The following is a 144179-nucleotide window of genomic DNA, read 5'->3' on the forward strand; positions in this document are numbered from 1 at the left end:
GGGAATATCAAGTGAATTTAGCGAGACAATTCAGTACCATACGCGGAAGTGATTGCCCTGTCATAGTGTTGCCTAATATTTGTGACGATGTTGCCAATTCTCAGCTGTGCTAGGAACAGCTCTGTTGCGGTATGCGAGGAGAATCCCGTGCTCCTCTCATAGGAGGATATGGAGAGGAGGCGCAGGGTTTGGTTAATATGCAGCGTTTTCTCCTACCACTTGTGTCAAACATTCAAGTGTATAATCTTCCATCACGATTACAGTTTCCTACAAAATATATACGAATAAAACACATACCTTGTTACTTTGTGACAAAAGATTATTTTAGTACAATAAAAAGTCTTTGGAAATCCCTTATGCCCACCTGTCACAAAAGTAAGATATGAAACACTTTGCACCTCGAAATCGATTGCACCTATGTGCAGTCTTGTGACGTTTAAATAAATCGTCTTACCGGCAGTAAATCGTGGTTTGTGAATCATTTACCGGCCGTACTCTACCGAATTTCACTGGTTGGAAGGCAAAAAGCTTACTGACAAAATTCACAGAAGGAAAAGGAGGACGAAATGTCTCCCACTGGAAGATTATGTTGTTTTATTTAAATGATTACAAAATCAGATAAAACGAACAGTCACGTTGTCAGTATAAGCACATTACTGTTGTCAGTATGATGTTGCACTACCCAGGGCCTGTAATGATAAAGGGCCCGTTTATGTCAGGAATATTGTATACAGAAGTGGAAGAGAGAGCACCACTAAATTCTAATCCGTATGCATTGCATACATACAGAAAATACGGTTACAGTGTACTTATGGAGCCCAATGAGTGAACTGCGTATTTTCCGGTGAGAAAGAGCACTGGCAAACAGTCTTCGCTACATTAGATTACTTAATCTGGTGTCACTCTCAGCTAGAATTTATGGTCAGCGACTAAGTATAAGGACAATGAGTCGGATGCGAGTTTTGAAACTGTGAAATACTTTCCTCCATTATAGAAGCGAATATTAAATTTGAACTAATATTTCGAAAATTTTGTACTTGGATAGCTTAGAATGAAAATCTTTCTGTTTATTGCAAAGGAAAACAATTGATTTTCTAAAATATTGTTTGTCATACACAACTTGAAACAGGTCATGTCGACCAAATCATATGGAAGAACTGAGAGCGACGTGTATCGGAAGGCAGTAAGATTTCTTTCCTTTTGCTTTGGCAGTACTCGATAGCCATACCTAGGCGCAAGTAAATGAAGAAAGGCAGCGCGTTTTTGTTATCAAGTAACGTCTTCATCAATTGCTTTATTTTTAGTTTAATCTACGAGTATTTACTGATGTTTGATATTAACATGATAAGGATTCCGTAGATAGGGAAAGAACCTGTTTTTGGGAAACTACTTCTATAATGACCCAAAGGCATCAAATGATCTTTAAGTACAGTGTTCCAGCAGCGGTATGAAGAAAATGATAGTAATAATGACGGTAATAATCGAATTATCCGGTAACTTCACACTTCCCAGTGGATTTTCTCGAACTAAGAAATTTGCAGAATTTGTGAAAATTTCAAAATGGCTTCACGTCGAGCCTATGATGCCTAGAAGAGTCTTTACATCCTGCTGACATGAGAATAGCATAATCTCCGCTTCAGAAGCTTGCTTCTACTTAACCATTTAATAGACTCGCATTTTTTCCACCGTGACTAATTTTGTAAGTTAAGCACATCATCTGTTACAGCACACTCCTGGGGCTGGGAAATGTGGCCACAATGGTCTGGCGGAATGAACTATCACAGGTGCAATGCGTGGGTTCAGGCATTTACTTTTAACAGGCACAAACAGATTTACTGTACCCCTGGTAACATCAATAGAAAGACGTTATAATCCAGAATCCGCACTAAACATTACGCTCCTTCATTACCAACTGGGCAGAGCCGGTTTACGTTGTTTTTTTTTTTGTTTTTTTGTTTTAGGGCGCACAACTACAATGGTCATTAGCGCCCAGACTAAATTAGGAATGGACCGCGAGGCACAAGGTTAAAACAGTAACGAAAAGGGACAATACTATAAAAGAGATACAAGGCATAGGATTAAAAAAAAACCGGCATAATCAAATGTCCTTAGACAGGTTTGTCAAGTTGATAAAACGAAGAACGCGAGCAGCTGCTCCTGGGTCATCCGCTAAAATGGCATCCAGAGTACTTGGCAGGCCAAGATCAACGCGCAGTTTATTAAAAGTCGGACAGGATGTTAAAATGTGGCGTACCGTCAGCAATTGCCCACATGGGCAGAACGGCGCCGGCGCAGCCGTCAGCAGATGGTGATGGCTGAACCGGCAGTGTCCAATTCGTAACCGGGCCAAAACGACCTCCTCCCGCCGAGAAGGGCGTGAAGAGGTCGTCCAAGCCGCGGGAAGAGGTTTCAAGGCCCGAAGCTTGTTGTCCGTAAGTGCAGCCCAAGCGGCATGCCACAGCGATAAAATGCGCTGACGAATGACCCTGCTACAATCTGATGAAGGGACACAACAAGAAGCTGTCCGAGGCTGGAGGACCGCAGCCTTGGCCGCGGCATCTGCAGCTTCGTTCCCAGGGATACCGACATGGCCAGGAATCCACATAAAGGTAACCGGAGAACCGTCGTCCACCAGCTGTTGAAGAGAGCGTTGGATCCGGTGCACGAGAGGGTGAACCGGATATGGGTCACTGAGGCTCTGGATGGCGCTCAAAGAATCGGAGCAGGAGACATAAGCAGAATGTCGGTGGCGGCAAATGTAAAGAACAGCCTGGTAGAGGGCAAATAGCTCAGCTGTGAAGACCGAACAATGGCCATGGAGCCGGTATTTGAAACTGTGTGCCCCGACAGTAAAAGAACACCCGACGCCGTAATTGGTCTAAGAGCCATCTGTATAAATGAAGGTCACATTAATGAACTTCGAACAAAGTTCGACAAAACGGGAGCGGTATACCGAACCGGGGGTAACCTCCTTTGGGAGCGAGCTGAGGTCAAGGTGAACGCGAACCTGAGCCTGGAGCCAAGGTGAATTCACCGGCTTCGGCATGAAGACTCTCGACGGGACTAGTACAAAACGCTCCGATCGCAAGACGTAAACCATGATGTCGAATGGAGTTAAGGAGGCGTAAGATGGACGGCCGTGCAGAGGAGTGTACGAAGCTCCCATAATCCAGCTTGGAGCGGACGATCGATCGATATAGGCGAAGTAGGACGGTTCGATCCGCTCCCCACGACATACCACTGAGAACACGGAGGACATTTAGAGAACGGGTACAATGTGTGGTGTCACCGCCAGACACCACACTTGCTAGGTGGTAGCCTTTAAATCGGCCGCGGTCCGGTAGTATATGTCGGACCCGCGTGTCGCCACTATCAGTGATTGCAGACCGAGCGCCGCCACACGGCAGGTCTAGAGAGACTTCCTAGCACTCGCCCCAGTTGTACAGCCGACTTTGCTAGCTATGGTTCACTGACAAATTACGCTCTCATTTGCCGAGACGATAGTTAGCATAGCCTTCAGCTACGTCATTTGCTACGACCTAGCAAGGCGCCATTATCATTTGCTATTTATCTTGTGATGCATGTACCGTCAGACCGATGTTCACCAATTATGGATTAAAGTTAAGTATTCCAGAAGCTACGTACCTATTTTGCTAGTCTGTATTCCTTTAACTGTTCCAGACCTCACGCTAGCCTGCGTGAGCTTATACGCGTGCCTTTCGGCTTCCTCTCATAGTGGCTTGGCTGTCTTGCCATGTCACAACACAACGGGCAGCCAAATATGACACATGTGGAGACCAGCTAAGTTTCCTGTCAAACGTAAGACCTAAAAATTTCGTTGTCTCCACGAATGGGAGAGCAACGGGACCGAGTCGTAAGGATGGTGGGAGAAACTCTTTGTAGCGCCAGAAGTTAATACAGACCATCTTCTCGGCAGAAAAACGGAAGCCATTGGCGACACTCCAGGAGTAAAGACGGTCAAGAGAACGCTGAAGACAGCGCTCCAGGAAACATGTACCCTGCGCGCTGCAATAGATGGTAAAATCGTCCACGAAAAGGGAGCCTGATACATCAGCTAGGAGGCAATCCATTACTGGATTGATCGCTATGCCGAAAAGAGCGACGCTCAAAACTGAGCCCTGTGGCACCCCATTCTCCTGGCGAAAGGCGTCGGACAGGACAGAACCCACACGTACCCTGAACTGTCGATCCATTAAAAAGGCACGAATAAAAAGAGGGAGGCGACCGCGAAAGCCCCATGTATGCATGGTGCGGAGAATGCCCGCCCTCCAACAGGTGTCGTAAGCCTTCTCCAAGTCAAAGAACACAGCCGCGGTCGAGCGCTTCCGCAAGAAGTTATTCATAATGAAGGTCGACAATGTAACCAGATGGTCGACAGCAGAGCGGCGCCTACGAAATCCACATTGTACATTGGTAAGTAGGCGTCGAGACTCGAGCAGCCAAACCAAACGAGAGTTAACCATTCGCTCCATCACTTTACAGACACAGCTGGTAAGCGAGATGGGTCGATAACTGGAAGGCAAGTGCTTGTTCTTCCCCAGCTTAGGAATCGGGACGACAATAGACTCGCGCCAGCATGTGGGAACATGACCCTCAATCCAGATGCGATTGTAAGTACGAAGAAGAAAACCTTTACCCGCGGGAGAAAGGTTCTTCAGCATCTGAATATGAATAGAATCAGGCCCTGGAGCGGAGGACCGTGACCGGGCAAGTGCATTTTCGAGTTCCCGCATGGTGAATGGGGCATTATAACTTTCACGAGCCGAGGAGCGGAAGTTAGGTGGCCTAGCCTCCTCTGCCTGTTTCCTTTGGAGGAAGGCAGGGTGGTAATGAGCGGAGCTCGAAACCTCTGCGAAAAAGCGACCGAAGGCATTGGAGACATCCTCAAGGGCCACAAGAACGTCATTCACAACCCGAAAACCAGAAACTGGTGAGTGGACCTTAGTGCCCGATAGCCGGCGCAGGCTACCCCAGACAACAGAAGAAGGAGTAAAACTGTTGAAGGTGCTTGTGAAAGCAACCCAGCTGGCTTTCTTGCTTTCTTTAATAATACGACGACACTGTGCACGTAATCGTTTATAATTGATACAATTCGCCACTGTAGGGTGGCGTTTAAAGGTGCGTAAAGCACGTCGACGAGCACGTAAAGTGTCTCTACATGCTGCGGTCCATCAGGGGACCGGTACGCGACGTGGAGAAGAAGTAGGGTGAGGGATGGAATATTCAACAGCAGTGAGAATGACTTCCGTGAGGTGTGCGACCTGACGATCGCAGCTTGTGAAGGTTTGATCCTGAAAGGTCGCCCTGGAAGAGAAGAGCCCCCAGTCTGCTCTGGAGACGTTCCAACTAGTTGAGCAGGGAGAGGGGGTATGATGGAGGAGATGGATAACACAAGGGAAATGGTCGCTCGAATATGTATCAGAAAGTGCATACCACTCAAACCGGTGTGCAAGTTGGGTAGTACATATAGAGAAGTCTAAATGGGAATAGGTGCGAGATGTGTCCGAAAGAAAAGTGGGGGCGCCAGTATTTAGGCAGACAAGATGGAGTTGGTTGAAAAGGTCTGCTAACAGGGAGCCCCTCGGGCAGGATGCTGGAGAGCCCCAAAGGGGATGGTGGGCATTGAAGTCTCCAGTTAACAATAATGGTGCAGGTAGTTGAGCAATAAGTTGCATCATGTCTGCCCTGGTAACGGCAGACGACGATGGAGTGTAAACGGTACAAATGGAAAATGTAGAAGTGGGGAGAGGAATTCGGAAGGCAACTGCCTGCAGGCCGGCGTGAAATGTGATGGGATCGTAGTAAATATCATCCCAGACCAGCAACATAACCCCTCCATGAGCCGGAATACCCACCACAGGGGGTAGGTCAAAACGCACAGAGGCATAGTGTGCCAAGTCAATTTGATCGCATGGGCGTAGCTTCGTTTCCTGGAGGGCTACGACGAGCGGACAGTGCAAGCGTAGCAGCAACTTTAAGTCCTCTCGGTTGGAGCGAATGCCGCGAATATTCCAATGAAGAAGTGCCATCGGGAGAAGAAAAAGAAAAAGGAGAAGCAAGAAGGGGTCACCTCGAAGGCCACTGATGGCCTGGCTTCGAGCGAGCACTGCCGCCGCTATCAGTAGGCGGACAGTCATCGTCCATTGGTTCTATAGGTTCATCGGCCATCTTGTTAAGACGGCCGGGAGGGGGAGCTTTCTCCGCCGGTGAGCGGCCAGATGTTCGGCTACCAGCGGTGCGGTCAGGCGAAACGGATGACGGCCTGGGGCGGGAACCGCTGGGTGGCGCAGGAGAAGAAACGTGCCGTGGCGGAGAAGGAAAACTTTGCTTCCTATGAGCCTTCTTTGAACGTCGTTTAGTGGAAGTACTGGTCGATGGCTGGGAGTTCGAGGTACGTAGGAAGTCTGCACGGGACGGTTCCTTCTTGAAGGCCCATGCATCTGACTTCTGGGTCTTCGTCTTGGCAGAAGCTGATGAAGGTGCCTGTGTCGTAGGGGTGGCGGGAGGAAGAGGAGACGTTGACCGGGCGATCTTAGCACTGGCCGAACGGACGACCGTAGTGCTGAAGGTCAGATCGCATGTCTGCGTCGCCACCTCCCTGGTAGTCTGAGGAGAGGCGAGGACAGTACTGTATTTCCCCGCTGGGAGCAGCGTGGGCTTCCTACTAGCAAATAGCTTGCGAGCAGCCGAGGTGGACACTTTCTCTTTGACCCGAATTTCCTATATACAGCGTTCTTCCTTGTAGATGGGACAATCGCGGGAGAACGCTGCATGGTCACCCTGACAGTTCACACAACGAGGAGACGGAGGTGGACAGTCACCCTCATGGGCGTCCCTGCCACAAGTGACACATTTAGCTGCATTAGAACAAGACTGGCGAGTATGATTAAAACGCTGACACTGGTAGCAGCGCGTAGGTGTCGGGACATAGGGGCGAACAGAAATAACCTCGCAGCCCGCTTTGATGCGCGACGGCAGCTGAACACTATCAAAGGTCAAGAAAAGTGTCCGGGTCGGTACAAGGTCATTGTTGACCTTTTTCACGACCCTATGGACAGCCGTCACGCCCTGCTCAGCGAGGAAAGACTGAATCTCCTCGTCAGTCAATCCGTCGAGTGTTCTAGTATATACTGTGGTGTCACCGCCAGACACCACACTTGCTAGGTGGTAGCTTAAATCGGCCGTGGTCCATTTAGTACATGTCGGACCCGCGTGTCGCCACTGTGTGATCGCAGACCTAGCGCCACCACAAGGCAGGTCTCGAGATACGGACGAGCACTCGCCCCAGTTGTACGACGACATTGCTAGCGACAATACGGACGAAGCCTTCCTCTCATTTGCCGAGAGACCGTTAGAATAGCCTTCTGCTAAGTCCATGGCTACGACCTAGCAAGGCGCCAATTGTAACAGTGCATGTATCTTATGAGTCGCATTTGTATAGTCAAGAGAGATATATCACAAGGAGTCATTAAAGTTAAGTATAAAGCAGCTACGTACTTTTCTTGCTACCATTCAATAGTTATCCTGTTCCAGTATTCACGCCCGTCTGCGTTAGATAGCGTGCCTATTGGCCCCCTCAAAATAACACTGTGTCGGCACTTCTGTCGACACATCATTTGGCGACGCGGCTTACAGGATCGTATTCTTCTCCTTGCTTTGCTCTGATTTATTTGTGTCATGGCTTCGCCACATTCTCCAGATGTACTGTCCGAATTTTATCGCTTGCAGAATCAGCATACGCAGGCGTTATTGGATGCCCTTGGACAGCTCGTCCAGGGTCAACGTGCCATTCAAACCGATGCGGCCCGGTCCACTACCCTCGCGCAAACAAACACAGCTGCCGCTGCAGTCTAAACCAGGTGTGCCACGCCAGCCCACAAATGCAGTGAAATCATGCCCGCGGTGTGCTACTAGACATTCGCGTGAACATTGCCCGTCACGCCAAGCTATTTGCTTTATCTGTAATAGGAAAGGACATGTTCAAAGTGTTTGCCAGAAAAAGCTCCGATCAGACAATCACAATCATTCCAGGCCCTTTGCTTCGCGCCGGAATCGAACCAAGGACACTCAGGATCGTGGACCTTCGCCCATGGACATTCATGTAGTTAATTCCGATTCGTCCAGTGCCACTTTCTCTAACAGTGACTGTGTTCGTCCCACAAAAACTGTGCGTCGACGTCGCCGGAAATCACGTCAATTAGCAAGTGATTCTGTACCAGTGTCTCTTCAAATTGCACAGAACAGTCGCTCTTGTCGTCAGCAGGACAATAAACTTTTTGTGGACTTAGACTTTGAAGGCAAAGTGATACCATTCCAGCTCGATACCGGAGCTGCAGTTTCATTGCTCAATCACGACACGTACAAACAATTGGGCGCACCTCCATTGCGTTCCGCAAATGTTAAGCTAACTAAATATTCCGGACAGACAATTCCTGTGTTAGGACAGTGCACTCTTCTTGCAACATTTAAAGGACAAACAAAACTTGTGTCATTTTACGTTCTTCGTTCTTCTTCTGCAGTGAACTTGTTTGGCTTAGATTTATTTCAGTTGTTTAACATGTCTATAGTAAATAAGGTCCTATCAGTGAATCAAACTGTGCCTTCAGACAGTGTTTCTCGTCTGTGTGACGAATTTGCAGACATTTTTGCACCGGGCTTAGGTTGCGCTAAAAACTATGAAGCACATTTGGAACTGAAAGTAAACGCACAACCGAAATTTTTCAGAGCGCGCAATGTTCCCCACGCATTGCGTGATGAGGTCGCAAGAACATTAAACGATCTCGAATCACAGGGTGTAATTGAACGTGTGCAAGCTTCTCTCTGGGCCTCACCCTTAGTAATTTTGCCAAAACCTTCCGGAAAATTGAGACTTTGCGTGGACTTCAAGGCCACAGTGAATCCACAACTAGTGACTGCTACTTTTCCTTTGCCCCGCCCGGAAGATCTTTTTGCTAAACTGTGCCCGGGAAAATATTTTTCGAAGTTGGATCTAGCCGATGCGTACTTGCAAATACCGGTGGACGACGAATCCCAGCGCGTATTGGTGGTTAACACGCATCTTGGATTGTACAGGTTCAAAAGACTGCCGTTCGGGTGTGCATCCGCCCCTGCATTGTTTCAGCAATATTTACAAACTATTTGTGCGTCGGTCCCTACTGCAGCAAACTATCTGGACGATATAGTGATCTCCGGACAGACAGAAGAAGATCATCTTGCGAACCTACGAATGTTATTTCAGGTCTTGCGACAACATGGTCTTCGCTTGCGGAAGGACAAATGTGTGTTTTTTGCTCGTGACTTACCATACCTGGGCCATGTCATCAATGCCCAAGGCATACATCCGAGTCCAGAGCACCTCCGTGCCATACAAGATTTGCCTTCCCCTCGCAATGTGAAACAGCTGCAGAGTGTGTTGGATAAAATTACCTACTATCATCGCTTTCTTCACAATGCCTCTTCCATTTCAGCTCCGCTTCATCGCTTACGCCGTAAGGGTGTTCCGTTCGTCTGGACGACGGAATGCGAACGCGCCTTTCGCCAGTTGAAATCGGCGTTGCTTTCTAATACTTGCCTCACGCCTTTCGATCCCCGGAAACCCCTTTTGTTGATGGTAGATGCATTGGATTTCGGGATCGGTGCTGTGCTTGCGCACAAAGTTGGCACGCATGATCGCCCTATTGCCTTTGCGTCCAAATTGCTCTCGTCTGCGCAAAGAAATTATTCCCAGATAGAGAAAGAAGCTTTGGCTCTCGTGTTTGGTGTTACTAAGTTCCATGATTTCTTGTATGGTCGTCACTTTACCATCATCACAGACCACAAACCTTTGACATCGCTTTTTCATCCGAACAAGCCTGTACCTCCGCGTACAGCGCAGAAATTCATTCGCTGGTCTATTTTTCTCTCGCAGTACCGCTACGATATCTTGTATCGGTCCACTGCTAAGCACGGAAACGCCGATGCGTTGTCCCGTTTGCCTGTTGCTGAGGATAAAGCATTCGATTCTTCTGAACTTGCTTGCATGTTCATTGATTCGGAAACCGATGAAGTGGTCGAATCGTTTCCGATTGATTTTCGTCGTGTCGCTACAGCCACAGCTGCTGACCCTGTCCTTGCTACCGTTTTGCGTTTTGTTGCTACGCAATGGCCTTTGTCAAAGTCTCGGATTGCGGATCCGTTGGTTCGCCGATTTTGTGCTCACAAGGAGAGACTTTTTGTTCGACGTGGTGTTTTGTTGTTGCGTTCTGATAATGATCAGTCCAGAGTCGTGGTCCCACGTTCGTTACAGTCCTCTGTTTTACGGCTTCTTCACCAAGGACATTGGGGTATAGTGCGAACGAAACAACTTGCTCGTCAGCACTGTACTTGGTTCGGAATCGATGCTGCGATTACGAATATGTGTTCTTCTTGCATGGCGTGTGCCGAACAACAATCCGCACCGCCGCGGAAAGTCTTTGCATGGCCAAAAGCCACTTCCCCTTGGCAACGCTTGCACATTGATTTTGCTGGTCCATTCTGGAATGCTCGATGGTTGGTTCTGGTCGACGCCTTAAGTAATTTTCCTTTTGTTGTCCGGATGTCTTCCACGACGTCCTCCGCCACCATCCAAGCGTTGTCTGCTATCTTTTGCATTGAAGGTCTTCCACAGACTATTGTTTCCGACAATGGCTCACAATTCATGTCCGCAGAATTTCAGTCATTCTGCCAGGCCAATGGTATTCAACATCTGACATCCGCGCCGTTTTCGTCTCAGTCAAACGGTGCCGCTGAACGATTGGTCCGGACTTTCAAGTCACAGATGTTGAAATTGGAAGAGTCGCATTCTCGGGAGGACGCATTGTTGCTCTTTTTGTCTTCGTATCGCTCTCAGCCCCGAGATGGTCGCTCGCCGGCTGAGTTGCTCCATGGTCGTCCGCATCGAACCTTGATGTCTTTGCTGCATCCGCCGCATCAGGTTCCTGTGCAGCGGCAGACTCCTGCTTTTGCTCCAGGCGACGTTGTATTTTATCGCAACTATCGAGGTTCACGGCGTTGGCTCGCAGGGCGCATTCTTCGCTGCCTCGGCCGCGCGATGTATTTGGTTTTGGGGGCCTCTGGTGAGGTGCGTCGGCATCTCAATCAGCTGCGCCTCTGTCGTCGCACGGGTTCTGCCGCTCCCCGTCTGCTTCCAGCGACGGTGCCGTCCGGTCAGCGCCCTGGGGACCCATCTACTTGCTCGCCTCATCCCCAGGTGTTACCGACGATGCCTTCCATTTTGCCCCATGGCGACGCGCCGCCGCAGCAGCCGCCGCCGCCGCCGCCTGTTCTCCCGGCGGCGCCGCCAACATTCGATGCTTCGCTGCAGCCGCCAAGCGCCTCCCAGGGTCACGCGTCGCCGATCGCTTCCCGTGACCAGCTGTTCTCCGCCATGGAACTCTTGCCCGCTCCGGACCACATGATGTCATCGCGCGTCGGATACCCCGACGCAATGGAGGTCGACCCTTCGGCCCCTCCTGTCTCTTTACGGGCGCATACACCGCATGTTGACGTGCACCCTGGACTAGGTTTTCAGGCGTTTCCTAGCTCCCCTCGGACCGAATGGCTGGGTGCGGGTGGCACAGCCTCGCCTGTTGTTAGGCTCCCCACCTCATCGCATACGTCAACATGGGGTCCTCCCCACGGCGGGCGGAAGCCTTATAACACGACCGTTCGCCGATTTGCGGGGGAGGAATGTGGTGTCACCGCCAGACACCACACTTGCTAGGTGGTAGCTTAAATCGGCCGCGGTCCATTTAGTACATGTCGGACCCGCGTGTCGCCACTGTGTGATCGCAGACCTAGTGCCACCACAAGGCAGGTCTCGAGATACGGACGAGCACCCGCCCCAGTTGTACGACGACATTGCTAGCGACAATAAGGACGAAGCCTTCCTCTCATTTGCCGAGAGACCGTTAGAATAGCCTTCTGTTAAGTCCATGGCTACGACCTAGCAAGGCGCCAATTGTAACAGTGCATGTATCTTACGAGTCGCATTTGTATAGTCAAGAGAGATGTATCACAAGGAGTCATTAAAGTTAAGTATAAAGCAGCTACGTACTTTTCTTGCTACCATTCAATAGTTATCCTGTTCCAGACTTGACGCCAGTCAGCGTGTGTGTATGCGTGCCTTTCTTTCGGCTACTTCAGTGTGGCGTAACAGTCTTGTTACGTCACAACATATACCACACCACGTGACGAATTCAAAGTGCAGTGAGCCTCCACCTGGACAGGGAAAGTGTACAGGAGTGTGGCCCGAAGCAGTTTTTGTGCCTGAAAGGTGCTCTCAGTTTTTAGTAACAAGGTGCCGTTACGCATCCTGGTACAAGACTTGACAGATCCGGCTATGGCATCTACGCCCTTCTGGATAACGAAAGGGATGACACATGAAAAATCCTTTCCGTCCTCAGATCGAGAAACTACGAGGAACTTTGGGGCAGGCGGTAGTACTTTTGTCACTGGTGTCTGGTCAAGTTTCCGTTTTTGGGCAGAAGTCGAGAGAGAAGAAGAAGAGAAATCCATTGCGGAGGAATCCCCCATGATTGCCAGCATCTCCGATGGCGCGCTCCTTCCCTGTGGGGACCCTGTCAGAGGGCACTCCCGCCTTAGGTGAATGTTTACACCTCAGGTCACACCTCCCGAGAAACGGACGGAGGGACCAATCGGCATGGTCGGAAGGTGTCAGCTCAGGCAATCACCCCTCCCCAGGCCTGGCCTTTACCAGGAGGTACGTGCGTGCCTTACTTGTCTACCCAGGGCGGGGAATTACGCGTTACCCCGTCACCGGCTAGGAAAAAAGAAGGGAGATAGGGAGAGAGACTGTCTCAAACGCCGAGGCGGAGACCAGAGGGTGGACAAGAAGGCAAGGACAAGAAGGCAAGGAGAAGAAGTCAAGGAAAAAAGTAAGGAAGACAGTGCGAGGGAGAAGGACAAAGAAAGGAACCAAACAAAGAAAGGAAGAAACAAGAATAAGTGAAAAACCAAAATGACCACAAATAGAAGTCGTGGAACCGTCCGTCTCCGGACGCAGGCGCAAACTACCCCCTTGAGGGGGAGGGATTCCTTTTAGTCGCCTCTTACGACAGGCAGGAGTACCTTGGGCCTATTCTAACCCCCGGACCCGCAGGGGGAGTTTACGTTGGGAAATGACATAGCAGAAGTCATGGTAAACAGAAATACAGTCGCCAGTAAACTTACTTACATTAGAAAATTTTATTTTGTTTGATGAACCGATAGCCATTTAAAGGAACAGGGCTCTTACTTTACTTGTACTTGAATGAAATAGAGACGTTGAAAAATTTGGTGCTGGACTGTGATTCGAATTCGTATCTCCTCTTTCGAGGATCTGAATCTCTCGGAACAGTATAGTTCAATCATTATGTTCCTTTTCTGAAGACTGCAACCTTCTCTAGGTCTCCTCCAAAGGCAAGTATGTGAGTTCGAATCCTGATACAGTACAAAAATATTCATAATTTCATTTCAAGCCCTATCACCTGCACACCGGCCTGTTAGTGAAAATTGACGTGCATTTTAAATCTCTGTTCATGTGCTGCCAACAAACACAATAGGTGGGGTTATTTCTGGTCAAACACGCACACATCTTACTATTGGTCAGTAAACAACTGATACTTAAGCTATATTCGTAGATGCACGATAGGTGTGCAGTTCGATTGTCACTTAGGCACAAAAGTTTGTATCCTTATTTTAGATTCAAACACCTAGCAACTGGTAAGAAAAACCGATACGTAACATTTGATTTTACTTAGTTAACAATCCGATTACGTGTTGGGTTCCTATCTCCATCACAATTTGACAATTTTGACTCCCAGTGAGACACAGAACTATTTGCGAGATCACTGTAAGTTCAAGATGATATTCCGAGCTGCTGGTGGAGAAAAATTCGGTAGCTGACGTCTCTTTGTGTGTAGTCAACAACGATATGTGTGGAGCTCTATTCCCAGTCAGCACTGAACTCTTCGTCATATTATTTCTAGTTCAAACATGCTCACATGTCGCTGCTGGTGCAACAAACCCATATTTAACGTTCGTTTTCTCTAGAATATAACAGCGGTAGGTACCGGGTTGGAGTCCTGGGAAGGAAAAAAAATAATGTTACGTCTCGTCATTTCAGTTAAAACATCTAGCTACAGCCGAGAAAATCCGATATGTCACAGTTGATTGTGCTTCGATAGCTATTCGATTAGGTTCTGGGTTCGAATCCCTGTCAAACACAAAGCTTTACTTCACGACATTTCAAGTAAGTTACTTGTTAAGAAGCAATATTTAACATCTCTCGTAGTTCGCTAACAGGGACAATAGGTACTGTGTAGAATTGGCGTCCGTTAAAAATGTTTGCGTTATGTAATTTAAAGTTGGTATTTGCTAACTAATACCGTCTAAAATCGAGGTATATCACTCTCTGTATGCCTAATCAGGAATGACTGTTAGTTTCCGTCGGTCACGAAATCTTTGCTTAGTCTGCATGACCTGGGTTTGAATCCATATGCGAAACGAGATGGTTCGTCGTGTCATTTGAAGTTCATACATATTCTCAACTAGCTGCTCGTGAATAACTTAAATTTTTAATGTCATTTTGTGTTAAATAATAAGTCAGGTATGTTACTTTGAAGAGGAAATCATGAATACGACGAACTTACTACGTGCATTACCTATCTGACCTAATAATGAGAGTGGTAACACTTCAGGTATGTCATTTACTGTAATAAATGTGAGCTTACAAGCGTTAAGAACAGTCTTACCTGTGATAAGGTATTCCCTGATATTTGTAGTATCGTAGTATTGCTATATATCTTGAGTTATTGCGATACAGAGCAGTGTTTTCTAGTGGTGACTTGTTGGAACCATTTTCAATAGTCAAACGACTGTACCAAGGAGCGATTAGAGGACCTGCTAGACAGCTGCGTTATGTGGGTTGCATGCGAATCAGGCGAAATGCAATTCAGGTCGTTCGGATACTTTTGAGCATGACTGTACATCTCATTTCCCAGTTTCCGTCCCATTTGGGCAACTCCTCCGTGACACGTGGTTTTTTTTTTTTTTTTTGTCTTGGAGTATATACATAACGTAAAATATGTACAACGCCTAGTTAAATGGAAGAAACGTCCTGATGGCCATAATTTGTCCATATTAAGTAAATAAATCCATGCATATTATGAAACTGGATGTATCATTTATGATCCACAACTCCTCCTAAACCACTGAACAGGTGTCTAGCACACTTCATACACATACCACTTGCTGTCTGGGAGGAGTCATTGTAGTGGTAAGAACCACATACCTCTCAAAGCGGTGGGTGTGGGAACGAAAAAGGATCATAGTTCATGATGTGCAAATAGCTAGAATGAGAGCACATGGTTAGTTTCAGTCAACTTTACACACAGTTTCAAACATTTATGAGACATGTTCTCGGTCGCAGCCACCACAAAATAATAAAATAAGTTCATCATTTTCGGAGTTCACACACTAAAACTACCACGTCAGGCATGTTTACTTCTTACTAATAAGTCTATTCGCAACATATTTTGCAGACAGCATTCACATAAATCACCACAGTCTAACATAACAGTGCCGACACTTCGCCTCGAATTTGTTGCCTACTGCGCTCCAAGCGGTCAGCAAGTGAATCTGTTGGGTTCGGCGCGATCGTGAAAGCGAAAGCGAGTAGTAGCTATTTATTTTGGTTTTTTACAAATGGTTTTTTACAAATAGGAGCGTCTGTAACGCAATAAATTGCAGCAACAACAACAAGAAGATACCACATCTGCCTTTTTTTAGGTTTCCTAAGGACCGTGAGAGGTATACACTGTCATTTTACTAAAGTGTATCGTCAGGATTCGCTTTCAAACTACATGTGTAGTTACGATTAACGTTTCCCTTTAGGAGTAGAAAATGACTAGTGAATATCAGACAAGAAGGTCTTATGAAAAAAGACCCTGTTTACCTTTATAATAATGTCATGTTTTGTTCACTACACTTCGACCAAAACCACTTCACGAATGCAGACAGTAATAAAAGCTCGTATGGGATGCAGTAGTCACACTCTTTGATATCATCACTAATAAGCCACCTCAACTGACGATGAAGAGGAAACTGCCACAAAGGTTCAGCAATCCATTTAAAGCTGTAAAACACTTCTGTGGCACAGAAGCAGCCTGTTCAACTCTCCATATATTAGTTCTAGGTTTATCTGAATCGTCAACAGAGACCTGCTTTGACAATGAAGTGGTTGGATTAAGTGCAATTATTTATGTCTTGGAAAGCGTATTATGTGTCAGAATGAGCAGGTTGCTAGACTGCATGCAAAACTATAACGGGACAAGAAAACTGCCTATGATTTTAAGTAGCGAAAACAACAGAAACTGTATCAGAAGGATCAAGTGAAGCACGACAACAAATTTTGAAGACTATAAGATCCCGATGTTTTTTTTAAAAAAATGTCCTTGCCACAGAAGGAGAACCGTGCTGCAAGATGGAAAGACGAAAATAAGCTGTTTGCTCCTAATTTATTATATTACACCACTCAGACATACAGGTTTTGTCAAAATGTTTTATGTTTCCATCAGTGTGTGCATTACACAGGTATGTGGTAGGCATACAAATAAAATATGGGATAAGTGACAACATATTTCACCTTTTAAAGCAGACTGATAAGCTACAGAATATGTCAATGGATAAAAAACACTAATAGCACATTTAACATATGACAGCACTTCTAACATTGCTATTGGCTTTGAAGACTTGCACAGCATATTTCTCCCACTATCTGGTAGTTGATTGTTCCACTTAGAATAATATAAAGATGAGGGTCGTACTTGAGGAAACAGGCGACAATGAGCTACGGAACGACAAATGAGGCATTGATCCCTTTTGCGCGTAGAGGTACATATCTGTGCTTCTTATACGTGAATCTGTGTGTTTGTATTCCTTTGATACCAACGTGGTAAGCTGCAGTTCCATCCAATGTCACAAGTGTTTCTTCACGAATGTGTTGTAGTTTGCCATTGGATTCGTGATTTTTATATCTACTTGAGCTTACTGTAGAATCAATTTTAGAAACATTTATGTCTTCTGATACTACAAAAAACTTGGAGGCAAAAAGAGTAATTCAAATATTTCGTAAATCACGTAGGGAAGGGGTGCGAAACAAACATTATGCTTAAGACTCATCTGACATTCTTCTTTCTCGCCGCTTGGAGCGCTAGTGTCGACCCAGCTGTCAAGCAGTAACAAATTTTATATCAGTGAGTGTCTCGACTGTTGTGTTAGACTGAGTAGATCACTGAATGTACCTGCAAAATATATTTTACGACATGTAGCTCAGCAAATGTGACGTCATAAACAATGAGATACGTGAGCAGCTGCCGCATTAGGCACGACGTTTTAATTCACTACTACACTACTTGCAACTCTATTCACAACACGTTTCGCAGGCAGTATCCACATATACCACCTGACAGACCTGCAAAATTATATCCTTAGATGACATATTGTAAAGGACATATGTTATAAACATTAAGCTGCGTGAAAACGAAACTGGAGGGCGAAATTCACTAGAAATACAGGCAAAATGTGTTTTCAGATATGTGTGAAATGCGTTAACTATATGTGAATTACATGTAACATGTACGTATGTAGGCAAAGCTGCAGGCAGAAAGCTTCTCCTAAACCCTGGCTCGATTTTATCCAAATTTGGTCACATATTACTTACTACATGGACAGAAAATCTGTTGGAGTAAGAAGCCGCAACGTCCTGTTGGGGTGGCCGGGATAACGTGAAGAGAGATGCGGTGAGTGAGAAAGATTTACCATTTATTAGAAAATTGACGAGAAGACAACATCGTGGTTCATAGTATCATTTCCCAGTACACATACACCGACGCAACTCAGCCCTTTTGCAGCATGCAGAATCACCAATATATAGATGTTAAGTCCCATAGTGCTTTGTGCCATCTGAACCAATATATATGAACAACCAATCAAGGATTTCTGCTTCAATGAGCACAAAGTTAATTACTCAACACTGACGTCAACTTGCTCGTAACTTTGTAATTATGCAGATGGACGCATCTGCATAAGGCATACATGCCAAATTTTACTAATTTTGTTGGTTCTTCGATCATTGAGGCCAAAAGAGCAAGGAAATGAGGTTAAATACACCTTACAATGGTACTGTTGATAGTAAAAATTACTGTGGCAACGAGTGAAACTATTTCGGAAATTCAAGAAATACTGCATCTAATTGATTGCCTTGATCCATCGCCTTCTTCTGTTATCTGCAAAAAAACCATGGTCTAGGTTTCACATGAACGAAGTTTTCAAAATCAGTGCTGGCTGGCATGAAGAAAATTATTTAATATTCGAGATACTATAATTATATCAAAGCATGTGAAATTCATATTTTTTGCCCTGGTTTGCCTGTGTGGACTTTAGTACTCATACTGCCAGAGGTACTGCTGAAAGAAAAACTGTGAGGTTGGTTAGTGAGTTGTGCTTGGATAGCTCAGTCAGTAGAGCATTTGTCTACGAACTTCAAAGGTCCTAGGTTTGAGTCAAGGCCTGGTACGAAGCTTTAATCTGTCAGGGAGGAGGCATTTGTTCCGAGAATTCTTAATTTGTTGATTTCTTGTGAATTTCTTGCATTTAACGTAAGTCCCAGGTTCTGTGCCCGTATTACCACTGAAGACAGATATTCATTTGGACGATGCAGTACTGATATCTTCAGGTCAGACACTTAACTTAATGCTGAAGTTCGTCACCATAGAATTAGTGTTTACAGAAGTACGGAACAAACAATATATCATTGACGTAACGCCCAGAGCTGTCCTAGAGATTTCCACTGTATATACAAAATATTGGTAATCTGCACCAAAAAAGTTATAAATTAGTTTGCAATGAAAACATGTCATCAAGTTTTGAAACTGGCTGATGAGATACAAGAACATTTTTAGCTCTGAAATGCTCACTTCTGCAGCTTCTCCTTGTAACGTCGATGAGAAATAGCTTACATTTTACAAAAAATTAAAAACGAAACTTATTTAACTTTGAACACTCAATAAAAATAAGAGAAAACGTATAGTTTTCATTGATAAAGATATCTACACGGGATAGGCAAAATAATGTGAACACTTGTACTTACTTGGGAATGGTTTATTAATAAGCAGCATGATGCATACCTTACCTGCATTGTTGGCTGTCAAACACAACTATCCCATTACTACCACTGTTCACATTATTTTGCCTGTCCCCTGTAAATTTCTATTAATTAATCTACCATAAATCAATTATTAGACTTATAATGTTAACTAGAATCAGTTGATATATGGGGCAAAGTAGAGATTCTAGTTCTTGCACTCTCGCGATTTCAATCACCACCCTACCATTTTGTGTGCAATGTTGGGAAATGTGTGTTTTTCTCTCGCTGCATTCACAGTTAACGATATCTGTCCTAGCTGAAGTACAACTTGTAATCTTTGGAAGGTTGTAGACGGTGACAACAAGTTTACACAGGAATATTATGAACACAGGAATTTTATTTTTTCCATGTGCTACGTTTCATTTCTGACATTTACTGCTTCTGGTCACTTCAACTAGTTTCGGTGAAAGAAATTGATTATTGGAACAAATTCCACTGAAGACAACTTGAATACTCCAAAATTCTGCAGGAAGGTTTTCAAAGTTCTGAGAAGGGTTATGTCACATTGTCATTATGTCACAGCTTGCAATATCACAGGTGCTACTGTTTATATTATATATGGTTGTAGTACAGCAGCGCTAACAAACAATTAGACCCCACACAGGCAACATCTGCCTTAAGCAGTGGCACTGTCTGGTACACTAACTCACAAATGTAAACTAATTGGATACATTTAACTAATCCATACAGTCTACTAATAACATTCTGAAATAAAGACCTACAAAATTGTTCATACTAACACACAATGACTAAAACTTATCTCCAGAATTGTAAACATTAGTGACTCTTTGGCCACTTTCACCCAAACTGAGGACGACACAATTTCTTTAAGTGTCTACTGCTTTCTTCCTCCACAATTTTTGTCATCTGACCGCTATTTTAGTCAAGCAAAGTAGACCATGATTATAAATTTACGATTTTTAAAGTATTTCGTATTAAAGAAATAGGATACATCTGTATGATGCATTTTCATCACATTATTAAACAGATTAATTTTATACATAGTGGAACCATGTCTTTTGTACTTCATTTCTATGTTACAAGTCATAAATGCTGGCAGCTAGTAAATTTCACAACTTCATTCTTCATGCATGTGCATTACTGATTTAGTCAAAAGACACTCTTTACAATATTAACAGAATTTTTTACCACCACATGTAAACAATGAAATAACAATATAAACTGCTTATGTGGAGACTAATCTTTTCAAGTAATTGTGGTGGGCTCTCTTGCCATAGCACCACTGTACTACAATGTTTTTGTTTATAACAAATTTCCACTTTGTTTAACATTATGTCTTGAGCGAAACATGTAGGTAACTTTGTGTGTCAGATGGCATATCATTTGTTTATAAATGGTGCCTGTAACTGTGAATATATATATATATATATATATATATATATATATATATATATATATGCACTAAATCTTACAGGTGTGGTGATAGCTTTACTTTGATCATCATTCTATTGCTATTTTTTGTGAATACATAATCTAGTTTTACATACACTCAGAACCTCACCATGTCAGTGTGCTGCCATTGAGTGCTTGCCTGTGTGGCATACTTGATGATGTGCTGTTTCCTGGAAGTGGTCACGTAACCAGCTGTGGCACAGCAGTCCCAATCCTCCTCATGGCATGCATCTCACCTGTCTTATACAGACATCTCACGGCAGCTTGCCAGCTATATGTCGCTGAACCTTCACTTTCCATGATTATACACAAATAAAAACCACAGCTTGTAGCGTTACAACATTGTAAGAGATGCAACAGTTATTACATAGTAGTCATTAATTTTAGCCATTTGCAAAGTTCTTTCTATCTGCACAGTAATTCTGTAAAATGTTACATCCAACAATGGTTTTTATTCTTTAGAAGTGGAGTATCATTCATGTCTCATGTGATGTATTTAGTTTTGTATGCAATATTTGTAACCTTACCCCATGGACTGATTGTCTGAGAAGTTTTTTGTTTGTTTGTTTTGGTTTTAGGGCGCAAAACTGCTATGGTCACTTGCGCCCGGTCCGTGGCTTAGGAAACAGTAAAAAACAGAAATTGAAAACCAGAAGCAATGGGAACGAAAGTCATAAAATTGGAGAAACTAAAAGCAGAAGGAAGGCTTAAAAATCCACTACAGAAAGGGGTTATTGTCTGAGAAGTAGCTGACAGCTGGGGCAGTGAGGGTGCTTTCAGTAGTGGTGCCTGATTGGACAGAGTTGCTGCACAATGACCCACACAGGCTCTGTGCTGACCTGACTTCAGGCTGAGGGAAATGGTGGGAAATTTGGAAAGAGGGAAAACTTGTTGCAGTCCCTTGTAATGTGAGATCAAAAGTCCCTTGTTACTTGATAGAAGTTAGTATGTTTTATAATAGCAATATTACAGGTATATGGATGAGGAATGATTCTTTCATTCCCTTTAATTAAACGTAAACAAACAATACTATTGCGGATGATTGGCCCATAATGTGGCGTAAATACATGAACTATTGCAACAGCTGCATTGCAGACACAGAAGTGAATTTAGCCTGATATCAGAATTGAAGATGCATTCTCATCACACAGCATATATAGCATTTATCTGGGTATGGTGTAGTTTACACTAGTTTAACATACATGGCTCTAACCAAATACTTTTCAGAAATCAAATGAGGTTGACGACTGATTTAAACAACTTACAGAAATGCAGCTCGATGTCACCTTTTACAACCCTTCATATTTCGCCATTTATGCCTTGAAAATGACTGGGTGATGACCTGTTGAAATATTGGTGGTTCTCGAAGACATCACATGGCTGTACTCCTCTGTATTGTTTAAACACTTTTTATGCAGTAGAAACTCTCGTTTGAAACAGAAAACTGGTGTTTATTAGTAGTGAAAGAGTATTTTTCTATTGTTGAGTTTCCTAATGGTGTTCTAAGGATTTTTTCAGTCTGTTTTATCAAAACAAAAGTTAATAATATTAAATTATGTGCATATCCAACTGTTACAATTGTTTAGGTGTCATTATAGTGGTTCCATGTACTGTGTAATGATGGGTACAAATGAATAACAATAGGAGTAATTTTTTGTCTTTACTTAAGAAACAATGTCACGTAGAAAACTTCGTATTATCCACCTATGTTCATATGTCTAGCAGCTTCATGTTAGCATCTCTACAAGTTTCTGGTGGTTTTTACGCTCAGCAAAGTATTTGGGAGTGTTCCCATCCTTATCACTCGCCAACCTGTCGGCTCCCGCTTCCAGCAGTGCAGCTGTGGTCTCCATGTGGCCACGATCTGCTGCAAAGTGCAGTGGCATACATCCACAACAATTGCTGGCATTGGGGTCAGCACTGGACGCCACGAGCAACTGCACCACAGCTGTATGGCCGTTGTATGCAGCCTTGTGCAGAGGTGTCTCCTGCCAGGTGTCTCTGGAATCCACCTCTGCTCCACCCTCCAACAGGCACTTCACCACCTCCACGTTTCCTTTGGCAGCTGCATAGTGCAGAGCGGTCTGTCTCAACACATTCTCGTCCCTCGCCCCCACATTTGCCCCCACAGCCAGCAGTTCCTGCAGCTCCTCCACTGTCCCCTCCTGAGCTGCTCGAATCAACCTCTTGGCTTTCTCTTCTGCAGACAAGTTCCTGCACAAAACATCATCGCTCTTACCCTTTATAATCTCTCAGTCTCTCTCACTCACTCTCTCACTCACCCACCACAGTTTATTTCCATGTGTATGTGTAGGTGCATGCAAATTAGTACACGTGCATCCATCAGAAGATACATCCACTGTGACATCTATGCACACCTGCACACAGTCTCACTCTCAAACACCAAAACCCTTCCTAGCATACACACAGACAATCACACGTGCTCGTGCACTGTTTGACTACATTCTTGAGGCTGCTATGTTTGAGAAGACAGCAGAAAAACCTGTAGGCTCCGAGTGTAAATCAATATTTCATGCACTTGTGGACTTAACCATTACACATTCCTGTAAGCCAACCTTGGCTTCCTGGACACACTGCATGCCTCACGCCATAGACATAAGTACTGAGCGGGAGAGAACCTTGCCACTGATACATGATATCACTGCAGTGAGCCAAAGGGACAACACCTACCCTCTTATACCTCTAATTGTATGTTGATGTGGTGAGGAATAAAGTGCAACAAATTCTTTATAACCCAAAGACATCTGAGAACGCAATCCTTTTCTTATACTGCCAAGGGAGGTGGTATGTCAAGTTTTTTCTATAAATATTATATGCACATGTAGATGGTTATGTCATAGTTCCAATTAAAAATGAGCCTGTACAAGCAAATAAAATGAACATTAGCTCATACAGTTCAAATCAAATATTAGACACTGATCATAAATCTTATTATTCTCACAATTATGTCAAATGCTCCTTGATCTTTCCTATCAAAGGGCAAGCTAAATAAATTCTGAACGACTCTACAGTAGCCAACCACTGAAATGGTTTTGACCACCCCTCTCACTTTCCTAGGTGTGGTGCTGATTTAGATGACATGCATTTGGTTGTTCTGCAGTGTGCACCAGTTTGTATGCACCCACACTGTGACATGGAATACTAAAAATGACAACACTTTGCTTTAAAAGGCATGGAATACTGACACTGGTAGAAGTGATGGGCACAATGCTAGAAATGTGAATCAAATGCGAATTGTCAAATGAGCCACTTTGATTTGGAGCAACCAAGATGGTTCACATACAGGCATCTATATCTATGTCTACTGCCAGAGCTTGTGATAATATTCATGAGAGATTATCGCACACCTTAGTTGGCTGCTCTTTCTTCCCTCAGTGCCATGGTTTGATGTATGGTTTATAATAAGTACACTGTGTATCTATATCTATTTTAAAGAAAATACAGTTAATATGTATTGGTCATGATATAAAAATACATATATTTGTAATGTGTGTGATTTATTTTAAAATTTGTGTGATAAGTGCATTGTTGTCTATTTTGTTGCATGGGTTCAAGGATGCTGGAGCAATGGCGGTGGATTTGCTATGGCAAGGCATAGTGTCAATGGAAGCAGATTACCATATGCGCCACACCACGCCGAGCTAGAACAAATCGTCATAAGGACAGCAGCCTTTAATCATTAATAAAAAGATGCTGATTTATATTGTAAAAGAAAAAATGAAAACGTATTATATGATTTCAGATCTTTATCAGTTAGTTGCCAGATTGTCTTCGCTGGATTAAGTTTAAACTGATATGCTGAAGTATCAGAGTTAGTGTTATTATGTTAATGGTGTGAAAATGCATTATGAAGACAAAAAATTACATAGAAGATGTTATTTATGAAGATTTCAAAACTGTGTCTAGAAATTACTTGTTTCAAGAGTGTTTCTGCTTAATGCCTATCATGATTAACGCAATATAGATCATTTTACCGAGAAGAATAATTGTTAGATGCGTCAATAAGGGCTGTACTAAAAATCTTAAGAGACGTGAGTCATTAACTGGCTTGAATTTGTGTGTGATTTTGGAACCAGTACTGGTATTCAATATAGATTTAAAAGGCAGTTACAGTCTTTCAAGTGATCTCGTGTTTTCAGACGTGGAAAGAAGGCATATTTTTGGCATTCACATGACGCTAGTTCTGAGATATGAAGTACGTGATTGTGCTCATGACTGATTAGTTGTATGCATTAAAGTCACTGGTTGTCTTACAAGGAGAGGCTACGACGCTGGCATCGCAGATTTACTTCAAACTTTATACACATTTAGCAGGCCATTAAAACAACATAATGTGGAAGTAGTAAGGTGCACTACTATGAAAATTCCGAGAAAATCGTTAAAAGAATTTTTACGCGTCTGTTATGTAATGGACGTGTGTACCCGTAGGTGCTGCACGTTAGAGATCATCGTCATCAAGTGGTTAGCGTTCGAGCTTCGTAAGACGAACGTGCATGAGGCGACGGTTCGGTTTTTTCATATAGTGATACATATGAAAATTTTCTGCTCGTGTGCCCAAATGTAGTATGTTTCGTAGACCCTTTAGCAATCATATGTATAATTCACCTCGTATATCCTTGCTCTCAGCAATATGTATGTAAAATTGATTCGTCCACCAAAATGTAGGATACTACTATCCTCCACATTATTATTCCCATGTACGTTTTCCCCTTGCGAAATATTGCGAACTTGACGATGTGGATAGATTCTGTAACCCTGCAACATAGATGTGAAAACCTAAAAACACTAAATACAAACCAACAAATCAAAGCAATGAAATTCTGGCAGGATGCGTAAATAAATTATGTAAAAACCAACTTCAGAACACTCAACGAACACTAGCCTACGAATTAGAAAAAAAAGACAGTACAAGAAACAAACAAAATACAAGGAGATAATCTCTGTCTCACCATATACATATCTGTATACGTTAAAACCTGTAAACAAAAGTTCATATACGTTACAGAACAGGAATCACCGGATCAAACTTAATTTTTAATCTATATTTTTTTCATAACTGGTCATATTATTTAATTTAAATGACATTGCCGGCCGGAGTGGCCGAGCGGTTCTAGGCGTTACAGTCTGGTACCGCAGGACCACTACGGTCGCAGGTTCGAATCCTGCCTCGGGCTTGGATGTGTGTGATGTCCTTAGGTTAGTTAGGTTTAAGTAGTTCTAAGTTCTAGGGGACTGATGACCTCAGAAGTTAAGTCCCATTGTGCTATTGAGACGTAATATAATTAAAAAAAGCACGTGTATTTGCATGAAGTTTTAGTGAATTTCCTGTTATTTGAGTAGTTACTATTTTTAATTAAATTTAGTAATTAGAACAAACATATTTATAACTACCGACAAGTAAATTAAGAAACGCGTAGAGTTTTCCTGACAATGTATGCCTGTCATGATTTGCGGAATCCCTTATACATACAATCTGGTAAGGTAATCGAAACTACTTTTCACCTCGACGTTTCGAGGAGGTCTCATTTTGTAAAAAATTTTTGTTTATTTATAGACTCAATCACATTCTTATGACAGAGTCATAACCGGTTTTACAACGCATGAACCTGTGTTCAGTGTATGCCGCCTTTAGAATCATTGTATCATCTATAAATAAACAAAAAAAATTTACAAAATAATCAGTCACTCACTTCATGGAGAAAATGTCTTTTTTTCCAAAGAGGTCCCATTTGGCAGTTAACCTACGTGGCGGTGAGACGTTGCTAATGTAGCAAGAACAAACAGTGGAAGTGCCAGTGTTTTGAGTATCACGGAATTTACACAACTACTACAAAAATGAAGATTTGAGTGAAAGTGGAACCATTGCCTCAGACACGTTCATCTTGCGATGCTCGGGCGCTAACCACTTGACCACCATGAACTCAACATCTTGCACCTGGGCAAAAATACATCAGTTACATAACAGACACACAAAATTTCTCTTGCGATTTTCTCGGAATTGCCGGAATAGGGCACCTTAGTAGTTGCACATTATCGTGCTTTAATGGCCTATTAAAGGTGTACAAAGTTTGAAGTAAATCCATGATCACGAACTCGTGGTTTCCCCTTGTTAGCCATGGACGATATCTGCATTTACGAAAAATCTATTAATCCTTGAAATGATATTTATTTGTGGCAATTACCTAATTAGTGGCCGTTAGTCTTATTAAACAGGAGCCTGCCATGATAAACGATTACCTGGGAAACTCACTGAGTATTGGCGGAATAGTCTGCAACGTTTTCGTGAAGTTACGGCCTCAGCAGAGCGATTTTATGATTAAGCTTAAGGATTAACTAGCTGCCAACGGCATTCGAAGACCAAATCGGTCAACATACAGTATCAGAGCTGCGAACGTCGTTGTCGATCTACTGCTATTAATTAATTAGACGGTCGGACACAGTGAACTAAGTAGCACGTGGTCGCCACCCGTTACATGTTGTTGTAATCAGAGCTGCAAACTCGTTTGGATCGGTGACACTGTAAGACGTTTAACCTGCCATATGCACTCATTATTAATGTGCATTTCCTTGGAGCAGGATTTTAATTAGCAGACGACTGTTTCGTCATCGCTTGTAATGTGATAACAAGGGATTCTTTCATTAAAATGGGGTGAACGGGGTAATACTGGAAGCGATTTACTCAAAGTTCACGTCTTGTATGCGCAGACTTTCATATGGGTAATTCTGTACCTCTGTGTAACTGGCTATTAAGAGAGGAGTTCCACATTTCAGATCTGTTGTTGAAACAGCTACATAAGCCATTTGCAATGAGAGGCGGTTTTGCTTTGCACGTGTCGAATTACTGAGACTGACGGTGGCATCAACCCATGGGAATGTGTACGAGGTGCAAACTGACGTCAGCTTCTCTCTGTCCGCTGAGGAGCTGCGGCAGGACACTGTGTACCAAACAGTTTGGTGAGTGGCATTCCTGTCAGAGGGTGTGGTGGACCACTTATGCACTGGGCGATGAATAATCATGCATGGATATGGAGAACGTCTGTCCTACAAAGTGGTGTTGCAAAACGTTTGAAATTCACTTTCCACTATTTCATCTGCATTTTTGAGCAAAAAAATACACAGGACAGTAACTCAACACAAAATTCTGCAGTGCCACCAAAACTCAGCTTCTACATATTACAGGGTTGCTCTGCCGTATGTGAATTATTGTATTTACAAATACTGAGAAAGTACGAAGGGACGGATGAAACTTATCATTAGGTCACAATACTACCGAACGCAATAGCTAAACAAAATAGTTTTACTTCAGGTTTTTCAGCTTATTTATACACTACTGGCCAATAAAATTGCTACACCAAGAAATGCAGATGATAAACGGGTATTCATTGGACAAATATATTATACTAGAACTGACATTGATAAAATTTTCTCGTAATTTGGGTCCATAGATCCTGAGAAATCAGTACCCAGAACAACCACCTCTGGCCGTAATAACGGCCTTGATACGCCTGGGCATTGATTCAAACAGAGCTTGAATGGCGTGTACAGGTACAGCTGCCCACGCAGCTTCAACACGATACCACAGTTCATCAAGAGTAGTGACTGGCGTATTGTGACGAGCCAGTTGCTCGGCCACCATTGACCAGACGTTTTCAGTTGGTGAGAGATCTGGAGAATGTGTTGGCCAGGGCAGCAGTCGAACATTTTCTGTATCCAGAAAGTCCCGTGCAGGACCTGTAACATGCGGTCGTGCATTATCCTACTGAAACGTGGGGTTTCGCAGGGATCGAATGAAGGGTAGAGCCACGGGTCGTAACACATCTGAAATGTAACGCCCACTGTTCAAAGTGCCGTCGATGCGAACAAGAGGTGAGCGAGACGTGTAACCAATCCACCCCATACCATCACGCCGGGTGATACGCCAGTATGGCGATGACGAATACACGCTTCCAATGTGCGTTCACCGCGATGTCGCCAAACACGGATGCGATCATCATGATGCTGTAAACAGAACTTGGATTCATCTGAAAAAATGACGTTTTGCCATTCATGCACTCAGGTTCGTCGTTGAGCACACCATCGCAGGCGCTCCTGTCTGTGATGCAGCGTGAAGGGTAACCGCAACCATGTTCTCCGAGCTGATAGTCCATGCCGCTGCAAACTTGCTGTTCGTGCAGATGGTTGTGGTCTTGCAAACGTTCCCATCTGTTGACTCAGGGATCGAGACGTGGCTGCACGGTCCCTTACAGCCATGCGGATAAGATGCCTGTCATCTCGACTGCTAGTGATACGAGGCCGTTGGGATCCAGCACGGCGTTCCGTTTTACCCTCCTGAACCCACCGATTCCATATTCTGCTAACAGTCATTGGATCTCGACCAACGCGAGCAGCAATGTCGCGATACGATAAACCGCAATCGCAATAGGCTGCAATCCGACCTTTATGAAAGTCGGAAACGTGATGGTACGCATTTCTCCTCCTTACACGAGGCATCACAACAACGTTTCATCAGGCAACGCCGGTCAACTGCTGTTTATGTATGAGAAATCGGTTGGAAATTTTCCTTATGTCAGCACGTTGTAGGTGCCGCCACGGCGCCAACCTTGTGTGAATGCTCTGTAAAGCTAATCATTTGCATATCACAGCATCTTCTTCCTGTCAGTTAAATTTGGCGTCTGTAGCACGTCATCTTCGTGGTGTAGCAATTTTAATGGCCAGTAGTGTAACTATCCTTTCTTCTCTCTACCGGAGAAAATTTTTACAGAAATCAGTTTGGTGATAACGACAGAAACAAGAAGATAAAGTGATTGTGTCAATTACGATTATGGTTTCAGAAAATATACTTACATAAACAACAATGTAAACGACATGAATGAAACACATTGAAAACAAATGAATGAATGAATCTCAAATCAATGACGAAGCACTGAAATGAAATATCAGTGCAGACCAGTCAGATACACTTGACCTGCAATGTGGTGACAATTGAAAATGCCAGACCAGCACTAGAATTGGAATTTCTTGTTTCGCATTGCAGTTCTCATAACCATTATTTCACATCTTTCACTGTGAGACGGAATTAAATGGAGTTCCTTATTCCCAACCTTTTTCGTTAATTCTTCAACCTTTTTCCTTAATTCTTGCTTAGTATAGGGGTGATCTCTCCAGTTTAATTGAAGAAGGTACTTCAGTTCACCGAGCGAGGTAGCGCTGTGGTTAGCATACTGGACTCGCATTCCGGAGGACGACGGGTCAAACCCGCGTCCGGCCACCCTGATTAAATTTTTCACTGATTTCTCGAAATCGCTTCAGGCAAATGCGGGGGTTTTTCCTCTGATAGGGCACTGTCAACTTCTTTACCCAATCCGATGGGACCGATGACCTTGCTGTCTGGTCCCCTACCCCAAGTAATCCTACCACCTGTACAGGATTATTACAAATGATTGAAGCGATTTCACAGCTCTACAATAACTTTATTATTTGAGATATTTTCACAATGCTTTGCACACACATACAAAAACTCAAAAAGTTTTTTTAGGCATTCACAAATGTTCGATATGTGCCCCTTTAGTGATTCGTCAGACATCAAGCCGATCATCAAGTTCCTCCCACACTCGGCGCAGCATGTCCCCATCAATGAGTTCGAAAGCATCGTTGATGCGAGCTCGCAGTTCTGGCACGTTTCTTGGTAGAGGAGGTTTAAACACTATCTTTCACATAACCCCACAGAAAGAAATCGCATGGGGTTAAGTCGGGAGAGCGTGGAGGCCATGACATGAATTGCTAATCATGATCTCCACCACGACCGATCCATCGGTTTTCCAATCTCCTGTTTAAGAAATGCCGAACATCATGATGGAAGTGCGGTGGAGCACCATCCTGTTGAAAGATGAAGTCGGCGCTGTCGGTCTCCAGTTGTGGTATGAGCCAATTTTCCAGCATGTCCAGATACACGTGTCCCGTAACGTTTTTTTCGCAGAAGAAAAAGGGGCCGTAAACTTTAAACAGTGAGATTGCACAAAACACGTTAACTTTTGGTGAATTGCGAATTTGCTGCACAAATGCGTGAGGATTCTCTACCGCCCAGATTCGCACATCGTGTCTGTTCACTTCACCATTAAGAAAAAATGTTGCTTCATCACTGAAAACAAGTTTCGCACTGAACGCATCCTCTTCCATGAGCTGTTGCAACCGCGCCGAAAATTCAAAGTGTTTGACTTTGTCATCGGGTGTCAGGGCTTGTAGCAATTGTAAACGGTAAGGCTTCTGCCTTAGCCTTTTCCGTAAGATTTTCCAAACCGTCGGCTGTGGTACGTTTAGTTCCCTGCTTGCTTTATTCGTCGACTTCCGCGGGCTACGCGTGAAACTTGCCCGCACGCGTTCAACCGTTTCTTCGCTCTCTGCAGGCCGACCCGTTGATTTCCCCTTACAGAGGCATTCAGAAGCTTTAAACTGCGCATACCACCGCCGAATGGGGTTAGCAGTTGGTGGATCTTTGTTGAACTTCGTCCTGAAGTGTCGTTGCACTGTTATGACTGACTGATGTGAGTGCATTTCAAGCACGACATAAGCTTTCTCGGCTCCTGTCGCAATTTTGTCTCATGCGCTCTCGAGCGCTCTGGCGGCAGAAACCTGAAGTGCGGCTTCAGCCGAACAAAACTTTATGAGTTTTTCTACGTATCTGTAGTGTGTCGTGACCATATGTCAATGAATGGAGCTACAGCGAATTTATGAAATCGCTTCAATCATTTGTAATAGCCCTGTACTTCAGTTCGACGTGCGTGAGTAAGCGCGCGGTGTACGCTCTTAATAGTCATTATTAATAGTATTATCATCGTTGTCGTTTTTTGAAGGTGATCGTGCATGAAGGCTAAGGCGGCTTGCAAAGTGTGTGTGCGTGGGGCACGGGCTGTGGACAAGATGGCGGACCAAAGCTGTGCTTCCGCCATATCTAGTTCCTTACATTCACTGTACTAAATTATAGGCGTTGCTGACTTGGGCGTAATAGAAATCTGTACACCTTTTGTCTGATAGTAATTTTCTCGCACCAGCCAAGTTTCAATTGTGTGGTCAACACTGTGTAGTCAGCATGGAATTATTTATATTACTCCTTGTTAATAACTGGTGCCCACGTAATACCGTCAAATAAAATCTAGTTGGTGATTTATCCAGCCTGCGTTGATTGCTATGTGTCTGCTAGGGAAGTCCAGTGCCACGAGACACATTTGTATACAGAATTGTGGTTGTTATGCAGCACTTCGTCTTCCATCACGTTCAGCACCATTGCTTGAACTCTAATGTCTGACTCTTTCCATGCTACTGTGCACTGTAGCGTTGTGATAGCAAGGGCAGTCGTATTGCTGCCTGCGGTTGTCAGCAAATGTGGTGGGCAGCTGAAGAAATGCTGATAAAAATATTGCCATTTTGAGCTGATCAAACTTCTCGTGTCGAGAATCTTCATCACTGCAAGGATTTTATGCCCCCGTCAACTGAAACCATGCTTCCTGATTATATTAAACTAAGAGGATCTCTTACATCCATAAGCTGGGATGTTTTAATAGTTAATTTTCGCTCCTCCTACTTTGGTTTACGTTGTTGAAATTTATCTAGTTTCTGACACATATTCCTCGTTGAAAGTCATACTTATTTCATTTGGATATTCCTAACATATCGTCTTCATGAAGGAAACGTCGATAACTTATGTTTCTATACGGGTTCCTTGTAACTTGACAGACAGCGCCATTCCCATCGGATCACAGTTTCTACTGATAATTGTGTTTGTTAACCTTGATGCTGGGAGCCTTATATCACGTTGATTAGCTTATCACACACGGTGTCGAAGGCCACGAATGTTTTGCTATGTGTAATTTTATGTAAGATAGAAAATATATCTGTATGTTTTAGAAATAGGTCCGACATACTCGTAACTGTACTGTACTACGTTAGTATGGGCGTAGTCTCTCTTTCAATAGCAGTTTTTAGTCTGCTATTTACTAGACATGCTAAAATTTCTAATCCGTTGTGAGTAACGTCATCAGTCTACAGTCTTACAGCGACAGTCTTAGTTCTTCAAAATCTCTAGGAAATTTTGCTTCAGCTGAAAATTTATTATACAGGGTGATTCAAAAAGAATACCACAACTTTAGGAATTTAAAGCTCTGCAACGGCAAAAGGCAGAGCTAAACACTATCTGTCGGCGAATTAAGGGAGCTATAAAGTTTCATTTAGTTGTACATTTGTTCGCTTGAGGCGCTGTTGACTATGCGTCAGCGTCAGTTGATGCTAAGATGGCGACCGCTCAACAGAAAGCTTTTTGTGTTATTGAGTACGGCAGAAGTGAATCGACGACAGTTGTTCAGCGTGCATTTCGAACGAAGTATGGTGTTAAACCTCCTGATAGGTGGTGTATTAAACGTTGGTATAAACAGTTTACAGAGAATGGGTGTTTGTGCAAAGGGAAAAGTTCTGGACGGCCGAGAACGAGTGATGAAAATGTAGCACGCATCCAGCAAGCATTTGTTCGCAGCCCAGGAAAATCGACTCGCAGAGCTAGCAGAGAGCTGCAAATTCCACAATCAACTGTATGGAGAGTCCTACGAAAAAGGTTAGTTATGAAACCTTATCGTCTGAAATTGGTTCAAGCACTGTCTGCAGCTGATAAGATTAAAATAATCGATTTCTGTGATTTTATCCTTGCTCAAATGGAAACAGATGAATCTTTCGTTTCAAAGATTGTGTTTAGTGATGAAGCAACTTTCCACACTAACGGGAAAGTCAACCGTCACAATGTCTGTATATGGGGAACTGAGAATCCGCGGGAAACAACTCAGTATGAACGTGACTCGCCTAAGGTGAACGTTTTCTGTGCCATTTCAGCCAATAAAGTTTTTGGTCCCTTTTTCTTCGAAGGTGCTACTGTATCTGGACTACAGTATCTGGAGATGTTAGAGAATTGGCTGTTCCCTCAGCTCGAACAACGTTAACTACCCGAGGCGATGGATCGGCCGCCAGGCAGCCTGTGACAGAGCACTTCATCACTGGCCTCCAAGAACCCTGATCTTACACCCTGCGATTTTTTCTTATGGGGGTATGTTAAGGATATGGTGTTTCGGCCACCTCTCCCAGCCACCATTGATGATTTGAAACGAGAAATAACAGCAGCTATCCAAACTGTTACGCCTGATATGCTACAGAGAGTGTGGAACGAGTTGGAGTATCGGGTTGATATTGCTCGAGTGTCTGGAGGGGGCCATATTGAACATCTCTGAACTTGTTTTTGAGTGAAAAAAAACCTTTTTAAATACTCTTTGTAATGATGTATAACAGAAGGTTATATCATGTTTCTTTCATTAAATACACATTTTTAAAGTTGTGGTATTCTTTTTGAATCACCCTGTATGTGCAAGAGACATTTCTGACAATCATCGCTAACAGCTACTCAAAAAGTTTCGACGATATTCCATCAATGCATGATTTTTTAAGACGATTTGATCATTCGAAATTTCTTGTTTGGTGAAAGGAAGCGAATTCTCTGCCAGTACCTTATGGAGTAATTCTGGGAGTAACGACAGCCTCCGACTGCTCTTCTAGTCGCTGGATTCAGTTACGCTGAGGTGAAAAAAAGTCATGAGATAGATACGCACATATGCAGATGGCGGCAGTATTGCCTACATAAAGTATAAAAGAGCAGTACATTGGTAGATCTGTCATTTGTATTGTATTCATCTATTTCATGTGAAAAGGTTTGCGACTTCATTACGACCGCACGGCGGGAACTAGACTTTGAACACGGAATGGTAGTTTGAGCTAGACATATAGGACACTCCATTTCGAGAATCGTCAGGCAATTCAATATTCCGAGATCCAAACTGTCAAGAGCGCGCTGAGAATACTGAACTTCAGCCATTTCCCCTCATCTTGGACAACGCAGTGGCAGACGGATTTCTCTTAAAGACCGAGAAGGGTGGCGTTTTCTTTAAACTGTCAGTGCTAACAGACAAGAAAACGTCGAGAAATAACTGCATAAATCAACGTGGGACGAACAACGAACGTATCCGCCAGGACAATGCGGCGCAATGTGGCGTTCATAGGCTCTGGCAGCAGACGACGGATGCGAGTGCCTTTGCTAACAGCACGAGATTGCATGCAGTGCCTCTCCTGGACTCGTCAGTGTGTTGGTTCGACCCTAGCCTACTGGTCAGGTGAGTCCCGATTTCAATTAGTAAGAGCTGATGGCACGATTGGTGTGTGGCGCCGACGCCACTAAGCCATGGACCTATGTACACTACTGGCCTTTAAAATTGCTACACCACGAAGATGACGTGCTACAGACGCCAAATTTAACCGACAGAAAGAAGATGCTGTGATATGCAAATGATTCGCTTTTCAGAGCATTCACACAAGGTTGGCGCCGATGGCGCCACCTACAACGTTCTGACATGAGGAAAGTTTCTAATCGATTTCTCATAAACAAACAGCAGTTGACAGGCGTTGCCTGGTGAAAAGTAGTTGTGATGCCTCGTGGAAGGAGGAGAAATGCGTACCACCACGTTTCCGACTTTGATAAAGGTCGGATTGTAGTCTATCGCGATTGCGGTTTATCGTATCGCGACATTATGGCTCGCGTTGGTCGAGATCCAATGACTGTTAGCAGAATATGGAATCGGTGGGTTCAGGAGGGTAATACGGAACGTCGTGCTGGATTCTAACGGTCTCGTATCACTAGCAGTCGAGATGACAGGCATCTTATCGGCATGGCTGTAACAGATCGTGCAGCCACGTCTCGATCCCTGAGTCAACAGATGGGGACGTTTGCAAGACAACAACCATTTGCACGTTTGCAGCAGCATGGACTATCAGTTCGGAGACCACGGCTGCGGTTACCCTTGACGGTGCATCACAGTCAGGAGCGCCTGTGATGGTGTACTCAACGACGAACCCGGGTGTACGAATGGCAAAACATCATTTTTTAGGATGAATCCAGTTTCTGTTTACAGAATCATGATGGTCGCATCCGTGTTTGGCGACATCGCCGTGAATGCACATTGTAAGCGTGTATTCGTCATCGCCATACTGGCGTATCACCCGGCGTGATAGTATGGGGTGCCATTGGTTACAAGTCTCGGTCACCTCTTGTTCGCATTGACGGCACTCTGGACGTTACATTTCAGATGTGTTACGGCCCGTGGCTCTACGTCTCATTCTATCCCTGCGAAACCCTACATTTCAGCAGGATAATGCACGACCGCATGTTGCAGGTCCTGTACGGCTCTTTCTGGATACAGAAAATGTTCGACTGCTGCCCTGGCCAGCACATTCTCCAGATCTGTCACCAATTGAAAACGTCTGGTCAATGGTGGCCGAGCAACTGGCTCGTCACAATACGCCAGTCTCTACTCTTGATGAACCGTGGTATAGTGTTGAAGCTGCATGGGCAGCTGTACCTGTACACGCCATCCAAGCTCTGTTTGACTCAATGCCCAGGCGTATCAAGGCCGTTATTACGGCCAGAGGTGGTTGTGCTGGGTACTGATTTCTCTGGATCTATGCACCCAAATTGCGTGAAAATGTAATCACATGTCAGTTATAGTATAATATATTTGTCCAATGAATACCCGTTTATCATCTGCATTTCTTCTTGGTGTAGCAATTTTAAAGGCCAGTGGTGTAGTTTTTGAGGCTCTGAGGAACTATGTGGGCTGTGTTTACATAGAATCGATTGGGTCCTCTGGTCCAACTGAACCGATCGCTGACTGGAAATGATGAAATTCGTGTATTTTGAGTCCATGTGCACCCATACATGGACTTCGTGTTGCCAAGCAACAATTATTTTTATGGATGACAAAGCGCCGTGACAGCGTGCCACAGTTTTTCGCGATTGATTTAAAGAACATTCTTGACAGTTCGAGCGAATCGTTTGATCACTCAGATCGCCCGACATTAATCTCAGCGAAGATTGAGGAACATAATCGAGGGTCAGTATGTGCACAACATCCTGCACCGGTAACACATTCGCAGTTATGGACAGCAGAGGCATCACTGCTCAATATTTCTGAAGGGGACTGCCAATGTCTTGATGAGTCCATGCCACGTCGAGTTGCTACACTTCGCCGGGCAAAAGGAGGTCCGAAGCGATATTAGGAGGTATGTCATGGCTTTTGTCACCTTAGTGTATATTGTGGTAAAAGGTACAGAAACGTGTTTTGAAATTTCTTCCTGTGTCTGACGTTGTGTTTCGTTCTTTCCCGTTAACTGTTCTACTGGTGCTTCGTTTGCGCTTTTACTTTACTGATAACGTGTAAAGCCGATGTTTGTAATTACTTCCACATACACTTGCCCCACTTGTGAAAACTATTATGCGTTCGTCTGCTTAATCCTCAAGAACTTGCGTTGTTTGTTATCCATATGTTGATACTGGCCGTGGATACAAGTGGAATGAATTGCATCAGGATTCCTCCGATTCTGTTTTCAGAAATCCAGGCACAAGTGCATCCCTGTTTGGAAATGTGGAAAAACATGCCTCAAATAGCGCTTGTAATGTGCAGTGATCTGGTAAGCTGCCTGGCTATATTTCAGACTTGTCGTTCTACGATCCATCTTCCACGTCTTTTGGTTTGTCTTGTGCGAGTATTTTAATTTATTGTGCGTACATGTTTCCTAAAAGGGCGCTGTCCTATCGTTGGCAGACAAAAGTCCTTGAACAATTAGACAAAGGCATAGCTAGTAAGCGGTTAGAAGAGATGTTTTGAGTGGTAACATCGACAATTTCAGACATAAGAGTCCTCAGTTTCAAGCTTTGTATCTCTTTCAGAATGAAGGTAGGAGTTCGTCGTCAAAAGGGATGACAACAGCAGAAAACAAAATGCGTGAAGAGGCCATATCCAAGTTGTTTTACAGCTCTTTGCCAGAAATCAAAACTTTTAGCCGAGAAAATGCACAATTCGTCTTCATTTGAAGCTAACCACTGGCTGACTATGGAATTTCAAAGGTAGGCACGATATTCATAAACCAGGTTTAAGTGGTGAAGTAGATCCAAAAGCAAGTAAAAATTTTATTGAAAAATTCAAAATTGATGCAGAATCTTATGACAATTTTTATACAATACAGATGAGAAAAGCCTCACTTGGAAGGCTTTGCCTGACACGCCTGTACTTCTAAAATGTAAATTAATGCCCCCAGCCAGAAGGTTAGTAAAGACCGTGTGACCATGTTGAACGTTAAAGCCTACCATCTGTTTTGAGAATCGATCAGAGGACCAGAGAACCAGATTATGCTGCTTTGTTTTGGAGGGGTACTACTCAGTTTTCGTATCTTCAGTAGAAAATAATACCAAAAGGACACAGCGAAGAAGGCAGTAAGGTGATTTAAAATCTTTACAATGCACCCACCCATCAAACCGAAAGCTTCTTGATAGAAAGATGGTCGTTTCAGAACACTCTTCCTGCCACCGAACGTAACACGCTTGCTGCAGCCAATGGACGAATCTGTTATCAAAAGTATGAAGCAGGATCACAGGAGAAGACTGCTGAGGAAGCTTTTGACGGAAGATGTAAATGAAGAATGCGTTCTGGCCCATCACCAAAAATTGAATTTAAAAGTGTGATCTTACACGGTGGCGGAAGCTTGGAATTTGGTAAAAAAACAACAACGTGCAAAAGAGCGTGGAGTAATCTGAAAGGCGTGTCATCCAAAGTGGTTCAGAAGACGAAGATGAACAGAAGCAGTGTAAAAAGGGAAGGGGATTAATGAACTAGCAGATTACGAAATATCACTTGAGGACAGAAGAAAGAACCTTCTGAAAATCCATGGAGGTTCCGATTGCAGTGCAGAGGATGTAAGGGTGGCTTGTTTGTGATTCTTTTGACCCTGGATTACAAATTCTCAGTGACGGTGAAACCGTAAGAAACGAGAGAGACGACCCTGACTGTCAGGAGGATGAAATAGTCGCTGAATCAGATGGGGGAACTGTCAGCGGATGATGCGCTGGCATGTCTTGACACTACGCTAGCACGGATGGAGCGGCGGCCGGTGTGAGACCATATAACAGACGTTCACCGTCAAGTGAATGCGAGACTTAGCTGCACGAAAACGTCTGAAGACAGTAAAACAACTGATTCTGACCGATATGTCCAAGAACCGACGCTGTATGTGTCATAAAATTGATGTCACAGTAGAATATATATCCAAATTTCGCTTTTTTTAAAACCAGATCACCAGTTTTCATGATTCATCCAATTATTTGGATTAGCCAGATCAGGTCCAGAGTTCTGTTGTATTTTATTGTAGTGCATATTTAATGGAAGTGCATATCCACTACATAGGCAATGTATCACAGAAGATTGCAAATGTTTTCAAAAGTCACAGAGTAAAAATTGGGTTTTCTACATCTAATAAACTAAAACAAAAACTAATACATAATATAAAGTGTAATCATGATCCATATTCAGATTCTGGAATATACAAGGTAACATGCCAGGAGTGCTCCAAGTTCTGCATAGGGCCAACAGGCCGAAATTTCAACACCAGGTACACAGAGCACATTAGAGCATACACACACAACACACACACTACATCAGCAATAGCAACACACATATATAATACAGGCCACCCATGTGGAAAAATAGAGCAAAATGTCGAAGTACTCCGCTGACTAAATAAAGGATTTACTTGAACTGGAGATATATTCACATTACAGAAAATGTGAAGATAAAATATTAAATGAAAAACTTGAAAGTGAATCAGTGAATTTCTTCAGATGTTTCGATAATACACTTAAATAAAATAGTAAAACATAGAAGTGGGCACAATTGTAAAATAAATATAAGTAATTTATGAGCCAAATTAAGATAAATAACATCTGTAGAAAAACATATAATCTGTGGAAGACCTATAATGTTATATCTGTGGACTACCTTTAAGAAGATCTTTGTAACTGTTTTTGTTTACATAAGGTATTTTCTATGTGTAAAGTGTACAACGAGTTGTGTGTGATGTTTAGTATGTGTGAGACTCTGCACAAATGGACCATTAGAAAACTGTAAGTACAAATTCTTCTAAATTTCGCCACTAACTTCACAAAAAGAATTGATACCCAACTAAAAATACGCGTGTTTCGTATATATTGCAGTAAAAGTGAAGCACACACACACACACACACACACACACACACACACACACACACACACACACACACACACACACTGACAACACCAAAAGAAATGGCTTAATACACACAAAAAACGCACTTGTAAATGGGAATTATTTCTCGAAACGCATCGTGCGAAAAGTAAAATACAGAAAAATCGTGACTGGTAGCAGAAGATTTATTTATTAATAAACAAACCTATTGTTTCTGCAGTCGCAGGCTTTCAAAAACCATTTATAATGGATCAAATCAGATTTAAAGGAATTTGTTGCTATAGTGGACATTAAGTTAGAACAGAGGACAATAGGAAGAAAATTGCGGTAGTCGCCGGCGATTTGTGTACTGCTTTCACATGTATTTCTCGAAAGCAAAAACGTACAAAATGGCTCAAAAATATTGTACCTGTGAGTGTGTAAAAAAGGATATTCGCATCCAAACATCTCATGAATTCTGAGGTTTTGAGAGATCAGTTAGTGACTACAATATATGGTACAGGAAAGTTCATCATCTGTGCCCTAGCACCAGGGAACGAGGTCGCATTTACTGGATGGTTGTTAGTAGAGCCATAGAGAAATTTTAGAGGGCAAAAATTTGAGCCTTGTTATTCCAGATTCAAGTAAAGTGCATTACAGTTACACCCCATCCAGTGTGAGTGTGTGAGGGAGAGAGAGGGGAGGGTGGGAGAGAGAGCAGGGTGGGGGAGAGAGAGGGGTGGGGGAAAGAGAGGGGGTGGGGGAGAGAGAGGGGCGGGGGAGAGAGAGGGGCGGGGGAGAGAGAGGGGGGTGGGGGGAGAGGGGGTGGGGGAGAGATGGTTGGGGGAGAGAGAGGGGGTGGGGGGAGAGGGGGTGGGGGAGAGAGAGAGAGGGGGTGGGGGTGGGAGAGAGAGGGGGGATGGGAAGGAGAGAGGGAGTGGGGGAGAGAGAGGGGGTGGGGGAGAAGGGGTGGGGGAGAGAGAGAGGGGTGGGGTGAGAGAGAGGGGTGGGGAGAGAGGGTGGGGGAGAGAGAGAGGGGTGGGGGAGAGAGAGGGGTGGGTGAGAGAGAGAGGGGTGGGGGAGAGAGAGAGGGGTGGGGGAGAGAGAGAGGGGTGGGAGAGAGGGGTGGTGGAGAGAGAGGGGTGGGGGAGAGAGAGAGGGGGGCAGAGGGGTGAGATACGAGGGTGGGGGGTTGAGACCCGAGGGTGGGGGGGTTGAGACACGAGGGTGGGGGGGTTGAGAGATGGGGGGATGGGGGGGAGACGGGGGAGGCGGCGGGGGGAGAGAGGGGGAGGAGAGAGGGGAAGACATGGGGAGGGGAGAGGGGGAGGAGAGAGGGCGGAGAAGAAGGAAGGAGGGGCGGAGAGAGGGGGGAGGAGAGAGGGGGAGACGTGGGGAGGGGAGAGGGGGAGGAGAGAGGTCAGAGAAGAGGGAAGGAGGGGCGGAGAGAGGGGGGAGGACAGAGGGGGGAGGAGAGGGGCGAGGAGAGGGGGGAGGAGAGAGGGGCAGGAGAGTGGTGATACTGGGAGAGTGGGGATAGTGGGAGAGGGTGGAGAGGGGGGATAGGGGGAGAGGGGGGATAGTGGGAGAGGGGGGGATAGGGGAAGAGGGGGGATAGTGGGAGAGGGGGGATAGGGGGAGAGGGAGGATAGGGGGAGAGGGGGGATAGGGGGAGAGGGGGGATAGGAGCAGAGGGGGTGAAGGGGGGAGAAGGGGGAGGAGGGGGAGAGTGGGAGAGAGGGGGAGAGGGGAGGAGTGGGAGAGAGGGGGAGAGAGAGGGGCAGAGAGAGGGGGAGAGAGAGGGGGAGGAGAGGGGGAGGAGAGTGGGAGAGAGAGGTGGAGAGAGAATGGGAGAGGGGGGAGGAATTAGTGCATGCCAACTGTGTGTCTAGTGTAATCCATGGAATAGTGCGAATGTGTTGATGTCTGCGAGTCATGTAACTGAGGCGGGACGTGGGGACCAGTCCAGTATTCACCTAGCGCGATGTGGGAAACCACCTAAAAACCACATCCAGGCTGGTCAGCACACTGGCCCTCGTCGTTAATCCGCCGGGCGGATTCTATCCGGGGACGGCGCGCCTGCCTGAGTCCAGGAAGCAGCGCGTTAGTGCTCTCGGCTGCCCTGTTCGTTCCTGAACTAATGTCTTTTTCGATATCAATCTCCACCATGACACAGTAGACTAGTAATGTCCAGAACAGATTAAACCACCAACAAAGCAAAACACAACTGGCCGGCACACGAAAGTTGTCGGGCAGATGTGTAGCGCTCTACTTTTCTGCATGCCCTGCAACCTGCGCCGACACAGTGGGGGCCACCGGCGCGGCTGTCGGCTGCCGTTTAGCGCTCTGTCGGTCTGGTGTGGAACGTCCCGTAAGTGCTTCGTCCTCACAACCGGCTAGCCGCCGCCGGGTGCCGGGTAGATGTGGCAGAAGTCTTACGTATATCTCTGCCATACAGCTTACATTTACTAACATGATGGAAGAAAATAACCCAACAGAGAAACCTCGAAACCTCTCCTGCACTGAGACTCACTGCGGCACAATGTAATGAAGCAACAGTTGTTCACACTGACTGACAGATTGTTGTCCTAAGTATAGGTTCCCTGTATGTTAGATATTACGTTTAATATCCTCCAGCTCCATGAATACTAACGTAAGGTTTCCCACCATCTGTACAGGCATCTGGTAGAATCTGTCTGATATATGGGGCTGCCAGGTGATAGGGCGCTGACGTGTGTAGAGGTCTGTCTGTCTGTCAGCTCTAAGAGGACGCTGGACGCTTCCTGAGAGACACAGATGTGGGACTGAAGTGGGTATAGTTGGTTGGTTTGTGGGATTAAAGGGACCAGACTGCTACGGTCATCGGTTCCTTTTTCCGAAACTGCAAACACCAACACAGAATAAGAATGAAGAATGGACATGACAACAGACGACATAGGACAAGAAAGACGCAGACTGAGACGAGACAAAAGGAATTTAAAATCACACAGAGTGTGACAATGGTTGGCCGACCATAGAGACAAAAAAGGAAAAGCCCACCACCTAGAAACACACTAAAAAATAACCCAGTCTAAAATCGTAGGTCAAAGGCCAGACTCATAACGAAAAAATGACACTCATTAAGCAATAAAACCCCCCTGCCCGAATAAAACGCAAAACTAAGCCTGCCATGGCAGTGTCATCTGCTAAAAGGGCAGGGAGCGTATCAGGCAGCGCAAATGTCTACCCGAGCACAGCTAAGAGCGGACAGGACAAAAAAATGTGGCCCACCGTCAAAGCCGCCCCGCAGCGACAGAGGCGGGTCCTCACGGCTCAGTAAATATCTGTGCGTGAGCCGGGTGTGGCCAATGCGGAGCCGACAAAGGACAACCGAGTCCCTGTGAATGGCTCGCATGGATGACTGCCACATGGTCATCGTCTCCTTGACGGCATGGAGTTTATTAGGTGTGGGCAGATGGCGCCATTCAGCGTCCCAAAGCGTGAAAACTTTGAGGCGTAAGACTGCTCGCAAATCAGTCGCCGGGAGGCGAATGTCCAGAGTTGGTTCACTGGTGGCCTGTTTGGCCAGCCGGTCAACATGTTCATTGCCCGGGATGCCGACATGACCAGGGGTCCTCACAAAGACCACAGAGCGGCCGCAACGGGCAAGAGTATGGAGGGACTCCTGGACAGCCCTCACCAGACGAGAGCAAGGGAAACACTGGTCGATAGCTCGTAATCCGCTCAGGGAGTCGCTACAGATAACGAAGGACTCACCGGAGCAGGAGCGGATATACTCTAGGGCACGAAAGATGGCTAGATCTTAGGGCAAGATGGATATATAATGCACCAAGTAAGGCGTCATTCCGCAGATTGTACGCACTAACGGAAAATTTGGAAATGTAGTGTCACATTAAGGCCGAAATGTTGAAGACTCCTTTTAGTCGCCTTTTACGACAGGCAGGAATACCGCGGGCCTGTTATAACCCCTAAACCCGCAGGGGGTGACGTGGGTATAGCGAAATGCTTTCCTACATATAGGAATTGCCACAGTTCCGCCATTTACAGCTTGGCAACAGCGGAAATATGCAGAGCGATACCATTTATACGTAGCTCATTATGAACAGCAGTGTCACCAAACAGAAGGCTGTTTTATGTGAATAGGTTCACTGGATTGGGGGGAAGAAATGAAAGCGGAAGCCGCCTGGTAGAATTTTGCACAGAGCATAACTTAATCATAGCTAACACTTGGTTCAAGAATCATGAAAGAAGGTTGTATACCTGGAAGAATCCTGGAGATACTAAAAGGTATCAGATAGATTACATAATGGTAAGACAGAGATTTAGGAACCAGGTTTTAAATTGTAAGACATTTCCAGGGGCAGATGTGGATTCTGACCACAATCTATTGGTTATGAACTGCAGATTGAAACTGAAGAAACTGCAAAGAGGCGGGAATTTAAGGAGATGGGACCTGGATAAATTGAAAGAACCAGAGGTTGTAGAGAGTTTCAGGGAGAGCATAAGGGAACAATTGACAGGAATGGGGGAAAGAAATACAGTAGAAGAAGAATGGGTAGCTCTGAGGGATGAAGTAGTGAAGGCAGCAGAGGATCAGGTAGGTAAAAAGACGAGGGCTAATAGAAATCCTTGGGTAACAGAAGAAATACTGAATTTAATTGATGAAAGGAGAAAATATAAAAATGCAGTAAATGAAGCAGGCAAAAAGGAATCCAAACGTCTCAAAAATGAGATCGAGAGGAAGTGCAAAATGGCTAAGCAGGGATGGCTAGAGGACAAATGTAAGGATGTAGAGGCTTGTCTCACTAGGAGTAAGATAGATACTGCCTACAGGAAAATTAAAGAGACCTTTGGAGAGAAGAGAACCACTTGTATGAATATCAAGAGCTCAGATGGCAACCCAGTTCTAAGCAAAGAAGGGAGGCAGAAAGGTGGAAGGAGTATATAGAGGGTTTATACAAGGGCGATGTACTTGAGGACAATATTATGGAAATGGAAGAGGATGTAGATGAAGATGAAATGTGAGATAAGATACTGCGTGAAGAGTTTGACAGAGCACTGAAAGACCTGAGTCGAAACAAGGCCCCGGGAGTAGACAACATTCCATTAGAACTACTGATGGCCTTGGGAGAGCCAGTCACGACAAAACTCTACCATCTGGTGAGCAAGATGTATGAGACGGGCGAAATACCCACAGACTTCGAGAAGAATATAATAATTCCAATCCCAAAGAAAGCAGGTGTTAACAGATGTGAAAATTACCGAACTATCAGATTAATAAGTCACAGCTGCAAAATACTAACGCGAATTCTTTACAGACGAATGAAAAAACTGGTAGAAGCGGACCTCGGGGAAGATCAGTTTGGATTCCAAAGAAATGTTGGAACACGTGAGGCAATACTAACCTAACGACTTATCTTAGAAGAAAGATTAAGAAAAGGCAAACCTACGTTTCTAGCATTTGTAGACTTAGAGAAAGCTTTTGACAACGTTAACTGGAATACTCTCTTTCAAATTATGAAGGTGGCAGGGGTAAAATACAGGGAGCGAAAGGCTATTTACAATTTGTACACAAACCAGATGGCAGTTAGAAGAGTCGAGGGGCATGAAAGGGAAGCAGTGGTTGGGAAAGGAGTGAGACAGGGTTGTAGCCTCTCCCCGATGTTATTCAATCTGTATATTGAGCAAGCAGTAAAGGAAACAAAAGAAAAATTCGGAGTAGGTATAAAAATTCATGGAGAAGAAGTAAAAACTTTGAGGTTCGCCGATGACATTGTAATTCTGTCAGAGACAGCAAAGGACTTGGAAGAGCAGTTGAACGGAATGGACAGTGTCTTGAGAGGAGGATATAAGATGAACATCAACAAAAGCAAAACGAGGATAATGGAATGTAGTTAAATTAAATCCGGTGATGCTGAGGGGATTAGATTAGGAAATGAGACACTTAAAGTAGTAAAGGAGTTTTGCTATTTAGGGAGTAAAATAACTGATGATGGTCGAAGTAGAGAGGATATAAAATGTAGACTGGCAATGGCAAGGAAATCGTTTCTGAAGAAGAGAAATTTGTTAACATCGAGTATAGATTTAAGTGTCAAGAAGTCGTTTCTGAAAGTATTTGTATGGAGTGTAGCCATGTATGGAAGTGAAACATGGACGATAACCAGTTTGGACAAGAAGAGAATAGAAGCTTTCGAAATGTGGTGCTACAGAAGAATGCTGAAGATAAGGTGGGTCGATCACGTAACTAATGAGGAGGTATTGAATAGGATTGGGGAGAAGAGAAGTTTGTGGCACATCTTGACGAGAAGAAGGAATCGGTTGGTAGGACATGTTTTGAGGCATCAAGGGATCACAAATTTAGCATTGGAGGGCAGCGTGGAGGGTAAAACTCGTAGAGGGAGACCAAGAGATGAATACACTAAGGAGATTCAGAAGGATGTAGGTTGCAGTAGGTACTGGGAGATGAAGAAGCTTGCACAGGATAGAGTAGCATGGAGAGCTGCATCAAACCAGTCTCAGGACTGAAGACCACAACAACATGTTCACTGTGGTGACCTATGTAGTGCGGACAAAAAATTCCGAGCACTCGCCTACCTGGCTACAAGCTACCCATGTCACTGTGTGTGTGTGTGTGTGTGTGTGTGTGTGTGTGTGTGTGTGTGTTTCCTTGCTGAGCAGAGGTTGTGCCCAAAGCGAGAATACTACTAGTAAAGACCACAGCCAGTATAGCCTTTGTTCAGAGTCTTCATACCAAACAGAAACAGTGACTGAAAAAATGGATGATCTGCTTCAAGGTCAATTTTTGAAGCTTGGCTCTTCAGTGATTTTTGTTAGTTAACTTATCTGCTAATAAAGTTTAAATTAGAGCTCTATTGAACCTGTCAAGAAAAGGGAATGGACGCATAGTTTGCAACCAGAAAACGTGTTTTATAGCCAACAATGGAGAATTATTTCGTAACACAGACATTACACACACACACACACACACACACACACACACACACACACACACACACACAGACACGGGAAACACTGATGAATATCTTATCTTATGCTTGCCTGAATTGTGCCATCTCACCGAGCAGCCGACTCACTTCGACTGCGTCTTCGGGCTGGTGGAGCACTGCATCGAACCAACCCTGCGTGGCCAGCACCTCGTGGTTGGCCTTTATGAAGGCAAGGGCGGCCGCTGTGAGTCTGGGACAGGAGTGCCTGACGGAGAGCACAGCTGTGGCCGCTGCGGTCTCCACTGAGAGCTGAGCGGCCAGCTGCTGCTCGCACACTCCCTTCAACCCCGAAATGCCGTATTTGTCTGCGGCTACCAGAAGCTGTGGGACCACACTCGGCCGCTGTGGAGCCCGTAGGGTGTAGCAGTACGAGACCAGGTGGCGCAGCTCCGGGCCCTCGACATCTGTGAGGTCGATGTGGCCGCCGCTGACTTCCAGCGAGTCCTGGTGGACCAGGGCGGCAAACACTGGACTCCTCGCAGCCAGAACGGCCCTGTGCGCCGCCAACCGCGTCTCCCCCGCCGCCAGGGTCACGACGGTGCACTCCCCGGCGTCCAGCAGGGGGCCCAGGTCCAAGCCCGCCGTCTCCTCAGCCTCCACAACGCGTTCCACTGAGGATGATTCTGAAAGACCGCATCTTCTGATGAGCCCCCTGCCATTACACAACACCATCAATATTCGTGTGAGCCTCAGGCAGATCTTCGCAAAAAAAAAAAAAAAAAAAAAAAAAAAAAAAAAAAAAAAAAAAAAAAAAAAAGGCTCTGAGCACTATGGGACTTAACTTATAAGGCCATCAGTCCCCTAGAACTTAGAACTACTTAAACCTAACGAACCTAAGGACATCACACACATCCGTGCCCGAGGCAGGATTCGAACCTGCGACCGTAGCGGTCATACGGTTCCAGAATGTAGCGTCTAGAACCGCATGGCCCCCCCTGCCGGCGGCAAGCAACACCACTCAATTACAACAATATGGTATTCTGTGTTTGTCAAACAAATGTTACAAGTGAACAGTTACAAATTATCAAAGATACAATCAATAATACAATGAACATAAAGAAAAGCAAAACACGGTTAATGGAACGTAGTCGAATTAAATCAAGTGATGCTGAGGGAATTAGATTAGGAAATGATACACTTAAAGTAGATGAGTTTTGCTATTTTGGGAGCAAAATAACTGATGATGGTCGAAGTAGACAGGATATAAAATGCAGACTAACGTTGACAAGAAAAGCGTTTCTCAACAAGAGAAATTTCTTTACATACAGCATATATTTAAGTGTCTGGAAGCCTTTTCTGAAACTATTTGTATGATGTGTCGCTATGTATGGAAGTGCAACATGGACGATAAACAGTTTACACGAAAGGAGAATAGAAACTTTTGAAATGCGGTGCTACAGAAGAGCGGTGAAGATTAGATAGGTGGATCACGTAACTAATGAAGAAGTACTGAGTAGAATTGGGGAGAATAGGACTTTGTGACACGATTAGAAGAAAGGATCGGTTGGTAGGACACGTTCTGAGGCATCAAGGGATTACCAATTTAGTACTGAAACGTCCCCTTTCGAAAATTTTAATTTACTGTGCTGGTAAACCTCTTACGTTATTTGATTTTCAAACAGCTGAGCAAAAGTGAACGCACTCAGACACTTCTCTCTTTACTTATTCTGATCATCACTAAACTGACACACGATATTTTCAGTGCAACGCAATCTGACTTTCAATAATCCCTACAAAAGAATGGCCGTGACTAACAATAACCTATACCTTTCATGAATCACTTACCTCACAAAAATCTTCGTTACTCGAACTACTGAAATACAACGAGCGCCAATACTGTCAGCTAAATAAAACATTCTAACTACTGATACGCATAGTTAGCAAATAAAAGATTTTGATAGAGAACAAACAATGTATTTACCTTAATAGTGTTCAAAAGTCATTATATATATCAATTCATGACATCCAGTCTTAGAAATTTCGTTTTTCTGACGGACAATATTCCAGATCATCCGCTCTCAAAATTCTGCCATCTCTCTCCCCACATCCACCATTGCTGGCGGCTCACCTCCAACTGCGCAACGCTACGCGCTGTTCACATCCAAGTGGCCAACACTACAATGCCAACCAGGCACAGACTGGACACAGCACAGTCAGTGATTTTCATACAGAACGCTACGTGGCGTTACCAATATAAAAACCTAAAAAGCCCACTTACAGTATTGGAGGGAAGCTTGGAGGGGAAAAGTCGTAGAGGGAGGCCAACGGATGAATAGTGTGTTCATCGGTCAGTCAGATTCACAAGGATGTAGGTTGGAGTAGTTATTCGGAAATTAAGAGCTTTCACAGGATAGGGTAGCATGGAGAGATGCGTCAGTCCAGTTTTTGGAGAGAAGACCACAACACAATAGTAGTATTTCCCATATTGCTTTAACACTCCTAAATTCTCCTTGTATTTACGTACACAAACTATAATTTACTTGAATATGTATTACTCTGCTGTTAACAACCAGTCCTGTATGTTGTCATGCACGAGTTGGTTCAAACAGCTCATCGACCATTTGATAGTAAAGCCTTGTTGAGAAATGCTACCTCTGGTCAGACTGCAATACCTGAAATCTCCGTACAGGGCAACATCCAACGATATGTAGCACTGAATCTTTAGTCAGTTACTCACATATTTGTTTTGTTTTTGCTTTAGTGCGCAAGAAACAACTGGGGCCATTCGCGCCCAAGTCAAAACTACAGAACACGAAGACAGAGATGAGTTGAAAAACGACTATACGTCAGTCCCTATTGACATAATAGAAGACAGCTAAAAACAGACACGTGAAGACAGTCGAAAGCCCGTGCGTCATTTGCTAAAACGGCCGATAACTCAGATGACAAACCCAAGTGGGAACGTAAACGTAAACGGTTAAAAAATGGACATTCCATCGGGAAGTGGCGGGCAGTTAAAACTTGGACGCAATGTGTACAAAATGGTGGGGTATGGCCACTTATCAAATGACGATGCCTAAAAAGGAATTGCCAGCACGCAGCCTACTTAAAATGACCACCTCCCGGCAGGAGGGCCGAGGGTAGGTCGTCCGAGCCGGTGGGAGAGGCTTAATAATCCTGAGCTTATTCCCGCGAACGGAGGACCATTGGCGATGCCAAAGGAACACCACCTCCTGACAGAAGGCAACACAGAGATGATCGGAGGGAACAGAGGTACTCGTGGTCTGAGGTACGAGGACTGCAGCCTTGGCAGCAGCGTCAGCAGCTTAGTTTCCTGGCAGACCGACGTGACCAGGAAACCACAGAAGCATCACACTGGCTCTACCAAGTGTGAGCAAGTGACAGTTTTCCTGGACCCACTGCACTAAGAGATGGGCAGTGTGCAGTGCACATAGAATTTGAAGGACGCTGAGTGAGTCTGAGCAGAGAGCACAATTGAAAAGGCTGTGTCGCTGTATGTACTCCGTGAACTGATGCAAGGCGAAGAGATCGGCTGTAAATACTGAGAAGTTTGCCAGAAGCCGATATCGAAACAAACGTGTTGCGATGATCAAGGCACACATCCGACCCCACAGTCAGTCTGAGAGCCATCAGTGTATACGAAGGTATTATCGCGAAGTTCCATGTGGAGTTCGTGAAACTGAAGGCGATAGACCGAGGCTAGAGTAATGTACTGAAGGCCAAAGTTAACATGGGCCACTTCACGAAGCCAAGGTAGTGAAGGATTCACACCCACTGGGAAAGTTGCAGGCAGCGTGAAGTTAAGCCGCCATAGCAAGTGGCGAAAGCGGACTCCAGGAGGTAACAGAGAAGAGGGGCGCGCCCCATATTGGCGATCAAAGGAATCACCGAAGGCGGCATAGGATGGGTGTCCACGCATGGCAGACAAACGGCAGGAATATCTTTTGAGGAAAAAGTCACGGCAGTAGGGCAGTGGTAGATTAGCAGCTTAAGCATACAGACTCTCAACTGGGCTAGTCTACAAGGTGCCCGTGGCCGAATGGATAACATGGTGGTGGATAGTGTTGAGATGACGTACGAGGGATGGATGCGTAGACGCATAAATAAAGCACACAGTCGAGTTTCGAACGGACAAGGGACTGGTACAAATGGAGGAGGGTGGTTCGATCAGCACCCCAGGAAGTAACAATTAGGACTTATAGGTCACTGAGGAACCGAGTACTGTGGGATTCCAGGTACGTCACATGATCAAGACAGCGCTGAAGACGACGCTCAGTGAGACAGGTCCGTGAAGAACTGCAATAGATGGCAAAACCGTCAACAAAAAGGGAGCCGGAGATGCCCGGCAGGATACATGCTGTTTTAGTGTTAACGGCGATAGCAAAGAGGACGACGCACAAAGCGGAACCCTGAGGCGCACCATTTTCCTGGATAAAGGTGTCCGACATGGCAGAACCCACACACACCTTGAAAACACAGTCTTTTAAAAATGCCTGAAGGATATAGGGCAGATGGCCGCGGAAGCCCCACGTGTCAAGAGTGCGGAGGATTCCAGTTCTCCAGCAGGTGTCTTAGGCCTTCTCCAAACCGAAAAACAAGGCAATAGTCTGTGATTTCCACAGGAAACCATTCATGACATAGGTGGACAAAGTAACGAGATGGCCAACTGCAGATCCCCATGCTCGAAATCCACACTGTGCATTCGTCAGCAAACTGCTAGACTCGATCCAGCAGACCAGCTGGGCATGAATCACACGTTGCATCACCTTGCAAACGCAGCTCGTAAGAGACATGGGGCGGTAGCTGGAAGGCAGGTTTTTGTCCTTGCCGGGCTTAGGTATGGGAATGACAGTGGCTTCACGACAGCGTCTGGGAATGTGCCCTCTGCCCAGATGCAGTTGTACGTGTTAAGCAGAAAGTGCTTGCTCGCAAGAGAAAGGTGCTGCAACATGTGGATGGCGCCTGGCCCTGGGGAAGAGGATCGGGATGAACTGAGAGCTTGATCTAGCTCCCTCATAATAAAGGCGGCATTGTAGCACTCACGATTCAGAGAAGGGTATCGTCCTCACACTCATGATGTGGAGAAGGGAATGGAATCACCTGAGCCTCCTCCACTCGTTTCTGACGGAGAAAGGCAGGATGATAGTGTGAAGAGCTCGAAACGTCCTCAAACTGGTGGCCCAAGGTGTTAGAGATAGCAGTAGGGTCCACGATGACATCGTCAGCTACTGTCAGGCCAGAAAGTGGGAAATGGATCTTGGTCCCAGAGAGCCATCGGAGGTTGTCCCACACGACACAGGAAGGTGTGAAACTGTTAAAAGAACTAGTGTATGAAATCCAGTTGGCTCTCTTGCTTTCCCAAAGAACGCGATGACACTTTGCATGCATCTGTTTATAATGAATGTAGTTTGCCATCGTAGGATGGCGATCAAACACGAGGAGAGGACGTCACTGAGTGCGAATTGGGTCGCGGCATGCCTCAGGCCACCAAGCGACTGGGACACGATGTGGTAAAGAGGAAGTGCAGGAAATGGAATGTTCTGCAGGAGTAAGGATAACGTTTGTGCGATAGTCCACCTGATCATGACAACTGGGAAAAAAACGTTCTCTGTAGGTTGCCATGGAGGAGTAAAATTGCCAGTCATCCTTAGGAAGGTGCCATTTGGGCGTGCATGTGGAAGGGGTAGGAGTCAGCAAATGGATAGCACACAGGAAATGGTCGCTCGAGCAGGTGTCAGAGGGAATGGATCACTCAAGATGAGGGGCAAGCTGGGCAGTGCAAAAGTATAGGTTCAAATTGGAATAGGTGTGCCAGGAGTAAGGGGAAGTGGGTGCTCCTCTGTTAAGGTAGAAGAGGTTAAATTGATGAAGAAGGTCAGCCAAGAGGGCACCTCTCTGACAGGTCCTGGGAGAACCCAAAAGGGGATGATGCACATTAAAGTCACCAAGTAGCAAAAACGGTGGAGGTAGCTGCCTAATAAACTGAACTAAGTCTGCTCTGGTGACAGCGAATGATGGAGGGGCACAAATGGTACAGAGGGAAAAAGTCAGGCGGGGAAAGAAAAGACGAACTGCAACAGCTTGAAGACTGGTAGTCAGGGAGATGGGATGACTATGAATGTCATCCCGTATGAGCAGCATGAGATGGAATGCCGACCTCACGGGGATGTCAAAACGAACTGGAAAGATATGTGAAAGCTCAAAGCTGTCGTGAGGGCGCAGTTTCGTTTCCTGAAGACAGATAACAAGGGGATGCAGCGAAGCTAAAAGCAGCCATAAATCCTCTTTGTGGTACTGAAGGCAGCGAACGTTCTATTGGAGGAGACTCACAATGAGGAAGAGACATAGGTGTGTCATCTTGGCGGTTGCCGAGTGACAGACGGGGAAGAGTCGCTCCATGGGGTCCGCAGAAGCATCAGCATGCTTGTGTGGTCGGTCTGTGGTGTCCAACGCTGAAAAACGGTTGTTGGTGGGCACTGGCAACACAGAGGCCGGCCAGGCTAAGGTATCACGTGGCGACACCATCAAAGAGGATCTTCGAGTTGGTGAAGCAGAAGACATTTGCCTTTGGTGGACTTCTTCAATCCTTTCCGGTTGGAGGAAGACTCGGGTTTTGTTTGTCTGGAGGGATGGAGGAACTCTTCACAGGAGTACTCTCTCTGTCCTTTCCGGCCTACCAGTTGTGTAGTCGGTGGCTTCGCCCCTTGAGGCGAGAGTCTGACAGCTTGTTTCACAGTTGGACGGAGGGGATGGCGATGCTACCTTGACATTGGGCGATTTCACAATTTCAGAGCTGAATTGGAGGCCACTTGTCTGCGTGGCCATGTTCTTCATGGAACGAGGGGTAACAACGACAGAACTGTAGGCATCAGACAGGAGAACACAGGGTTTGCGACTAGCCAGTAACTTGTGAGCGACTGGGTAAGGCATTTTTTCCTTTACCAGGATCTCTTGAACTGCCCAGTCAAGATACATGGGACAATTCCAAGAGGAGGTGGCATGGCCATCATTGCAGTTGATACAGCGCGGAGAAGGAGCTGGACATGCCTTCATGTGACAAAGGTCACGGAGCAGGCAGGTCCGGGGACGGAGCCAAGGCGGTGCTGTACCCCAAGTTGTCAAGAAAGTTTTAGGAAAGCGGAAGGAAAGAGAATGGAGCAGTTGACGGAAGCGGACTCCTGGTGGTAGTAGGGAGGAAGGGCGGCCTGCATACCCTAAATCCAAGGAGGCGTCGAAAAAAATGCCATGGGCTGGATTAGCAGGCATGGAAGACAAATGGCTAGCATAACGACTTAGAAGGACAGCTCGCCGATTGGACAGCGGAGGTTCAGCAGTCTCAGCATAAAAGCTTTCCACAGGGCTGGTGTAAAAAGTTCGACACTAAAACGTAATCCACGGTGGTGGATAGAGTCGAGACGCCGAAGAATAGACGGCCGAGCAGAGGAGTAAACTATGCTTCCATAATCCAATTTCGAGCGCACTAAGGCGCGATAGAGGCGGAGAAGGACCACTCGGTCCGCTCCCCTGGAGGTACCATTCAGGACACGGAGGGTTTTGAGGGATCGCAGACAGCGAGCCGAAAGATAGGAAACGTGGGAGGACCAGCACAGTTTTCTGTCAAACATAAGACCCAAGAATTTAACGATGTCCGAAAACGGAAGGTTGACAGGTCCTAGATGTAAGGAAGGTGGAAGAAACTCCGTACGACGCCAAAAATTAACACAAACTGTCTTACTGGGAGAAAAGCGGAAGCCTGTTTCGATGCTCCAAGAGTGGAGGCGATCGAGACAGCATTGATGACGTCGTTCAAGAAGGCTCGTCCGTTGAGAGTTGTAGTAGATCGCAAAAATCGTCCACAAAGAGGGAGCCCGAGACATCAGGAAGGAGAAAATCCATAATTGGATTTATGGCAATGGCAAACAGTACAACACTTAGCACGGAGCCCTGAGGTACCCCGTTTTCTTGGGAGAAAGTACGGGAGAGAGTAGTGTTCACCCGCACTTTAAATGTGCGCTCTGCCATAAATTAGCGAAGAAAAAGGGCCAACCGACTGCGAAAGCCCCAAGAGAACAGTGTGCGGAGGATGCCTGTCCTCCAACAGGTATCGTATGCTCTCTCCAGATCAAAAAATATTGCTACTGTTTGGAGTTTCCGGAGAAAATTGTTCATGATATAAGTGTAGAGAGCAACAAGATGGTCAACTGCAGAACGATGCTTTCGGAAACCGCATTGGGCAGGTGTTAAAAAGACTGCGGGACTCCAGCCACCAAGCTAAACGGCAATTCACCATACGCTCCAAAACCTTACATACACTACTATTAAGAGAAATGGGGCGATAGCGAGAGGGGAGATGTTTGTCCTTTCCAGGTTTCGGAACAGAAACGACGATAGCTTCCCGCCATCGTCTGGGAATAGTACTGTCGGTCCAAATTCGATTATAAAGGCGAAGGAGATAACGCAGACTATGGTATGATAAATGCAGCAACATTTGGATGTGGATACCATCCGGTCCTGGGGTGGAGGAGCGAGAAGAAGAGAGTGCATGTTGGAGTTCCCGCATAGAGAAAACAGTGTTGTAGCTTTCGCGATTTTAAGAGGAGAAAGCAAGAGGTCGCACTTCCGCTGCACGTTTCTTCGGGAGAAACGCTGGCGGCTAATTTGAAGAGCTCCAAATCTCAGCAAAGTATTGACCCAATGAGTTAGAAATAGCGACGGGGTCCACTAATGTATCATACGCGACAGTGAGCCCAGAGACCGGGGAGAAACTAGGAGCGCCTGTAACCGTCGAATCCGACTCCAAACTTCCGAGGAGGGAGTGGAGGTGTTAAATGAGCTAGTAAGGAAGTCCCAGCTTGCCTTCTTGCTATCGCGGATGACGCGACGGCACGGCGCACGGAACTGCTTACAGCAGATACAGTTGGCCAAAGTAGGATGGTGTCTGAAAACGCGAAGAGCACGTCGCCGCTCACGTATTGCGTCACGGCTCGCCTCGTTCCACCAAGGAACTGGAGGGGCGCCGGGGCAATTCGGAGGTGCGAGGTATTGAACGTTCCGCAGCTGTAAGAATAACGTCGGTAATATGAGTGACCTCATCGTCGACGCTAGGAAAGTGACGGTCATCGAATGTCGCTAGAGACGAAAAAAGTGTCCAATCGGCTTGGGCAAACTTCCAGTGTCGCGGGCATATATGGCAGGTGTGGCTGCAATCGAAGGACACATGGAAAGTGGTCACTTGAGTGTGTATCAGCAAGGGCGAACCATTCGAAGCGCCGAGCTAGCGGAACAGTACCGACCGAAACGTCCAAATGAGAGAAATTTGTCGTGGAGGCAGACAAAAATGTAGGGTCCCCAGTGTTGAGACAAACAAGATCCGCTTGGTGGAAGACGTCTATCAATAGTGAGCCACACGGACAAGGATGTGGAGATCCCCAAAGCGGGTGGTGGGCATTGAAGTCCCAAACCAGCAAATAGGGGGGTTGAAGCTGACCAAGAAGATGAAGGAGATCAGCTCGTGCCATTGGTGTGGACGATGGAATGTATACAGTAGAAGAGAGAAGGTGTATCCAGAAAGGGAGAGATGGACAGCGATGGCTTGGAAGGAAGTATTTAAGGGGATTGGGTGATAATGAAGTGTATCATGGAGAAGAATCATGAGTCCTTCATGTGCTGGAGTGCCTTCAATAGAGGGGAGATCAAATCGGACTGACTGAAAATGGGGGAAAACAAAGCAGTCGTGCGGATGCAGCTTTGTTTCCTGAAGACAGAAGATGACCGGCGAGTAGGATCGTAAGAGGATCGACAATTCATCCCCGATTGGCTCGAATGCCGTGTATATTCCAATGGATAATGGATATAGGGTGGCAGAAAATGGAAGAATGTGACCAAGGTTGCTCTCAACTCAACGACAGCTCAGAGCTTGCGACTGACAGCGTGGAACGGCAGTCAGCCGAAGGCAGAAGATCCTGATCCATAGGTTTTTCAGGAGCAGCTCCTGCCACCAGCGATCGGCCGGTTGATCGGCCGCCAGCAGTGCGCCTCGGCGACACAGAAGACGGCCGAGGGCGGCTACCGCCAGGTGGTGCTGTAGATGAGACGTGCCGTGGCGGAGAAGGAGAGGAACTGGGTTTCTTATTAGCCTTCTTGGAAACAGGATGTTTAGATGGAGGAGGAACTGATGGTTGTGAATTTGGGGTACGTAAAAATCTTCGCGTGTAGGCTCCTTTTTGGAAGTCCGGGTGTCTGACTATTGTGCTCGAGATTTAGCAGAACCCGATGAAGGGTGAGCCTTAGAGTGAGCAGGCACAAAACATACTCCCAGAGGGGAGAAAGGGAAGGAAAGTGGCGGAGGTGAGGGGAGGGGGCGAAGATGGGGGATGGGTTGGTTGGTTGGTTGTTTGAGGTTAAAGGGACCAAACAGCAAGGTCATCAGTCCCTTGTTTCAAATAGACTCCATTCTGCTAACGGGACATCTCAGTATAGTCAGAAAAATAAAACGGATAAAGGGGAAACGTAAAAGGGCAGTCACGTTGTCATTAGTAAAAACAAATGAGGGAAGTTGGCAAGAGAACGAACCCAACACTATGCTGAAGCAGCATAGGCAAGACCACCTGTGACTTAAAAGGTACAACTGCTATAATGCAGAAAGTACGTACGGGAATAGAAAAACTAACCAAGCCTGAAAAAGAAGGGGTAAAAACAGAGTAAAAGGGAAAGAAAAGAGGATTTCGGTCAGGGAGGTGAATCGGGAATCTCTGAACACTGCCTACAGTGGGAGACACCCAAACACTCACCGCCCTGCCCCAACACCAGAGGGAGATTAAAAACTTTAAAACTGAGAATAAAAACCACTCTCCCGGAGGAAACCTAGAACCAGAGAGACCATCCGGGAATCGTCAGCCAACATCAAAGGTAAAGTGTGGGGGAGTCTGTACTTAGCACGCAGAGCCAAAAGAAGGGGGCACTCAACCAAAATGTGGGCCACTGACTGGAAGGCTCCACAACCACATAGCGGGGGTGGCTCATCACGCAAAAGGAAACCATGGGTCAGCCTGGTATGGCCAATGTGGAGACGACACAGTGTTGTCGAGTCCTTGCGGGAGAGGCTAAAGGAAGAACGCCATGGGCCTGGATTCACCTTAATGGCACGAAGTTTATTAGACAGTGGAGTAGCCTCCCAAGAATTGGCCCATGACTGTGCAAAGTGAGATTTGATGTGAAGCCGTAAATCCGCTGCAGGAGGGGTTACAGAAAATGGGGGGTAAGTAACTGCTCCCCCAGCCAAACGATCAGCGAGCTCATTACCCGGGATACCCACATGGCCCGGGACCCATAGGAAGTCAATGGAACAAGCAGCACGGTGAAGATCAGCGAGATGGTCATGGATGGCAGAGACCAAGGGATGGCGCGAAAAACACCGGTCAATAGCAAGAAGGCCACTCATCGAGTCCGTACATAACAAAACGCGGTTGTGTTGGGATTGTTTAATAAAGGTAGGGGCCCGGGAAATTGCCATCAATTCCGCAGTAAACACCCCACATGAGGGTGGCAGTAGATGATTTTCCGTTCCAACAAAGGACGTGAAGGCATACCCAACATGATCAGCAGATTTAGAGCCATCAGTGTAAAAAACAACAGCATCCCGAAACTCCCATAAAATTTGGCGGAAAAAGGAACGGAACACCACCGGGGGGATGGAATCTTTCGGACCGCGGCGGAGATCCATCCGAATTCGAGGCCGAGGAACTAACCAAGGAGGGGTGGAGGGGAGGGAGCGAGGAAGACAGGACAAAGAAGGAAGCCGAAAATCACGGTTAAGAGACGCAAGGCGCAGCCCAACCGGTAAACCCGCCCGAGGGCGGGAGTCAGGCGGGCGACGTTCATGGTCTGGGAATAGGATAGAATAGGAAGGATGAGCGGGAGAAGAACGGATAGTAAGGGCATAAGACACCAGAAGCTGGGACCGCCGAACAGAAAGGGGGGGGATCCCAGCTTCAACCAGGAGACTATCAACAGGGCTAGTAGGGAAGGCACTGGTGGCCAAACGGATACCACGATGGTGGACTGGATCCAGCACGTGCAGCGTGGAAGGAGCAGCTGAACCATAAACTTGACAACCATAGTCCAAACGTGACAGAACTAGAGCACGATAAAGACGGAGGAGGAGGGAACGGTCCGCACCCCAGGAGGAGTGGGCAAGGAAGCGAAGGACATTGAGTTTACGGAAACAACCTACCTTCAGGAGTCTGATATGGGGCAGCCAAGTGAGCTTGTTGTCGAAAAGAAGACCTAGGAAACGAAACTGTGGAACCACAGGCAATCTTTGTGCAGCGAGATAGAGCTCTGGATCAGGGTGGACCGTAGTACGGCGACAGAAGTGGACCACCCGCGATTTTAAAGGAGAGAATTGAAACCCGTGTGAGAGGGTCCATGCAGAGGCACGCCGTATAGCCACCTGGAGCTGCCGTTCTGCAGATGGCATCGAGGAGGAACTAACCCAAATGCAGAAATCATCCACATACAGGGCAGGGGCAACCAAGGGACCGACAGAGGCCACAAGTCCATCGATAGCAATGAGGAAAAGAAGGACACTCAAGACAGAACCCTGTGGGATGCCCGTCTCCTGGGTCCGTGGAGAACTAAAAGCAGTACCAACTCGAACTCTGAATGACCGATGGATCAGGAACTGGCGGATAAAAATCGGGAGTGGGCCCCGAAGACCCCACTGATGAAGGGTTAGGAAGATGTGATGGCGCCAGGCCGTGTCATAGGCCTTGCGAAGGTCAAAAAACACTGCAACCAAATGGCGGCGCTGGGAAAAAGCCTGCCGAACTGCGGATTCCAAGCGAAGCAAATGATCGATTGGAGATCGTCCCTCTCGAAAGCCACACTGGTAAGGGGACAATAGATCCCGAGATTCGAGGACCCAAGTGAGCCGACGGGCTACCAGCCGTTCAAGTAACTTACAACCAACATTGGTCAAACTAATCGGCCGATAGCTGTCAGCAGATAGGGGGTTCTGACCAGGCTTAAGGACAGGAACCACAATGCTATCCCTCCACTGAGAAGGGAAGTCACCCTGGAGCCAGATACGGTTAAACACCCGAAGAAGATGGTGCCATTATGGAGCACTGAGATGTTGAAGCAGCTGGTTATGAATGGAATCTGGGCCAGGGGCCGTATCATGAGAAGAAGATAGAGCAGAAAGAAATTCCCATTCAGTGAAAGGTTCGTTGTAAGATTCTGACTCACAAGTGCTGAAACATAAGGTGACAGCTTCAGCCTGCTGTGTTTGATGAAGGAAAGCAGCTGGATAGGAGGCCGACGCTGATGCCACTGCAAAATGGGTCGCAAGATGTTCTGCGAGAACTAATGGGTCCGTACAAATGCCATCTGGGAGGTGAAGGCCTGGGAGGGTGGACTGCCGATGGCAACCTTGGAGAGAGCGAAGTGTAGCCCATACCCGTGACAGAGGGACAGTGGAACCAAGGGAAGAAACGAATCGTTCCCAACATATCCGCTTGCTCTGTTTGATTAAATAACGGGCTTTAGCGCGAAGGCGCTTAAAGGTAGAAAGGCTGGCTACAGATGGGTGCCTCTTAAAGTGTTGCAAAGCTCGACGGCGATCACGGATGGCAATGGCAATGGCCGTACTCCACCACGGGACTTGCCGACGACGAAATTGTCCACATGAGCGCGGGACAGCAAGGTTAGCAGCGCGAACAATCGCGTCAGACACGTCACGTAGGACGTCATCAATACAACCCGACAAAGAGGGAGAAAACTCGACCTGTGCAGTATATAGAGGCCAATCGGCGCGGTGGAAAGACCAACGAGGTAACCTGTCCATCGGGGAGCGGGAAGGGAGCGTGATAATCAACGGGAAATGGTCACTATCACAAAGGTCGTCGTGTGGCGACCAGTGTAATGAAGGGAGGAGAGAGGGAGAAGAAAGAGAAAGATCAATGGCAGAAAAGGTACCATGACCAGCACTGAAATGAGTAGGGGAGCCATCATTAAGAAGGCACAGGTCGTGGTCTGCAATAAATTGGTCTATAAGAAGACCTCGTCTAGATGGAAAGGCACTGCCCCACAAAGGATGATGAGCATTAAAATCCCCAAGGAGGAGGAAGGGAGGAGGAAGTTGCTGAAGAAGGGTGGTTAAGGCAGCAGGTGTAAGAGTCCTGTCAGGAGGGAGATAAAGATTGCATACTGTGACTGCAGAGTCTAAGTGGACCCTAACAGCAACCGCTTCCAATGTAGTTTGGAGAGGAATCCACGTGCTAGCAATGTCTGTACGGACCAACGTACAAACGCCACCAGAAGCCCGCAAGGGTCCGACCCGATTTCGACAGAAAACACGGAACCCACGGAGGGTCGGTGAGTGAGCATCAGTAAAATGAGATTCCTGGAGAACCACACAAGCTGCTGAGTAGGACGAAAGAAGGGATTTCAATTCCGGAAGGTGACGATAGTAGCCATTACAATTCCATTGGAGAACCACAGAACGATGGTTTAAATGAGGGCTGAACACGCTAAATCCAGTCATACCGCCGGGTCCCCACCCGTCACCGACAAGGAGGGGGCGACATCCATAAACGACAGGTCAGAATCCGGTTGTGAAGCCGGGGAAGGGACCTCCGGTGACACCAGAGGCTCTTTGTCCCGGGACTTATGTTTCTTCTTCTTTTCAGGCTGAGATCGAGGAGGGCTGTGTGGCATAATGGAGCCAGCTGCAGCAAGATCAGGAACAGAAAGAGACCGGGCGACCTGGGGGCCGATAGACCGCGGCTCTCGCGGTCGCCGCGCTGCAGCAGACCTTTGACCTGGAAGGTGCCGGGAAGGGGCATCCCGGGAGAGGCGCCCTTGACCGGCAGACGCCGAAGGAGTGGGGCACTTCTCCGGCTGGGGAGGGGGAGCGGCGCCCAGAGGAGAAGGTGTGGGAGCCGCAGGGGAGGGGGGAAGGAGAGGGGTCCGGGATGGGGGTAAGGAAGGGGGAGGAAGGGATGAAGAGGCAACCAAGGCGTAACTAGATGTCATGGACACAGGGTGCAATCGTGCATATTTCTTACGGGCCTCTGTGTAGCTTAAACGATCAAGAGACTTATACTCCTGTATCTTTTTTTCTTTCTTATAGACTGGGCAATCTGCTGAATGTGGAGAATGACTACCATGACAATTTACACATACAGGAGGGGGAACACAGGGACTCCCCTCATGGAGTGGACGTCCACAGTCACCACAGAGAGGGTCCTGGGTACAGCGAGAAGACATGTGGCCAAAACGCAAACACTTAAAACGCCGCATAGGAGGTGGGATGTACGGCTTCACATCACAGCGATAGACCATAATCTTAACTTTCTCAGGAAGGGTATCCCCTTCAAAGGCCAGGATAAAGGCACCAGTATCAATACGATTATCTTTAGGACCCTTCTGAACACGCCGAACAAAGTGAACACCCCGCCGTCCGAGATTGTCCCGAAGTTCCTCATCAGTTTGAAGGATGAGGTCTCTGTGAAAAATCACACCTTGTACCATATTTAGAGACTGGTGAGGGGTAATGGACACGGGAATTGTGCCAAGATGGGTACAGGCACGAAGGGCCGCAGATTGGGCAGCCGAAGCAGTTTTTATCAGTAACGAACCCGACCGCATCTTGCTCAGGGAGTCCACTTCGCCGAACTTGTCTTCAATGTGTTCCACAAAGAATAAAGGTTTGACACTGGTGAAAGTATCTCCATCAGTCCTGGTGCAAACTAGATAACGGGGGAAAGGTTTTGCCCCTAGACGACGGGCCTGACCCTCCTCCCAGGGGGTAGCCACGGAAGGGAAGGCCGAAGGGGCAAGAGAAGCAGCACTTGAGGAATCAGTACCACGCAGAGAGACGGCCGCAGAAGAGCGGCCAGAGTTTTGGACCCGTATGCGTTTCATCTGCATAGCGTCCGCCCTGATACCACCCACTCCGATCAGGGGCTCTCCTCACGGGCGCCACCCAGCCACAGCAAGGGCCGTCTGGCACGGCGGCCATTGCCGGGAGTTCCGATGCTCCAGGATGACGAGCAACCACTCCAAGGCATGCATGAGGAGGTCACAGCTCAGGTATCAGAAGTGTGATCCCTGTGTGTTCAGGGGGCTCAACCAAAAGGGTACATAGCAACCCCACCACACGGGCTGGCTACCGTGCTGGCTATGCACCCTAGCATCAGACAACAACGTAAAAGAAAAGGTGGAATGTACTAGTAGGGCACACGTCGGAGACACTAGGTAAGGTGCTCTTCCCCAAATGGCTCACACTACGGAAGAGAAATTTTGGAATGGAGGTCAAACCCCAGAGGGGGACCAAGGAATGCCAAAAGGAGGAGATGATTGCGCAACAAAGCCGGAGTGTAAAACCAACAGAACCAGGAGGATAGCGGGGGCCAACATAAGCAAGGACACCAATAGAGGGAGAGGAGAGGGCGAGGGGAAAGGGGTATGGAGGGGAAAGGAGGGGAAGGGAAAGGAAATGCAGCCCGGGAGAGAAAGAAGGCTGCAATGGCTCGGGGCCCCGTGCTCGCCACGCACGTATCCACGAAAGAGTTGTGGACCCCCTGGGGGGATGGGGGATGGGGAAGGATGCGGAAAAGGAAGGTATGCAGCCCAGAAAGGAAGGAGGGCCACATTAGCTCGGGTCCCGTGCTCGCTACGCACGTATCCACAAAAGAGTTGTGGACCCCCTGGGAGGAGTCCTTAATCTGTAGTTGAGTATAGTCTGCACGATAAGTCAGTGCTGCACAAATTTGTTTTTGCATTTTTATGTAGAATGAAAGTAATGCTAATTGACTATGACATGGGGCAATCAGTCCTACCACACAGGACACGTCAGCAATAGCTTAATTAAAAACAACACTGAAGTTTAAGAAACTAGAAGTTGTGCAGATACGAAATAAACTACGACTAATAATGGCCAATGGCGAAATCAATCTACTGTGAAAGTATATCACAGATGGAAAACGTAAGGGCTTAACCAGGTCTTGTAAATCATTTAAACGCAGTAAGAGACGGAAAATAATAGTTGATAACGTTAAAGAAATTCCCACCAGAAAATACAGGATTTTGCTTTGATAAAGACTCTTCTGGAGCCGGCAACTGTGGCCGAGCGGTTCTGGGCGCTTCAGTCTGGAACCGCGCGACCACTACGGTCGCAGGTTCGAATCCTGCCTCGAGCATGGATGTGTGTGATATCAAATGGCTCTGAGCACCATGGGACTTAACATCTGAGATCATCAGTTACCTAGAACTTAGAACTACTTAAACCTAACTAACCTAGGGGCATCACACACATCCATGCCCGAGGTAGGATTCGAACCTGCGGCCGTAGCGGTCGCGCGGTTCCATACTGAAGCGCCTAGAACCGCTTGGACACACCGGCCGGCTGCGTGTGATGTCCTTAGGTAGGTTTAAGTAGTTCTAAGTTCTAGGGGACTGATGACCTCAGGTAAGTCGCATAGTGCTCAGAGCCATACGAACCATTCTTTAACTCTTCTGGACAGTTTACTGTTAAATCGCACGGACGACGGATTATTGTCACGTCCATTCGAAAGCACAATTTTCCAAATTTAATAAAGGGTTTGAAATGTCCATACATGTTAATACTCAGGTTGTGGAAGCATAAAACAAAGTTACTTGCTCTATACCGTACACAACTGACAAAGCAGAGGAATGTTCACGTAACGAATTCCACGAGAAATAATTCTTAGTAATTAACGCACTTTTGTCGATAGGACGATGATCTGCATTTTTTATCGACTAGTCTATGTACAGAATAATTTCGCAGGATTAACTGAATGACAGTTGTACCACTCGTTTGGATCCGACGTGAGTTTGAGGAGTGAACTTAAACTCTGCAGTTCAATAACTCAGCTGCCATAGGAATAAAATTCAGGGAAGCGTAAACTGTAGGTTTCGAAAGTACTGCATTGAAGGAAACATTCATAAGGGGGTTCGAAAAAAATAGCGGATGCACTTGGAACTTCATGCCCTGATCGAACTTTGCACGAAAACTTGGTTTCACGAAGTGGTAAAGTAATCTAGAAACAGTCTCGTCGGCAAAATTAACCACAGCTTCTGAGAGCGAACTTTCCATTCCCTGACCTTAACTGTTCAAAGTACCTTAACAATAAAAATTGCATTGTATTATACACAGGTGTACTACTTCATTTTTAAAGATCTTTTTTGGTGACTTTCCTCGAGTGACAAAATGGTCCTCTCTGCACTGCACAAAAGCAGCACCAAAAGGAACTTAAAATGCCGCGTCCTTAATCGAGCTGCCCTTCTGCAATAGTTACATGTAAAGAGCAAACACGTCTGTGCCAGCCCTATTTTCTCACCTAGAGTTCGCTCACACTCCACTTTCAACCCAGGGACGCCGTATTTCTTTGCAGCTGCCAGCAGTTGTGGGGCCACGCTCGGCCGCTGTGGAGCCCGGAGGGTGTAGCAGTAAGAGACCAGGTGGCGCAACACCGGGCCCTCGACGTCTGTGAGGTCAATGTGGCCGCCGCTGACTTCCAGCGAGTCCTGGTGGACCAGGGCGGCAAACACTGGACTCCTCGCAGCCAGAACGGCCCTGTGCGCCGCCAACAGCGTCTGCCCCGCCGCCAGGGTCACGACGGCGCACTCCCCGGCGTCCAGCAGGGGACCCAGGTCCAAGCCCGCCGTCTCCTCAGCCTCGGCAGCGAGTTCCATGGACGATGATTCTGAACACGGGGTCACTGATGATCACTCTGCTATTACAGAGCACCATCAATATTTGTATGTTTGTCACACGGCACACATCAAGTCTACAGCCAGGCGCTGAATAGGTAGCGAGGGGCCCAATGACAGGGCTTGCTTTGCATGGCCTCCACGTTCACCCGACCCAACGCCATGCGATTTTTTCCTTTGGGGATTCATCAAGGACCGTGTGTACGTGCCTCCACTACCAGCAGACCTCCATGAATTAAGAAACTGGATTGAAGCAAATGTTGCTACAATCACTGAAGACACACTTATCAGAGTTTGGGAAGAACTCGGCTATAGACTTGAGTGCCATGTGACAAATAGTGCTCACATTGAACATTTAGAAGGTTCTTGGTAAAACTGTGAGTTGCTCTTTGATTTGACATATCATTTATAACTGTACGTTTAATATAATAAATACTATAAAGCGTTAAAACACGATATTCATTTATAAACACTCTGTATTTCACAATCAATCGTCAATTAGGACAGTTGCAATCTTAACTTTATCGACGAGTTCACTTACGCCTGTCGCGGCACTCGGGCGTCCTCGCTAGTGCACTCTGCGTGGCCGTGACTTGTTTAAGTTTCGCCAACGGGTGTGGTCCTTTGTACTCCTTGCGTTCTTACTAGTATTTCCTTGGCCACATCGTCGTTTTTTGAGGAGAATAGTTTACCTACAACGTACGCCGGAATGTGGTTTCTTCGTCATACGTTGTCGGCAGTAGTGCCACATAGTTCACCGTAAAATGACCGATTCCAGCCGACCGCTGTGGCCAAGCGGTTCTAGGCGCTTCAGTCCAGAACCGCGCTCTCCTGCCTCGGGCATGGGTGTGTCTGATGTCCTTAGTTAAGTTTAGGTAGTTCTAAGTCTAGGGGACTGATGACCTCAGATGTTAAGTCCCATAGCGCTTAGAGCCATTTGAACCATTTGGCCGATTCCTCTGATACAGCCCAGGTCATACAGTGGGCACTAGAAACCTGCCATCGAAACGCACCGACAGATGTTCCATTGCCATCAATGTCCGACAACCGTGGTGAGATCCCGGATACAGGGCTTCTCCAACACCAACAAGGACGGGAGCCACAACATCAACCCGAACAGTAGCTTCTGCACCACCATCATCATCAATTGTAGTTTCAGCAACAATTGGCTCGACAGTAGCCTTTTTTCAACTATTACAGCTAAGGCAACAGCAACTCCAGCAGTATCGCTACCAACAACAACAGTTGCATCAGGTTAGTCAGAAAGTTAGCCATCCAGCGACCCTTTCAGCTTCGCGCTTGAAGCCAGTGCACCTGCAAGTCAGCACAGGAAATTACTTTTCTTAGTTAAACGGCTGTGCGTCGACTCGCAGACTGTAATATGTGTGAGTTAACGGGTTGGGATCCCCCTTCTAGTAATGGTACAATGCAGACAAACTCAGAACGGTCTTAGAGTAAACCGTTGCTTCCACTACTGCAGACGTACGGGGAAGTATCAACAACCGGTACACTCGATAAGATGCAGGCCTCTATGTTGTCTCTATGGAGAACTGAGATAAGAACGATGACAAACACCACCTTACGTAGTACAAAAGTTATTATTTTCCTCTAAATCTCATCTCAAGCATGACATTGTTGACATTAGTTCGTCAGGCAGAAAGAGAGTTAAGATAGAACTGAAAACCTCTACACCTGCCAACTCTTTGATAGAAGTCCCTGTTTCCCAGGATCTTAAGTTTGATGTCTGTATTCCCAACTTCCTGCTCCAAACATATGATATTTGTGGTGACATCAGCCTGACAGACAAGGATATCATTGACGCGATGGAGAACATATACCTGTCCCAAGTATCACACGATACACATCATCCATATCCTAAACAAGCGCTGGGCGTTGTGGCCGTGCGGTTCTAGGAGCTACAGTCTGGAACCACGCGACCGCTACGGTCGTAGGTTCGAATCCTGCCTCGGGCGTGGATATGTGTGATGTCCTTAGGTTACAAAACAGAATGGAAGACATAATATTTCTATTTATAGAAAACCCACATCAACCGACGTAATAATAAATGCTACATCATGCCATCCATTAAGATACAAAATGGCATTTTTTAAAACTATGATACATAGGATACTGAAATTACCTCTCCAACATGATGCTATCCAAAAGGAAATTGATACATTAAAACAGATAGCAGTTGCTAACAATTATAATTCCCATCAGGTTGATCTGTTATATAAAAAATTACAAGAAAAAAATGATGCCGTTATAAATTCCAAGAAGAGATTTACACAAATGACATACATGGGACCTATCTCAGATAAAATAAATAAATTATTTAAGAACACAAGCGTGGCAATAGCTTTTAAAACTAATAACCCCCTACAGATGAAACTGAAACACACAATTGGAGACTCAAATAGATACCAAAAGTCAGGTGTTTATAAAATAATATGTAATGACTGTGAGAAACAGTATATTGGCCAAACTGGCCGAAACTTTTTAACACGTTTCAGAGAACATACTACTGGTGCTGCACGTATCAAATCAATATTCGGTCAACATCTTGATGAATACAATCATTCTGAGGGTTGCATTTCTAGGAATTTGAAAATATTACATACTGTGCCAAAAGGACCACTGCTAAATACCTTAGAAGAAATTGAAATTTTTTCACTTCACAAAAGTAATCCATTATCTGTTTTAAACGAACAACTTCAGTTCAAAGACAAACATTTCTTTGAGCTTTTCGATGATCTGCTTTAGAATGTCTACTCTTCTGTATTTGTTTTAAAAAAAGGTCTTTCTAATTATTAAGACTTTTAGCAAATAATTTTATCTTTACATTGTAATTGTGTTTTACCAAACATTATTTTATGATTGACTACCTGTTTTAGAATTATTGCTTTTATGCTTTTAGACTGCTAATTCACATCGTTTTATTTTATTATTGACAATGGCTCATAATTTAATAATTTTATAATTTTAAATTCTTTCAATTTTATTTGCTTATATGACTGGTATGTAACTTGAAGAATAGCAATGCCTTATAAAAAAATGGCACTGGTAATCTACATACTAACTTCATAGATAATATTTTATATATACAGTCAACTACTTCATAGCGTATTTGTGCAGCATGAGTTATATATATCAGCTACAGATTATTGTAGCTTACTCTTTTCGTTTCAATAAAGACAAGTTGCTGCTCAATAATACATCGTCTGACGCCACAACTTCATTGGAAAGAAGCCTGCTGCCACATCTTTGCATTGGAGTTTGTCCTCACCATGGCAACCACTAGTTCAACTATCGACTCTACAACAACTTCAGTGGAAAAAGCTTGCTCCTTCATCTTTGTAACGGCGTCTAACTTCACCATAGCAACCAGTGGTTTCAAATGGTTCACTGACAGGCCACGAGAGGGCAACCCATGTACTGCCAAACTGAAGTTCATTTTCCTACATTTTTAAATATTTTTAACGCTTTTTAATTGACAATAGCTGTTAAATAAGCAAAGTTTAATGTATATTTATTTCTAATTCTTGGCAATGTTCTTTTAACTAAGAAATTTTAAATTGTAATTCGACTTATAACTCATTGGTTAATAATGACATCATGCAGTCAGAAGTGGGTGGAGCCTCCATTATATAAAGTAAGACGTGCACTGGTTTCTCCAGTTGTGATTCTCCAACAGAAAGGGGTTTCCACTCAATGGTAATTCAACATTTTATAGCTGTATAACTCTATGTATTTTCATTAATGCATGTAGCCCTCTAATTAATGCTTTGTATACATCTTGTAGGTCTGAAGATGACCACAGCAGTGGTCGAAACCGGTCACCTTATAAAATAAATTGTGATCAAGACTGTTTTTAATAGTAATTATTTACAATTTTATTGATCACTGCTGTTCCCATAATGCATTCAAAAGTAAGTCCTTAGGTTAGTTAGGTTTAAGTAGTTCTACGTTCTAGGGGACTGATGACCTTAAGTCCCATAGTGCTCAGAGCCATTTTTTGAACCTTAACAAGCAGATTCCAGTCTGTTTGGTGTTATTTCACTCCCAAACTCTGCCCTCACATGCTGCTATTCTGGGGATGTCACTCCACCCATTCAATGTAGAAATTGCTGACGTTTTCATTATCCAGCAAGCCAATATAGAATTCATACTCGTTGCAGCAAGTGTGGTGGTCCACATACCGCGGATTCACATACCGCTCCGTTTCCGACCTGGTTAAATTGCTATCGTCGGCCTTGCTCCATCAACAAGTGCTCCAACGTGCAAAATACTATGCTCCGCCAGGAAGGGTAACTGGTAAGTCGCAGCTCTCGTACTCCCCTGCTCACTGACAGCCTCCTAGTCCCCAAAATCACCTGAATTTCCAGCCTATAACTCCAATGCACTTCCCGCAACCAATATCGCTTTACGAGACTCTTCTACGCGGCCAACGCCACCGCGTCACCCCTGTAGGATTCCCCCCCGCCCCCCCCCCCCCCCTCCACCGACCCCCTCAGGGCGCCTTGCATCATCTACATGACTTTCAGTCGGCAGACAGATCGGGTGCCATCCCTGGCACAAGAGTTCCATCAAAATGACGTGCTCCTAGGCCAGTCTGGCGACAGGGATTCTCTCATTCGTTACGAATACTTTGTCTTGTATCTACCCCAGGTCCCGCTTCCATCCAACCCGTATCCTCCTCAGTACAGTAACAACCGCCTCCACTTCGTAATAAAGAATATGTCGTCGAAAATATTATCTCGTTTACCATGCACCTCTTAGAAGATGCAAAGACACCAGGAACTTTACAAATATGGTTCAAATGGCTCTACGCACTATGAGACTTAACATCTGAGGTCATCAGTCCCCTAGACTTAGAAGTACGTAAACCTAACTTATCTATGGGTATCACACACAGCCATGCCCGAGGAAGGATTCGGACCTGCGACCGTAGCAGCCGCGTGGTTCTGGACTGAAGCGCCTAGAACCGCTCGGCCACCGCGGCCGGCAGGAACTTTACAGTTGCAGCCTCTACGACAACTATTAACGACATTCCTTACACCTAGCAGCTATGGCGAGCTTTAGGAAAGCACCATCTGCGGTTGCCAATAAAGGAGTCCAACATGAACTTTGGATGCGGAAGATGGTAGTGGCTGCCTTATCAGAGACGTTGTTTCCATCAAATTCTATTGTTTGCTTTCGAGGATTGCAGATTTATCGCCAAGACAGAAATGCTCGGGAAAGTGTCGCCCTCTTCGTTAATAATGGACTGCATCACACACCAGCAAAGGCGTCCCATGAGGCTATCAACAGCTTCCAAGTGATAGCGGCCAAGCTCTCTACTCCAGTCGGTCACCTAATCATCGTGGCCAGTTACAGCTGGATAAGTCGTATGTTTCCCTTGAGGAGTCATACAAACTGGTTCAACAACTGAAACCTCCACTCCTATTTTATGGGGATTTACAGACATGGGCCTATGCCTGTAATGGTAGGTTGGGTGACGGGTCCTCGAGATTATCGACGAGTTCAATCTCATTCTCCTCAATGATTGAGCCCCTACGTTAGTTCCATTACCTGGACAGAAACCTTCAGCCATCGATTTGGCTGTGCTCAGCGTCACTTTCTTCGTTTTTTACATGAACTACTCTTCCCTACTCCATGAGGTCTAACCACTACGTGCTTCTATTGACTTTCAACGCAACGCCTATCGTGGCCTACTGGGACGTTCTGCAGGTAGATTGGTTAGGGTATGGCGCACTAATGTATGACCAAACATCGTCATTCCTGCAAGCAAGATACATTATGTTTAGGAATTGTATCAATCTACTGGTGTCGCATTGTATTCGACAGAAGGGCACCAGCCTATCTCCGGTTCCCTAGTGGCACCCAGAATGTTCTCGTGAGGTGGCGCAACATAGACTGGCTTGTAGTCGTCTTAAACGGTATACCATGTGGGAGAACTACGTTGCCTACAAACGAATGGATGCGTCCACTAAGTGCTTTCTCAAGGCCCACTAGAAAGAACACTGGAGGAAGATTTGCAGGAAGTTCTGCAAACAACTATCTGTGTGCACTCCCATTGGATGTGTTTGGTCAATGCCGGCCGCGGTGGCTGAGCGGTTCTAGGCGCTTCAGTCCGGAACCGCGGGACTGCTACGGTCGCAGGTTCGAATCCTGCCTCGGGCATGGATGTGTGTGATGTCCTTAGGTTAGTTAGGTTTAAGTAGTTCTGAGTTCTAGGTGACTGATGACCACAGAAGTTAAGTCCCATAGTGCTCAGAGCCATTTGAACCATTTTTTTTTTGCGATGGACATTGAAACCACGTCCTTCACTAACATTGAAACACGTATGTATTCATTACCGTCGATGGCGAGGCATGACAGAATCTCTGACCAGAGATTTATTTATCGTTGCTAGTCTGCGCTTGACCGCGCGAGTGTTCAGTTGTACTCTGTCGGCAGTAGTAGTCAGTCGGATACAGTAGTAGCGAGTGGACAGTTGTACCGAGCAGAAGTCGGCATGCGTCGACGGCGTGCTCTTCTCGCGACTCTGGTCACGATTCGGGACGATATGTATTGTTGTAGAAGGTAAAGACGCAGCATTGCGCACATCTAATAATGTATGTTAATTGTAATTAATTTGTTCAAAAAAATGCCCCAATAATAATTTTTTATAAAGTAACTCTTTTAAAGAAAAACATTCATTACAATTTAAAGAATTTTTCCTATGCATTCCTTCCAAGAATTAAAAAAAATATATACGCCAGCATTGCACGAAGCTGTGTCGAAACATAAGAGCAGATATATATAATTGCAGTTTTATTGAGGTAAGAATTTTTGCTTGTTTTATTCAGAATACAGGGCCGAAGGTCAGCGCTGCTGTCCTCATAAAATTTATCAGGTTTAATTATTTCACAGGGCCGAAGGTCAGCGCTGCTGTCCTTATAGAATTTACCAGATATTAAACATTATTTGTGTTAGGAGGTTACATTCGATTCATGGTTCATTATTTAATCAATATTGTGTGGTTTAATGGTCAATTATCATTTATCAATTTTGTGGGGAGTTTACATTTGGCTCCAATTTGCGTTCATATTTAACAATATTATTTGCGGGGAGGTTACAACATGTATTTGATGGACTTATTTCTTGACTTTTCGAGGGCGTAGGACAATGTCCTGGTACCTGAAGTTATCAACAAATAGCAAATGTTGCGTCTGCCGGGGATAATTTTACGCAATACTTACAGTTTACTTGATTGCAGTATAGTATATATCCGCGATCAGGTTGACGTGTTGTGTGTCTTGTGGCCTCCCGCAGGGCGCGATTCTGAGTCCCTTACTATATGCCCAGTATGTTGTCGATCTAGAGACATTGAAGTTCATCAGTATGCGGACGACGTCTTTATATACGTTCACTCGCCGTGCTTTTGGGTGACATCTATGGCTTACAGAGGCATGTGAAATGTTGGTCGTATGGGAATTCGAAAATGGACTCACTTTGTGACCTGACAAATAAGTTTGATATTGACGAGGAAACGGCGCAATAAATTCACATTCGAACTTGTAGGCGATCATGGAAAATGTTATTAATAACGTAATCAGAGAAGGTTATTCCCTGAGAAAGGCTTCCATAGAGTTCAATGTTTCTAGGAAAACTCTCGAGAGAAAATTAAATGCCGGCTGTGGTCCAAAATTCCAATGGGTCCTAGTTATTGTTCAGCTAATGAGTTACGACTTGTCCACCTCATACAACTTGCAGGCCCATGGTTTTCCGTTAACGAGGTGCGGCTTATGATTTTACTTTGCAGCTTGGCGTAAAACAAATTTAATAACGAAAAAGGAAATGCGGGTGACGATTGGTTACAACTGTTGTTATGCCGACATGTAGATCTAAGTCTGCATAAAAATGAAAGCATGTCTTTGTCCACAGTCCAGGGGATAAGATGTGATGGTCAAGGAATATTTCAACTTACTTTCAACCATAATGGAAGAAAATGGTTTGCTCAATAAACTGAAAGTGTATTTAACATGGATGAGACAGGCCTTCAGTTAAATAGCCGATCAGGTGCCGTTGTAGCTGAAAACGGGTCAAATACAGTTCCTATGATTACTTCGTCAGAAAGTGGAGGCACTACTACATACTCGCTGGCTGCAATGGTGAAGGGAGTTTCTTCCTCCTTATGTTTTCATGAAGGGAATTACTTAAAAAAGGAGTGGTAGGAGAACATGTCACCTGGAAGTAAAGTTGTCTCTCTTCCTGAATGCTGAGGTTTTTTTTGAATGGCTAAAGAATCATTTTGTGCCCCGCAAACCCCTTGGAACAGTTATGCTGGTTTTGGATGGCCACACATCAGATGTTGGAGTTTGCCTAGAGGAATATTACCAGTTTGATGTGCCTCACCAGCCATACTACCCATTATCTGCAGCCGCAGGACCGATCTGTCTTCAAATCGTTAGTGTTTCATTTTTGTAGCGCTGCTGAAAAATGACAAAATAATCACCTACATCCGAAGCTAGGAAGACTAAAATTTGCCGAGCTTCTACAAGATAGTTGGGGAAAAACTGTAACACCAGGGAATCCTGTGTCAGGATTCTAAGCAAAGGCAAACTACCTACTCAATCCCGATGCAGTTCCACAGATAGGCTTATGGGAAATGAAAACATCAACGAATCTGGTCGAACATTCCATGAAAGAACCTCAACATGTTTGTCATGTTTCCCTAGAGAGCAGATATGATCCAGACATCTAGTCAGAAATCCACTGAAAGAGTTCTGTTACTCAAGCTGCAATCCACTACTAGATCACCGACTACTACAGCTGACAATAGAGAGAAAAAAAAGAAAATCTCCTGAAAGAAGGGCAACGTTACCTCTACTAGGATCTCCTACAAGACCAGACGACATGCGCCTATTTGGCTTGTGATTTCAAATGAAACTATCCAAGTAACTAAAAAAAAATTTAAAAAAATTCTGAACAATGTTTCACCTTTCCCAGCTAGACCCGAGCCTCAAACAAGCGTAGGCCCAGAAATATTAAACCTACAAACTTCACGCCAAAAGAAAACATTATAAAGTTAAAATGGAAACACGATGAAAAACGGAAAAGAAGCTAGGCCTATTGGGAAAATCCTAGTGAAAAAGGCTCGGATCAGGAAGGTTAAAACTGCTTCAGACGGTTGAGACTCGTCAGATGACTTTCACTACAATGAAGAGTCAAGTGACGAAGTTGTCGAAAAAGAGGACGAGTGCGTTGGATGCGGGGAAGACTACTCAAACACAGATAAAACCTGTGATTGGATTCAGTGTGCCTGGTGCAAGCGTTGGTTACACGAACTCTGCACATCGTATTTTGATGTTTGCCATTGACGTGGTAACGCAGTATTTAAAATAATAAATCGAAGTCTATGAAGTAAACATTTCTTTTCATAAATCAGGATTAGTTCCAGATTCAATTACCCGAATAATTGAGATGATATATCATCTTCTATACAGAAGTAGAATTTTCCAAAGAGTTAATAAAACGTTAAAAAATTCTGGAGCTGTAAAATGCTTTATACAAATGAGGTTTTGTTTAAGATATAATTTACCTTCAACTAACATTACACAATTTTTTTCTACCAAGAGATTCCATAACATGTTTAAAGTGTTCAAAGCTTTTTTTATAATTTTCTGATTTTAAAGTATTTTTCCGACGGTCATCTACTCGTTACGTATCTGGCTATCGAGTCCTGATGCTCCAGTATGATGGCCAAGTATTACATATTTTTTACGGATTTTAGCTAGTTTGAAATTTGCTGTACCTTTGTAACCGAAATCGACTTGTTTTTTATGAATTGAAAAGTCAGTTTATGGAAAGTTTCAGGTTGGTCTTGTGGATCAGGTCGTGAAACTGGCTTTTGAAAAAAAAAATAATGACCCTCTATCCCGGATTTAATCTATGTAAGCTAAATGTGGCCATATGGGAGGCATTTCGGGCGAAGGAACAGGGGAGCTTTGGAGCTGGAAAATATAATTAAGAAAACGCAACATGTTCGAGATCTCAAAAGCCTCTCAAGATGACTCAGAACATAGGAGTAGACAGTACAGTTCTACTGGATTAGTCAAAAAATTACGGAAATTGTAATTATTTCAGAGAAGAAATCAGAATTGGGGGACTGCATCAGAGGAAATGGTAGCTGAACTCTGAATGGACCCATAAAGGGACCCCTGGAATGAATTAGCACTCAAGATGGTCAAACAGCGAACTCTAGAGAAGCAACGCAAATCTGCAGCAGAAATTTCTGCGTCTATGGTGAAATAACAATTTAGATGCACTACGATAGACATATGAGAAAGGGAAAGTCTCAAACTCTAAGATGCGTACACAACAGATTTTTTCAGACTATTTTCTCAGTCTTCCTACAACGTTATCAATGTCGTCTAATCTTAGAGCTATCCGCCCCGATATCTGAGTGGTCAGCGTGACGGGTCCGATTCCCGGCTGGGTCGGGGAGTTTCTCCGCTCAGGGACTGGGTGTTGAGTTGTCTTCATCATTTCATCCCCATCCGGCGCGCAGGTCGCCCAATGTGGCGCCGAACGTAATAAGACCTGCACCAAGTTTGCCGGACCTGCCCCGTAAGGGGCCTCCCGGCCAATGACGCCAAACACTCACTTCCAATCTTACAGCTATGTTTACAGGGCAGGGAAGATTCAAGTTTGCCTCATATCTGTTTCGACTGGCCGCCAGAGCTGCTGGCATATGTGCAGAAGGTGTTCAAGTCTTATTGGCTTCTCTAACGTAATAAAGAAAGAAAGACGCTATGGAAGTGTAAGACAGGAAAAGAAGGTAACTCAGCAGTCGACAAACTTTTACTAAAACTGTGGTGGAACGGAAATTCATACAATTTGCAATGACAAACCTCCTAACAAACAGTTATGCCATTTGCCTAAGATAAAAGGAGCATTCTGCTACCTGAAACCTTATGTGGCGCACACACTTTATTTTGTATGCCGGAATATTTTCCGTATTAGTGTGAAACATCGCTTGCAAGAAATATGAAGCGTATGAAATGTACTATTGTGAAAATTGTTGTATACTCTCATTAACAGAAACATAATACTTCATATTTAGTCTTGTCCATCACATACCTCGTACAAAAATCAAACCTAAACAAGAAGTATCACAAAATTAATATGATGGAGCATGTTAAAAAACTAACCATCTCCATCTTTCACTTCTCAGACAATAATATGGTGTGTGGTGTGTCAGCTCCATGAGCTGCCTGCTCCTGACAAGTTTCGCAACGACGATTCATCAGCAAACGCTAACCCTATCAGAACTTAACGCGAGATCAGCCGTATGCTCACTGAAGGAGGCTTCAACTGGACCTCTTGCGTCTTATCGGCTAAGCTATCCACCCACGCCTTACGGCACAGCCTGGAACACATCTAGACCTTCACTGTTGATGTTAAGCAACGTACCCTGCAAAGTTCACGATTCGTTTTAGTTTGCAATGGAGAGGTATGGGCTAATTTACACGTTCAAGTCTCACAGTAATGGCAAACTTGCAATCCCTGTTTAAATTTTTTCCAGTGAAAAAGACGGGAGGTGTGTGGTAAGTTTAGAAACATACCCGTTGTGAAAACGTTACCTTGACGCTGCAGAATCACAGTTCATTCGCTTTCAATTTCTGCAGTTCCACGTAACACACTTACCATGCACTCACAAACATAATTTGCATTCAACTACAAATTAAATGTGCATGAGTAGGTAGCACAAAAGACCAAGCAGTCGAAGTTTTAGGAAGTAAAAGCCTGGACCAGGCAGACTGCGGACCGTGATTCATACTGGCTGACTGCGCATGCTATACAGCAGTGAGCGCCCTGCCCCACTGCGTAACTCCACAGCCTCCTTGGGCAAGGTCAGCGGCACTGCCTCACTGGTCACCCACAGCATCGATCGAAGTTCGTCCTGTTGCGCTGCTACTGTTACGGATTGTCGGAGTGTAAACAAGCATCCAGCGCTATGACTCAGTGCTATTTTTACTTTGATAAATGCTTGCCTTTGCTGGGAAATTTTATTCCGCCAAGGCGTACTCCTAAGTATGCGATATCCTGTATAACTGTTTTTAATTTTAAACTATTACTCGAAATCGTTTTACTGTATGGTTAAATGATGATGGCGTCCTCTTGCGTAAATATTCCGCAGGTAAAATAGTCTCCCATTCGGCTCTACAGGCAGGGACTACTCAGGAGGAAAGGAAACTGGCGTTCTACAGATCGGAGCATGGAATGCCAGATCCCTTAATCGGGCTGGTAGGTTAGAAAATTTAAAAAGGGAAACGGGTAGGTTAAAGTTAGATACAGTGGGAATTAGTGAAGTATGGTGGCAGGAGGAACAAGAATTCTTCTCAGGAGAATACAGGGTTAGAAATACAAAATCAAATAAGGGTAACGCATGAGTAGTTTTAATAATGAAAGGAAAATAGGAATGCGGGTAAGCTACTACAAACAGCATAGTGAACGCATTATTGTAGCCAAGATAGAAACGAAGCCCACGCCTACCACAGTAGTACAAGTTTATAAGCCAAGTAGCTCTGCGGATGAAGAAACTCAAAAAACGTATGATGCGATAAAAGAAATTAGATAGTTAAGGGAGACGAAAATTTAATAGTCGTGAGGGACTGCAATTCGATACTAGGAAAAGGAAGGAAAATTAGTAGGTGAATATGGACTGGGGATAAGGCATGAACGAGGAAGCCGTGTGGTAGAATTCTGCACAGAGCGTAACTGATAATAGCTAACACTTAGTTTAAGAATGATGAAAGACGGTTGTATCCGTGGAAGAGGCTTGGAGACACTGGAAGGTTTCAGATTATATAATGGTAAGACAGACAGAGGAACCAGGTTTTAAATTGTAGGACATTTCCAGGGACAGATGTGGACTCTGACCACTATTTATTGCTAATGAACTGTAGACTAAAACTGAAGAAACTAGAAAAAGGTAGGAATTTAAGAAGATGGGACCTGGATAAACTGAAAGAACCAGAGGCCATACACTGTTTTAGAGAGAGCATAAGGGAACGATTGACAAGAATAGGGGAAAGTAATACAGTAGAAGAAGAATGGGTAGCTTTGAGAGATAAAATAGTGAAGGCAGCAAAGGATTAAGTAGATAAAAAGACGAGGGCTAGTAGAAATCCATCGGTAACAGTAGTGATATTGAATTTAACTGATGAAAAGAGAAAATATAAAAATGCCGTAAATGAAGCAGGCAGAAAGGAATACAAACGTCTCAAAAATGAGGTCAACAGGAAGTGCAAAATGGCTCAGCAGGGATGGCTAGAGGACCAATGTAAGGATGTAGAGGCGCATATCACTAGGGGTAAGATAGGATACTGCCTACAGGAAAATTGAAGACACCTTTGGAGAAAAGAGAACCACTTGCATGAATATCAAGAGCTCAGATGGAAAACCAGCCATAAGCAAAGAAGGGCAAGCAGAAAGGTGGAAGGAGTATATGGAGGGTCCATACAAGGGTGATGTACTTAAGGACAATATTATGGAAATGGAAGAGACTGTAGATGAAATGGGAAGAAACTGGCAGAGCACTGAAAGACCTAAACAGAAACAAGGCCCCAGGAGTGGAAAACATTCCATTAAAACTACTGATAGCCTTGGGAGAGCTAGCCATGACAAAACTCTTCCATCTGGTGAGCAAGATGTATGAGACATGCAAAATACACTCAGACTTCAAGAATAATATAATTCCAATCCCAAAAATGCAGGTGTTGACAGGTGTGAAAGTTACCGAACTATCAGTTTAATAAGTCACGACTGCAAAACACTAACACGAATTCTTTACAAGAGAATGGAAGAAATGGTAGAAGCCGACCTCAGGGAAGATCAGTTTGGATTCTGGAGAAATGTGGGAACACGTGAGGCAATATTGACTCTGAGACTTATCTTAGAAGGCAAACCTACGTTTCAAGCATTTGTAGACTTATAGAAAGCTTTTGACAATGTTGACTGGAATACTCTTTCAATTTCTGAATGAGACTGGGTTAAAATACAGGGAGCGAAATGGTATTTACAATGTGTACAGAAACCAGATGGCAGATATACGAGTCGAGGGGCATGAAAGGGAAGCAGTGCTTGAGAAGGGAGTGAGACAGGGTTGTAGCCTATTCCTGATGTTATTCAATCTGTAAACTGAACAAGCTGTAAAGGAAACAAAAGAAAAATTTGGAGAAGAAATGAAAACTTTGAGATTTGCTGACGACATTGTAATTCTGTCAGACAGCAAAGGAACTAGAAGAGCAGTTGAAAGGATTGCACAGTGTATTGAAAGGAGGATATAAGACATAATCAAAAGCAAAATGAGTATCATGGAATTAAATCAGGTGATGCTGTCGGAATTAGATTAGGAAATGAGACCCTTAGAGTAGTGAATGAGTTTTGCTATTTGGGAGGCAAAATAACTTGATTGTCGATGTAGGGAGGATATAAAATGTAGAATGCCTATGGCAAGGAAAGTGTTTCTGAAGAACAGAAAGTTGTTAACGTCGAGTATAGATTTAAGCGTCAGGAAGACTTTTCCGGAAGTATTTGTATGGAGCATAGCCATGTATGGAAGTGAAACATGGACGACAAACAGTGTAGACAAGAAGAGAACAGAAGCATTCGAAATATGGTGCTACAGAAGAATGCTGAAGATTAGATGGGTAGATGACGTAACTAATGAGGAGGTACTGAAAAGAATTGGGGAGAAGAGGGATTTGGGCCACAACTTGACTAGAAGAAGGGATCGGTTGGTAGGACACGTCCTAAGGCAACAAGGGATGGAATTATGGAAGCGTCCGATCCCACCCGTCTGCTTTGACCCATGACGTCACAAATATGGCGGAAACAAAAACAAACACACACACTTTCCACAAGAAGCCTAATGACACTAACGGGACAAGCGCGGGAAATGGGGTGTTTTGGGTGGGGGGCAAACTAAATATAAACAAATTTAGACGCCTTGCGTAGCTACAACGTGTAAGTGAAGACAGCCATGCATGAATACCCACCCACCTCCCCAGGGGTCGTAACCCCTGCAACCCATAGAAGATAAAGATGCTGGGTCTAGTGCAACAGGGGATACAACCCGTCGGCTTTGGACAAGGACGTCACAAGCCGCCAGAGAGCAGTTTCCCATTTTCGCTTTTGCTGTTATGTTTCAGTTTCGTTTTTTTACTGATTGCTTAATAAAGTGGATCTGTTTATTCTATTTCGTGAGATTTTTTTTTTAAAGCCAAAAAACACTTATCAGCCACTGAAGGGAGCTACAACACTAAGAAGAATCGCTTCTCGATTGGCCGCTTGTGACGTCATTGTCCAAAGCCGACGGGTTGTATCCCCTGCTGCACTAGTCCCAAGATGCTTCAGTAGCTGATTAGTGTTTTATGTCTTTTTTAAAAAAAATCGCACGGGATAGAACGATCAGATCAGAAAGATAAATATAATAAACTAAAACAGAAATTCGAGGAAACAGATAATTAAAATAAGTAATAAGTGTTTTTAAATTTTAAAAAATCTCACGAGATAGAACGAACAGATCAGAAAAGTAAATAAAATAAGATAAAACAGAACTGGAGACTGCCACACACAAACCAACCTCCTCGCCGTCATGACGTCACACACGACAACACCCTTACGTCACGGGTCAAAGCCGACGCGTGGGATCGGACGCCTCTGTCGACCCAAAGGGATCATCAATTTTGTATTGGAGGGAAGCGTGGAGGGTAAAAATCGTAGAGGGAGATTTAGAGATGAATGCACTAAGCAGATTCAGAAGTATGTAGGTTGCAGTAGTTATTCGGAGCTGAGGCCTGCACAGGATACAGTAGCATGGACAGTTGCATCAGAGCAGTCTCTGGACTGAAGACAACAACATCAACAACAACAACAACAACAACAACAACGACGACGACGACGCCGACGACAAATCAAAATCGCTTCAGAAATTATTTATAGACTAATTTTTTCGAAAGGCATTCATTAGTGAAATTTGCCAAGCACGCTTTCGGATAACAGAAACTGAAAATCCTTTAACACTGGAAAAGATGTCCTCGCATCTGTATCGATGCAAAATCGTCACCTCATGCCCAACTCGATAATGTAATTCATGCCTACCTCTGCCTTGTTCACACTTCAGTCCAACATCAAACACGGTCTGTTCTTCGAAATCTACCAGTGAAATTCACATTACAACTACAGTAGAATGACACGAGGAAGCGAGAGAGAAGGGTAACATACCCAAAGCCGTTAGCGAGCACCTGACCACACACACACGCAAAAGACACTATTGGCGGGCAGAGAAACTTGGTAACTGTCACGGAACAAACCGGTGTGTCGTATCGGCAAGTACTCGCCGCTTCCTGCTACGCATCCTCTTTTAGTAGTATTTACTTAGATATTTCACTTAATATTTTCACATCTTATAAACCTGCACTCAAGACCAAGGACGGTGTTAGAGTCGTGCTGACTCAGGCTCCTACCTGCTGTATACACGCACGCCTGCACTGCTGTAGGCACGAAACACAATGGCACCTGCTCTCTTGCTTGCTACCAACGCCACGTTTCGCGAGCGACTGTTGAAGAGAACAGGCGAGGCTGCAGTTTTGCCGTCACGTGACCCCCGCTCTCCGAACGCTGGCGGAGAATGCCGAACGCGCGAGGCGTGACCTTCGCTTCATGCAGCTCCGTTTCTAAGACGTGAGCCAACTCCGCACTTCCTGTGATGGAACGCAGCATCCCGAGTGAATTGTTCAATCCACCATTTGCCTAGACGTCCGCTCACCTTTGCTCAAAACGATGCCAGTGACTTATCTTTAGTACATATTTTGACAGTTAGCCCCACTTTGCGGTTAAAGACAACTGATGCTGTGCAAAATTCGCCTTCCCTATTTAATCAATATCGAAATTATCTGCACAACAACACATATTTAGACGGAATACGATTGTACCATCTTAAGTAATATCTAAGTTTTACAACGCATGCTTCAAGATTTTACATTTATTTCCGGCATTTTTTCCCGTATTTTATTGCGAATATTATATATCGTCAGTACTTACTCAATTTCCGAATTTCGGAATCTTGTGGCTCTTGCGCATCCTTTTACTCCTCTTAGAAACATTATCTATGTTACTTGTATGCAATTTTCTTGATGTTTATATATAGCCGACGATTCACTTCCGTAAACAAGCATTGTCTTATAAAATTATAATTTTATTCATTTTTATTCATTAGTTTATTGTTCCAGACATGTTCCCAAACTTCGCTAACTTATCTACGTCTTCGCCCTACTCACACGCGACATCACAACTTAAATAGTCAAAATGTTTGTCCTGTTCTATTGTTACCACAGTTTTTGTCCTTACAGGATGCTTTCCTTTAAAATACATTAATTTGGCCTTTTTTCTGAATTCGTCAAACAGTGCTCTTCACACATCTTACCTAATAAAATCATTCCCCTCTGTAGGTCATCTTCATTCTCCGTCAGTAGTGTGACTTCGTCTGCATACAAAACGCCATTCTAGCGGAAACAGTTGTTAATCTTAGTTCCCCGTTTCGAAATTATTTTTATTAATATATTAGAGAGAAGCAAATAGGTTCTAAGTGGGTAACTTAATTAATTCATATGAACTGTCCATTCAGATCACTGGAATATTTCAAATCGATTGTTTGTTCGGCTGGGATCCGTCCACTGATTTGTAACTGCTCGCGGCAGTTAAATTTATGCGTCGGCACTCGTGTGGTACGGTGAAATTAATGGTTCCAACCATGTTGAGATGAGCAAAACATTTTTTTTGTAGTATGTTATTTCTGGTATCGTTCTTTAATGATTTCTAGTAATTAGCTGTTGTGTCTGCTGCGACTGGTTAATGGAGGACAGATCTGGCAGACGATACATTTTGATTCACCATTCTGAAGAAGGTCTCGTGCAGTATTTGGTGAGTTTTCTTACGAAAACGTGAGCACAATGGAAAAGTCCATCAAAAACTCCCATTTCTCTGTACGATTTTCTTAAATAGAATGGCGCAGAATGCGATTACTGTTGTGTCTAGGCAAGACAGCCTAGACACAATGAGAGGAAGCCGAAAGGCACGCGCTTAAACTCACGCAAGCTGGCGTGAGGTCTGAAACAGGATACGTAATGAATGCTATAAAGAAAAGTACGTAGCTTCTGGAATACTTAACTTTAATCCACATTTGTAGAACATCGCTCTTGATGATACATTAATAGAATCTCAATATCAATTGAATTCGGCGCCTTGCTAGGTCGTAGCAAATGTAGCTGAAGGCTATGCTAACTATTGTCTCGGCAAATGAGAGCGTATTTGTCAGTGAACCGTTCCTTGCAAAGTCGGCTGTACAACTGGGGCGAGTGCTAGTACGTCTCTCTAGACCTGCCGTGTGGTGGCGCTCGGTCTGCTATCACTGACAGTGGCGACACGCGGGTCCGGCGTATACTAATGGACCGCGGCCGATTTAAAGCTACCACCTAGCAAGTGTGGTGTCTGGCGGTGACACCACAATTACCTCTGCAAGCGCCAGTTACCTTAACTAAAATTTCAAGTGTACCTTCTGCAGCTTCAAACTTAGTGCAGTGCATTATACACTGAGGTGACAAAAGTCATGGGATACATCCATTTGCCCGACGTACTGCAGCAACTCGACGTGGCATGGACTCAACAAATCGTTGGAAGTCACCTGCAGGAAATGGTTGACGATGATGTTTGGTTTGTGAGGCGCTCAACTCCGCGGTTATCAGAGCCCGTACAAATTCCCAACCTTTGCTCAGCCCAATATCGCCACCTTCATGCATTATGATGAAATGATGAGGACAACACAAACACCCAGTCATCTCGAGGAAGGTGAAAATCCCTGACGCCGCCGGGTATCGAACTCGGGACCGCGTCGCAGGAAATGGAGCCATGCTGCCTCTACAGCCACCCATAACTGCGGAAGTATTGCCAGAGCAGGGTTTTGAGCGCGAACTGACCTCTCGATTAAGTCCGTAAGTGTTCGATGAGATCTGGGTGGCCAAATAATTCGCTTGAACCGTCCAGAATGTTTTTAAAAGTAATCGCGAACACTTGTGGTCCGGTTGTAAGTAGGCTGTTTAGGTTTTTATGTTGATAACGGCACGTGGCGGTCTGTATGGAAATCACTGGCTGTGCTGTGTGCAGTCTGTGGCTGGGTGGCATTGTTAGAATAGTCGCTATTGTAGTGTTGGGCAGCTGGATGTGAACAGCGCGTAGCGCTGTGCAGTTGGAGGTGAGCCGCCAGCAGTGGTGGATGTGGGGAGAGACATGGCGGAGTTTTGAGAGCGGTTGATCTGGACCTGCGTCCATCAGAGAGAGTAAATTTGTAATACTGGATGTCATGAACTGATTATATATATATATATATATATATATATATATATAATGACTTTTGAACACTATTAAGGTAAATACATTGTTTGTTCTTTATCAAAATCTCTCATTTGCTAACTATGCCTATCTGTAGTTAGTGCCTTCAGTAGCTACAATCTTTTATTTAGCTGGCAGTATTGGCGCTCGCTGTATTTCAGTAGTTCGAGTAACGAAGATTTTTGTGAGGTAAGTGATTCATGAAAGCTGTAGGTTATTGTTAGTCAGGGCCATTCTTGTGTAGGGATTATTGGAAGTCAGATTGCGCTGCGCTAAAAATATGGTGTGTCAGTTTAGTTCAAAATGGCTCTGAGCACTATGCGCCTTAACTTCTGAGGTCATAAGTCGCCTAGAACTTAGAACTAATTAAACCTAACTAACCTAAGGACATCACACACATCCATGCCCGAGGCAGGATTCGAACCTGCGACCGTAGCGGTCGCTCGGTTCCAGACTGTAGCGCCTAGAACCGCACGGCCGCTCCGGCCGGCTGTCAGTTTAGTGATGATCAGAATAAGTAAAGAGAGAAATGTCTGAGTTCGTCCAGTTTTGCTTAGCTGATTGAAAATCAAATAACGTAAGGGGTTTACCAGCACAGTAATTCACTAATTTTTCTAAGGGGACGTTTCACGGTGACATGGTGCTTGGTCATCTACAAAAAATATACAGTTTAACGGCGGCAAATGGTCTCCGGGCAGCCGAACATAATCATTTCCAGTCAATGATCGGCTCAGCTGGACCAAATGACGCAGTCCATTGCATGCTAGCACAGTGAACACCATTATCTAGCCACCACCAGCTTGCATAGTGGCTTGTTGACAACTTGGGTCCTTGGCTTCGTGCGGTCTGCGCCACTCTCGGATCCTACCATCAGCTTTTACCAACTGAAATCTGGACTCATCTCACCAGGCCAGTGTTTTCCAGTCGTCTAGGGTCCAACCGATACGGACACGACCCAGGAGAGGCGCTGCAGGTGATGTCGTGCTGTTAGCAAAGGCACTCGTACGTCTGTCGTCTGCTGCCATAGGCTACTAAAGCCAAATTTTGCCGCACAGCCCTAACGGATACGTACGTCCCACATTGATTGCTGCGGTTATGTCACACAGCGTTGCTTGTCTGTTAGCACTGACAACTCTACGCACCTGCCGCTGGTCCCGGTCGTTAAGTGAAGGCCGTCGACCACTGCGTCGTCCGTGGTGAGAAGTAAGGCTTGCAATTTGGTAGTCCTGGCACACTTTTGACTCAGTGGGACTCGGAATATTGAATTTCCTAACGATTTTCAAAATGGAGTGTCCCATGCATCTAGCAGGAATTACCATCTCGCGTTCGGAGACTGATAATGCCTGTCGTGCGCCTATAATCGTGCCGGACGCCTTTTTTACATGTGTCTCCTGAGGGCGAATGACGGCTCCGCCAATGCCCTGCCCCTCCTATGCCTTGTGTACGCGATACTACCGCCATCTCTGTATGTGTGTATCGCTATCCTACGACTTTTCTCAGTTTAGTGTAGGCTGTTATTTACTACACACGAGAATCAACTGAGGTGATGTGTGAGTAGGTTCGTTTATTCCTGGCCGTGATGTTCCGGATGAGAAATACTCGGAGTATGATAATGAAGTTTTACATTAAATTACAAAAATTTCGCTATTCACCAGTGAAAGGCTGAGCGTTACATCTGATACTATTAGAATAAAGGCTGGTAATCGTATTACATGTTTTCAAGGCCCCTATGTCTATGATGAGACAGTACTGGACTGTAAAGTCGGTTACTAAATCATCAGTAAGATGTAAGATGTCGTTAGATGTAGGGGATTCTCTCCCAGAAGGTACTATTTCCTTTTCGTTTTTACGTAAAAATCTGTGGCACCTTTTCCATACAGAGGTGAGAGGTGGAGAATTCTAGTACGACGTAAAATGACACGGGCGCCCTGTCGGACAGCGGGCAGCTACTACAGGAGAAAGACGGGTGACTCGCCGGTATAAGCAGTGACGTCACTATTGTGGAGGCGAGGCCAACGAGAAAGATAAGCCGCGACACGTACTTCACGAAGGCAGTCCTACGCCACTCGCTCGCTTGCTCCCTCACTCAAATCAGCAGACAAACTACGTTTCTACACCTGTTAACTCGCAACTGGGCGTGTCCGTACAACGAAAACTGACTCTGCTATTAAGGAATCTTACTGTTATTAGTCCTATAATGATGGGAAGTCCATGGGCCTACTTATAATTTGTTACGGCTGTACTGGCGTACAATAAAATAAAATCATGCTAAAATTAGTATCAGTTGCATAAGGCACCACTACCAGCATGTAATTAGTACTGATAAGCAGAAGAGACTAAATGCTATAAGCAAGCCGTTATAACATTTCTATCGAGTATTGGTCTTAAATTAAATTTTGCTGGAGTACTGTTAATCAGTAAGACTTCATAATAGCAGATTCCAGTGGAAGATGGAATTCTCGTTAACAGGTTTTGAAACGCATTTTGTCTGCTGAGCTGAGCGAGCGAGCGAATTCGTGACGTACGCGCCGCGGCCTGTCTTTCTCGTGGGCCTCGTCTGGAGGCGGGAAACAGCTTCCGTTCTGAGCTCTGAAATCTTAGGCGAATGTTCATATTGAGGGACTACGTGACTGTAAATGGTAGATAAAAAATATTATGCAAATATAGTAGCGTGAAAAGAGTAAAAAGTAAATTACTGTCGTCGGCGCCTTTACTCCGAAACAATTACTTTAGAATTTACGCTGTATGAAGGGCGCTACCATTTATAAAATTTATGTTTTCATTAATATTGTTTTGCTTGTGGCAAACGAGATGTTGACGAGCTCTTGTAAAGGGCAATCAATTTAGTTGCACAGAAATTGCATGCAGTACCCGACATAGGAGATAGCGCGCGATAGTAGAACACTAGAGTTAATTACTTTATAGACTCTTAGAAGTAAGAACCAGATTCAGACAGAGCGGCGTTCCACTTAGATAAGCAGATGATAGTTATGGTAGAGTTAAATAGGCAAATCAGGAGAAAACGATGAGGTGTAACAGAAAACCTACTACATGATGAGAAAGAAGAAAATTTCCTTTCAGAATAACTCCGAACACTTCTTAACATCTTGTCGTTCGCACACATTTCCTTAGTACTGTAAATTATACAATTCAAGAAGAATATTTAATAACATGCACGTCTGGCACCAGTCGTTGTAGAATCAGCCACGAAGTCTTCATTTTATTGTTTCATTAGCAAGTGTGCGACCCCTGAGACTACATCAATGAATTACGAATAATTTAAATAATTTACGTTATACGTGAGACACTTTCTGACTTCTGACGTCGACTTGTGACAGTCGAAGCCAGAGAGGCGGGCGAGTCTGTGACGGAACAGGAGGTCAGGGACAGATGCACTGGTGGCCCCCAGTTACTTGGCGTGGGAGCAAAGTGTGAGTGGTTGTGTGAAAGGAACGGGCCGGTGGTTCGGTTTGGCGGAAGTGGCGGTTGGGTTTTGTATGACAGCCACCATGCGTCTAAAAGTGGCTTGACTGGGGGATGGACCGGTTTAATGAATACGAAGGAGTTATAGAGATACTTACTGTCATTGTGGTATCATTAGTAATTCGTTACGCAAGCCGTGCAGCAACCATATGTGAACTGGTTTCGGTTTACAGTATAACTTTTCGTACCGGTTTTCCTGTGCGCTTGCTCTGCTGTAGCAATTCTCCTTATCTCAGACGAACACATAACAAGGTTTCACGTTAATCTGACACAATCAACTTTCATTGGAACATAGGTGATTCAGTGTGTCGCCTAAAACAGCTTTTCGAAAGTGGTCCACATCTACTGAAATTTCAGAGAGTTTCAGGAAAGCGCTGCATACCTTCTAGTAAAGGGAACGAGGTAATTACGGCAGTCCGCGAATGGCCCTAAGAGCCATAGTATTCAGCGCAATTAACTGTTCCGCCGACAGTAGGAAGTTTCTTGATTTTACTGCACGATCCGGTGTGGCCGGCCAGAGTGGCCGAGCGGTTCTAGGCTCTACAGTCTGGAACCGCGCGACCGCTACGGTCGCAGGTTCGAATCCTGCTTCGGGCATGGATGTGTATGATGTCCGTAGGTTAGTTAGGTTTAAGTAGTTCTAAGTTCTAGGGGACTGATGACCTCAGAAGTTAAGTCCCATAGTGCTCAGAGCCATTTGAACCATTTTTTTTTTTTTTAATCCGGTGTCAGTTCGTACGCCCCAAGCCATATACAATGTAACATGCAAAATAGCCGATGGCGTATCTTACATTGCAATGCCGACAATGTTCAGTCCTCGAACTTCAAGTCTGAAAATTCATTGTAGAGCAGTTATTGCGCGCTCAATGGCGTGCTATGCTGCAAATACAGGATGTTCGGAAATTGCCGTCACAAACCTCTAGGACCTGTAGAGGGGAGTGAGTACGTAATATTTTGAATAGGAACCCATGCCCGGATACATCATCCAACATTGCAACAGAGTGCCGAAGTTATAAGCACCGACGTCTTTCAGGGATGATGGGGACGGATAAATGTATTAAGCTTAGGTAAGGGTCTGTGATACGGAGGCGAACAAGTTGAAAGTTACAAGCAAAGCTCGTTCAGATACCTCTGACGTAGGAATGCATGTACCGGCACTGTTGTTGCTAAGAATTTAGGGTATGTAACTCTCAGAGGTGGTATTATGGACCAAAACAACGAAAAACTGTTTAGCAATTATGGTATCTAAAATGGATACCTGAGGAGCTATGAGCACTTGGTCATATTCGCTAGTGTGAAACACAGCTCCTCTACTGAACAAGTGCTCATAGCTCTTAAGGTATGCATTTTAGGGCCAATGTTTATCGGAATTTTTTTTCTTATTTTGTCCTCTGAAAGTTGCTTACCCTACAAACTTAGTCATAACAGCTCTAGTGCATGTATGCCACTTCAGAGGTGCAAAAATTCAAATGGCTCTGAGCACTATGGGACTTAACTTCTGAGGTCATCAGTCCCCTAGAACTTAGTACTTAAACCTAACTAACCTAAGGACATCACACACATCCATGACCGAGGCAGGATTCGAACCTGCAACCGTAGCGGTCGCACGGTTCCAGACTTCAGAGGTATCAGAACGCTTTTCGCTTGTGACTTTCGACGCGTTCGTTTCCGGTACAGGTACCCTTACCTCAAATGATAGAATTATCCTCCTCCATCATCGTAGAAAGTTTTCAACACCATCACAGAATCACTAGGGTGAAAAGTATTTAAACCGACAAACTCTGGGAGGTTATAGGGGACATCAAAAGAAATATTTTTCCCTAATGTCATTTTTTTCCTATGAGGATTTTTTAAACCGGTGGAGGCCATATTACGCTCTTCAGTTGTTAGAGGCCGTATTACGATCTTCAGATGTAGGCAACTATTGTCCACCAGTGTAATATTGCATTGTCTCTGTTTACTAATGGAGCGATACACCTGGAGTGAGTACACTGATATGGTTGGTGCGTACTACGTAGCGCACCACAACGGACGAGCTGCACAGCGGGTTTATCAACAACAATATCCTAATCGCTGTATCCCGCATCATACGACCTTTGCTGCAGTGTACCAACGTCTGCGTGAGAACGGGTCATTTAGCAGATTACCTGGACAGGGATGCCGTCGCACGGTAAGAACGCTGCAATTTGAGGAAGCTATCTTGGAGCACGTGGAGCGGGATCCTTCAATCAGCACTCGTGCAATTGCACGTAACATGGGGACGAATCAGACGAATGTAAGAACAGTCCTTCGAGAGCAATTTTAGCTTCCATTTCACTTACAGCGTGTCCACAACTTGGAACCAGTTGATTATCCACCCAGAGCACAGTTTTCGCAGTGGTACCTGGAACAGTGTGAAATGCATCCCACATTTCCATCCTCTGTGTTGTTTACCGGTGAAGCAACGTTCGGGCGTGATGGAGTCTTTAACACCCACAATTCGCATGTCTGGAGTGAAGATGACCCACATGCCACAGTTACTAGCGCTCATCAAGTGCGGTTCTTCGTTAATATGTGGGTGGGTGTTGTTGGGGACTGTTTAATTGGGACGTATCTGGTACCTAGGCCATTAAATGGCAGGCACTATTACAATTTTCTCGACAAAGCATTGTCAGAATTGCTGGAAGATGTCCCGCTCCCAACAAGACAACGCATGTGGTTCCAACATGACGAGGCGCCGGCACATTTCAGTCGTCGTGTGCGTCGATTCCTGGACCGACGGTTCCCAGGAACGTGGATTGGCAGAGGTGGTCCTGCACCATGGCCTGTTCGATCCCCAGATATGTCCCCTCTGGACTTTTTTGTGTGGGGAGAGATGCGCAACCTATTTTACGCAACTCCTGTTGCATCAGAAGAGGATCTGGTTGCCCGGATAGTAGCAGCAGCAGGAACAATTCAGGATACTCCTGGGGTTTTTACCCGTGTCACACAGAACATCCTCCGACGGTGTAACCTTTGTTTACGTGTCAATGGAGGCATTTTTGAAAATCTACTGTAACTGAAAGTGTGTTGTGCTAATATGTTGTCTCTTGGTCATAAAGAAATGGAAAAGTGTTTGTTGGTTTAATTAATTTGCCGCCAGAGAAATCTTCCTCTACCGGTTTAAATACTCCTTATAGGAAAAAATGAGATTAGGGAAAAATATCTGTTTTGATGTCTACAACCTCCCAGAGTTTGTCGGTTTAAATACTTTTCACCCTGTATACATACATTTACAGGCGACGGAGCCTGTACTCCGACGCTCTGTAGCGTCTTTGGATGCGTCCTACTCAAAATATTCAGTACTCACTAACCTCTACAAGTGCTAGAAGTTTGTAACGGGAATTTCCGAACGCCCTGTGTTAACGAGCGGTGCCTACAGCCGAAAGAATCCTATCATTGATGAAACACATCAGTGATACTAGGAAATTTAACTTCTGTGTCAGCTACACAATTCATGTCAATCTTTTACAGAAATCGTAGTCCTTTCACCATCGACCATTGCACTGAAAATTTTGAAACACGTACATATGTGAGATTCCCGTGTGGGAGACTTGATGATAGACAGCTTCAAAGAAAACTGGAACAACACCGCGAGTAAGTAATGGATGCAGAATTTACTATGCCATATACAGAATGGACTCATGCGATGGAAACTGTTGTCCGAGACAGATATTGATGTGAGATTGTTCATAAGGTTATGTTCGAAAATTATTTTTAACAGACAGAGAATCGATTAGCGAGAGCATCAGCGGTCGAAAAGCTGTTATAGCATCAGTGACTACAGGTGTTGCAACGTATATTATCGAAACGGCTTAGAAACGAATTATTAAGGATCTGCGTAGACAATATCAAATATGCAGCTCTGAGAACTAAGATATGAATAGGAAGTGGACAAAATAAAAAAGAAATGTACAAAGCTCCTTCGTCATGTATTGCTGAGGGCTACGAAAGGCCCATAGTGTTCCAACTCCCATATTACTAAATTTTCTATGCAATCGAAGAGACCTTTATCACGGATTTGAAGGAAGTATAAGTCTAGTTGACAGACAAATACAGAACAAAGCAAAAGTGAACGTAATGAGAACAATGCAAGAAGTGTTCAGTGAATTCGTAAATAAAATTATGCCAACCAGTCTCACTAAAAAACCTAACAAGTTTTGGTGTCACGCAGAGTAAGTAAACGTTTAGAAATGATCTGCTGAGTCTCTCAGTGACCTTACTGGAAAGGAAACGGGAGACAACTGCGAGAAAGCCGAAAAACTGAATACGATATTCCAAAGTACAGGGTTAATCTACATGGTGGACCCATTTTCAAAATTTCGTAGTTATGTACAAATTCAAACGAACAAGCTTTATGCCAATGAAAACCGGAAGTTTCAAAGTTTTTTCATAATGTTTGATGTCAATTTTATAAATTTAATAATATGTAATAATTTGTAATTAAATAGTTTTTAACAATTATTTAATAATTAGAACTGTGATAAATGTTATAAATGTTCAATGTGATCACCGTTGGCTGCACGGCAAACGTCGACGCGGTAGTCAAACTCATTGCACACACGTGAAAGCATACCTGCTGTTACTGAGTGTACGGCAGCAGTGATCAGGTTCTGCAGATCAAAATATGTTCAGACGTGTGTGAAATCTTATGGGACTTAACTGCTAAGGTCAGCAGTTCCTAAGCTTACACACTACTTAACATAAATTATCCTAAGAACAAACACCCACACACCCATGCCCGAGGGAGGACTCGAACCTCCGCCGGGACCAGCCGCATAGTCCATGACTGCAGCCCTTTAGACCGGTCGGCTAATCCCCCGTGGGTTCTGCAGATCGTTCAGAGTGGTTGGTAGATGTGGGCTGTAAACAACTTCCGTCACATAACCCCATAAGAAATAGTCGCAGCGTGTGAGATCAGGACATCTCGGTGGCCAGAAGTGCAGAGCCAGGTCCAGCAATGAGGAAGGGTGTCATTCAAAAAGCATCGTTCATCACGGTGCCAATGGGGCAGAGCTCCTTGCCGATGGAAAATGAAGTCCTTGGAATCTTCCATGACTTAAGGGAACACCCATTGTTCCAACATGTCCAGGTACGTGATTCCTGTTACAGTTTTTTCCGCTAAGAAAAATGGTCCATAAACCTTTGTACGGGATACGACACAGAACACGTTGATCTTCAGTGAGTCTCTTTCGTGTTGCAACGGTGAATGTGGATTTTCCAAATACCATATACGAACATTGTGTCTGTTGACTTTACCACTAAGGTGGAACGTCGCTTCATCGCTAAAAACTATACGCCGTAGAAATGCGTCATGCTCCATCTTTGCTAGCACATACCCACAAAATGCAAGACGCTTCTCTTTGTCATTGGGGTTGAGAGCCTGCACAAGTTATAATCGGTAGGGTTTGTGTGGTGTCACAGCGAGACACCACACGTGCTAGGTGGTAGCTTTTAAATCGGCCGCGGTCCGGTAGTATAAGTCGGACCCGCGTGTCGCCACTGTCAGTGATCGCAGACCGAGCGCCACCACACGGCAGGTCTAGAGAGACGTACTAGCACTCGCCCAGTTGTACAGCCGACGTTGCTAGCCATGGTTCACTGAGAATTACGCTCTCATTTGGCGAGACGATAGTTAGCATAGCCTTCAGCTAAGTCAATTGCTACGACCTAGCAAGGCGCCAGTTACCCTTTGCTATGTATCTAATGAAGCATGTACAGTAACAAGACCAATGTTCACGAATTGTGGATTAAAGTTAAGTATTCCAGCAGCTACGTACTTTTCTTTATAGCATTCATTATGTATCCTGTTCCAGACCTCATGCCAGTCTGCGTGAGTTCGAACGCGTGCCTTTCGGTTACCCGTCACTGTGGATAGGCTGTCTTGCCAGTCCACAACAAAATTGGCGACGACGATTTAACGGTCGTATTGCACTAATTTACTTGTCATGGCTTCGCCACAATCTCCAGATGTACTGTCCGAATTTTATCGCTTGCAGAATCAGCAGACGCAGGCCTTATTGGATGCCCTTGGACAGCTCGTCCAGGGTCAACGTGCGATGCAAAACGATGCGGCAGCCGCCGCTCAGCCGCTACCGCACCCACAACATGCAGTTGCACCACCGTTTCGACACTTCGATGCGGCGATGGAAACCTGGACGGAGTGGTCACGCCAATGTGGATTTCATCTCGCCGCCTACAGAATTCAAGGTACCGAGCGGCAGCCTCATTTATTGGCGTGTGTAGGGGTGCACACGTACCGTGTGATAGTGAAATTATTTCCCCGACGCGACGTAGCAACTCTGTCCTACGAAGAAATTTTGTCTGCATTAGATGCCTATTTCAAAGAATCAGTCAATGTAGTTGCAAAAAGGTATACGTTCTTTCGTACAAAACGTATGGCCAGTCAAACTAATCGGGAGTGGGTTGCAACTTTGCAAGGCCTTACAAGGGATTGTGCTTTTGAGTGTGAATGTGGACTCCCTTATTCAGATACTATGGTACGTGATGCAATTGCACAGAACGTTTCTGATGTTCGTCTACGGGAACAAATTTTGAAACTAGTCAATCCCTCCCTTCAACAAGTGATAGACATATTGGATAGGCAAGACACACTTGACTTTGCTCAGGAATCATTTGAAACTTCACCATCTGTGTGTCACATTAACCGGCCCGCCGGGCGAGCTGCACGGAACTGTAAACAGCCCGCGCGCTCGTCCGCGCAGCCACGTGTGCCGCGCCAGCACGCACATGCAGTGAAATCATGCCCGTTCAAAAAAAATGGCTCTGAGCACTATGGGACTCAACTGCTGAGGTCACTAGTCCCCTAGAACTTACAACTAGTTAAACCTAACTAACCTAAGGACATCACAAACATCCATGCCCGAGGCAGGATTCGAACCTGCGACCGTAGCGGTCTTGCGGTTCCAGACTGCAGCGCCTTTAACCGCACGGCCACTTCGGCCGGCGAAATCATGCCCGCGGTGTGCTATTAGACATTCGCGTGAGAATTGCCTGTCACGCCAAGCTATTTGCTTTTTCTGTAATAAAAAAGGACATGTTCAGATTGTTTGCCAGAAAAAGCTCAGAACGGACACTAAAAACCATTCCAGGCCCTTTGCTTCGCGCCGGAATCGAACCAAGAATACTCAGGCTCGTGAACCTTCGCCCATAGACATTCATGTAGTTAATTCCACTCCGCCCAGTGCCACTCCTTCTAACAGTGACTGTGTTCGTCCCACAAAAAGTGTGCGTCGACATCGACGGAAATCACGTCAAGTCGCGAGTGATTCTGTACCAGTGTCTGTTCACGTTGCACGAGACAGTCGCTCTTGTCGTCAGCAGGACAATAAACTTTTTGTAGATTTGGATATTAATGGCAACGTGATCCCATTCCAGCTCGATACCGGAGCTGCAGTTTCATTGATCAGTAAAGACACATACACACAACTGGGCACACCTCCGTTGCGTGCCGCAAATGTTACGCTAACTACATATTCAGGTGTGTTAGGACAGTGCAGCCTTCTTCCAACATACAAGGGACAAACAAAACTTGTGTCATTTACGTTCTTCATTCTTCTTCTGCAGTGAACTTGTTTGGTTTAGATTTATTTCAGTTGTTTAACTTGTCTATCATAAATCAGGTCCTATCAGTGAACCAGACTGTGCCATCGGACAGTGTTTCTCGTCTATGTGAAGAATTTGCAGACATTTTTGCACTGGGCCTTGGTTGCGCTAAGAACTATGAAGCACATTTGGAACTGAAAGTAAACGCGCAACCGAAATTTTTCAGAGCGCGCGATGTTCCCCACGCATTGCGTGATGAGGTCGCAAGAACATTACACGATTTAGAATCGCAAGGTGTAATTGAACGTGTGCAGGCTTCTCTCTGGGCCTCACCCTTAGTAATTTTGCCAAAACCTTCCGGAAAATTGAGACTTTGTGTGGACTTAAAGGCAACAGTGAATCCACAACTAGTGATTGCAACTTTTCCTTTACCCCGTCCGGAAGATCTTTTTGACAAACTGTGCCCGGGTAAATATTTTTTTTAAGTTGGACCTAGCAGATGCGTACTTGCAAATACCGGTGGACGAAGAATCCCAGCGCGTATTGGTGGTTAACACGCATCTTGGTTTGTATCGATTCAAAAGACTGCCATTCGGGTGTGCATCCGCCCCTGCATTGTTCCAGCAATATTTACAAACTGTTTGTGCGTCGGTCCCTACTGCAGCAAACTATCTGGACGATGTTGTGATCTCCGGAAAGACAGAAGAAGAACATTTAGCCAACCTCCGCACATTATTTCAGGTCTTCCGACAAAATGGTCTTCGCTTGCGGAAGGACAAATGTGTTTTTTTTGCTCGTGACTTACCATATCTGGGACATGTAATCAATGCACAAGGCATACATCCGCGTCCAGAGCACCTCCGTGCCATACAAGACTTGCCTTCGCCGCAGAATTTGAAGCAGCTACAGAGTGTGCTGGGAAAAATTAATTATTATAATCAATTTGTGCCGCGCACTTCTTCCGTTTCAGCTCCGCTTCATCGCTTACGCCGTAAAGGTGTTCCGTTCGTCTGGTCGACGGAATGCGAACGTACCTTTCGCCAGTTGAAATCAGCGTTGCTTTCTAATACTTGCCTTACGCCATTCGATCCCCAGAAACCCTTTTTGTTGATGGTAGATGCATCGGATTTCGAGATCGGTGCTGTGCTTGCACACAAAGATGGTTCGCTTGATCGCCCTATTGCCTTTGCGTCCAAATTGCTCTCGTCTGCGCAACGAAATTACTCACAGATCGAGAAAGAAGCTTTGGCTCTCGTGTTTGGTGTTACAAAATTTCACGATTTCTTGTATGGTCGTCACTTTACCATCATCACAGACCACAAACCTTTGACATCGCTTTTTCATCCGAACAAGCCTGTACCTCCACGTACAGCGCAGAAATTAATTCACTGGTCTATTTTCCTCTCGCAGTACCGCTACGATATCTTGTATCGGTCCACTGCTAAGCATGGAAACGCCAATGCGTTGTCCCGTTTGCCTGTTGCTGAGGATAGAACATTCGATTCTTCCGAACTTGCTTGCATGTTCATTGATTCGGAAACCGATGACGTGGTCGAATCGTTTCCGGTCGATTTTCGTCGTGTAGCTACAGCCACAGCTACTGACCCTGTCCTTGCTACCGTTTCGCGTTTTGTTGCTACCCAATGGCCCTTGTCAAAGTCACGGATCGCGGATCCGTTGGTTCGCAGATTTTTTGCTCACAAGGAGAGACTTTTTGTTCGACGTGGTGTTTTGCTGTTGCGTTCTGATAATGATCAGTCCAGGGTCGTGGTCCCACGTTCGTTACAGTCCTCTGTCTTACGGCTTCTCCACCAAGGACATTGGGGTATAGTGCGAACGAAACAACTTGCTCGTCAGCACTGTACTTGGTTCGGAATCGATGCTGCGATTACGAATATGTGCTCTTCTTGCATGGCGTGTGCCGAACAACAATCCGCACCACCGCGGAAATTCTTTGCATGGTCGAAAGCCACTTCCCCTTGGCAACGTTTGCACATAGATTTTGCTGGTCCATTTTGGAATGCTCGATGGTTGGTTCTGGTCGATTCATTCAGTAATTTTCCTTTTGTTGTCCGGATGTCTTCCACGACGTCATCTGCCACCATCCAAGCGTTATCCGCTATCTTTTGCATTGAAGGTCTTCCACATAGTTTCCGACAATGGCCCACAATTCATGTCCGCAGAATTTCAGTCATTCTGCCAGGCCAATGGTATTCAACATCTGACATCCGCGCCGTTTTCGCCTCAGTCAAACGGTGCCGCTGAACGATTGGTCTGGACTTTCAAGTCACAGATGTTGAAGTTAAAAGAGTCGCATTCTCGGGAGGACGCGTTGTTGCTCTTTTTGTCCTCGTATCGCTCTCAGCCCCGAGATGGTCGCTCGCCGGCTGAGTTGCTCCATGGTCGTCCTCATCGAACCTTGATGTCTTTGTTGCATCCGCCGCATCAGGTTCCTGTGCTGCGGCAGCCACCTGCTTTTGCTCCAGGCGACGTTGTATACTATCGCACTTATCGAGGTTCACGGCGTTGGCTCGCAGGGCGCATTCTTCGCTGCCTCGGCCGCGCTATGGTTTTGGGGGCCTCTGGTGAGGTGTGTCGGCATCTCAATCAGCTGCGCCTCTGTCGTCGCACGGGTTCTGCCGCTCCCCGTCTGCTTCCAGCGACGGTGCCGTCCGGTCAGCGCCCTGGGGACCCATCTACTTGCTCGCCTCATCCCCAGGTGTTACCGACGCTGCCTTCCCTTTTGCCCCATGGCGACGCGCCGCCGCCGCCGCCTGTTCTCCCGCCGGCGCCGCCCGCAGTGGCGCTTCGCTGCCGCCGCCAAGCGCCTCCCTGGGTCACGCGCCGCCGATCGCTTCCCGTGACCAGCTGTCCTCCGACATGGAACTCTTGCCCGCTCCGGACCAGATGTCGTCTTCGCCCGTCAGGTGCTTCGACTCGATGGAGGTCGACCCGTCGGCCCCTCCTGACTGTCTTAGGGCGCATACACCGCCTGTTGGCGTGCATCCTGGACTAGGTTTTCAGGCGTTTCCTAGCTCCCCTCGGACCGAATGGCCGGGTGCGGGTGGCACGGCCTCGCCTGTTGTTAGGCTCCCCACCTCGTCGCATACAACATGGGGTCCTCCCCACGGCGGGCGGAAGCCTTATAATACAACCGTTCGCCGATTTGCGGGGGAGGAATGTGGTGTCACAGCCAGACACCACACTTGCTAGGTGGTAGCTTTTAAATCGGCCGCGGTCCGGTAGTATAAGTCGGACCCGCGTGTCGCCACTGTCAGTGATCGCAGACCGAGCGCCACCACACGGCAGGTCTAGAGAGACGTACTAGCACTCGCCCAGTTGTACAGCCGACGTTGCTAGCCATGGTTCACTGAGAATTACGCTCTCATTTGGCGAGACGATAGTTAGCATAGCCTTCAGCTAAGTCAATTGCTACGACCTAGGAAGGCGCCAGTTATCCTTTGCTATATATCTAATGAAGCATGTACAGTAACAAGACGAATGTTCACCAATTGTGGATTAAAGTTAAGTATTCCAGCAGCTTTAATTTTCTTTATAGCATTCATTACGTATCTTGTTCCAGACCTCACGCCAGTCTGCGTGAGTTTAAACGCGTGCCTTTCGGTTACCCGTCACTGTGGATTGGCTGTCTTGCCAGTCCACAACAGTTTGTACAGCAAACGCCGTCTCAGAACTTTCCATAGAGTTGATTGGGGTACTCCAAGTTCTCGATTGGCTCTATTGGTAGACTTACTGGAACTGCGTAAAAAACTTTCTCGAATCCGTCGGACATCATCCTCTGTCACGCTGTCGGCCTGTGCTTTTTCCTTTGCACACACTCCCAGTCTGTTTAAATTGCTGTAACCAACGGCTAATGCTTTTGCGAGTTCCTGGTTGAATACCGAATTTTAGTATGAAATGCCCGCTGCACTGCAATTTGCGACTCACTTTTCGCGAACTCAAGATCGCAGATAAACTTGTGTTCGCCATCTCACTGACAACTGAGTGAAACCAAATGACAGCACTATTGCACGCGAACTCTACCGCCCACTTCTGAAACCTCACCGCCCGCCTGCCGCAGCCCGCAAAAACTTTGAAACTTCCTCTTGACATTGTTATAAAGCTCGTTCATTTTGAATTTGTAGTTGAATACATAAGAATTTTTGAAAATGGGTCCATCACTTAGAATAACCCTGTACTTTTACAGCGGAAGATAGTAATACAGTTCCCCTTTCAGTCATCGCAGTAATGACGAGATGGCACGTATTGAGATAAACGATTGTGGGATACAAAATTAACTAGCATCTCCGGCGGTAATTCGGTTGAATATCGCCCTTCCATTGTGCTATTACTGTACCAATCGAAGCGATAGGTGTTGCAGGTTCCTGCCAGCCGAGCAGCAGCGGTCCAGCAGAGCAGCAGCGGTCCAGCCGAGCAGCAGCAGCAGCAGTGGTCCCGGCCAACAGCAGCGGTCCAGCCGGCAGTAGCCAGCTAGCCAGCCCTCCAGCAGCGGTGGTCCAGCCAGCCTGCCCTCCAGCAGCAGCAGCAGTCCAGCCAGCCAGCCAGCCAGCCACCCCTCCAGCAGCAGCAGCAGCAGCAGCAGCGGCCCCGGCACCGTCCGCGGCAGCAGCTGTGGCATTCCTGCCAGCCGTCGTCAGCGCCAGCGCCGGCAGCGTGGGACTCTGGTCTTCGTCCGTCTTCGTCTTCATCCGTCTTCGTCTTCATCTGTCCTCAGTTTTTTCATGCGCATTTTCGTTTATCCCTGTCGTCATGTAAGCCCCCACCACAACTACCACCACAGCCATAGTTTATACTTCCTCCTCCGCCGCCATCACCACTATTTCGTGGTGTGCCCAGTCACATCCCCCTCTTTCCATCCCTCCTCTTCTCACTCTCCCTACGCCCTCGCTCTTTGTCACCCCCTCTCTAGCTTCTTCCTCCCACTCCTCTCCCTCTGATCCCTTCCCCCTACTCCCCCAGCCTGTCACTGCAGCTCCAGCTAGGGTGGTGGCCCGTTGGGCCACTGCCCATGCCCAACTCTCCCCATCGCCTTCACCATCACTGCCCCCACCGTCGCCGTCGCCGTCGCATTCACTGTCACCATTACCGGCGCCGACTGCAGCGTCCACGCCGGGGCCTGCCCCTTCCAGCCACCTCCCTATCGCTCCTGTCCCTCATGTCACCACCCACCCTTCTGTCGCCATTAAACGCCCTAGTGGCACCACCACCTCCTCCGGTCCCAAAAAAGCCCCGCCCCATCCTCCTTCCCCCCCCAGGATGCCATGGATGTCTGCCCGCCTGGCCCTGCTCCCTCCACCTCCTCCTCCTCCTCCTCCTCCTCCTCCTCCTCCTCCTTCTCCTCCTCCCCCCCCCTCTTTATACAAATACCTCCTCTCCCGTTCCTTCTCTTGTCGAGGCCCGGAATCTCTCCCTCCTCCTCTGCCAACACTTCCCTGGTACCCCCATCCCTCTCCTCACTCCCAGGCGGGATTCCATTCTCATCTCCTCCCCCAGCCCAACCCTCCATACTGACATCCTTTCCCGCCTCCCCATCATCCGTTTTGGCCCCAACGCCTCCCTCATCCCTGCTCCATCTCCTACCCGCCAACCCCAACCCCCACGTCGCCTGCCGACCCTCACTGCTGTGATCACTCGGCTCAGTCCGTCGATCACAGAGGAGGAGATGTTGGCGGATCTCAAGGCGCATCCCATGCTGGACGTGCGGGCGGTCTGCCGCATTTTTAACTCAGCCGGCCCCACCCACCTCATGCAGGTTTTCTCCAAGGACGCCCCCTCCATTGACCGTCTCCTGAAGGAGGGTGCTCTCCTCTTCAACCAGCGCTACAAGGTAGACGCCTCCCATTTCCCTCCTCAATCCCTGTGTTGCCAGAGATGTCTGCACTATAACGCACACCCAACAGCCGAGTGCCGCGAGGCCTCCACCTTCCCGCATTGTAGGCAAGCGCACTTCCTCCGGCATTGCTCTAACCTTCAATCCCCTCCCTCCTGCAATACCTCCTATCTCCCCCATCCCACTTACACCCAAAAGTGAAAGGCCTGACCCCTTCCGACCACTCCTGAAATCACCCTCCCTGTCCGTCCTCTGGACGCCCCCACCACTCCCGGCAATTCCTTTCACCCACCCCCTACCACTGAGGACATCATCAGATTCCTCACCATCGTCCTTCAGAATGTTCATCCTTTTCAGTGCCCCCACACCCTCCAACAAATATCCCTGGCCGCCCGTTCCATTTTCCAACTAAAAATGTACGCCACCTATGCCAACAACCAGGCCCATTTCACCTTCTCCCGTCTTGACACCCTCGTCTAAATCCCTGTCATGGTGCGACAGCACCGTGTCCTTTTCAACAGTATCCGCTCCCTTCCCGCCAACAAGAACCTCTTGATGCACACCCTTGCCACCCACTGTGTGGATGCCTTCCTCCTCAATGACACCTTCCTCCAACCCCACCACACCGTCCACACTTCGCCCTATTTCCTCTACCGCTCCGATAATCCCCTCCCAATTGCGCGTGGCGGAGTTGCCATTGGTCACTACCACCAGATCCCCGTTTGGCTCCAACCTTGCCTTCCCGACCCCACCAAACACCTGATCCTTAGTCTCTTCTTCCCCAGCCTTACCGTTACCTGCGCCACCATCTATGTCCACCCTAACGCCCTAACGCCCCTATTCCCTTAGACTTCCTCTCCCACATTGACCGTACCTTCTCCTCCTACGTGATCGCCGCCGACCTCAACATCCATAGTCGTTCCACTGCCCAGTTACGGTGGTGGCATCGGTTCCTCTTCTCCCTTCAAGGCGACCTCATCCCCATCCCCCAGCACACAAGTCCCGAACCCAACTCCACTCCCGATGTTATCCTCTCCTCCCCCAACTTCCTTGGCCGCATAATGGTGGATGTCCTGGAGCCTATTGGTAGCGACCATTGGTAGCCTATTGCTCACAGCTAAGAAACGCCGGGACTGGCGGCAGACATGCAATCGTTTAAATGCTACCCTACCTATCAACTCGTCCAAGTTCTGGTCAGCCTTCCGTCACCTTACCGGAACTAAACCCTCCCCCTACTATTCTCTTCTTCATGATGATAACCCCTTCCCTGACATCCTTAGTAAGGCCAATCATTTTGCCTCCTACCTCTCCGATGTATTTTCCATCCCCGATGATCCCCAGTTCGATTACTCCCTCTTCCTGGATGTCCACCATCGCACTGACACCTCTGTCTCTCCTCTCACACCTGGTTTCCAGTACTTGGACAACATTGCACACACGGAACTCAATGCCCCTATCACTACACAGGATCTCATTGCTACACTCCGCACAAAACGCAACACCGCTCCTGGTCACGATCGTGTCACCTACCGTCACCTTTGTGAAGCTCCTGTCTCTTTCCTCTCCACCCTGGCCAGGCTCTACAATGCAGTCCTGTCCACCGGTTACTACCCCGACCTGTGGAAAACCTCCCATATCCTAATGTTCCTTAAACCTGGCAAACCGCCGTCCGCTGTCTCCTCCTACCGTCCCATCAGCCTTACCTCGGTCTTCAGCAAGGTCCTGGAATCTATCCTCACCCGACGCATCCACCAGCATCTCTGCCAGCACCGCCTCCTTCCCGTTACCCAGTGTGGCTTTTGGCCGTCCTTCTCTTCCGACGACCTTCTCCTTCACCTCACTCATCTCCTTTCCGACCAGCTTAATTCCTGTCACTCCGCAATCTTCCTCTCCCTGGACCTCGAACGAGCTTATGACCGCGTATGGCATTCCGGTCTCCTCTTCAAGCTCCAAACCTTCGCCCTTCCCATTAACTACGTCCGTCTGATCGGCTCCTTTCTCTCCCTCCATCCTTCCTATGTCACCATCCATAACACAGATTCCTACACCTTTTTCCCCTCTGCCGGTGTGCCCCAAGGCTCCATCCTCTCCCCCCTTCTGTACCTTTTGCACACGGCGGACATGCCGCCACCGTCACCCCCCGTCCACCTACTCCAGTTTGCCGATGACACCGCCTTCCTTGCCCTTGCCCCCACCCTGCAGCACTCCCAACACCTTCTCCAATCTCATCTTGACCAGTTCACCGCTTGGTGCAACCAGTGGTTACTCAAGGTCAATCCCTCCAAAACCCAGGCAATCATTGCAGGCAAAACCACCCCTTCCTTCCGTCTCCTTGATTTCTATCTCATCATCTATGGCCGTCCTATCGCCCTCACTCCCACCCTTAAGTACCTTGGCGTCACCCTCGACCATCGCCTCTCCTGGACTCCCCATCTCCGGACAATCCAAGCCAAGGCACACTCCCGCCTCCATCTCCTCAAGCTCCTTTCCGGCTGTATGTGGGGTCTGGACCCCTCCACCATCCTCCACACCTATAAATCCATCATCCGACCTATCCTTTGTTATGCCCATCTGGCCTGGATCTCCGCCCCCCCTACCTTTTATAAATCCCTCCAAATCCTTGAACTCCATGCTCTCCACCTCGCCTCCCGCATCCGTCTTCCCCATGCATATTCTGTACGATCTCATCCCCTTCCCCCACCTCCTCCTTTTCCTTGAAAGGATACAGATCCTGTACACCTCCCGCAAACTCGATCCTCCTCATCCGCTTGTCTCACCCATCCTCTCCCACCCCTGCCCGCTGCCGCGCCTGTATTCCCACGTTCCACCCAGTCTCCATCTCTCCACCCTCCTTACCCTCTCCCAAGGTGGCTTCCGCCAGCTCCCCCTCCCTGATGATGTCCTCCTCCCCTCCATCTACCCCTCCTATCAACTTTGATCCTCCCCCCCCACTTACTGTGTCCTTTCCTTTAGGCACCCTCCCTCCATTCTCTTCCTTTTCCCCTGTCCCCTCCCTCCACCCCTCTTCCCCCGGGCTTCCCCTCCCCCTTCCTCCCTCCCCCTATCACCCATGCCCCTGGCATCTCTGCTCTCCCCTCTCCCTCTCCCACTCCCCTTCCTCCTCCTCCTCTCTTGGCAGGTCCCCGGACTCGCACACGCTCAGTGAACATTCGCGCGCCAGAGATCTTCGCCATCAGTGTCTCGTGTGTGTGCCTTCGTTTGTGTTTAGTATTTGTTCGCCGTCACGCCACCACTGTTCACGTGTGCCGTCGCCATCATCCGTGTTATGTGCGCCGTGTCAACTAGTGTTAGTGATGTTTCTCGTCCAGCGTGAACGGCTCCATGTTTTTTTTGTTTTTTAGTGTCTACATTTTTTGCCCGCCGTTTTGATTGTCTTCTCTGTGCCACCTATATGTACTACTTATTGTCAAACTCAAGGCTGAAGAGCGGCGTACTGTGCTGCTGACAGCCCGCCTTTGTAACTAGAATTGCTGAACAGAGGAAAGGCGTATGAACCAAATGGGATAGCTGTGAAATACTACAGAGGCTGTGCGAAATATATTGCTTCCTTGGTAGACGCAGATCGCTAACAAAGAATGATAACCAAGAAATTATAATTAGAGGCCTCTATCAGTGACTTAGGCGTATTGTACAATTGTGAAAACTGTTTTATGCTCAAGTAATAGTCCAATACTCGTTAATGATTGGCCCCATCGTGTTCAATACACGGAGCTGGACTATTCCGCAAACAGAATCTTGGTAACAAGTTCGTTTGCGTGGCAATCTTCCGCAGCAATAAAACCACCTTTTCTTGTTGCAGCTTAAATGTATTTCCCTCAGGCGCGTTTCGCCTTTTTCTTACTCTAACGCACCGTCAGTGGGATCTGGAAGGATACAGTTTTGTGATTTTTAGATTATCAAACAGTTCACGTCGCGATTTTTTATGCAGAGCGGTATGCTTTACTTTTTGGACGCTGGGTGAACTTTTTATGATCTTTACATATACTTAGGTACAAAAACAAAAAAATACACACACTTCAGCTCTCTCTCTCTCTCTCTCTCTCTCTCTGACACACACACACACACACACACACACACACACACACACACACACACACAATATAAACATCACGAACAGAAGTTGGTTTTGAGGATGTACCTCGTTCGGCTGGTAACGTAGATAAACAAACCAAAGAGGCGGAAACACATAATGAAGTTAACACTATTTACACTGTTAAAGGCACAGCGTCCGAAGAAATAGCTCTATCTAGTGGCAAAAGAATAATAGTACACAACAAAAAGAAGGAGCAACTTAGCGAACAGTGTGAAAAAGTTCGGAATACAAAATTGTGCTTATATGTCGCTAATAAAGTGGTAGTGAGACCTCCAGACTAGATGAGAGGAAGCGCAGATCACAGCCAACAAATTACTTATTTATATAAAAAATCGCCAAGTGAGCTGTTTTATAATCCAAAAATAACAAAACTGTATCGTTATAGATCCCACCGATGATGCCTTACAGCAAGAAAAAGGCGAAACGAGTCCGGGTTCAAATGGTTCAAATGGCTCTGAGCACTATGGGACTCAACTTCTGAGGTCATTAGTCCCCTAGAACTTAGAACTACTTAAACCTAACTAACCTAAGGACATCACGCATATCCATGCCCGAGGCAGGATACGAACCTGCAACCGTAGCGGTCACGCGGTTCCAGGCTAAAGCGCCTAGAACCGCACGGTCACTTTGGCCGGCAAACGAGTCTGGGAAAAATAAAGTTGCAGCAAGAAAAGGCGGTTTATGTACAAAACAAGAATCTTGGTAACTCAGCTCGCTGTTTTTGTCCTTAAGAGCCAAGCAGCCGTAAAGGCTTCCATGTTCAAACCGTGTTCTTTGACTTCCGGAAGGCATTCGATACAGATCCGCACTGCTGTTCAGTGAGTTAAATACGAGCTAACCGAGTGTCAAATCAAATTTGTTACTGGAGTCAGGAGTTTGTAGCAGACTGGACAAAACACGTTGTTCTGAACGAGACAAAATTATTGTTTACCATACGTATAAATGATTTTGGCCGAGCGGTTCTAGACGCTTCAGCCCTGAACCAGGCTGCTGCTGCGGTCGCAGGTTCGAATCCTGCCTCGGGCATGGGTGTGTGTGATGTCCTTATGTTAGTTAGGTTTAGGTAGTTCTAAGTCTAGGGGACTGATGACCTCAGATGTTAAGTCCCATAGTGCTTAGAGTATAAATGATATAATGGATAGTGTCACAATATCCATGATGCTCTTCACACACATTTTGTTCTATAACAACGTTGCAACACCGAAGGCGAATGGTCAGCTATGGTTTGTTGGGAGAGTCTTAGGAAAGTGCTGCTCATCTACGAAGGAGGTCTTGTGTAGAACATTTCAGCGACCTGCTCTGTTGTTCGGTATCCCCATCAGCCAAAACGTCACAGCAATTAAAAGTCGGGCTGCTAGATTTGTTACTAGTAAGTTTCGATCAAAATGCAAGTGTTATCGAGGTGCTTCGTGAACTCATGAGGGAATCCATGGAAGGAAGACAGTGTTCGTTTCGCAGAACACTAATGAGAAGAATTTGAGCGTAGGGATGTGCAGCTGACTGCATAACGATTCTACTAGCTTGAACATGCACTGTGTGACATAAAATCTGACCGGCAGTCTGCCACCACAGAGTCTAAGTACGCGCCGATCACGACAAGGACAGCCGGCCGGAGTGGCCGAGCAGTTCTAGGCGCTACAGTTTGGAACCGCGCGGCCACTACTGTAGCAGGTTCGAATCCTGCCTCGGGCATGGATGGTGTATGATGTCCTTAGGTTAGTTAGGTTTAAGTAGTTCTAAGTCCTAGGAGACTGATGACCAGAGCAGTTGCTCAGTGCCATTTGAACCATTTTTGAACGACATGGGACAAATAACATGCCCACGCTGGTGAATGTCTAAGGCTGTCTCCATAACCTGGCACCAGTTCAGGCTGCAGCAGTTCCTGGAGGAAGCCTTGACTTCGGTTCCAGGTGTTACTGTACGTCTAGTCCCGTGGTCTAGCAGTAAACCGTGCGTCGTCTGAACAGAGCGTCTTGAAGTCGAAACTGCTCGTCGCCTGAATTTTAATAGCGTCTTCCGTGTAATGGCAGGTCCTGAACGAGTCTCGCTTGCCTTACTTTTTCACGCCGGTAACAACAGTTCTGCGAAAATTTCTTGGCACAGCGCCTGCCCTCGAACGCCGCATGCGCCAAGAGCGCCCTGAGACCGATATGCCAGCAATCGACAGCGGCTGCAGCGGCGGCGCTGCGCAACATCGCCCTCTGTCGCAAGCGCCAGCTGCCCATTACTGCTTTGGAAACTATAAAATATGTTGCTGTTATTGAGAGACGCTCCATAAAAGATTTGTATTTCACTCTCGAGAGCAATGGAGGCAGATGATCAATTTTAATACACTTCTGGCTATTAAAATTGCTACACTAAGAAGAAATGCAGATGATAAACGGGTATTCATTGGACAAATATATTATACTAGAAATGACATGTGATTACATTTTCACGCAGTTTGGGTGCACAGATTCTGAGAAATCAGTACCCAGAACAACCACCTCTGGCCGTAATAACGGCCTTGATACGCCTGGGCATTGAGTCAAACAGAGCTTGGATGGCGTGTACAGGTACAGCTGCCCATGCAGCTTCAACACGATACCACAGTTCATCAAGAGTAGTGACTGGCGTATTGTGACGAGCCAGCTGCTCGGCCACCATTGACCAGACGTTTTCAGTTGGTGAGAGATCTGGAGAATGTGCTGGCCAGGGCAGCAGTCGAACATTTTCTGTATCCAGAAAGGCCCGTACAGGACCTGCAACATGCGGTCGTGCATTATCCTGCTGAAATGTAGGGTTTCGCAGGGATCGGATGAAGGGTGGAGCTACAGGTCGTAACACATTTGAAATGTAACGTCCACTGTTCAAAGTGCCGTCAGTGCGAACAAGAGGTGACCGAGACGTGTAACCAATGGCACCCCATACCATCAAGCCGTGTGATACGCCAGTATGGCGATGACGAATACACGCTTCCAATGTGCGTTCACCGCGATGTCGTCAAACACGGATGCGACCATCATGATGCTGTTCTTGGATTCATAAGAAAAAACGGCGTTTTGCCATTCGTGCATCCAGGTTCGTCTTTGCGTACACCGTCGCAGGCGCTCCTGTCTGTGATGCAGCGTCTAGGGTAATCGCAGCCACGGTCTCCGAGCTGATAGTCCATGCTGCTGCAAACGTCATACGTCCCCATCTGCTGACTCAGGGATCGAGATGTCGCTGCACGATCCGTTACAGCCATGCGGATAAGATGCCTGTCATCTCGACTGCTAGTGATACGAGGCCGTTGGCATCCAGCACGGCATTCCGTATTACCCTTCTGAACACACCGATTCCATATTCTGCTAACAGTCATTGGATCTCGACCAACGGGAGGAGCAATGTCGCGATACGATAAACCGCAGTCGTTATAGGTTACAATCCGACCTTTATCAAAGTCGGAAACGTGACGGTACGCATTTCTCCTCCTTACACGAGGCATCACAACAACGTTTCACCAAGCTACACCGGTCGACTGTTGTTTGTGTATGAGAAATAGGTTGGAAACTTTCCTCATGTCAGCACGTTGTTGGAGTCGCCAGCGGCGACAACCTTGTGTGAATGCTCTGAAAAACTATTCATTTGCATATCACAGCATCTTCTTCCTGTCGGTTAAATTTCGCGTCTGTAGCACGTCATCTTCGTGGTGTAGTTATTGTAATGGCCAGTAGTGTATGAAGAGTATTGTATTACACTAATATGCAAGGCATAAGTCACTTAGACAGTGCACTGACACCACTTAGTTCCAGTAAGATGGAAGTAGTGGCATTACGGGCAAAGGTTAAGCACATTGTAGATGGCGGACTGGAGAATTGTGTGTCTAGTAAGTTGATTAAGGTTTAATGTTTCAATAGCGAAATTCGGAAAATGCTGAGGAAGCAGAGGCTGTTGCACTCTCCGTTCAAAAGAGAACGCGCAAATGACGACAAGCTAAAGTTAGCAGGGATTAGAGCGTCTGTGAAAAGTGTTGTGGATTGGCAAGAGAGCCAACCCACTATGAGAGGAAGCCGAAAGGCACACGTTTAGCTCACGCAGGCTGGCGTGAGGTCTGGAACAGGACCAGGAAGTTAGACTTTAGCAAAAAAGGACGTAGCTTTGGAATACTTAACTTTAATCCGTAAATGGTGAACATCGCTCTTGACGGTACATGTTTTACAGCATCAGTAGTAACTGATAATGGCGCCTTGCTAGGTCGTAGCAAATGACGTAACTGAAGGCTATGCTATCGTCTCGGCAAATGAGAACGTATTTTGTCAGTAAACCATCGCTAGCAAAGTCGGTTGTACAACTGGGGCGAGTGCTAGGCAGTCTCTCTAGACCTGCCGTGTGGCGGCGCCCGGTCTGCAATCTCTGATAGTGGCGACACGCGGGTCCGGACCTATACTAACGGACCGCGGCCGACTTAAGGGCTACCACCTAGCAAGTGTTGTGCCTGGCGGTGACACCACAAAAAGAGCTGAGTGCAAAGCATAAAACAACTACCACCGTCATACCTTAGTAGAAGATCCGGCAGAGAACCGAGAAAATTCTGGTCCTATGTAAAATCGGTAAGCGAGTCTAGGGCTTCCATCCAGTCACTTGTTGGACAGTCTGGCGTGGCTGTTGAAGATAGCAAAAATAAAACAGAAGTTTTAAATTTCGCGTTCAAGAAATAGTTCACTCAGGGAGTCGTACAAACATACCATCGTTTAAACTTCGAACACAGTCCCGTGTGGACGACTTAGCAACGAGCATGGAAGTTCCAGGACGGAAGAAGACGTTGTTATTGAGGAACACTGCTGAGAAAGTTTAGAGAATCGGCATTTGAAACTAACTGTAGAATGATTCTATTGCTACCAACATATATTGCGCGTAAGGAACACGAAGATATGATACGAAAAGCTAGTGCTCATAAGGGGATGTCACAGTTTATAATACAATCACAATGCCTCCCTACGTTGTTCAGTTTTGTTAATAATGCTTTATACACCGTTTCTTTTCCTTGTAGACCCATTATTCATTCAATTTTTTTCGTCAGGAATTCGTATGTTTTCGTCAAGCCACATAGAGCAACTGAAGTGTATTACAATTTACCGTCGTTGTTTGACATCTTAATATAGACGTATGTGATAAATTGTCCGCAGCTCGTGGTCGTACGGTAGCGTTCTCGCTTCCCACGCCCTGGTTCCCGGGTTCGATTCCCGGCGGGGTCAGGGATTTTCTCTGCCTCGTGATGACTGTGTGTTGTGTAATGTCCTTAGGTTAGTTAGGTTTAAGTAGTTCTAAGTTCTAGGGGACTGATGACCATCGATGTTAAGTCCCATAGTGCTCAGAGCCATTTGACCCATTTTTGTGATAAATTATGTGGATGATTTGCAATGCATGTTCTATAGCAACGCAGGTACCCGCCCATTTTGAGGTCCAGATGTGGATTTATGGAGAAATTAACGCTGATCGAAAGTTATATTTTAGGTATTTAAATACATTAATACCAATAAAACTGCCTTTTTTTGAAGCTACCCAAATTGGAAGGAAGTTGCTAAAGCCTGTGTCAGCAAATTTCTACAGAGGTACCTAATTGCTGTTATACAGATTTAGCACAGATGAACTATATTTACTTACTAATTATTCCCCTACATATGGGTCCTACGTGAGGAACAAGAGTCAAATTCGTAGCGTTGATGGTTAAGTCGAAGCTCTTCAGACACATTTGAATAGTGACGGTGCTTGGTATTTACAAAGCAGAAATCTGTGACTATCAACACAGCTTACTGAGTCGAGCTCATGAGAAGACTGAATGCTTGAAGTTTTTCTTCATATTTTGTTAAAGAAATTTCTTCTAGCAGTTTGCAGCTCCATTAAAGAAAACGGAGAACAGTCACCTGGAGTGCACTCATCTGCACCGCGATTGCCACTGACAACTCACACTGCCCTTGCATCGCAAGACAAGTGCAGAAAAATTGAGCTAACGAGACACTTCTAGGAGCAAGTCTCTCTCATCGCAATATTCGTCATTGAGCCTCCTAATCCAACATTAAGGATAAGAAAAGTTGTCACATGTGTGAAGTAAGACATTTCTGGAGTCCGAAAATTAAGTTTTATGTATTAATCTCTCATCTTACTTCAGGATTGCGTTGCATAAATTGTTGAAGTGGAAAGGGAGTGCCAAGAGACTTCAGCGGAATAGTTAAGGACCACATGCGGCAGTAAATGCACTGTCACAGGATTGAAAATATTTGCAGTGATGTTGCCAATCCCCAGCTGTGCTAGGGGTAGCTATACAGGGTGTTACAAAAAGGTACGGCCAGACTTTCAGGAAACATTCCTCACACACAAAGAAAGAAAATATGTTATGTGGACATGTGTCCGGAAACGCTTACTTTCCATGTTAGAGCTCATTTTATTACTTCTCTTCAAATCACATTAATCATGGAATGGAAACACACAGCAACAGAACGTACCAGCGTGACTTCAAACTCTTTGTTACAGGAAATGTTCAAATGTCCTCCGTTAGCGAGGATACATGCATCCACCCTTCGTCGCACGGAATCCCTGATGCGCTGATGCAGCCCTGGAGAATGGCGTATTGTATCACAGCCGTCAACAATACGGGCACGAAGAGTCTCTACATTTGGTACCGGGGTTGCGTAGACAAGAGCTTTCAAATGCCCCCATAAATGAAAATCAAGAGGGTTGAGGTCAGGAGAGCGTGGAGGCCATGGAATTGGTCCGGCTCTACCAATCCATCGGTCACCGAATCTGTTGTTGAGAAGCGTACGAACACTTCGACTGAAATGTGCAGGAGCTCCATCGTGCATGAACCACATGTTGTGTCGTACTTGTAAAGGCACATGTTCTAGCAGCACAGGTAGAGTATCCCGTATGAAATCATGATAACGTGCTCCATTGAGCGTAGGTGGAAGAACAAGGGGCCCAATCAAGACATCACCAACAATGCCTGCCCAAACGTTCACAGAAAATCTGTGTTGATGACTTGATTGCACAATTGCGTGCGGATTCTCGTCAGCCCACACATGTTGATTGTGAAAATTTACAATTTGATCACGTTGGAATGAAGCCTCATCCGTAAAGAGAACATTTGCACTGAAATGAGGATTGACACATTGTTGGATGAACCATTCGCAGAAGTGTACCCGTGGAGTCCAATCAGCTGCTGATAGTGCCTGCACACGCTGTACATGGTACGGAAACCACTGGTTTTCCCGTAGCACTCTCCATACAGTGACGTGGTCAACGTTACCTTGTACAGCAGCAACTTCTCTGACGCTGACATTAGGGTTATCGTCAACTGCACGAAGAATTGCCTCGTCCATTGCGCAGGTGTCCTCGTCGTTCTAGGTCTTCCCCAGTCGCGATTCATAGGCTGGAATGTTCCGTGCTCCCTAAGACGCCGATCAATTGCTTCGAACCTCTTCCTGTCTGGACACCTTCGTTCTCGAAATCTGTCTTGATACAAACGTACCGCGCCACGGCTATTGCCCCGTGCTAATCCATACATCAAATGGGCATCTGCCAACTCCGCATTTGTAAACATTGCACTGACTGCAAAACCACGTTTGTGAAGAACACTAACCTGTTGATGCTACGTACTGATGTGCTTGTTGTTAGTATTGTAGAGCAATGAGTCGCATGTCAACACAAGCACCGAAGTCAACATTACCTTCCTTCAATTGGACCAACTGGCGGTGAATCGAGGAAGTACAGTACATACTGACGAAACTAAAATGAGCTCTAACATGGAAATTAAGCGTTTCCGGACACATGTCCACATAACATCTTTTCTTTATTTGTGTGTGAGGAATGTTTCCTGAAAGTTTGGCCGTACCTTTTTGTAACACCCTGTATATCGAAATGTTTGTCACGCTCGTGTTATATACAGGATCTGAGAGGAGAGGCGCGAGCGCAGCATTATTTCCAGTTACATTCTTATGCCTTTATTTAAGGCATTCAATTACATCTGCTCTGGAATCCTTCATTTTAGAAGCTTCCCGGTGTGGGAGGGGCCTGTTATCGCTAGTGTTATGTAATTTCAGTGTAGGGGTAAGAAAGCTAGTGATACAAGTTTCTGCATCAGCATCTCGTCAGCTTCCTCCAGGATAAAATAGGCTCTCAGCTGGGCGCTACCTTATACGCTGTGCTCTACTAAGCATTCAGGTGAGACACGTAATATTGACGCAACAGTTTAGCCTACATTTTCAGTTCCCAGTAAAATCGATATGTGAAACCCCATGTAATAATAAGTGAACCGTTTCTAAATCTGTGAAACGCGCTTTTTTCCGTCGTATTTCTACTAATGGAATGTCCTCATACGTAATTTTCCATTCTGCAGTTGAGTCTTTTATTCATTGTCATGTAAATTCTTACCTGTCGCTTTCAGTAGGCTCATGTTGCAGGAAAACTGGACATTAATGTGAGTTGTATGCATTCTTCAAATCTATGATGGCTTTAACTTTGTTGGGAATGCGTATCCACGCCCTTGTTTAATACAAGCTTCACGCAAATTTGGAAATTTGTAAGGTCTTATGGGACCACACTGCTGAGGTCATCGGTCCCTGGCCTCGCGGTTCTAGGCGCGCAGTCCGGAACCGCGCGACTGCTACGGTCGCAGGTTCGAATCCTGCCTCGGGCATGGATGTGTGTGATGTCCTTAGGTTAGTTAGGTTTAAGTAGTTCTAAGTTCTAGGGGACTGCTGACCACAGCTGTTAAGTCCCATAGTGCTCAGAGCCATCGGTCCCTAAGCTTACGCACTACTTAAGCTAACTTAAACTAACTTACGCTAAGGACAACACACACACCCATGCCCAAGGGAGGACCCGAACAGGCTTAACGATTTGTGTGTACTTGTAGCCTCTGTTTGTCTGTAAGGGGTACAGTTTTTCTGATGAGCTTCGGTACCCCTGAAAATTTTACTATAATTTTGAATGTCTTGTGCTGTTTAACTCGTTTTACGAGCCTGGCTTTCAGCAATAGATTGTACGAGGGGCGTTCAAGACGTAACGAAACACATTTTTTCTCGGCCAATTGTGGTTGAAAATGAGGTGTTTGACGTGGGACGTAGGGAAATATTTGCGCTTCAGCCTCTCTAGTTCCATGAAGCTCAGGTAGGAGACGGCGCTATACGTATCCTTCAAAATCGTGCCTGTAACTGAGCAGCAATACAAGCAGAGAGCTGTCATTGAGATTGCATTGGTGGAAAAGCAGAGCATGACTGATATTCACAGGCGCGTGCAAAATATCTACGGAGACCTGGCAGCGAACAAAAGCACGGTGAGTCGTTGGGCGAAGTGTCTGTCATCATGGTAACAAAGTCGTGCAAAGTCCGATCTCCTGCTTGCCGGCCAGCCTCACACAGCAGTGACTCATGCAATGTTGGGATTCGAAGTGATCGACTGATAACAACCAAACACCTCGCTGCTCAACTGGACATGTCTGTTGGCAGTGCTGACACACTCATCCACCAGTTGCGGTGCTCAAATGTCTATGCCCGTTGGGTTTCTCGCCGCCTTCCACATACCATAAAGATCAAACAAACTTCTCCTTCTCCACGAGAACTCTACACAAGATAGAGAGGCTCACAATACTACGCTGGACTGTTCTTCCTCATTCACTTTACAGCCTGGAGCTCGCACCTTCCGACTTCCAACTGTTTGGCACAGTAAAGAGTGCACTCCGTGGTAAGCAACACGCGGATGATGGGGAGCTTATTGATGCAGTCAGACGTTGACCCAGTGTCCACCAGTAGAGAAGTCCCATGCGGGCATACAGGTCCTCCCAGGAAGGTGGCGTAAGACCGTTACATTAAAAGCAAATTATGTTGATAAATAGAGTTTCATAGTCAAAAGAGTAGGAAATAATTAGGTGTATTGGAATCCTGAATAAAACCAATCTGATTTCATTATTTATTTCAACGCCACTCATACACTACTGGCCATTAACATTGCTACACCAAGAAGAAACGCATATGATAAACGGGTATTCATTGGACAAATATATTATACTAGAACTGACATGTGACTACATTGATACGCAAGTTAGGTGCATAGATCCTGAGAAATCAGTACCCAGCACAACCACCTCTGGCCGTAATAACGGCCTTGATACGCCTGGGCATTGAGTCAAACAGAGCTTGGATGGCGTGTATAGGTACAGCTACCCATGCAGCTTCAACACGATACCACAGTTCATCAAGAGTAGTGACTGGCGTATTGTTACGAGCCAGTTGCTCGACCACCATTGGCCAGACGTTTTCAGTTGGTGGGAGATATGGAGAATGTGCTGGCCAGGGCAGCAGTCGAATATTTTCTGTATCTAGAAAGGCCCGTACAAGGCCTGCAACATACGGTCGTACATTATCCTGCTGAAATGTAGGGTTTCGCAAGGATCGAATGAAGGGTAGAGTCACGGGTCGTAACACATGTGAAATGTAACGTCCACTGTTCAAAGTGCCGTCAATGCCAACAAGAGGTGACCGAGGCGTGTAACCAAAGGCACCCCATACCATCACACCGGGTGATGCGCCAGTACTGCGATGACGAATAAACGCTTCCAATATGCGTTCACCGCGATGTCGCCAAACACGAATGCGACCATCATGATGCTGTAAGCAGAACCTGGATTCATCCGAAAAAATGACGTTTTGCCATTCGTGCACCCAGGTTCGTCGTTGAGTACACCATCGCAGGCGCTCCTGTCTGTGATGCAGCGTCTAGGGTAACCGCAGCCACGGTCTCCGAGCCGATAGTCCATGCTGCTGCAAACGTCACGAGCTGTTCGTGCAGATGGTTGTTGTCTTGCAAACGTCCCCATCTGTTGACTCAGGGATCGAGACGTGGCTGTACGATCCGTTACAGCCATGCGGATAAGATGCCTGTCATCTGGACTGCTAATGATACCAGACCGTTGGGATCCAGCACGGCGTTCCGTATTACCCTCCTGAACCCATCGATTCCATATTCTGCTAACAGTCATCCGATCTCGACCAACGCGTGCAGCAATGTCCCGATGCGATAATCCGCAGTCGTTATAGGCTACAATCCGACCTTTATCGAAGTCGGAAACGCGATGGTACGCATTTGTCCTCCTTGCACGAGGCATCATAATAACGTTTCACCAGGCAACACCGGTCAACTGCTGTTTGTGTATGAGAAATCGGTTGGGAACTTCCCTCATGTCAGCACGTTGTAGGTGTCGCCACCGTCGCCAGCCTAGTGTGAATGCTCTGAAAAGCTAATCATTTGCATGTCACAGCATCTTCTTCCTGTCGTTTAAATTTCGCGTCTGTAGTACGTCATCTTCGTGGTGTAGCAATTTTAATGGACAGTAGTGTATAATCTTTTCGTTCCTCCATTATCAGATCATCTCCTTAATCATCTCCTTCATCAGTTACTTTTGCACTAGCAGTCATCCATATTTTGCTGTTGAATCTGACGCTACGTATGTGGAGGCATCTTGTGTCCTATTGCTTTATTGAAAAGTAATGCTGCCAATCTACTTTCTGTCTCTGTTATCGTTTTCTTATATGACTCTTCCTCAACAATCTTCTCCGCTTTCCGTTTTACAAATACAGTGTTCTCTTTATCGCCATCTCCTTTGTCTTGCTCTGCCTTTTCACCTTTTGCAATAGCTGTCCCAATCTTTGTAACAATTAAGAAATGGACCTGGACTGCACCTTCAAATTTGATGAAGCTTCAGGTGTTTCAGCATCGTGTGCAAATTCTCTTGCTAAGCTTGGGTCTCAATTATTTCCACTCATTAATCTGGTTTTCAGTGTGCTACAAGGTAGTTTAAAATTTTCAGCAGCCTTTCTAATCGATGAACCTTCAACTTGTTCAGTTAGCTTTGGCCGTGTTCCTTGTATGTTTCCTAACCATTTGAAACATAAAAAGTGTATAAAAATAGGTGTCACTGGGGCAATGAAGGTTAATTTACAGGATGACAGCTATTATTCCCATTAATGGTTTTATTCAGTAGTTAATAAACAAGTTACAGCATGAAGCATCTCTTACCTTTGCGTCTAATTTATTGCCGCAGTTTAATCTGATTCGCAGTGAGGTTTGAGGTACTTTACAATTTTCAGCGCCTTTTTAACAATCGACAACAGCATGTTTTCCTTTTGCTTAATCTTCTACAGTGTACTTAGTTTTGTATGTCTTCCTTATATACTTTTCGTCCACCTGAAACATAAAAAAATATAAAAATGGATTCAAATGGAGCAGTGATTACTAGTTTTCAGGGTGAGTGTCATTACCTTCTAGATAGTAATGGGTGTGGCAATAAAGATCGGTTTGCATGGTCATTGTCAGCTCCATAGTACTGTTGTTTGGGGCAGTTAGGCTAACTTACAGGGTGGGGTGGTGATTGTCGACTAACAAGGGGACTGCCATTAGCTATCGCATACAACTGAGTGGGACAGTTATAAACGAAATAGTCCGCAGCTCGTGCTCGTGCGGCAGCGTTCTCGCTTCCCACGCCCGGGTTCCCGGGTTCGATTCCCGGCGAGGTCAGGGATTTTCTCTGCCTCGTGATGACTGGGTGTTCTGTGATGTCCTTAGGTTAGTTAGGTTTAAGTAGTTCTAAGTTCTGGGGGATTGATGACCATAAATGTTAAGTCCCACAGTGCTCAGAGCCTATAAGCGAAATAAGGCTTACTTTGATACCATGTAGTGAATAGTATGTAAGCATAAACAGTGAAACAGACAACTAACTGTGAAGTGCAGTATGGTTTTTCTTGCAATGAACACTCCATCTCATCCGACATCCAGACAAAGTCTGTCAAGATTATCGTACTGTGCCTCTTAAATTTTGCATCATGAATGGTGGTTAGTTGACAGGGTGACCCCGGAAAAGCACTATATTGTTTATTTTTTCCCAAACGCGCAAGTAGTAGTCATAGTAGACGTACGTTATCTTTCTTTCATGATACGATCTGTAAGCTCTTGATTTCACAACAAGTGGTACATGCTGCCTCGTAAGTCTTTTATCAGTAACTCTTGATAGAGTCATTTTATCTGGAAATTCTCGTGAAATGTCTGAATGTCTTTGTTGCTGGCGGTGCGCATATGGGCAGATGTTTATGGTTAGATGCTGTTATCGAAGCTTGCGATATGTGCTCGCGTGCTGGCGATAATTAGACAGCTGAGTTGATTTCACTGGAAAATTATAATTATTGCTAGCTAATGTAACTATGGAGCACAGAGATGCGTAAGTGACACCCACCATTGAGTTTCTTGAATCTGCATATGTGTTTCCTGTTGCTTCAAATGCACAAAGAAATTAGGATGACAGTAGCGATACAACGGTTGGTTGTAAGATTGCATTACAAGTCTACAATTAAAAAAAAAATCTCTCTGTATCCGGTTTGGTTAATAATAAAAGATTTCTCTAAGCTGTTTCGAAAGAGAAAATTTTTATTATAACGATGTTTTCGCGGACAGCCATTAACAGGGTGCTACTACAACATTTATCAGTAATAAAGGTTTGAATCACCAATGCTGGCGTGCATAGAAATGCATTCAAGGAATCGCAATCGGACTTCGTAATTCATGAAAAGATAATGAAGAGAGGGTCTTTGATTGAACATGTAAATTTATACATAGGTCGCTATAATGGCAACCAAGCAATCGCATCACCTTTCGAGACTTCCACGTTGTCCCGTGTCAAGCGAAAGCTGAAACAGATTACAAACTGATTAGGACAAGGTAGTTGCAAACATTTTAGTAGAAACGGTTTTTTCATTTTAACATATACAAAATACTGCTCCTCCTAATTACAGCGTGCGTCTACCACAAGAGAGAGAGTGTGTGTGTTAAAGAGACGAGACCCCCCGAAAAAGCTAGTCTCATTTGTCTCAAAGGTTATGTTTAAGTGTTACAAGCTGCGTCATTCTGTCTAAGAAATGGTCGATAGTGGAAGTAATTTTTGAAAAAACAGGTATCATATTGCCCCCTTGTATGCCTAACTTGGGAACGCCATTTAACATGTTTTGAGATGGTCGCTGCTAACGGTTTGTTTCACATATGCTCGTTTCCAGCTAACAATACTTACACTAATAATTCAGATATCTACTCCACAAGAAATTGTACAGAATTTCTTTTACATACACGTTAAGTCAAAGATAGTAGATGGTAGCTCTCCTTTTATCTGTATGGGCAACTGCCTTTTGCTCAGTATAGAACTGCATTATTGTTTTCGTTTTAGTACAGGGTTCTCAACACATAATTTCATTGTTAACAAAATAGGGGTTTATATAAAGAATAAGGACTGCAGTTCTGCATTTTTTATGATTCTGTATCACAATATATTATATGCCTGCACGTGTAACCGTTGTCAGCAAGAAGACCACGTGTGACGAGTGATTACACGCATTACGAGTAATACCAGTCCAGGAAGAAGGGTTCAGGTAAGAATTTGTCTGCCTGGACTGACACGTGGCGTTGTAGAATGACCGGGATGTCATTCAGGTAGGCCTCAGATGCTCAACAGGTTCAGGAAGCATGGAAAAATTACACAGTAACATCAGTGATACCTCAGCACAACGCCGATACTTGTGCTGGAAGAAAAACATTGGACAGAAAATACAGAATGGTCGTTCTAGACATCAAATTTGTTTCCGCGTTCCGTTAAATTTTCTGCCAAGGGATATGACCTTTCTTTATGTTTATTTCCTTTATTTTGCTTACTAATTTTCGTTGCGGTGTAGCCACGCAAGTTCTGCGATTGCCGTACAACACAATACAGTCTCAATCATCTTAATTCACTACAAGTGTACATAACACACACTATGTATTAGCGTCCATGTTATTCATTCTTTTTACTTTCATCGACACTTTACGTTATTTGAAACTCTTGCAACGGCGTTACAGCAATCACCTCGACAACCAAGTCTTTAACACTCCACCAGGCGTGTACACATGGTGAACGGTGGATTGAGTGTAGCGGCGGTGTACGTAACGTGTTCCCGAGTGAGAAATGCAGGATGATGTCGCTACAAAGAGTCCATTGGAACCCAGCATCGCAAACCATAGTCCACAAGTAGTCAATTGCTCACCAGATATAGCTTTGCTCTGGTGCACCATGTGGGTGAACTTCGGGTGTGGTAGGCGATTGGGTTGAGCCAGTAGGGTCGGCTGTTCGAGATCTGGTTCTTGTTTTGTTTTCATTCTCGATCTCTGGGACTGGAGCGGCTCTATTTAGAGAACTACCAGGCGGATTGATGCTCATTCTCCATCTCTTGGAGACGAGCGGTTCTATTCAGTCACATCTCTGGAACTGGAGCGGTTCTATTGAGCCACATCTCTGGGAGTGGAGCGGTTCTATTGAGCCACATCGCTTGGAGTGGAGCGGTTCTATTCAGCCACATCTCTGGGAGTGGAGCGTTTCTATTCAGCCACATGTCTGGAAGTGGAGCGGTTCTATTCAGCCATATCTCTGGGGGTGGAGCGGTTCTATTGAGCCACATCTCTGAGAGTGGAGCGGTTCTATTCAGCCAACTGGCAGACGAGCTGATGTCAGCGCAATAGTTCACTCACTGGTAGCAACTTACACCACACACTTGACCCTGTCTAGGTTCAAATCTTTACTTCCATGAAAACTTAACGGTAGGCACACTCCCAAAATAGTTTCCTCTGCAAGAAACAAATTTACTTATTCTGCATGTTCTACTTAGAAACAACAACAGTTTTCATTTGCACTTATGAGCCTGTCCTTGTCCTTTACAAAAGCGTTTAATTTGTATCTATTACATCAATTAAAGGAAAGCAATGAACAGTCAAGCCAAGACGGTTTTTTGAATACTCATTACGATACCGATGCTATACTCGTATTTCAAATTCAGACATAAAGTATACCCTACATCACGCACGAAATATCTGCACACGGCAGAGTAACAAAAACCGAAAACGTATTTAAGTCAGATGTGAGATAAGTCAAGACAAAGTAATGCTCTAACATGGAGCATCACTGAACAGTGTACATACAATTAACCTCGTGAAACTTTTCGTCTACTAGATGCTACTAGTTTCTTTTTACATAAAGCTATCAGAATAATACTTTAAATCGGCATCCACGCTTCTTGCCATGAATTACTGTAAGAACAAAATACATACCTTTAAAATACTGATTCAATGAAAAATGTTTACATAAAGAAAATCTCTTCGGAGCGCGCCTAAAAATTCATGTCATATGTATTCATGGGCGTGTAGGAGTTTAATCGGTATTGCACTGCATAAAAACATATAAAGTTAGTATTCATATTACTCTTAAATAAAACATCGTAAAAGTTTCTAAATTTGGTATAGTTCATACCTATTTTACCTGTTCATAGAACACAAGAGACGCCTATAATTCAAATAAATTGGGAGTCCGATGTGTCTCATTGATTATACATTAGGAGCATGGAAACAATCAATCATTTTTACATGCAGATCTTGCTTCTAGCCACTGTTAGTTTCTTGATAATGCAAACAATCAGTTAAAGTGAGATTTCTATGTCAGAACATAATGCACGTCTTTTCATGCTAAACAAAATAATGCAAATACAGAATGAACGTTTAGACAACAGGTTATTCTTTAATATTTTAATAGTATATTTGGAATACGAACATTAATGAGTTTTCATAGGATGAAGTTACAAGTACAAAAGCTTCAATCCATTACAACATTTCATAATCTAGTGGTTGTAAACAGGTATATTTTTATGATGATACTCAGCTTGAAAACTTGGTAGCAAACTACATAAATATCTCTTCAGATGCTGGTGGGCTTATAAACCTTTAATTTTTTCTGATCTTGGAAAAGCCAAAAGATAACTGCCAGGGTTAGGTAGGCTAAAATTTTTATATCCACCGGTGTAAAGCAATTGCCATTTACTGCTGGGTTTATGCATAGCAGAAAATTTGTTATGTGATTCTAGCACAAATATTTCTCCAAGAGAGTATGTTCGAGATTGTCCTAACTTTTTATCGTGTTTCATTTCGAATTCTGGAGTATTCTGTCACTGCAGGTGTGATTTAGATTGAAAAGTTATTTACTATTTGCCCGAAAATTTATATGAACTCGACCAAGTATGTTTGTTGTGTTTTTGTATATGTTATTAGAAATCGGTTAAATTTCCTAAGAATACGTTCAACAGGACTACTTTGCGAGTGAAATATCAAAACATGCTTAATGTCATTGTCTTTCAAAAAATCTTTCCGTTTACTACATGTAAAATTTCCTTCTTATTATAGCAGATGCTGCTGTTGACTTCAAGGCATATAGTTAAACATACGTAAAGTAAATTAGAGAAAACATCATAGAAAGCTAATATTTGGACCACTTCATGTAGTCGACTCTGGTCCAGCTGTATCGACAGATACTAAATGCATTGGTTGTATTGGGTGTAGCTTAGTGTGACAGCATTTGTTTGTTGGCTTAATCTTCTAACACAAAAGACAAGTTTTTGAAAGCTGTTCAGTGTATCTACTCATATTTGGAAAATAGCATTGTAAATTCAGTTTTGTCAAGGATTTAGTAGACAGTAGTGACCCCAAAAATAGTGAGTATGGCTAACTACAGACTCTATACACGTACACACATTATTATTGACATTGGTTGCTAGAACAATAAATCATTGTGAATCTGTAATGTTGCTGAATTCTCTCAGATGGGTTGTCTGATAGAAGTACTTTTACAATATATACCACTTAGGATCTAAATCCTGTGATGATACCATGTTAGTACACATATCTAAATAGTACTGTGTGTAGCGAATGTCTCTCCTGACAAGTCTGTGACTTGTTCAGTGATATCAGAAAGTTCAGTTATTTCTTGTGGCAGTGGCAGCAAGAACATTATCCTTACCTTGGATATACATTATTTCAAAGTCATATTCCTACAGAAATGAGGACCATCTAGCAATTCTAAGTTTCAGTAACTTACTGTTAATAGAAAGCTAAGTGCCTGGTGATGGCAGTACACACTGATATGTTTGCCATAAATGTAATAATTAAATTTTTTGAAGGCCTAAACGACAGCTAGAGCTTCAAGTTTGGTAACTGAATATCCATGTTCACAAGCAAAACTAATCACGCCAGTCTCAATTTTACCATTTTTCTCTGGCATTCCTGTAAAAAATGCGTCAGTGGTAACGCAAAAAAGTCTAACCTCGTGTCAGGGCAATGTGGGATATTAGAATTCGCAAGTGTATCTTTAATAGCATCAACAATCTTTAATAGCATCGACAACTCTCTCGCCAAAACCAAAATGTGTTCTTCTTTAGCTGTCCTAAGAGTGATAGGCAGTTCAGTAATTGTTTTGGCACAAAACTATGAAAGAAATAAAATAAACCAATTGATGCTTTTAACTGTCGCTTAGTGCCTGGTGTAAGAAAATTCTTGATTGCACTTATTTTTTTGGGATCAGGTACTGTACCTGATGCAGAAATAATATGATCTAGAAATTTAATTTTATGTCTACGAAACTTCGACTTTTGTACTTTAGTTGTCACTCCACTCTGTGGAAATTTGCACAACATTGTATCTGACAAATTCAGGTATTTTTTCCATGCGGCAGTAGCAATTAAAATGTCATCAACAAATAATGTTACCTTTTCTACCAAATTAGGTCTGAGTACTAGCGGTGTAATAAATACGCAAGAGCTCACATTTAGACCGAAAGACAAAACGAAATGCTGACAGCTCCTGGCTCTTGACTCTACTATTAAAGGGATCTGCCAGTAGAAAAATCTCAGATCGACACTAGATAAACAGTGTGCACTGTGAAACTTTTGTTACTGCTCCTCCAAATTCTCAGGTTGTTTACGTACTGATGTCACATCCAGTGAGCTTAATGACATTGGAGACTGGAGAAGGTCCATCCAGTCAGCTAAGATGGAGACGGCAAACTCGACGTTTGAAAGAGTTATGGAGCTCTGTCGGGAAATAATCGAATAAAGACAATAACTGAATATGTACAATCTTTAATTGTTCATCTGAGCAAGAACTGGATAACGTCTTGAATGAAAGTACACCACTAGTCATTGTACATTCTCATGGAGGAGGGTACATGGCCAAGTATGAGAGCGAATACTGCAAGTCCGGGCCCCAGGCCTGACCGACACTGATACTACCCCTGGATCGCTGTCTGTACTGAACTCTCCCGTGGGCTACGCCAAATCTGGCTTTTATCTGTGTGGCAGGCTGCATCGGCCCTTCTACATTGACACTTCCAGAAACCACCCTGCAGGGCCTCGTGTGACGGTATATGGTCACCACCAATGCACTGCTGCGCCTCATGGCTCTCCGCATGAGCTCACATGATACCTCGTAACCCTATGTAACATTTCTGGCCAATACCCAAACCAACGCTCTTCCTCTGGCGTCTCCTTTGTACTCTACTTTTTAGAAAATTTATTCATTCTGACTGCTGTTACTGTGCCTTTCAGGCGTTGCATTTTTCAAATATGCGACACCTGCCCCCCTTAGGGAAAAATCTGTAGCCGCTGTCCTCAGTGATTACAATTTTTTATACAATTTTTTTCACAAATTTTATTCCATTAACGGGCGAATATACAAATTTGCTTGACAGTGATGTTCGAAAGACACACATAATCGCTTTTCAAATGTCCACGACAGAAATACATATAAATTCTTGTGAGAGAAATTTACATTTTTACATTTGGCACTTTGTTAGATTTTCTAATACCTGCAATAATGATACATTTTATTTTACTATTTTCTTTTCTGGTAGGACTGGTATATGTACTATTTTACAATGGACTTTTCAATGACTTAATACATTGATGTACACTTTATAACACAATTACAATTTTTATACTTGAAAGAGAAACACTTCACAGTAGTTTTTTCACACTTTCTACCAGTGCTATCATTCTTCAGCGTTGGTCCGTTTTTGCCTTAACTTCACTTCTAACGTGCGTAGCAGGCGCTAGAGGCCAGTCAAAAACGATCGCTTCACTGCCTCTAGATGTGCTTCTCGTAGGACTATACTTGACTATATCCCTCCCTCGGCACTGATTTACGATAGTGTTTTAACACAATTTTTTCAATAACAATCATTACCCATTGTTTTGCACACAAGGAAGTCTCACGACATTTATATTATTGCATAGGCAATATAATACTTCTATAATTTCGACAACAGAACCCATGAAACTCCAGAAAGGGAAATGACTTAACGAGAAACTGCTGAAGGCTCTTGTCTCCTGGCATTTAATCTACTTTTGTAGCTCGCCCAACTTAAGTCCTGCAGCTGTTAGGTCATCTGACTGCAGGCTGCATTGGCAGTTCCGGCTTAATTTCACGTATATTATTCCTCTCATTATTACCTATGCATAAAACTTAAGTTCGGTGCAGTATCACTACTGGGGACATTTCCTCATCATGTCGATAATGCCTTAGTCTACTGGGGCAACAAACAGCCATTCGTTATTATTCAATAGCTTTCACAGACTTTCGTTTAACACCATTAGCTTTTGTACCTTACTGTATGATTAAAACTAGTCAAGATTGCTTCAACCATTGCCACTTGCTCCTTCATGGAGTAGCTGTTTCTATTCCCCTTCTAGGACGTTTATCTTCGTCTTGAAGTATGTGGCGTCGTCTTCATCTAGTCTGAATCTTACTGACCCCGCCCATGGAGTTTCAGACTCCCCGTTTCTTTATACGGGACTCACGCCGTGCAAAATGCCCAACCAGACCCAGTGCCTATTCTGTTTTTCCTAGTACCATTTTAACGCACTTTCCACACTGTTTCTCTGTGTTGCGCTCATATTCAATAATGACAATCTGTCTTTACAGTATCTGATCGCTAGCCTCACGAGAACCTCAGTGTGCTCAAATTTCTCTCTCAGTTACATTAAATTAAAGTAACTCACAATTTTCCATGTCACACTCTAAATTTTCACTTGACCCTTACTGGCAAAATACGGTGCAGGTGGCGACTGGAACTTCGTTATTTGCAAGTACAGTTCTCGTCTGGTGTGCTCAACCCCAATGAGAAGTAGTATAACACAGACAAAGCGATACGATGCCGGCATCTGGAAACAGAAACATTCTTTTTGCATGAGCTGTGAGATACTTATTTCGTTTCAGACAGATTACAGTATTATGCCCCTTTGTTTGCAGTACCATGCATGGATCTCGCCATTGTGTATCTAACTTATGTGATCTGCCTAATCATTTGCTCTCACCAAACAACAGAACTTTATCCCCACAACGGAATTGTTTTGGATTCTGGGTCCTAACACAGTATTTTTTATTTTTATCTTACACTGCACATTCTGTATTCTTGCACATCAGTGTGTTTCTTGCATGCACTCCTTTAGCCCTGCCACATAATCATCAAAACTATACCTCACCCCAGCTGGATCTTTCTGCAGCATCCCTGGAATGTTACATTTTCTTCCACAGAACAGTTCATGTGGCGTATAATGATGATGACGTTTGGTTTGTGGGGCGCTCAACTGCACGGTCATCAGCGTCCGTACGAAGTCCCAATTTTTACGCAGTCCAATTGATCCATTGCCACGAATGATGATGATGATGATGATGGAATGATGAGAACAACACAAACACCCAGTTCCCAGGCAGGGAAAACTTCCAAACCTGGTCTGGAATCGAATCCGAGACCCCGATCCAGATATGGCGTATAGCCTGTCGCAATTATTTCTTCTGTCTTTTCCGACTCAGCTGTCTCTTGTTTCTGGAGACAGCTACCGATTTTTTCCTGACTTAAAACCTCTCCAATACTCGTTTGGCTAGCGACCGTGGTAATTATGAAGTTCTTTTCAAAGTCCAGGTACTGTAGCGCAGGTGGACTGATCAGCTTCTCTTCGAAATGCTGGAAAGCATTTTCTTGTTCGACACACCAGGTATAAGGCATTTCTTTCTTTAAAATCTCATGTGGCGGCTTCGCAGTTTTACTGAAGTTCCTTATAAAACGCTGGTAGTATCCCACAAGGCCTAAATATGCCTTTAATTGCTTCGTTGTTTTGGGCTCCGGATACACTTTCATCATCGGGACCTTCTGTCATTCTGGCAGGGTTAGCGAAGTTAACTGGAGAATAAGTTTTGACAATTGCAAGAATAGTTACGGAATTTGTTAGAACGAGGAAGGAGAAGAAACGGGGACCTCACACAAATTACATGAAGATTCCAAATTTTAGAAAAATATTTCATGCTACTACTAATTTTCGATTTCGATCTCCTGCTTGACGAACTTAAACATACGAATGAAATGTGGGACTATTTTCTAAGATAAAACTTTTTCTTGCAATAGGCCTAATAGGCATTTGATATTGGTACTTCGTTAATTATATCCTAGCACGTTATTTATGTAAATGAGGCAGATAAACATCATTTGTGCAAGAACAGTCTCACTTATCTGACGTATGTTACAATTGCTGAAATATTAGGAAGGCCTGTTTCGTTTTATCTAGCGGACAGTGACAAAATAGACGTAATTAAATCGAGAACCCACACCAGTTTTGGGTGTTATTCGTGTTAACAGCTATTTCGATATTAGACAACGAGATTTTGATTTTTCTTGTGGCAAAACGTTTGACGAACTTTGATAAGGTAATAGATTCTTTCGCAGAAAGAAAGCACTCCATGTAAAGCTGTAGCAGGATTAGAGAGAAAAAAATGCTGGGACCTACAGATTGAAAAAATGTGTACTATCTTGCATGTCTCTTGTCTTGATTGGTTAATGTTTCCTAGATTTAATTTTATGACACACAAAAGAGAAAGTTATTAGCTACTAGGCAATAAAGAGGGTAGATTTTCTGAAGAGTTCTTATTCTCCTGGTCACAAATAATCCCACTCACTATTAACTGCGAGTTTTTTTTAAAAGAGGGGTAGAATGTCAAACCGACTGGGAGAAGGAGAGGCACCACATAACATTTTAATTTCCACTGTCTTGAATATAGATTTCATAGCTTCCATTACAAAATATACACGTTTGAATTCCACAGAACGAAATACAGTGACGTGAGATAGAAGAATGATCTGTAAAAAAATGAAAAATCGATTTATTTAAGTTTTTGATGTCCTATCTCAAACACATGGAGTGTAGCCATGTATGGAAGTGAAACATGGACGATAAATAGTTTGGACAAGAAGAGAATAGAAGCTTTTGAAATGTGGTGCTACAGAAGAATGCTGAAGATTAGATAGGTAGATCACATAACTAATGAGGAAGTATTGAATAGGATTGGGGAGAAGAGAAGTTTGTGGCACAACTTGACCAGAAGAAGGGATCGGTTGGTAGGACATGTTCTGAGGCATCAAGGGATCACCAATTTAGTATTGGAGGGCTGCGTGGAGGGTAAAAATCATAGGGGGAGACCAAGAGATGAATACACTAAGCAGATTCAGAAGGATGTAGGTTGCAGTAGGTACTGGGAGATGAAGAAGCTTGCACAGGATAGAGTAGCATGGAGAGCTGCATCAAACCAGTCTCAGGACTGAAGACCACAACAACAACAACAACAACATCTCAAACATTGGAGGGGAGATGTGGGGCCGCCACTATCAAGTTTTTGCCCGGGTTCGGAAATATCGTATATCCGGGTTTGCTCACACATTTGGTTACTTTACTGATAGTGGAAATGACAAGTCTGTAACTACAGTGTAGATCCCTGGCCCGATGTCCGAAAAAAATGTTTCATTAATAGTAGAATTTCTGTGTAGCTTTCTGGAAAAGTGAACTGGATGTTGAATGTACCGTAACTTAAACGTGGTGTGATGTGCTGCATCAGATATTATTTTTGTTCGAGGCGAATTTGTTGTAAAGAAGTGGGCAAAAATTCACGATTTTTTCCAAACAACGGAGAGGATGTTAAAGTCATCCCTAAAATCTGGGAGTGAGACGCGACCACCTAGAACCAGTGTATACAACCGACAACTTCAGTTTGTGGAGAAAACCACAGAAGTTCATCCGACTGCCGACAGTTTCTCGCTCACTGAGAATGTTGAAACAATGGAAAGGCTACTTTCTGATGACACTTTTTCGGTCATTGACCACACTCAGGAGACATAAAATGCTTGTAATGAGACGTTCAGAGAGAAAGTACATAGCTCTGAAAGACCGAATTCATGCAGTGATAAGAAAAGGAAGCATGACCCGTAGAGGTAGATCTGATTAAAGCACTGCACAGAAAATCCAATCGGTATAAGTCATTTTTGAGCGGGATAATTCCAACTCTGGAAACATTTGATGACGATGAGGCAGTGGAGTTTCAGTTAAGGGCTATGCACATCGTTTCCGAAATGAAGAAACCTAAAATGTCGTCCCATTAAATTAATACTGCCGCTGATCCTAGTACATCAAGTGCATACACCTCGTGTTTATCCCTTTCAAACACCCCCGTTATGTCCTTTATTGGGTTTTGTGTGATTTACCATGTGCTTAATGGATGAAGGCTGCTGTGGTTTCGGGGTATTTCAACCGAGTGCGGCTGTTCTGAGACTGAATAGTTAATGATTGGAAGTCTGTCTATTATGAAAGACCATGAAGTTTGCGATTGACAAACTGATATGTATTTTCTACTAACACACAAATTCTGAGGCAGTTGGTACTTTCTACACGTTTAATTACGGTTATATCTTTCTATTGGTTGCTGATTTAAAATCCTTCGTCACACACAATGATGATTAACATTCACAACAATCCTCACTGCAATACATGGTTGTTGCTGGCCGATGCGGTTCACACGAAACACGTAACTCGGCACTTGTCACTTTTGGTTTCATATCAATCGCGATTCGGTATCGATGAGTGTCAACCCCACGACGATCAGGGGGACGCGCTCATTTGTCATACTCCGGTGAATTTACCGTTTATTACTCACTCGATCACCATTCTTGCCTGTCTCTCCAGTACTACAGCTCACTCGACACTAGTCTCACTGCCTCCTGCAGCGCTCGACAATCGACTCCTGTCTGCTATCGACCTGTGTGTCGGATACTAGCATCTATGTTCGTGGGGTCACGGGCCCCTTACACCTTTATCAGGAACAAGCAATTACAATGCAGAAGTAAATAGTCATCCACCCACTACAGTGTTACGAACAAGCAATGGAGCAATTTTCAGGGTCATGTTTCAGTTCCCCCACTTCTTCACAAATCTCTGAAATTCGTGTATTGTGTCATTCAGTTTTTAACCTACGTTTTAATTTTTTAAGACGATTACAGAAGTGTACATCCCTTGGAATAACAATTTTTTTAAAAAAATTAAATATTGTTTTTCTCACTCATCTGATTGTAATTTTCAACATTTGTGTAGGCTGGACACATCTTCGGATGGATGTGTTGCAGCGCTGGATGGAACTTTTCATTCGTGCATGTAACAACAAACAATGCACACATTTCGTCTCTTCTCATATTGTGTGGATGAACCCTTCGCTACTTTCTTCTTCTTCTCTTCAAACATATTGAACCGTGGATTTAATTTCAAAGAATATACTTAAAACTTTATTGTATTTACTAGCAATTCATGAAGAACATTAACACATTTAATCGCGCTATGTGAGCGTGGAAGTAGTTGCCAGGGAGTAACTGATAAAATCAAAATCAAATTGCTTTTAACAAATGGGAATTACGTTCCTAAAAGGCTTTTTTTAAGAAACAGATTTAAAATTATAAGCAGAAGGCACCCTCTAAATATCAAGTTACAATTTATTCAGAGGCAGAAAGAAACAAATTTTTGAGTGTATGAGCTTTCGGACTGTGAACCTTGCCGCTCCCTTTTAACACGGCCGTAGTCACGACCGCTCACAACAACCTCTGAAAGACTACACTGGTGCAAATCTGCAACACACCAGATAACTTTAAACTAACAGTTTTAACAATTCACACAAGCACACAAACTATGCACCCCATAGGAGGGATGGAAATGGTACAAAACACTAAAATTAAAAGATTAACTTGCCACCGAAGGTACAACTTGATTTTAACTTCCAAGAAAAGTCTTAATGTGGAAAGGTGGCAACATTATATACTAAAATGACCATTTAAATAAAAGCCCCTGAAATGCAATCTTGTACAAAATTATACAAGGTTGGCCAAACGAGTTAACATGCTCTACAGTACACATATACCGCCTCTCAAGATGATAGACAAGATAAAGACATATTTCAGGAGTTAGGCCGTTACACTCCAAGCAATAAATTCGATAACACACCGCATCCGACAAACATGACAGAGGCAGGTATTAACGTACGGCAGATTTATAGAAAGATTACCGAACAACCCGAACCCCAGGGTGCTCTAACTCGCCCCTACTCCACAAGGGAAAAACGGACCACCCAATTCATAAATAACCATCTTCCCGCGGGTGGGCCAACGGAGAAGAATGGTGAGACGACCCCAAAACAAAGCGGCTGGTGACCTCACCAAGAAAACAAGTAGAATTTAACAAGTAAATGAAACAACATATCAGCAATCACTTAACTTCTAATAAACTGCGATTTCTGGAGAAAACCTGACGCAGCTCCCCCAAATCGCTCTCCCGAACCGTCCGCTTCAACGGACGCAGGAAAGTGCGCCGATCTACCGCTCAAGGCGTCGCAGCTCGCACCGGCCAGACCGATGTCGTGGGTTGACCCCTGTTGCTCTCGTGTCGACCGCGAAGCCACTACCCCTCGCTATACGCCGCGGCCCACTGGACTCACGTGGCGACCTCACATGCGCTGAAGCTCAAGGCGGACAAGTCATCTTGTGTCTCAGTGCGCGACCGATCAACCGATCGATCCAACCGCCAATGACCATTGCCTGAGCAACTCAGGCAGACTGGCGGCCTAACGCGCAGACTCAGATGCAGGATCTAAGCCCCGACCTGGCGACCACTCGCTGAGTTCTCTTACTGGCAGAGTGGAAAGATTCTCATTTATCCGGCTTTAAAGATTGATCCGAACGAAAGACATACTAACACTCCGGACGACAGACAGACACTAACCGCCCCACAAATTCGGACGAGAGACAGACTAGCAAGCTGGGGACGCGGGACTGACCCCAGACTGACTCCATACTCACCCAGACTGACCAACTGACGAGGTCATAGCGCCCCTTAAATACATGTGAGCAGGCAATCTTTCCCCTTTCCCACCAGAGGGAGACACCAAAGCTGCGATTGCCACAGCGGCGCCACCGCTAGAAACGGAGGGCGACTGCCTCACACTACGCGCTGCGGCGCGCTCTTCAAAACAGCAATTTTTACCACGGCTCACATCTGTACAATAGAAGCCACGATAATAACTGGTATTGCTCCTTTTGTAGCCTGGAAGAAACTGGAAATTGGAGGAGGGCGCGGCACGGCATGCCGTGCGGCTGTGCGGTGGGTGTGAAGAGGCGTGGGTCCCGTTGTCGGCCCGGCAGCAATGCCGCTGGCGGGTTGATGTGTGAAGTAAGCCCTACTCGCGCCGCTGCCTGTGGTTGCCGGTGACGGCGCACCGTCTCTGTGGCGTCTTTGTGACCCCGCGCTGCTACTGGGCTCCGTCACGTCGTCTGCAGCCTGCGCCGCTACCTGGAAGTGTCGCCGCCACTGCACTGCGATCCCGCGCTGCCCGCAGTGGCTGCCGGCTGCCCTCGCTCCGCCGTCCGCGCCTCCCACTGCCGTCGCCTCTCCTGCCCTCCCCCGGCCGCCTTCCGGGATGTCCTCCTTGTCTCGGGTGCTGTCCGTCCGCTGCTGCTGAGGTTGCACCATCTCTATATGCCTTCCGAAATGTCCTCCTTGTCCCTAGGCGCTGTCTGTTGCTGGGTTGTCCCGGCCTCTTCTTCTTTCATCGGGCACCCTCTTCTTCTCGAAAGCGGGAGAGGAACCCTCTTTCTTTTGTGCCCTGGCTCCTGGCTCAGCTGCTGGCCTGCGTACGGGTTACTCAAGCAATGCAAAATGAGTTCTGAAAGCCGTTCCGTCGTTTTACGTGACGTCGGGCTGAGCATGTTCGATATTCCAAAGAGAGGCGACGTATTCCTATAACTCGTGGTATGATAACTGCACGCTGATTCCACAACCAAATCCCACACCTGACACCAGAATAATAAAAAAAACCTCTATGTTGCGTCCAGCGAGCGGTCTTGATGCTCAGTGACACTGGTGGAAACTGGAGAAGATCCGTCCATTCAGCAAGTGTAGAGATGGCTAAATGGAAGCTTGAAAGTTTTGGAGCTCGATTGGGAAATAATCGAACAAAGACGATAGTTGAATAATTTTGGAAATTTGTGATAACTTGCTATGGGACCAAATTTGTGAGGTCATCGGTCCCTAGGCTTACACACTACTGAATCTAACTTACGCTAAGGACAACACACCGATGCGCGAGGGAGGATTCAAACCTCCGACGGGAGGAAGCCGCACGACCCGTGGCAACGCGCCTCAAACCGCAAGGCTACCCCACGAGGGAATACTTGAATAACTACAATTTTTCATCGCCCGTCTGAATAAGAATTGTATAATAACTTCAATAAAAATACACTACTCCGAAATGCAAAACTCCACGCAGGGAGTACACGACAAAGTATTTGCGCCAGTAGAGCCAGAGAGAATACTACAAGTCCAGGCCCTGGGCCTGGCCTATCGAGACGTGCCTCTTGGATCGCTGCCAGTACCCCCCCTTCCCCCCCCCCCCCCCCCCCCCCATTTCTCTGTGTGCCAGGCTGCATCGCCCCTTCCACGTTGGCGCCTCCAGACACTGCCCTACGGGCCCTCATGTGACCATATATGATGACCCCTAATGCACTGCCACGCCTCATGGCTCTTCACGTGGGCTCACGTAATACCTCGTCAGCCTACGTAACACTTCCGGCCAATGCCCAAACCACCGCCCTTCCTGTGGCGTCACCTTTGTACTCCGAGTACTTTTTAAAAAACTTATTCTTTCTGGCTGCTGTTCTGTTGCCTTTCAGCGTAGAATTTTTTAAATATGCGACACTGGTATCATAATTTTATTAGTAGTATATGCCCCTAGGACCAGATGTACTTCTCCATAAGGTTTCATTGCTGGTAATAAAGGACTACAATAATGCGATAAAGCCTGTTGTTTTGACCAGGGGATGGGGTATGACTTTCTACAGTGTGTGTCATGTGGCGCTACGTCCATTTGATATACGTAAGTTGAAACTCTTTTGGTAATTATTTTGTAAGACGTATGGAAACGTGTGTGTGACGTTCCGTTTCTGACAATAATGGAATTCTGATTGAGAAGAAAAAAGAAGAAAAAGAAACACAAGCAGGAATAGAAAAGTCAATTACTCCTCCTGCTAATTAAAAAAAATCAGTTCTCAACTATCTGACCGCGAGTTTCAAAATAATTCTGTAACGACTCTCAACAACTGCTCTGCAATGGGTTTGCACGCAACAAACAACTTACTTCGTCTTGTCGCTGCAACTGCGTGATCAGCAACATACTAAAATATTTCAAAAGCAATACTGCGATCCATGCAGAATGCACTGCATTCACTAATTGCAATAATTACGGCCATATTTTTATACATAGAAACTGAATGATCAGGAGGGTTTCGGTCAACTAGCCTTAAACGGTGTAAAAAAATCAAAGAAACCAATAACCCCCCGTCGTAGGTTCGAGTCCTTCCTCGGACATGGATGTGCTTAGCGTGTTAGTTTGAGTTATATTAAGTAGTGTGTAAGCCTAGGGACCGCACTTTGGTCCCATAGGTATTTACCACAAATTTCCATATTTTTCCTGTGTTAAAAATATGGTTCTGACTGCTGTTATTGTGACTGATTATAATATTCAGATAGCATTTACAGTCAATATTCTCACAAAATATCTGTTATTTTTATGTAATGAAAGCTTAAAAATCATGAAATATCAAGATTTGGTCACGTGATCGAAAACGCTCTGTTCTGGTTGATGCTCTGGTGACGTCACAGACTAGGAGTAAGACGAAGCTATACCTGTGATACAGGAGTGTTAGCCGAAGTTACGAGGATTTTACGTAACTTTTCTGCAAACAGGTCAGCTGTTTACTGATGGAAAGCGCAATTGCAATTTTTAAATAACAATAGAAAGGAATTTCGTGAACGCTGATAGTGGAAACCTTGCGGAAGTTGATGCGTTTATGCTCCACCCATTTAGAGCGGCGATATGTGCAAAGACGGACATTCTTCTCTGGGCCAAATACAAAAATAGCATTAGTAAGAGCAGAATGTAGCAGTTGTTCCGATGGTGGGTTCTATTTTACAGATCTTCACATTAATCTTTGTCTGAGAAATGGGCAATAGAAGATAAAATGCATTTACTCTGCGAACAAACGATTCACATTTTTTTGGAAAGCATTGCTAGTAGTGAAGACACGTCAACAGTGCAACAAAATGTATGACGATGACGTTTTCTATACGGAGAGATATAAAGTATGTACAACGTACAGGTAACCAAACGTTAGTGTGTCTGTTACGTTTGTGAGTGTAAAGTAAAGCGTGTCTGAAGCAGACTTACTTCATCTTCATGTAAGGTGATGAAACTTCAAATGTGTAACGAAGAAAGACCCTGGTTGGACAGTACGAAGATAAATAACATTGGTTCTAATAAAGTGAAAAGCGTGTGGTCACATTAACTAGAAAATACCTTCTTGAACATGACGTATGTCAACAGCGATTACAAACGTAAGCGCATGTAAACAGCAAGGAAAAACACAATATTTCTCTTTTTGTGATCGGAGTGGTGAAGTTCTGTAATTGTGATTTGAGTTTCACATGAGAGGACTGTCGATTAGTTTCGCAAATAAGTTAAATTATTTCGAGTGGGATTCGAACCAGAGGTCTACTGACATCAGCTTATAACATTCGATGGTCTGCCACCTAACACCTGAGCGACCGAATAATTAGTGTAAAGTTGGGTGAAACGACACTAAGAGTTTAATTTCGTTGAATGACGCTATCCTTCCTTGTAACAGTAGGAAAGCAATCTCGGAGGTAAACTAATGTTAACCTCACAGCGCAACACATTTTTAGGTAAGTTAGTGAACTTCTGTTTTGACGTGGTGGCAATTTGCCGGTACAGTGCAACCACATTTTACGCACAGAACGTTCAAAAGATTTTTTTAGGAGTTTTTATAGGTGTATTTGTACAGTATGGTACTACACACCGCTTGTGACCCATTTTCCGAAATGTAAATTTCTAAACAAATCACTGTGAATTAGCAATATGGCATTATGAGCTGCGACTTGACCAGTGACGTCATAGGCATCACATGAATCGCATGGAGGTTTTAGCTGGCTTTCAAATGATATGAATTTCATTCCCGTTTTTATAAAAGAATATTGAAATTAAAGAAGGGAAAAAAACATTTTAGAAGCATAAAATAACATAATCAATGATTTAAGACAATTTCCAGGGAACAGTCAAGTATCCTATTCTGTACCAGGTGTGTTGGTCATTTATTTACTTCCTTAATTTTCTTAAATAATTTCTTGTGACATGGCATTGACAAAGGCACCTGTATCTAGGATAATCGTGACAGGTATTGTTTCTACTGTAGCATTTATAGGTGCTGGCACTGTGACTTGCACTTATTCGAATCTGTATGCTGATCACTGTACAATCCCTCTTCAACATCATTACAGTCGTTATAGCAGAACATGTTCACCTGACTGTCCGTCTTGGCCCTACCCTGCGACACGACTAACATCGGAGGGCTTAAAGAGGTCGAATGTCCTTTGCTGAACCTTCAACAGAACGGCGGGCGATATTTACGGAATGACCTCGATTGGGCCAGCCATTGTCAGGCGGACCTGGTGGTCCCTTATGACGCAGTGGATTTCATTGCACTGGTTCTGGTTTGTATTGCGTGCGTGCCAGTACCATTATTATTGTTCCTGTAATTTCAACCATTGTCATTAGCCTGGTATCCGAGATGATACCAGTTGTTATTATTGCATCTTCTATTATTATCCCTGTTCATATTCTGCGGGCGATGATCGGATCACTTCGCGTCACACCCGGATGACGTCGACTATGACGTCACAGGCGGATCGCGAAATTTGTGCGATCGTCCGTTTCCGAGCTGCGAGCGCGGCTGGCTCGGCGCCGGCGCTCTGCTATAGCCGTTATTGTCGTTTTTATTACCTTTTCCACCTTCGTCTAAAAGGTCAGTTAAGTCTAGATCGTCTTCCAGCACATGTGTTAACTTTTCACGAATATTAAATGGGACTTTTGGCGTCAAAATTCTCATCAGCTCTTTGTTTGAGATTGGCTCATTCCAGTGTCGTGTTTATTTAAATACTTTTCGAAGTAACGATGGAGACTGCTTTGTTTAGAAATGAATTACTTATGGCTGAAAAACTGTTTTCTATGTCCTCCAGATAACTACGAGACCAATATTTTGACAAAAAGGCTCGTTTGAAATGTTCATAAGTTTGACAGTACTCAACCGTTTGTATTGCCCATAGAGCTTCATCTCGTTGTATGTATCCAGTCGTGAAGCGTGTCTTTTGTTGCCACGTCCTGGATGACGGCAACATATCTTAAAGGACTTCATCAATACAGTTGGATATGAAATATTATGTGATATAAATTTGGAATTATCTGTGTTTGAGTTACGCTCTCTTCAAGCAAGACATTGTGCAACGTAAAGGTTGCCGGTATTTCGTACGGTACATTAGTCGGTAACAAACCACTAGAAATCACAGCCTTACCGTACGGCGTAGGAAAAAGAGTGGGATTACGACTTTCATTACATACTGGGTTTGCAGTCGGTGCTGCAGCTTGAACTAAAACTTTGACTGCAGATATTTCTTGTCGCTTGGTAGAAATCTGCCTAATCATCTGGATACGCTATTCTGGTGGATCATTATTTAAAGTTTCTTTAATCTGTTTAAGCGCTGCTTTAACTGCACTGATCTTGAAACTGTTTTTCCGCATTCGTCCCCCGCTCATCGACGAAAGTATTCGTTTTCTACTTGTTTTAAACCAAGTATTTGTTACTGTTCCTTCTTCAAAACTGATATGACTCCCGGAATAGCACAATATTCTGTTTTTAACGTTGATACGTCACTTGCTAAACTACTATATTATATAGGTAAGTTATTAAAACTATCAGTTAAAGTCGCTAATTCATTGGATTGTTTTTTCTGTTCTGTTTGAAGAGTCTGAAGACCTTGAAAGGTGGCTACACTGAGCCACTGCGCCAGAGATTGCGCCAAAGAGTACTATTAAGCCGCCTCCTCAGTGCTTGTCGAGAGCTCGTAGAGGACAGTGCCTGTTAAGAACTCGTAGAAGTCAGTGTGTGGGCAGAGCTCGTAGTAGTGAGTGCTTGTCGAGAGCTCGTAGAGGACAGTGCTGTTAAGAACTCGTAGTAGTCAGTGCTTGTCGAGGACTTGTGGTAGTCAGTGCCTGTTAAGAACTCGTAGAAGTCAGTTCGTGGGCAGAGCTCGTTGTAGTCAGTTCGTGCCGAGGTGTGCTAGTGGGCACTGCTTGTCGTGAAGTCGGAGTGAGATGTGGTACTAAGGAGTGTTTGTTCCATGTTTTATGCAGTTATTTGATGGGAGAGATAGCAGATGTTATTCTAATGGAAATACTGTAACGATCAGAGTGCTTTTCGTCAATATATATGAAGGTAAAATATTGCGTGTTTTTTCATTAATTCCATGTTTTAAATAATGAGTCATTACAGGTTCAGTCAACAAAGCATCTGGCGTGTGTTCTTGTATTAGAGTTTAATTCTGGTTTCCTTACGCAATTGTAGTACTTGTAATTTTCTTTTATCACGTCAGTATAATTGGTATTTAAAAATTCATGTCTTGTTGGAGAAGAACCGTGCCAGATGTGTACGTTGAGTCACACTCCCACATACAGAACAGTTACTCTTGTGTTTATTGGTTTTGTAGGTTTTATAGTTGCTGGGGACTTAATTAATTAATTGTGTTAACGAAAAATTTCATTTCATTCTTGTTGTTGTTCTTTGCAGTCAGATAGCGTAATAATACTAGTCAGGGCCAACCGATTACGAGACTTACGTAATCGGACAGACAGCTACCAAAAAAATATTTTCAATTGTATTTAATTAAGCCCCCATGCACGTGGCGACCCTGCCAGGATCGTCCCTTGGAATCTTCTGATTGTGAAAATAGTAGATTGTAGTATTGTTGTAGTAATTTGAGTTTAGTGATTGTAGTCTGTATTGAGTGTGTAGATTTGGTAATTGGCATTCTTCTAATGGTATTTTTCAAAATTTAATTTTTATTGCCTTGTATACGCGTTTGACAATTTTGTGCAATTATTTCAATTGTTCGTTAATCGTGTTTGAGGGAAATATCTCGTGTGAATAGTATTGTTGGAGATAAGGAGTCATTGTGTGTGATTTTCGAACAGTGACGAATTTTTTTTTATGTTTTGCAAATGATTATGCGATCAATGAAAAAGGCAAAAATGATGAATAGTGAGAATGACGAAATTGTTGACATGGCGAACTCGCCAACACAGGAGAACAGTATGATGAATAATGGAGTTGAAAACAATGTAATAAGTCGAGAAAATAGTCCGGAACCATTTCAAAATTTTTCGCAATCAGAAAATTCACAGAATACGAGATTAACGATAGAAGATTCTGAAATAGTATCAAACACAGATAGCTTTATGGATATGCAGAAGGAAGTTAGTTTTGCGGGAAATGTTCGGGGCGAAAAGAATTTTGAATCATTAAATATGGAGCAGTTGATGGGTGCAATATTAAATTTGGGATCTGAATTAAAAACAGAGATAGGAACAATTAAAACTGAGATGGGAACAATTAAAACTGAGATGGGAACAATTAAAACTGAGATGGGAACAATTAAAAGTGATATGGGAACAATGGAAACACGGTTAGGATCTGAATTAAAAACAGAGATAGGAACTTTGGAAACACGGTTAGATTCACGAATTGGGACATGTTTCAAAAATATGAAAGATGAATTAAAGAAAGAAATCAGAGAAGAAGTACAACCGATTCTGAATTCTCACAATAATAGATTAATTGCAGTAGAGATTAGACAAAGGGAACAGGATAGAGAACAGGAAGAAAGAGATCGCGTGATAGTACAGAAATTTTCAGAGTTAAATTTACAACATGCAAAAGATAAGGAAGAAATATTTGAGAGAATCGAGGAATCCGTGCCAAATGACAGATTAAATAACCTAACACAACAATATGAACAGTTAACTACCAAATGTGACAATACCGAAACCCGAGTCGCGACACTTACAGAAGACGTAAATAAACAGAAAGAACAAATAGGTGACTTATCAGAAAGAGTTGAGGAGATTTCAGACAAACTGACAAATCTTAGTTTACATGGGGACAGAGATTCGGATGATACAGCTCCATTACCATTTGCAGAAACCGAAGAGTATCAGAACATAAATAAACATGTTGAAAATCAGGGAAAATTTAATGAACGCGTGAAAAGGGAATTTGAGGCTTTAAAAAAGCAAGTCAAACAGATTGAGGGCGAAATCGTAGGAAAAGACGGCAAAAGAAATTTAGAATCACAGATAGCAGAGGGGTTTGAAGAAAATAATTTGTTTCATTTACGCGATGCAACAAGAGAGCGCCAGGCGCGCGAACTTTACAATAATCGACATTCGGACTGGGACAGACGCGGTAGGTCCTTGTCGCCACGAGGCGAAAACTTTGACTATAAACACTTTTTGACTGTCCGGAAATTTAAGATCTTCCGCAATTCTAAGAATGACATACATCCATGTGCATGGTTAGATCAATTTATGTACGCACTTCCACCAAAGTTGCCATTAAGTCACAAACTGGAAATTATGTGCAGCTATTAATGTCCTCAGGGGATTCACTACTCTAAGTGAATATGTGCCGTAGCGAGCATAGGGCCCCGAGCTGTAGTGGTGCTATTTCTCTTTTAGTTTTCTGTACCGCTGCCTACTCTTTTACTATTCTTTGCATCTGTCAAACCAACTCTTCGACTATCAATCTATCTAGTGAGTAAGTAAACAATAACCGGATTTGACTAATTTACCCAAAAGTGATTTCGGAAATTACCATGTGGAGTTACTGTACCTTCAGCAGCATTCATTCTTAGCTTAAACGAAATTTTACCTGTTTATATTCGTGACAAATTTATTTCATATGTTGACGACATTCTTATTGCTAAACATTCTTGTAGTGAGCACAACAAAATTTTGGATTCATTGTTACGTATCTTTGCAAGAGTTGGTATTACAGTGAACTTAGAAAAATCTGAATTTGGACGTTCTCAGGTGAAATTTCTCGGTCACATTATTGCTAGAGAAGGTATTCTTCCTGATCCAGAGAAACTAGATGCTATTCAGTTCGCAATGACATTCTTTTTACACGAAAATCGGTCGACAACTCTGTTTGGTTAGTTTGTATTCCTGATGAGTGGGTTAATAAGCCGATTTGGTATACGCATTTCAGTTATGCACACTTTGGTCCCATAAAATGCTATCATAAATTACGAGAAAATTGCTACTTCAGTAATATGGAAAAACATATTCGATCTGTTCTTGCCAAATGCAAATTATGTCAAAAGGCTAAGCCGCCAACAGTTTCTCACAGAGCACCGTTGTTTCCTATCATTCCAGCGAAATTAAAGGAGATGGCTGCAGTCGATTTGTTCGGTCCAGTTGTTCGTTCTACCAATGGTTTTGCGTACATTTTCGTAGCAGTGGAACTGACGTCAAAATATGTGTGTTTTACACCTTTACGCAAAGCAACAGCTCGTTCAGTATCTAACGCTTTCATCAAACATTTTCTTAAAGAAGTTGGTCATGTTGATAAGGTTATATCAGATAATGGATCACAGTTTCGTTCTAAAATTTGGCTTCGTACTCTGCAGCGTCGTAAAATTAAACCAATCTTCATTTCACTTTTTCACCCTCAATCTAACGCTTCAGAGAGATGGATGAAGGAAATCAATAAATTGTGTCGTCTTTATTGTCATCAGAATCACAGAACGTGGGATCAGTATCTTCATATTTTTCAAAACATCCTGAATGAACTCTCTAATGATTCAACTTCTTTACCGCCTATATTGATATTAAAAAATAAAGCACCGACAAATCGCATATCTGAAATCGTTCCTTTTCCGCCTTCACGGAAACTGCGGCATTCTGAAGTTGTCAACCTGGCTCTGCAAAATATTGCATCTGCGGCTGCTAGAAGAGAGAAATCAGCTAAGCGTCCTGGTCGTTTAAAAATCTTGTCAGTTGGTCAGAAGGTGTTAATTAGGTCTCATCGTTTGTCGCACAAAGGAAAAGGCTTGTGTCGCAAATTTTTTCTGCTTTATAACGGTCCATATAGAATTCGCAAAATTATACATGATAACACTGTCGAAGTAGAAACTCTTAAATCTCGACGCTCTAAAGGAATACATAATATATCTAACGTAAAAATTTTTGTGGAATGACATAGTTTAGAGAAACCAACAGCTAGATGTAAACATGCGGAGAGTACAAGGATACCGCGCTGTGTTTTGGCGGCGGCACATACTCAAAGCAACAGTCAAGTCCACGCGCCGCACAAGGCAGTCGTTGACCGCGAACAATTGCTTCCTACGTCACGCGCCTACAGCTGATCGAGCGCTCAGTGCGAATGCACTGACAGCCGGAAACAAATACACAGTTAAATTTCTCCGATTAAATTCAGTATAAAGCTATAGTGACTTGATGAATTATGTTATTAACATTCAGTATTTTTCAGGATACGGTTCTATGAAATATTTAAGAACTTCAGGTAAATTCTGTGCGTGTCCGATGTTAAGACGACTTGCTATCGAGAAATTTTCAGGAGGAATGTACTTTCGAAGAAGAAACTAATAAACTAAAAAAGGTAACTATTAATTGAGTTTATTTTTCAGGTAACATATTTCCACTTGGGTACGTACTTTAGACGTAATTTGCTGCTCGCAATTACGTAATTCATACTTTGTGCTAATTTCATGTTCTATGAATTTACGTGTGAAGCGACGTGCTTGCGTACGTTAACTGATTTTGACAATGATTATTAATGAACTGGGCTGTAACTTGTGTATATTATGCATCGCTTGGCTGCACGGCTTTTTTTATTATGTGCCTGCTGTACTTATTTATTTAAATTATAATTGTCACCTGATTTATTGTGCTGTTGTGTTTAGGTATGTAAGTTATACTTTGTGATTTATCTGCTTGCGCCTTCATGTTTATTTATTAGGGTGACATATG

At 44.9% G+C, this 144179-nt stretch overlaps 1 protein-coding gene across 1 annotated transcript; it reads right to left on the reverse strand.

Moving 5' to 3' along the window:
* Nucleotides 1-21167: 21167 nt before the first annotated feature.
* On the reverse strand, nt 21168-82107 carry LOC124805001 (poly [ADP-ribose] polymerase tankyrase-1-like). Its single transcript, XM_047265398.1, has 4 exons — nt 82020-82107; nt 65127-65492; nt 46853-47423; nt 21168-22873 (listed from the first exon to the last, which is right to left on the reverse strand). Exons 2-4 carry the CDS (start codon nt 65479-65481, stop codon nt 22387-22389), a joined length of 1413 nt encoding a protein of 470 aa, XP_047121354.1. The 5' UTR covers nt 65482-65492; nt 82020-82107; the 3' UTR covers nt 21168-22386.
* Nucleotides 82108-144179: the final 62072 nt, after the last annotated feature.

The sequence above is a fragment of the Schistocerca piceifrons genome, chromosome 7 (assembly GCF_021461385.2).
Source record: "Schistocerca piceifrons isolate TAMUIC-IGC-003096 chromosome 7, iqSchPice1.1, whole genome shotgun sequence".
NCBI classification, from domain to species: domain Eukaryota; kingdom Metazoa; phylum Arthropoda; class Insecta; order Orthoptera; family Acrididae; genus Schistocerca; species Schistocerca piceifrons.

Coding starts and splice junctions, on each gene's coding strand:
- LOC124805001 (XM_047265398.1), bottom strand. CDS start 65,481: ATGGAACTCGCTGCCGAGGCTGAGGAGACGGCGGGCTTGGACCTGGGT. Junction 47,424..65,126: donor GGAGTGTGAGCGAACTCTAG/GTGAGAAAATAG, acceptor GCGGTCTTTCAG/AATCATCCTCAGTGGAACGC. Junction 22,874..46,852: donor GGTGAGATGGCACAATTCAG/GCAAGCATAAGA, acceptor TGTTTTGTGCAG/GAACTTGTCTGCAGAAGAGA.